Source organism: Cyanistes caeruleus, chromosome 14, assembly GCF_971803275.1.
Source record: "Cyanistes caeruleus chromosome 14, bCyaCae1.hap1.1, whole genome shotgun sequence".
Taxonomy (NCBI): domain Eukaryota; kingdom Metazoa; phylum Chordata; class Aves; order Passeriformes; family Paridae; genus Cyanistes; species Cyanistes caeruleus.
This window is the reverse complement of record NC_141714.1, coordinates 15,780,936-15,922,650: the sequence shown is the minus strand read 5'-3', so window position 1 is coordinate 15,922,650 and position 141,715 is coordinate 15,780,936. Positions and strand designations below refer to the sequence as shown.

Below are 141,715 nucleotides of genomic sequence, written 5' to 3'. Positions count from 1 at the left end.
TACTTGCTGAAGATGAGCTCCTGACTCGTCATCCTCCCTAACCCTGCATAGCTACAGTGAGAATCAAGGATATTTTCTCCTAAAATCCAGGACTGGGAATTAAATCCTCCATAAAATTTTGATAGAGATCTTGCAGCTTCAACTTTAGAAAGCATGTACTTATTAAAACTCCTCTGCCTCGATGTTTAATACAATATTGACATCCAGTAATTAGTTCATCCATGATATCCTTCAGTTCTTTTCTGCCAATTAGTGCTGCAGTTTTCACTTTTGCTTGGCATAGAAATAAACAGAGAAGGTACTGTTAGATTTTAGTCTATTATCTTTTTTAATTTTTGTGGAAACAGGTTTTTCAGTTTCTTTTTCATGCATTTCATGCAGGAGGATGTGGAAATTTGCCAATTGCCCCAACATCTACCCTGCAACACCTCTTTTTTTGGGAAGGAACAATTCAGCTCTAATCTCCCCAGACGATGCTGTCCATAAATTAGCGCAGGCTCAGTTTGAGGGACTTGATCTTGCTGCTTTCATTTTCCACATGACACTTGAACAGAAAACCAAGTGGATTTTAAACAGCTCTAATTTGTATTTACCAGTTAAGAACCAGTAAGATCAGTTCATGTGGTTGCAACATTATTTGGAAAAGACCCAATAAATACAGCCTTTTCCTATATTTTCCCTGTAAATGGTGTCATTTTACATTAATATCATCTCTGGCTTTGTGGAAGCAGCTCCTGTGTTTTTTTGTTGGTTCTCTGGATTAGACTGGCTGTTATGAATTTGACAACAGTTATCAAATCTCCCCTGCAGCAGATTGACTGTCAAGGATATGATGGTCAAATGTTTCACATATTGCAATCAAACCATTTGTGTTTGGTTTGAAGAATTCCAAAAGAAAGCTGTCAGCTAAGAAATGAAGTTGAAGTAGCCTGAAGCTTTTGGAGCATGTTGATCCAATTATGATGATCCACTCATATCCTTCAGCTTTTTTTTTTTCAAAATCAATTTTCATTTTAGCTCAGGGGACGGGTTTTTTTTGGTAATGCAGAGAAACATCTGTAAGGGTATTTCAGATGTGTTGTTTCAGGAAATTTCTTTTTTTGTGTGCAAGAGACCATTGAACTCCATGTTGATTTTGCAAGTGGTTTTTGTCTCCAGTGCACACACATTTCTATTATACATCGTACACACATGTATACACATGCAATATGTAATAACCTGAATGGGAATTTTAAATTAGTTTAATGTGTTTAATCTGGTTGCTTGAACCTGAGGAGAAAAACTACAGCAAAACCCTCAGGGTTTGAATGCCAGCACATAAGGATGGATGCAAAGAAACCTAAACAGCGAGCATTGTGGATGAGTTTCCCAGCTGGTGTTTACCAGGAAAGCTGTTTGTCACCTGCAGGGCTCTGTCCTGGACAAACACTGCTGCCATGACATGTTGACACAACAAGTCAGCTCTCTCCTTTCACTCCTTCAGTGGAAAAATACCAGCTGAAACCACTTAATATTTGTTACTCTGCTGCCAGCTGGTGTTGGTGGTGGGCTGATCCCTGCTCCTTCTGCAGCCTGAGGGTGACACTGAGGTGTGACAAGTGTGAGGGTGAGGACAAAGCCACCCACTTTGTCCCCTGCCACAGGCACACAAGTGGAGCATCAGAGCCGATCCAAGATTGCTGTGGTGTCCTCATCCCAGATCAAGTGTTGACAGAGTGTTGTTTTCACATTGCATGGAAATTATTTAACAAATGTCATTAAGTAAGGAGATGTTCCAGGGCAATAAGAACTACATCTGGGAGGTATCACCAGGATGATGGACACTGTGTTTGGGATGATGACCTCCAGTATCCAACAGAGGGGCACAAATTCCCTGATGTTGGGAGTGGAGAGAGACCCAAACCAGGACCTCATCCCTCTGGTCAGCATTCCTGGTAGATCCATTTCTGCTGGAGATCCCTACAGCCATAAATACTCATCATTCCCACAGCCTGGTTCTCTTCTTGGACAGGAGTTCTATAAATTCTTCAAACTGGCAATTAATTCACAATCCATACACCCACCAAGCTGTGAGTCTGATGACCTTTCAGAGATCCATAAATGCTCTTCAGGAACCACCTCTATAAAATCTCCACCACTTAACCCAAGAACAATAAATGGGTAAGTCCTCCAGATCTCCAGGAAATTTGACCTTTTCCTCATGGTTCATCTCCAAGCTTTGTTTAACAATTATCCTGCTAAGAGAACACACCCCCCTGAGATAAGGAGGGGTGGCCTGCCTATTACAACAAGAAATATTTCCAATTTTACCGATCATGTTCTGAGAGAGAAAAACTGTCTTAAGTTTAATCAAGACCTGCTAGAACCAAAGGTTTTTTGATGGGAACAGGTGCCCAACCACCACAAACATGCTGTGGTCAGCAAGATCTATAAAAATACACTCCTGATACAGCTGATTTGGGGGCAAATAGTAGATATGGAAGTTGTTATGGGGCACCTGACTCCTTGAGTCATCTCACTGTGGTGGCAGAAAGTCTTTTACACTGTTTGTCACCAGTGCCAAGAGACATCCTGTTCATTCACTCAGCACAGTGAACTTGGGACATGTATTGGCTCCTTTGTCTCGTGAGCTACTGAAAAACACCAACAATTATTAATTATTGTCAGGTTTGTTGAGGGGTTTAAGATCGTGAGATGTTTATAGAGAAGTTAATCTTCTTGATTTTTGTGCTGTCATACCTAGAGCTGAAGTTTAACCACTCTTTCAACAGTGTATTTTGTTAAATTGAGATATTAATATCAATTGGATGGCTGATTTTTTTCCATGGTATAACATAAGGCATAATTGATAGTACTTAAATGTCTTTGCACCTTTCAGTACTGGATTTGAGAAATTATTTTGGCAAATGCTGGTTTTCTGCAGAAGTCAGGTTTATTTTCTTTTAGTTCTGAAGCCCTGGCATTTCTCAAGGAAATGAAGAGTTTATTTGATAAATCCCAAATAGCCATGAACAGACTCCAAATGCTGACTTTAACAGAGCAGTGCTGATTTGCGCCAGTTGAAGCTTTCAGCCCTTTCTCTCTCAAAATTTGCAGTAAAGGCAGTGCCCAATTCCCTTGTGATTTTACAGGGAACTGGAGCAGCTCCATAAAGTTACCTGGAAAGGAACAGACCCACAGGTACTGAACACCTTGCCAAGCATTTTTATGAACTGATGATGGAGAACCACACAAAGATCAGAGATCACCTTTCAAACCTTTTGGCCTAAATGTACTTTATCTTGGATTTAGAGTGTATCCATCAAACTTTGAAGTTAAAAAATTAACCAACTGGGGTTTTTTGAGTCCTTTCACTCTGTACAGTAGCACTGCTGTTTGAAAAAATTATTCCAAAATCATTCAAGGTTTTATTTAACTGCAAATATTTATTTTTCATCAAAGGAAGGGATTCCCAGAGGTGGGCAAGGCATCCAGCTGGCGGCTTTTCAACAATATATTAATTTTTTGTACACCCTTTTCCAAGCTGTGCAGTCAGCAGGAGTCAGGAGCTGTTGAAGACAAGGTCTCCTGCAAAGGGCAAGTTTCTCATGGATAAACACGATGGGGCATATTCTGCTCTAGAAAGGATTTATCCTGATTTTCTTCTCCCCCAGACCAAAGGTTTGATTTCATTATAAGGCAAAGCAAAATATTTTTGTCCAGTAAAAGCAAAGCATTTTGTAGGCTCCTGAATATTTCATTGGAGAATCTTTACCTAATTTAGGTAAATTTTCCAAATAGTTTATTTTTACAGTAGGGTAGGAATGGAAGCTGGAGTTTGGGGCTCCTCCAGGAGACACTAAACCTCTGTGTTGGCAAACATGAGAACAGCACTGCACAGATGTTCCAGACAAGGGTGGACCTGCATAAACACAGGAAAAACCCTGTCCAGTCTCTCTGGATACTGAATTACACAAGGAGCAAAGCACACAAAATTTATACAGCTCATGATACTGAAATAAGGAAAATGCCAGTCAAAGTCTCCAGCTGCTGCTATGGTGTGTCCCAGAATCCCAGGATTTGGATGAAAACCTGTGTCAGCAGTTAATGACTCACTTGCAAAATGGGGTGATTAATTATTCTTCTGTATGACCACCCGTGGATGCTTTAGCTGTGGCCTGGGATGGATCTGTGTTAGTGCTTCATGACAGCCAACTCCAATCCAGGATGAAAGACTGGGATGTAATTAGCGAAATATTAATTGCCTAAGCGTCATAAATTTTACCGACGTCAAATCATTCTGTGGCCGTGCCAAGGAAGGAAAAATTCGCAGCTGGATTGAAAGAAGAATCCAGTCACTCTTCCTACATGTGTAGGGTTATTTGGATGAATGGAGAAAATGGGTTTCTTGAAACTATTGTCATCCCAGCACTGAACTGGGTGAGGTAGAAAAGTTCAGAGCTTGGATGGACCAGATCCTCAGCAACCTGCTCTGGGTGTGGGCAGCAGATGGGCCTGGGTGGTATCTGGGGGTCCAGAGGGGTCCTGTGGAGACACGAAATGCTGATGGTTTGCTGATGGATGAGCAGAGAAGGGCATGTTTTAGTCGAATCACAGAGGGAAAAAAAAAATCTGGGACTTCAGCATAGCCTGGAGGCGCAAACACAGGGAGATTTGCAAGTGGATGTAAAGTCTGTATTGCGTAAAAACAGGCTAAAGAATGGAAAGGCAAACAGTGTGGTGGTGTTTTCACAGATAGTGTGGTGGTATTTTCCACAATGTTTAGGTACTCATTACTCTAATCAGCCTGGGGAAGAAAGTTGGAATATTTCCATTTAAATCACATTGAACCAGAATAGGTGGCTCAAGAGTTACATGAGGACTAGACAGATCAGGAGAGAAGTATGATGAGCAGAAGGACCATGTGAGGTTCAGGCAAGCCCACCTGATCCCCACTGGCTGAAGCTTAGCCCCAGGATGTGTTTTTGCACCATGGCTCTGAGGATCTGAGCAAATGTTTTGGGGCTGTTCATTTGTGTTATCTTCATAAAGGGAGGAGGGAGGTCCTTGACCCTTCATGTTTTCTGCTTTAAGCATAAACCCCTTATCAAATCCAGGCAGAAACATTGTACAACTTTCAGAGCTGTGTTTAGCTGCCTGCATTTCCAGCCTGAGCAAACGGAATAATGTTTATTTATTTATTATTTATTTATTTATTATTTATTTATTTCTCCCTGTGCCACTGCTCGGAGGCAATTACATAAAGATGGAGCATTTCCCACTGGAAGCTTTTGACTCCAAGTTTAGAGGAGTCATTAGTCACGTCACACATGCTAAGTCTGGTGGAATTTGGCAGAGCTGCTTAAACTTTAACGAGGGGAAAGGGGTGACCCTTTACCTCAGCTGTGCTGAGGACAGACGCCGATGGTTACAACACAATGATAATTCATCTGGAGTTCAGTGCTCAGCTTCCTATTAAAATACCCCAGTCAGCCAGGATCAATCCCTACAAATCTGCCAAGAAAGATACAACTTGGATCAAACAATAACATTTTTGCTCAGGCTGCACAGACACAGTTTGGCTCTGATGTGTTTTCCCGGGTGAATTACAAAAGCAGGATTTGGAGATTCTTCCGTCTCGGGAATTAAATGCTCAGAACTATTGGCTGTCAACTTGAAGAATGTTAGATCTGCATCTCTCCACAATTGTCTTAAGTTTCTTGGAATTGAGCCCAGTTATTAGCAGGGGGTAAATAAGACAAAAATTGACAACAATATGCATTATAGGGTGAAGCGTAGAAGGCTGAGGTTTAGATGTGAACGGTTAATGGATTTCTTAGAACTGTGGTATTTGATTTGAAGCTCACCATGTTTTTCAAGCAGGTTCACCTCAGCTGATCTCTGAAAACTTAAATAAAAAAGAAGTATATTTTATTTCATTTGAAACACTGCAAGAATACAGGGTAGTGTTTATTAACTTGGTGTGATTTTGGGGGTTGTTCAGAGCCATTCTATGGTGATTAAAAATATGTTTTAAATGTGCACTGTTATAAGTTTGAGCTGGCCAGATTCAGTTTGGCTGTTGGTGTGGACAAATGCAGTAAAATGAAATCTGCTTGGTGAAATAGGAGCTAAATATCTGATATTTCCAAGTGTGTGTTATTTCTAAACTCCTCCTTTTGTTTTTACAACATACAGCGGGTACAAGGCTGTAAGGTCAGACTGGCAGTGATTCTGCATTTTCAGAAAAGTGGTTTTTGCTTTATTTTTTCTGTTGTCTTATGTGTTTGGACCATAAAAATGTTTTTTCTCTTCTGTGGCATGAGCCGTGTGTTTTATCTTACAGCACCTTTACTAGGGATGAAAAGGTCTGAGAAAAGAGTGATAATTTTACCACAGACCCAATGAGTCGACAGCACAGCTAAAATACAGCAAGCTTGTAAAAGACCCCATTTCAACGTGGTTCTAAAGAGCACAAATACAAATACCTTGACACAAGCCCCAAGCAACATAAACAAACTTAAATACACATTAAAGCTCAGTTCAGCCACGTACCTCAGCCTGAGGTTATTGAGATGTGCTGTACCCTCCTGAATCCACAGGTTTATTCACATCCATGCACATTTATGGGTGTACAAGCTCTTGTCTCAGCGAGCAAAATCAAGCCTTTATCCTGCTCTTTTTATTTCCCTGCTGAATCAAGTTTTTCTGCCTCCACTGGACTTCCTTTCTTTGGAAAATACACTCAGTGGTATTTTTCTGTAGGTTCTGGATGTGTTTCTGGAGTTTCAGTGAGTTTCCCCACCCCTCCCTGTGGCGGTGCTGCCTGAGCCTCTCTCCAAGCGTCTGATGGAGGCTTTGGGAAGAGCTTGGCTGCCTTTGCACCAGCGTCGATCCCTCCCCAGCAACAACACCAAGTTTCACTCTGGAGCCTGAGGTAGGTTTCTACTCAAATAAATCTCCAGACAATAATGATGGATTTGGGCACACAGATTCTAAAAAAACTGCGCACATAGTGGCTTCAAAAACTGACTTTACTCAGTTGGGAAACATCAACCTCCAGCCCTGACCCGTTTTCAGTAACTGTTGTTATGTCTCAGTAATCCCATTTTATATCTGGAAACCTCTGTGGTTTTATTTATACAAACAATTCTTGATTTTCTATTTTCTCTGAAGGAATTTTTTAGCTTTGTGTTCCCATGATTGCAGGTGTGTATTATGGCACTGGAAAGGAAATTACTGCCATGTATATATGGCTGATGGAAGCCATTCAGGGGTCATTGATGTGCAATGAGAAACTCCCAAAAACTTTTTCAAGGCGTGACTTTAGTAACAAACATAAGCCTGAGCTTGAAAATGAGCAGCTGGGTTGTTCCATTTGGTGACATCACATGGCAGGAGTTGGGTTGAGTTGGAGTGAGTTTGGGTCTTTTTTAGCAAAATATCACCCACTTGGGCCTAAGACCCTGTACCAATATAAACTATTAGTTTAGAATCAGGGGTTTCACTATTATTAGGCCACTGGGTAGAGGAAAATACTAAATGGAAATTATTTGGAATATACCAGCAAGTCCCAGGAAAGTGGGAGAGCAGAAAGGTCCAGTGCAGCTTCTCCAGGATTCCTGTAAATGGGGAGTTTCCAGGTCCCATTGATCATTCCTCTTTGCACCATGTGTATAAAATAGCAATTTGAGGTTTCAGGAGTGTCATGTCTGCATGATGAGTCCATCAATTTTCTTTGGCTGCAGGTTTCCCTTCAGTGGCTGGGAAGTAAATTATGAGAAGCTGAAGGAGAAAGCCGTAAATTATTGGGCTCTGCCAACTTCAATATCCGCAGCCTGACGGAGCCTTGATTTGACAACAATCTGCTTGTCAGTCTCTCTTGCAAAATATTAACACGCTCAATTATCAAATGTGTTATCCAACTGTTAAATCTCATGGATAGAGCAGTCCAAAGTCCAGGGTCAGGCTCCGTTTCTCCTCCCGCGACAAAGCATCTGCTCAGCCCTGGGAGCCGCACGTTCCTGGCCTGTGACAGCAGCGTTTCTTTAGGGTTAGCAGAGGGGTTTTTTTAGGAAATTCAGGCTCTTTCTGTGAGAAGTCTGGAAGGAAAGGCACAAGTATTGTTGTTTGGTTGCCCTGGGTGCAGTTGGAGTTTCTGGGAACAGGGAGTGAGAGCAGGATGGGCTCAGGACTCCCCAAAACAGCCTTTTCTGAAGATGCAAAAAACAAATCATATGCTTTTAAAAAGCCCCAAGTCTGGGGGGAAGCACCAGGTTACCTTAATTTAAGAACCTTAATTTTACCTTAATTTTACTAAATCAAGTGTCTCCTAACCACCAGCACAAAAATCTCACCTTTCTCTGAAAGACCCTTAGGGAAAACCATACCCCTTCAGTAGGATTTTATCCATCCTCCTGTTCTTTTCCCAGGCAATGGTGATGAACATTAGTCTGTCTCCTCATGCTGTAAATTATGATGGGCCACTGTAGATAAAGGGTTTGCGCTAAACATTAAAAACAGTCACCTGGAAACAAATGAAAGTATGATTAATAACCACATGCAAATTTATCCCCCATTTATAACTTGCTAGTAAATGCTGACATTTGGAGAGAGGGAATGCAGTACAGGAGGAGGATGTTGGGTTTTGCAATTACAGTCCCAATCCATTCTCAAAAGATTAAAGTTTTACACAGTGGTTGTTCTCGGGAAATTTGCTGAATCCTAATATTTAAGATGAAAGCATAATGAAGGATGATTTTTTTTTTTTAAAAAAAAAAAAAAGAATTGTCTGATAGGCTTGATTTGCCAGTTCCCACTGAAGCAAAACTTTCCTCTGACTTCAATTATCAGTAAATTGTGTTGACCTCAATAAGGGTTTTTGCAGAACTGGACCCGTAGCATGAATAGGCTGTTCTGTGCAGAAAAGTGACTGCATGAAAATGGCATCTTCTTACTCATCAGTTCTGCCTCCCGAGGGCACACGAGCTGCTGTGTCTGGCTTTAATGACAGAAATGAGCTTTTGCTGCTCTTTCTTCCTGTGAGACCTTCGGAGCCAGTGGAACCAGGCTGGGAGTTGGTGCAACAGCAGCAGAATTTGGGTGAGAACAGCTGTGTCCTTCACACCCAGAGGTGTGTGACCCCCAGGTTGTACCCCAAAAAGGCTGTCCCCCAAAAGGGTGTGACAAAACCCAAACCCCTGTCTGCACTCCACAATGAATCAACCATCATTTTCCCACTGGGCTACTCCAGACCGGGAGCTTTAAACGCTCTCTGTTTGACATCCTCCTGATTTATTGCATTTGTAAAGGTGACCTTAAATATTTTAATGGTAATAATTCTTTCAAGGGCTTAAATCAGTAAATGTGCTGTGTTCATATTTTGGCATTATATACTGTAGGCAATTTAATCCATATAAGCAGTTTCAGTGATATTAACACTGTAGGCAAACTGATACTAAAGTTTAAATGTCAGAGAGAGTTTTCATATTACATCTAGTGCAAACAAAGCATTTTTTCTCCAAGTACTGAGGCATAAAATACCAGGAGATAGTAAAGACAGAGAGTGCCAATGAATCTGAAACAAATAGGAAGTGAAATTTATAGTATTTTCAGATATGTGCCCTATCCAAGGACTGCTGCTGCTGCTGCACAGATCTATAAAATTAGAGATAAGAGAAAAACCTTGTAGCGCTTCACAATAAATGCACCTCCACCAGGGTATCTATCTGGATTTCTGTAACTCCCTGGAGATTTACTATTTCACCTTGGATTTATTTCCCACTGTGCATAGCATGGATGGTGTTTCATATTTCCTCCATTGCCCCACTCACTGTGTGGTGGCAGGTGCCAGTGGTAATCACTGGGCAGGGATGTGACACCATGAGCCCACCCCTTGCAGGAGGGTGCAAACAGGAATGGGCTGGGATCATCCCACCAATATTTACCCAGGAGCTTGGGATCAGGCAGGATTCCATCCTTTAGCCCCCAAGCTCTGGGTGACTTCTCACGCTCAATGAGCAGCCAAGACTTTGCCTTATTGGGGAAAAAAAGCAATGATTGGGTAAAAAGAGGCGCCTTCCATGGTTTCCAGCTCGTGGTGAGGTGCTGGGTGCTGCCCATGTTGGGATAAATGATTCCTGTGGCTCTCCAGGGCCATTGGCCCTGGGAAGGTGCATCTGAGCCAGCCAAGCACCGGCTCATAAAACCTGTGACAAATGGTCAAAAGGTTTATTAGCCATGTAGTGCTGCACATGACCCCATAAACCAGCAAGGATGTGTGGAAACACGGGCTGTTTGTTAGGATGTTTGCTTGTTAAATAACCTGACCTGCTCTGGAATCTCCTGCTGGCATCGCTGGGCTGAGAAAGGGGGGAAACTCAGTAAAAATAAGTGAAGCAACCCATGAATGATGTGTAGAAAGTCACAGGAGGAGGAAGCACAAATGCTGTCACATGGAGGATGAGAGTGGAAGGGTATAATCACCAAGAAACAAAATTTATGAGCTAATTATGCTCTTTTTTCCTAAGGATTCTTGTCTTTGATTTGATCCCTCTGAAGGTTTGGCACAGCTTTGGTGACCATGGTTCCTGGGAATGTTCATCACTATCACTTAGGTGACGGGACTGTGGTACCGAACTTGGCAGTGCCTCTTTATCTCAAGGAATTTTCAAGGTGCTTTAGGCAACTTTAGGCAACTGGATATAAGGGAGAAAATCCTGCTCCTATTGGGATGGCGAAAAAGTTCCTCAGCCTCCATCCTTCCCTGGCTTCCAGGGCTTTCAAGCTAATCCTTGCCAGACCTTGATGAGATGTCCCAGACCACAAACAAAAAGAGCTCCAGACCCCATGGGAGGAAGGGACAGCGTTTGCCATGAGAAGTTTCTTTCACTATCCAGAAAACTCAAACACAAACATCTTCCCAGCTGTGTCATTGCAGCAAGGTGAACTTTTTGTGCTCTGGGCTGAAGGATCCCTCTGGAACAGCACTTCTTCCATCAGGAGCCCCTGGCAGCAGGATGTGACCATCACCTTTTCTGGCCACAGCTGCTGGGCAAACAAGTGACCCAATGCACAACTTGCAAACTCCAGAATCTGTCAAAGGGAGGAGAAAATGAATGTTCTCAAGATCTCATAGCAAATTTCAGTCTTCTGCTGAAAGAGAGCCAAGATCTTTAATTCATATTCACATCCCTAATCAATATTTCAAGAAAACCAAAGTGTAAAGCTCAACCTGTTTAATCGTGGTTCTGCCTTCATCTTGATTGTACCTAATTTCATCAGGGTCACACTGAAGATCTCAGGCTTGTTTAATTCTAAACGCCAATGACAGTCAGAGGAACCCAATTTTAGTTGTGGCTCTGTAAGATTTTTTATTCAAAAGCAATTAAATGGCTTTCTTTGGCCTCCTTAAATTGACAAACTGTAAATAATGTGTTCTGGAGGGTTGTTTCTCCATAGGAAATGATACCACCATATTTAAAAGATATATGGAATGACTTGTGATAACTGCTACTACCTCAATAGATGATAAATCAATAAATTAAAGTAACAGCACATAAAATGATGAATTCTGGTAGACTTAAGGTGATATAAAATAATTGGTGATTTCACTGCTATTTCCATTTTTAATGGGTTTCTGTGGTGCTATGTTCTGGCAGCAGGGCTGGAAAGGTAAATTAATCTTTATGCATCATCATCATCAGGCAGTGTAAACACGGCCAAACTTAATTAGGACATAATAGATTGTTAAGTGTCTGCCCCTCAGAGGTAAGATTGCTCTGGCAAGTGATTACAGACTCTCAGGCAAGGTCTTCTTTAAAAGACTGGTGGTAGATTTCCATGCCTCTGACAACAAACCCCATGGAAAACCCTGCCAGAGGGGCAGCTTTCCACGGTCCCAGGGCCAAGCACAAATCTGCAGTGAAATATTAATGAAATGTGGCCTGAGGTTGTACTGCTTTGGCAGTAAAAACTCTTGTTTTACTGAAAAAAAACCCCAAAACAATGGGAGTCATTGAAATCTCCACCTGGATGGAAGCGCTGGGCCTTCCCAGCTCATCTTCCCACAGCCATAGGCACCCCGTGCTGGGCTGGACAATCCATGGAGAGGGGAGCTGGGCTGAAGTAGGTGTATAAAAATAGCAAAAATTTTACTTGACATACTGTCTTATAAACATTATTGCACGTTAAGTAGAGAACTGCAATACAGTCTATTTTTCACTTCTATTTCTGATATCAGTTTTTGTCATTAGCAGATCCATTCCTGTGTAATTTTCTGAGCCTGTTGTACTGTGACCTCTCTTTCCATGGCAGCAGTCAAACCTACACTTCTATATAAAGTATATTTTTATACTTTACTACACATGCTCTTGTTTCTTAAATGGAATATATGTTCACTAGCTGAACACAAGGTGATAATTTCTGGTTTAAAAGTAGCTGCAAAACATAGTTCAGAAATCTCAAAAAATTTTGTGAGGCATGTTGGCAAAATAATTCTGAAAAGATAATGCATTTTATTAGACAGTTTCAGTCTGGATTTAATGTCTGTACAGTGTGGACAGCAGAAAATTCAGGCAAGAAAATATATTGTAGTCTCAGGGGAATTTTAATTGTGTCTGCTTTAAAACTCATTTTGTAGTATGGGTTTAGTGTGTCAAGGTCACGATGCACAGTGGCACGAACTGGCCAGATGTGGAGATCTTTTTCACACTGTCAGATACCAAAAGGTGTCTTAATAACTGGAAATCAAACTGCAGCATTATCTTGAATGCCTTGATTACTCCAAGGCTCCTTTTGGAGTTCAATGTTCTTGATTTTATTTCCTGATAATTGTGCTAAGAGTTTTCTGCTGCTCAGTTGCCTCAGGAGTTTGGATATGGTTTTGAGAGCAGGATTCCCCTGCTAGTGCAACCCTCCAGGGCAGAAAACATTTCTCATTATGGAGATTATCATAGATATTGTATGAAAAGAGGAAAAAATAATTTCAGAGCTGTAGGAAAGGTCTACTGCAGACCACCACTCTAGACCCATCTTGTTCATCAGGATAAAACAGCAGAGAAGACAAGAATGTTGAGTTCCCAGCTTTATTTGGTCACTGCCATCCTTGCAGATGGGTTTTGTGTACTTTAATTTCTATTTTAAGTCTTTAATTCACATTTTAATTCCCTCTTTGCTAATTTATTATGTTTTTCTCTTTCTTTGCACCACCTAAAACTAAACCAGTTTAATCCACATACATCTCAGAATCAGACTCCCCCCCTGCATTTGCTTTTTCATTTCCACTCTTTGGTAATAGCTTTTACAAGCAGACCAGTTTAAATTCTTAATTTTGTCTTATTCCTCTAAATGCACAATGATTCTTCAACTGGAAAGGAAAGATAGTAGCTCAGAATGATCCATATGTTGAAGTACTGTATTTTCATCGTTTAAATGATAAACTTCCCATCAAATATCCACAAATGTACATTCATGACTCCCATCCAATGATCTATTGGCCAGAGGCACATACATTGTTTTAATTTATTTTGGAGTAAAGGTGCTTTCCTGCCGAGTTTGGATAAGCTTGCTAGGCACCAAACAGATGTTCAATAAAAGAGACTTTACTGAATATGACAGAGAAACTCAGGGAAAGAGGATGAAGGAAGGAAAATTACAGGATGTATGGATTCTTGGTTCATCACACAACAGGCCACAATTTTAATCGGGACCCTTTTACGGATGGAGCAGTAAAGAAACAGAAGGACCAGGGATGTCTTGGAAGAAGGTGATGCCAATGTGTTGCTCGTGGTGGAATTAACTTTGGCAAACCCGCTGTGAAAGCACACAAAGACTCCCCATCCTCTGATGGGTTTAGTTTCCCAGTTTGGGAAAAAAAAACCCTTCAGAAATTCAGTGGCAGGATCTGGGGGAATTACAAGGACAGGAGGTGGGCATGTGAGGGCTCCTTCCCACCATGTGAAACACCCAATTTTGCTCTCAGAAGGGAAGAGTGATTCTTAAAACACCCCAGCCTCACATCTATTCAGGCTTTTCCTGTTTGGAGAAAGGTGCTATTTAAGGAGGAGTTGAGGAGCATAAAGCCAGCCTGATTCATCGGGAGATCAAAGAGGAAATGCTGCCTTTGAGATAAAGATGGCTCTGCTTTGAAAGGTTTCTCCTTTGTTCAGGGATGTCCACCCACCACGTGGGACAGCTCCTCCTGAGAGACACACATGAGATAAGCACCTCCTCTGCCTGCTCCCAGGGAGCTTAACCTCCAATTTTTGGCTGTCTCCATCAAAGAGAGAGTTGGTGCCTGACCTCCCCAGCCCCACCCTGACTTTGAGCCCAGTGGGAATTGGCCTCCATCTCGTGACAGAGAATTGACTCCATTAATTTTTTAATTTTTAAACCTGGAAAATATTAACACCCTGCTGGAAACGTTCTTGTTTGCAAGACATCAATCCCAATGTTGATTTGCTGAGGAAGAGGACTTGACATTCTCCACCCAGCAATCTGCTGTGCTCATCCAGGGGCAGCTCAGCTTTCCTCATTCTACCTTCCGCTATGGATGTGTCAACGTGGTGAAAACTTGAAGTATTTAAATATATTTAAGGACATTTTGGTAAAATCTGATAGTATAGAAGGTAGAATGGCTTCTGCAGGTGCAGCTCTTCCATCAGTGCTCCCCATCCAGATTATCTGATGTTTTCAAAATTGGTCCTAATAGTAGTGGAAATGCCTTGGAATGTGGAGTAGGACAATCAATATGTGACCTGATTTGGCTGCTGAGGCTTTCTCTTGGTGGAATGGAATAGAGAGAGAAGGTAAGAAGGGGTTTCTGGAAAAGGCACCTTTATAATTGAATTTCCTAAACTTCCATTCAGAAGATTCTCAGCTTGGCTTATCTCACCTACATTCACTTCTTTAGAAGGAACTTCCTTTCTGCAATCTACAAAATGTGTATTTTCATGTAGACATGAGATAATAAAGGCAAAGTGAGTAGGATATGTGGAGAAAGATGGCAAAAATTCATGGCAAAAGAGGATCTGAAGGAAATGAAAGGTCTGAGTGGTAATTGACATCAGACCTAACTACTTATTTTTTTAAGAAGCTGTTGAGATGCTGATGTGGATATTTACCAAGCTCTTCCTGGGCAGGACTTACTGATTATCAGCAAGTTGAGAAGAGAAAGTAATTCAGCTGTGGGACTGTGATGGGCTTCTCCAAAATACACATTGATATCTGTTAATTTACAATGGAGAAGCAACACTGTCCCTTTAATAATAAATTGTTTTGTAGTTTATTATTAAAACCACCAGCCATTCAGAGCCAAGGGTCAATAAACAGGAGTCTGCAACGTGAAGTAGGATCTTGTGTTGATTTACTGGGCCATTACTATGTGTTAGTATCTACAACCAGGAGCACCAGGTCTCCACTGCTGCTGATGAATTCACACATGATGCTGAAGTTTCAAAACACTGAAGCCTGGGCAATGTTTTTCACAAGATGGATTGGCATTTTTAATAATTCCCAGATCCCAAACACATATGAAACGAGCCCTTGATGAGAAAGGTCTGATTACAAATAACCTGCAGAGAGATGAAAGTTCGTTTTTAATATCTGTTTTTTTAATTCTGCCTTCGACTTTCAAGAGGCTTCAAAAGAAGGCAAAGACTAGAAAACAGTTTGATTTAATACTGTTAGATGTGTGAAATAAAATGCTGGACAATAAGAGATGTAAAACAAGCAACAAGTGCAAATGACTTAAATCAAATTAAAGAGCTAATTGAAAATAATGGAATTAAACCCTTTTTTGGTTGTTGTTATTCATCTGGTTTTCAGCACTGTTTGCAACAGCATTTTTTTTTTAATTTTTTTTTTATCTTCTTCACTTTGAAGAACAAACTTTCTCTGCCATGAAAGACAATGATTTTAATCAGGCTCTGAAATGTCATTCTCTGGGGATGTGGATGTTAAAATGCCAGCGAGGAGGAGAAGCACCATCAACACAAACCAGCGGGGCAGCCACGGAGTGAAGCAGCCTCGGTGTGTGGAGCTCTGATACAACATCCTGATACCGAGATCCTTCAGCTCCCATCACAGTGATCCTCACCAACACCACCTTGCCTTCATTCTCTCTGTATCTAAAGGAATTATTTTCCTTTTTGTTGTTGTAACATGGACTCTCTCAGATTCAACTGAGCAGATCTCAGACTCCAGTGAGCAACCACGAGGTATCTGCTGGTAAATCTCTGTTTTTAGAACAGATCATCCAATGTGGAGTGAGCTTTTGTTGGTTTTGTTTAAGCAGCTGAAGGGAAATGGGGGTTACATGAGGGGTTTTGGGTGTTTTTCTATTCATTTAAGCAAATGAGTGACCCCTCTGCAGTGGGATTGGTGTGACTGCAAACCTGCCTGTGCTGCAGGGAGCTGCTCATGGGTGTTCCAGCTTCTCCTGGAAGAGGAGGTGTCCCAGCAGGAACACAACTGTCCTTACAGCTCCTCACTGTCCCCCTTCTCTTCCCCTGCCCCGTGCCCTTGCTGTTCCAGGCTGATTTCTCCTTGCTCTCCCAAGCCTCCTCCTCATCCTCCTGGGCTTGAGCTCCAGGGCAGGGATGGCTCAGCAAAGGTGCATTTGCCCAAAGGGCCTGAAGGCTTCAGTGATTAGAAAAATCCTGCTGAGTAGAATCGAGGATTTTAAGGGTCTTATCAAAGTTAAACGATGATTCTGTGATTGTGGAGCACACCTGCAGGGGGATGTTACCCAAAGACCTTGAATGAGGCCTGGCTTTGCAGAGCAAAATTAAACCTGTTATAAGCATTTTGTACAGAAAATGCCCCCATAAATCCCTGTCATCAGTGTTCAGAAAGTTTCTCTCATTTTTTGACTGGAAGCTCACAGAAATAACTTCCCTGTGGAGTTCAGAGCTGGGCAGCACAGCAGGCTCAGCTGCTCCTTGGCTTTAAAGGTTATTTTTGCTTTACCCCATCCTGCACAGGAGAAAACCATGTTTGGAGCAACCTGTTCTAGTGGAAGGTGTCCCTGCCCGTGGCAGAGACTGGAATGAGATGATATTTTAGTTCCTTCCAACCCAACCCACTCCAGATTCTGTGATTAACTTTCTGCCTTTCTCATGGGCATCTTAATTTTAAGTCTTGCAGAAGGAGAAAACCAACTGAGAAAACACGAGGATAATCCCCCTGCATGTGGAAATGTTTTTTTTTTAAATGAAATTATTTCCCTTGTGTACTGCTACACTGCCTCTTCATTAGAGGGACAGGAGAAGTGTGTGCTTGCTCAGTGCTGAGCTCTCATGGTGTGCAGGGCTGCATAAAAGAAATCATTCCTGGTGCTAAAAACCAACCTGACACTGCTCCTTAAGTTTGGTGAAATATCCAATCAGTCTCAGTGGGTTTTTCAGGAAAAGGAATAAATAAAATAACAGTAAGGAAAAAGAAAAAAAAAAAAAAAAAAAAAGGGGGAAAATAAAGAAGAGAGAAAACCCACCAACCCTGGTGTGTTCCCATAATAAAGGGTCTAAAAATGCCCCGCTCATTGATGCAAAATTACAGTTATTGTTTATCCTCCTTCTACTTCACACAGCTTTATACAATACACACCACGAAAAATACAAGCAAACAACCGACACATTAGTTAAGAGACCTTCCATTTTACTTTGGCGGTTCACGATAATGGAATTTAATTGTGGAAAAAGCTGAATAATTTTAGCTGAATGTCATTTGGTTCATTCAAACTGGGAATCAGGGACATTTTTAACAAAGGTTTTCAAACTTCTTTTGAAATCAGGAAGCTGCTGTGCACAGATAAGGGGAGAGGTTTGAGGATTCTCTATCAGAAATTTCAAGGTTTTTTCCATCTGCTTTTTCACATTAACTGGTAATTATCCAGAAAGGCACATAATAGTGCAGAAATGACAGAAGCTGACAAAGGTTTTCCTAAGATATGTAAATTGTCAGTGATAGGCAAGGTGCAACAGAAAGGCTTTCTACAGCACAATTATTTATGCCAGTTTCATTTGCTTTTAGGTAGCGCTGATGGTTCTACCCCACCGCCGCCTTTATCACAGGCACTGCACATTCCCTCACCACCAGCACACAGGCAAGGTGGCAAAAACTGAGCTTGGAGCTTGGTGGTCTCCTCCAATGCCTCTATTTTCTATTAAATACATGCACAGGGGGCTGTGTGAGGAGATATTTCTGAATTGGTTATAACCTTCCCCTCCATTCCTCACGCTGCAGAAATAAATAAAAAATGTCATCTTTCCCAGTGAAGCAGCTCCCACACAGTGGTGGTCTCAGAGCCCACCTTGCTCACATCAGCTCTTTGAGGGAGGAAGTGTTAGAGGGGACACTCAGCTGTTTGCCTCTGAGGTTCGTTAGCCCTCTCTGCTAATTGCCCAATGCCAGCAGAGCGCTGAAGCCCTTAGAGCTGCTCGGATAAAGCCCCTTCCTCCAGCTCTCTCTGTGCAGGGCTTCTCTTGATGGGTTTGGAAAGGTGGGTAGTGGGACAACCACTCTATTTGCCTTTAAAAATTCATTCTGGGAATGTAGAATCATGGAACAGTTTGAGCTGGAAGGGATCTTTTGAAGGTCATCCAGTCCAACCCCCCTCAATGAGCAGGGAAGGCCGGATTTGGGTGCTCTTAGGTCATTACTCCTCAGGGAGGAAAGATCCCCTCTCCCTAAATTGTCCACTCAGTCTCAGGAATTATTACCCAGGGCATCACAAACATGCCATCCCCTTGACTGTCCCAGCAGGTCACCAGGCTGGGCTCCAAGTCTTGAACAGGGTTCTATAAGGATATTTTAAGTCTCTGCTGCACAGGAAGAAGGATTGGGTTTTGATAAATATTCCTTTGCCAAAGGAGAATTTGGACTTCTGCGTCTTTCTGAGAACTTAATTCTTATTTAAGTAAAGAGTAAGGGGCTGTGCCTGAGAGAAATTCCTGCCTGACCTCCCCCTCATTCAGCTCATACCAGAATTACAGGTTTTAATTAACCTTTCCTGGGAATAGGACTTCCCATGTAACTTCACATGTAACAAGAGGTTATAGAATCTTTAATTCATGGGAGAACTTTACCTGCTGTAGTGGTACCAGAGGAGTTATGGTGGGATAATCGCTTCCCATCAGCACCTAAGTGATGTTAAAATACCCTGATGGGAGGAGCTCCCATGTGTTTGTGTAGGTGAAATTAATTTCCTTTATGGTAATATTCCCTGAAGTTAATGGGTGCTGAGAGAAAGGACACAAGATGCAACACAACAGATTTGTATTAAAAAACCCCAATGAGATTGCATTTGAAAGTCAATGGGCTTTGTTATTAACTCTAAGGACTTTCTCTCCTATCTGGTGCTTTGTTTTCCCAAATCAGAGAGGTCAAACCCGTGTGAAAGGCTTGGGGAGGGACAGAGAAGAAGGATTTCACCTGCCAGAGTCATTGGGCTGCAAGTGGTGCCCAAGGAGAGCCTGTCCCTGCAGGAACCAGCTGGAGCTACTTGTTTTCCTTACTTTATTTCATTTTATTAAAGACAGATTTTCTTCCAGGGGCTTTTATGCCATAAAGATTCAGTAAAAACTCCCAAGAGCTTCTTGGTCAGTGCTGAACTGAACACCAGGATATGCCAGTTCTGGGGGTTTGGGTGAAACATCCCAGCAGCTGTTTTTTGGGGGCTGCAGCCCCAGAATAGCTGATGTGTTCATGACCCCTTTTGTCCCCCATTCCTGTTAATTCCCAGGACTCCCTCCTTTCCCTGAGCAGCCCCTGGTATTGCTGGAGGGGCAAAACCAGCAGCTCCAGCTGCTGACACTGGGCTGTAGCTCCACTTAGCGCTGTGAAAGCCGAAAAAGGCATCAAACGTGCCTGGGTTTAAGCAGAAGTCTATAAATTATTAATTGCAAGAGGAAACCCCAGCTCGTGCTCAGGGGACGCCCCAGGACAAGATGAGGTGGGGGACCTGATCCCAAGCTCAGCTGGAAATGGATTTTGGGAGTATGCAGGTGAATTAAATGAGGTGGGCCAGCAGCATCCTGCTGATATTCATACAGAGCATTTAGGATGTTAAAAAATTGCCTGAGCACTGATTACGTCCTCAAACTTTCTGGATTTCCTTTGGTTTTACTGTTTTTAGGTTTCTTTTTTATAATAAAGTTTAAATTAGATCAAAAACCACCAGGCCTGTGAAGATGGTCCCGGGTGGTTTGTGCGCAGCAGAGCTGAGGACTTTGGAGTTGTCATGCACAGACATCAGGTGAGAGCTGGCAAAAGCACTTTGAAAAGGCACAAAGGCACTTAAGGACAGAAACCCTGAGGATGCTCAATAAACAATCACAGGAACAGTGCCGTGAATGTGACTTTGCCATTGTTACACATTTCTGCTCCTGCTTGTAATGACATTTTGGCCACTGTCTAAATACACAGAAATGGCCTGAATGCATCATCTGGATTATCTGATATTAGTTTAAATTTTTGGGATTTTTTTCTGCAGCCTCTTGGTAGACTTTGAACTAAGCAAAAGAAAAAAAAAAAAAAATTAAACCTATTTCAGAGTAATTGAACTGTGTTCACATTAACTTACACTAAAATTATTTTTAATTAAATGAACTTCCCCTGTTTGTAGCTGGAAGGTACTTGTGTGAGATAAAAACTCCATTCTAATAACGCTGAGACTCACCAGCACTTAATTAGCATCACAACTCAAGGCAGAGGGAGCAGGAAGGCGAGCAGTGAGGTGGGTCTGTGCTGCTGGGTGGGATTTTGGGAAGGGATGCTCAGCCCCCATCCCAGAGCCCACCCAGCGCCGCGAGGAACGCCGGGAGGCGAAATCACGCCTAGGATTTGACACAGTTTGTGGCAAAAGCAATTATAATTAACATTATATTAAATATTAAGTCAAGATCATAAAATGTTGATTGGTACTGATTAGCTGCATAATCCATAATTAGAAATCACTGCACCCTTCAGCAGGTACTGTAGTGCCTTGCCTGTGATTTCACCGCTAAATTAAGCGAGAGTGATTCAGCTTTTGCCCTGAGTTTTACTCCTGCATTTCATTTATGGCAGAAGCACATTCAGGTAAAGAAAGGAACAGGATCTGTTTCCATTCAGGCTGCTCCTGAATTCCCCATCCTAAGGGCAGCTCCCCACCCTTTCCATGCCCATGGGGAAGTGATGGCCAAACTGCCCTTGACCTTTCTCAGCTCTGCTTTGGTTGTGTCTGAAAGATGTAGGGAGAAGCATGGATGGAGTCCCCATCCCTGGAGGGGCTCAAAATCCATGTGGATGTGGCTTTTGGGGACATGGGGGAGTGGTGGCCTTGCCAGTGCTGGGGGATGGTCACAATGACCTTAGAAGGTTTTCCCAGCCTGAATGATTCCATGACCATATGGAATTCTGTATTCTCTGAAAATTCTTTGTGTATTTCCTTACCCCAAAACAGCGACTGCAGAAGGTGGAGCTGAGGCCATGCCCTCCTGGCTCCAGCCAAGATGAAGCAGCACAAGGCAGCTCCAAGATAATGATTTATTTTTGGCCCAAACTCGGAATACCTCTCAGGACACCTCAGCAAGGAGGGAGCAAAAGGTGATTCTTTATTCTGATTTGATTTCAGAAGACCAAACCCATCTGTGCCTCACTCGTTAATGGGATGGAAATGGGGACCCTCTGGGGAGGTTGGTGGCTCTGGGCTGAGGAGCTGCTGCAAGAGGGTGAATTATTTGGGGTGTTATCAAAGCTTGCTGCAGCAGTCCTGCTTTCCCCTAATTTTATGGGTCCATTTACCCTAGATATCCATTTGTAATGGATAATGTCATCATCACACACTGTGAAACACTCAAGTTTTGTTAAAGTAAAGAACAAAGTCCCCTAAACCATGAGGTTTTATGTCTTTGCTGCTAATTTCAGTCACTGTCTTGGCTGGAGACCCAGCTGTGATTTTCCACAGTAGAGCTGGATAAAAATAATAAAATTTGGTGGATAAAATCCCAAACTCATGGCAGCCTGGCTGCTCCTAGTGGAGCTGCAGCAGCCTCTTTGCAGCCGAGCTGATCCAGAGGGACCCTCGGAGGCTGCGCTGGGCACCCGCTGGCAAACCCAGGGACACAGAGAGAAAACATTGTTGTAATTTCCTCTTGTCCGAAGGCACTTTGGAGTCCTAGGGAAGAAATCTTTTCATTCCTTCTGCTCTTATCTTTTGCTCTGATTAGCATTGTCTGGGAGTGGAGCTGAGGTTCTGGGCAGAGAATTAAATCAATTAAATCAATGCGGCCGTGACGCTCCAGTGATTTTCCCTAACCAAGGGTTGGGCCGAAAAGGAGGGAACAGGGAATCACAGGGAAGGTGGGGAAAAGCAGGAAAGCTGGGCTGAAATCCCTTTTTTCCTGTGCTGGATATCATGGAATGCAGCCCTGGACTGGGTCAGGGGGGTACTTGCACTCACACACTCATTCCCACATCATTTTAATTATTTTCCTTATTGTATTAATGACTTATTGTATTAATGACTTTGTTTTTATTTAAAGCAATACATTTTTATTTTTATACAGATATATATAAATTTATTTATATTATATATATATATATGTATATGTGTGTATATATATGTATATGAGATACATTTTTATTTTAAATTAATGTGATGGCATAGACCATCTCCATCTTTTAAGAGCTACTTTTGGCTAGTCCAGGGAATCCTCTGCTCTGCCTGAGCTCCTCGAGCAGCCATGTATCCTAAGGAGATCTTTGTTCCACTACAAAGCATCCAAACCCTGCTCACATTCTTGCAACAACCTGAAAACACCAGCAAACACAAATCTGGTGTGTTCTTTGCTGAAGTATTGAGAGTATCAGGGTTACCTCAGAGTGAGCAGCTAAATAAATAAATTCAAAAATTTAAGATTCCCATGCCATCAAAACCAAGGTATTTCCACTCCTTCAGGATTTTAATTTGAAAAAAAAAAAAATTGTAAAAAGATAGCAGCAGAATGTCCTCTCTCTGTCACCCTTCCCTGTCCTTCCTTCCTGAGGGCGGTTCTGGGCACAGGGTGCTGAATTTCTGTTATAAGACTGGGTTTGCATCTCCTGCCTGGGATGTACAGCTAATCCCCCCATCCAGCATACAGCCTTTTGGCTTCTGGAATACTAAAAATGTCTCTTTTTTTGCCTGCAGAACCAATGCATTAACTCTGAGAAGGGGCAGCAGAAGGAAAGCCTGGAGCTGGAACATCCTTTGAGCAACAGCAAAGCAAGAGAAAGCAAAAACATCCCTCTAAGATGGCTGCAAACAGAAGGTCTCTGCAGTCCCTCCTTAAGCACTAAAGATATTTTCATTTCAAAATATCTACTTAAAGGCAGGTTTAATCTCAAAACAGCATTTTCCACTTTAAAATAAAAAATCACACACACGCACACAAAAAAAAAAACCCACCTTCAAAAATGTCTTCAGTTATTTCTCCTTCAATTTTTTTTTTTTTTCCAATTAAATTAATTTAAACAGAGTGAAAAATGCTTTATGCCCTAAGAGCCTGAAACCTCTGGTGTCAGCTGAAATGGGCACTTGTGCTCTCAGCTTCAGCCCTCGCTGCAGGCACCTCTGCTTTGAAGCCTTTGAAGTGTTTGTGGCACAGGAAGAGTCTCTCCTCAGAGAACACCAGTTATTTTACAGACATTTAATGTGTGAAGTGTGTGTGCCTGTGTTTGGGTTTGGATAATGGGGGTTTCACAAGGCAGGTGGGAAAACAGGGATGGGATCTTGACTTGCAGAGCAAAATTGAAGGAAAAACCAACGTGAGATCATCTCTAAGATGCTTCCAGCCTTCATCAGCACCATCCTGAAGATGCAGATGAAATTATCTGACCTTCAGAGGGACCAAAATATTTTTTTAGTGCCTTTAGAATTCATTCACTCTCCCAGCACCAGGATTCCCTTTAGAGGAAATAATGCCACCAAAAAAAGCCTGGGAACACCAGGAGCAAGGGGCTGAGGATGCCCAACCCCACAGGGCAGCTGATACAACCCCCAAGCTTATTTTGGGGAGGTGATGCAAAAGTCTTGCAATAAATTTGATTAATGGCTGGGTTTTGGAGCTAATTATTTAACTCATGCAATGACCTCGCTTGTGATTTGAGAGGCAAAACCTCTGCCTGCATTTCAGGGGAGCTGATGTAAAATCCCCACCTCGACACCCACCATGGCCAATTTTGAGGCTGGTTTGTTGAAATCATTACATCTCCTTTCTTTTTTTGCAGGGGGAGGGAGCAGGGATGCCCAAAAGTTGATGCCTCTGTTTCAGAATAATCCACGTTTATTCACCATGCACTGCAATTATTCCAGCTTGTAACCAATGAGGTTTAATTAAAATAAAAATCTCAAATCAGCCAGTTCAGCCAATGTTATCTGAGCACTGATGGTTTACTGAACATCATCTCCCATGAACTGGTATTTAAATAGAAGAAAACACCAAAAAAAACCCTCTTACATCTGAAATGGAAAAACAATTCTGTTCTGTGACTTTACAGAGTTATTTTTGAGGACATGTAATATATCTTTGCAGAGTCCCTGATCTAGGAGAGGCTCTTTCCTCTCAGTGTTTGTTGCTTTTCTTAATGTAAACACAAGGAAATATTGGGTAATGGATAGGGGGAATAAATAGATAAAGAATATAGAATGAAACCTCTATTTTTCAAACAATTGGCCTTCATGCTACTTTATTTTTAATTTCTCCAGCTTTCCTGGAGCCATCCTTGACTCAGCCAAGGCCAGATGGGACTTCTTCCTTCTTTGCAGATCCTGAAGATTATAAAGCTTCAATTTACTTTTCCACAACCAAATGTTTAGTACCTGCTGGACTACATTTTCCTTTGGTATTTCTTTTTAGCAGCAGTCCCAATCTTTAACCCACTGGTTCTTTTGGGTTGAGCCAAGGGTTCATCTGATCCACCTGGAAATATCAAGTTCCAGGACATAAGAGCATCACCTGCCTTCCTGACAATTCCCAAATTAAATGCAGCACAGAATCTTGGCTATATCTCAAAAATAGGTGATTTTTATTTCCTTTAATTTAAAGAGGAGGAGAGAATACTTGTAGGAAAAAAAAAAAAAAAGAAAGATGAGAAGGAAGAGAGAAGGTCAGTGAATATCCAGTACTGATTTAGAAACAGGCTCTGCCAAGCAGGGGGAAAAGGAGCCTTTCCCAATCCATTCAGTTTATGGTTATTAGTATTGATATTGTATTTCTCTTGGCTCCCAAAAGGAAAAGTGGGGAATGAATCAGGAAAAAAAAAATACTTTTCTGTAAATAATTTTTTTTTCCAATTCAGATGTTTTTTAGGAAACTAATCTGGGGAGGGGGGAAATCTGCTTCTCAAATGTCAAGGACTTGAAAGACTAAAAATACATCACCGGAATAAATAAATTAACCCAGAAGACAGGACTGATGCTCTGCAGGCATCAGGGATTAAATAAATTCACTAAATTCAAAGTGGTACTGCAGATAAGAGCTCTTTGTGCTGCAGCATGTACAGCTTATTGATTCTGGGATTGAGGTGCTGTGCACTCTTGTAAAGGGGACTCTGCCTGATACGGCTTAATCCTGCTGTAATGCACAGCCCCGTGCTCCGAGCGTGGAGCCCGCTCCCCTCTCCCCATTTATTTTAATTTGGTTTGTGCCTTCATTTGCTGCACCACATCTGTGCCCTCTCCCCCCAGGCTCTTCCCAGCACTGAAGGGGCACTTCAGGAGGTGCTGAGCCAGCAGGATGGGGGCTGCTGCAGGAAAGGGGCCGTGGGCATCTTCTACAGGGATGGAACACCCCAGAACTTCCCTCTTCCATCGGTTTTGGGGGCACCAAGGGGACAAGGGATCACCAGCAATGCCTGGATCAAGCTGGGACCTCAGGGGAGCAGCTCCAGTGGGGATCCTGGTTCTGCATGTGCACATTTTGTTACAGGAGCCACCAAGGAATGTGTCTGACCAAGGTTGAAACATGGCCTGGACAGATATGATGAGTTTTTCTGGGTAAAAAAAAGAAAAAGTGGAAAGGTTTGTAATAAATCCCAGAGGGGCTGTTCCACCCCCAGCTGGAATGAAGTTGGGCAATTTCCAATTTACCTGTTTTCCATGGCAGAGGGTGTTTCATCCCCCCTGGTCAGATGCTGAACTGTCAAAGTCGCTTCACTCGAACACAAGAGGACATTTAATTCCTCCTTTAGAGGCTCTCCTGGTGCTCAGCTCAGGTTTCCTCCACAGGTTGCTCTGCAGGGCCAGCAGGGTTCTCCAAACACAGAACTCCATCATTTCCCAAGGAAGAAAAGAACCTCTGGAGACGTGAGGAAGCAGCTGGGCAGGGCACTGATGCTCTCAGGGTGTGCTGGTCCCCTGGGCCGTCTCTCCAAGCACCAGCACCCTCCCAGCCTCAGGGCATCCTTGAGTGTTGGCTTTCAGAATCACCACAAAAAGAGCTGATCTGGCCAAGGGGAAAGACTTTTATTATTAATTGTTGTCTCTTAGGTATGAGGGAAGAGCTCCATGGCATGAAAGAAGCCGCTGCAGGGTAACCTCCCCAAATCCCTGTATCTCCCTCAGGTTTGGCAGATCTCCCAATATCTTTCACCAAAATCAAGCTCTTAATCTCAAGACACCTCTCCTCTCCTACGTAAGGCTTCCTCCTGAGCACGATCCACAGGGCCCGTGTTTCAACACCCAGGATTCATTAATATTTCCTGCAGAGTGCTCAGTAAGTAGCAAAAAAAGCAGGAAGTGTCCCAGATGTTGGAAAGAAAAAATGGAATTATTCATTGCTTACTAACATCAAATGCTAATGTGAGAAAAGCATCCTTGAAGAAATCCTTGACTAAAATTCATCAGAGTGATGTGAAATCACTGTTTTAATTATGCATTTTGAATGTATTTATTAGTCCCGGTTCTGATCTGACTTACAGATGTTTAGCAGTGATAAGGGTCTGCTGCAGCCTTCGGAATTACTCATGATTTATAATGACAAAACTTGGATCAGAATTAGGTCCTTGTCACTACTCTATAATATCCTTTCATCAAACTTCACATTCAACAGATGAAAGCGACCGTGGTTTCTGCAATTTCCAACTCTACCACTGAGCCCACGAGTTCCTTTTTTTTGAAATTTCTCCTACAGAAATGATGACTCTCACAGCAAATTTTGTCTGCTTGAGTTATACTTGCCATGAGAAACTTGAGAGCAAAAGAACTGGACTTTTTAGTGCACCAAAATGATGTGTTTGGCCTTGTGCTAGCAATAAACATGGAATTTTAATGAAGGAGTTAATTGCTTTAATTATGCAACTCTACAATCTCATTCTTTCTTATTGCTGTGACTATTTGATACATATCTAATATTGAGAGATTTTCCAAACCTGTAGGAGATCCAGGGATTTGATGAGGCTACCCAAAAGCTCAATACCAGACAACAATTGGATGTGCACAATACCAGATATTTAAAATAAAGCACCCTCTGTTCAAGAATGATTCAAAGCCATGTGGGTTTCTTTCCAAAAAATTATGGAATTTTAAACTATTGCTTGTTCTAGAGCTGATCCAGAAAGAGCAGGTCTCCAGGGATGCTTTACTCCCTAAGGCATGAATGCATGATTAAGCTAAATGTATTCCATAAATGCCTTGATGACATTAAACTAAATTTTTTAAAGAACAGATGGAGAAAGTTAATAAATATTTCATTCTATAATATAAAACTCACTTCTATATTCACAACTTCAGGGATCCTCAGCTTCACAGATATCAATAAGTCTGATGGATTTCTTGCTGCATTCTCATTCTTCTGCCCTGGTGTCTCTTATGGGATCATCATTTCTGCATGCTTGGATTGTTTTATGGGATCAGTGAAAGGCAAGTGACTGTAAATCTTGACCTCTTCTGCTCCTGGATTATATACTTTTATTCTTTGTGACCATAAGTGTTCATCTCCACACTGAATAGATAATTAAATGACAAAAATTATTCAAAGGGAATTTATAGTGAGAAATTATCCCTTGAAGAACTGATGGGGAACAAGAATAACCCAAGGAGAACCAGAAAGAAAAAAAACAGTTTAGAATGGACAAATAAAACACTAAAATTTCTGTGTACCTAGGAATGTCATGAAACATCCATTCACCAGGAAAAACCTGCTTTTACCTGCACATCCCAATTCTATTCAAGCAAAATTGCTATTAAGGGAAAACAATGTGGATATTGCTTAAGAACTGTAGCCCAAGCCTGTTATTCATATGAAAGAACTAATCTTTACATGGGGGAATTACAATTTCTCACTCTGTGTATGCCATGAATCTTGTAAAAGAATAATTAGAACTTGCTCCGAAAGGAAAGAAACGCCAGACTTGAATAATATTTTAGGAAGAGCATTAACAAACATTTTTACACTGCCAACAATCTTCAGCACTTCCTAGCAGAGATTTACATTCCATTATTAATTAACTGCACTGAGTCAATAGTGTGACATAAAGCTCGGGAGATGTGAGTTGAGCACAAACTCTGACATCCACGAGAACGGCGCATTTTGAGAAGTTTGATTTAAAATTTATGCAAATGAGCTCAGCAAGCAAGGGCCCAACAAACTACTTCAAAGCACCATGCTCCAGCCCAAAAAACAAGACAAGATCAAATCTTTGTCATTTCTCGAGTGTCTTTACAAACCTCTGCATATTCAGGACAAATTATTTCAGTATCCGGATAGTTTGGAGGAGAATTAGGAGGTGATTGCTCTTCAAAGGGTCACTGCCACGTCAGCCAATCACCTGAGTGACTGCAAGAATTTAAATCTATTTAGGTGTTATATAATTTGTCTTTTTAAATCTGACTCTTCTGAGGTGTCTGTAGAATACAACAAAGTCCCAGCTGAGCTGCCTGACAGGGCCAAAACAAAGCCAATAAATATACCAACGCTATTGTCCCCACCCCCCTTCCTCCAGCTCCCACCATTATTCAGTTTTTGGGTTGATAAACTTCCCCAGACCGTGTCCAGGGAAAATATTCAATTCAGAGTAATGACAAAAATTATTCAAAACAAATTTATAGCAAGAATTTGCCACTTGAAGAACTGATGGGGCACAGGCACAGCCCAAAGTGATATCACAATATCATGCTGTTGTCCCCCCTCCTTTTCCCTCAACCAGGATCACCCTTCAGTTTTTGCATTGGGAATCCCCACAAAACTGTATCCAGGGAAAATATTAAATGCAGAGTAAAGCATTGCTGTAAAGAAATACAAATTAATTCCTGTTATGTTTCAAGCCACAGAAATCGGTTTATTCCCTTATTGAAGGTTAAGTTGGGTCCAGGCACATTTGTATCTTCAGAATCAGGGATTTTAAGGAAGAAAAAAGTTTCTCATGTTTCCCGACATCCCATTAAAATGGTTTTCTTTTGACGTCAATTAGAGCCAGCTAAGGAAAAAAAATCATCCTTAATTGCTTTTTAGAAATAGACATTATTGCTTGCACCATCGCAGCCAGATTCGATTTCCTTTTACAAGAAACCAGGATGCTGGGAATGCTGTAAAACTCCAGCTCTACTGAATATGGATGTGGAGAGCTCTGCTGACAGAGAGCTGCTTTCCCTTGGGCTGCGGAAAAACCTGGTGCAAACCCCACCAACGTGCTGAAATATCTCCAAAGTGGAAGAAGGCCGGAGCTGGATGTTCAGCTGGGGCTGCTTTGGGATGGGCAGTGGTCAGACACCGCTGCTCTGGAGCCAGGCTGGGAGAGCTGGGGGTGCTCACCTGGAGAAGGCTCCAGGGAGAGCTCAGAGCCCCTTCCAGTGCCTGAAGGGGCTCCAGGAAAGCTGGAGAGGGGCTGGGAATAAAGGCTGGAGGGACAGGTTAAGGGGCAATGGATTCCCACTGCCAGAGGGCAGGGATGGATGGGATATTGGGAAGGAATTCCTGGCTGTGAGGGTGCACAGAGAAGCTGTGGCTGTCCCTGGATCCCTGGAAGTGTCCAAGGCCATGTTGGACAGGGCTTGGAGCAGCCTGGGCTAGGGGAAGGTGTCCCTATCCATGGCAGGAACAGGATGGGTTTCAAGGTCCCTTCCAACCCAAATCATCCTGGGATTCTGTGGATGCCCAGTTCTCCATCCCTGCTTCCCCATGACAATGAGTGTAACCTATCCCGACAATTAGAGCTACAAAAAAACGATCAAGTCCTCAAAACTTGGGTGTGTTTCTTTACAAGGAGCATCACCAATTTTCTCAAAGCCTTCTCCACATTTGTCTTACTGCAGGGAATCCATAATGTCTCTGCCCACCAGGAAGAAGAGGAGTCCAGAGAGCAGCACCAGGGGCACCCCGGCGGCGGCGAACATGAAGGACCACCCGTAGTAGACGTGCACGGGGACATCATCCAGGCACTCCTCACTCCTCTCCAGGAGGATGTACTTTTGAAAATCAGCTGCAAACTCCTTCCACATCACAAAGAGAAACACAAGCAGGAGAAACAAACCTCCTGGGAAGAGAGACAAAACTGAGTTATTGTTTGTGCAGGAAATTCAGGAATAAAAGTGAGACAAGATCATCCATGCTCTGCATCAAAGCTTTGTGTTGCAGGATTGCTGCTCCTGGCATTGCTCTGCGGGCTCCTGTGGAAGCTGAGGCTGCTCGCCATGGGAGAGCCCCACACCACAGGGATCAGTTCCTGCCCTCTGACACCTTGGGCTTTGAGCACCAGAACTTCTGAAGGCTCTGCTTCAGCAGGATGAGGCCGTGGAGAAACCACCAGAGCAGGGCTGATGCTCCCAGCAGGGTCCTGCCTTCCTCTCTCGAAGTTGGGATGTTCCACTTTTTTTCACTTTTAATTTCTCTGATATTAATGAAGAGACACCAAAACTTAGTTCTTCCTGCTTTGTATCTACCCTTGCAAGCAGTGTCACAGCCAATCCCCACCAGGAATGCAAAGATGCTGTGATAAATCCTCCTGATTTCAAAATTCTGGCACTGCCACCCCCAGAGCCAGCAGAGCCTGCAGGGCCAACACATTACAGGGTGGGTAAGGCACACAGCCATGAGATATTAATCTTAGATAGGCTACTAAATACCAGAATAATAACAAGAATATTAAGCAGCTTATGCCATGAGGCTGGAAGCAGATGACAAAAATTAGAGTGGCCCAAATCTCATTTACTGTGTATCATTAAAAACATATATTTCTGTGGTGCATTTTAAACTCAACATCTATTAAAGCTAAATAGTGATGGTGTGATGACAGGTCTGAAAGCATTTCAGAAATATCTGATCTTGCTACTTCACAGGTAGAAGCTGCTATTTTTAAATGTTTCTGTATAACATATAGGTATACACATACACACATATATGAAAGAAATACATCACAGCTTATATTATTTTTATGGTTGAAGTGAACCGCTCGAAATTAATTTAGTTGACAAGTTACCACACAGTTCTGTGGATGTGTTGTGGCTTCTGCAAGATTTAATTTCTCCCCTTGCCATTTTTAAATCAAAGGTAGTTGTGGTGTATTTAATTATTCTTCCTGGCAGCTTATACACTCCAAAATCCAGCTCCTGTGCTAAGGAAAGCAAAGGGGTAAAGCTTGACATTGATTTATCTGCTTAGGGAGGTTACTGAATCTTCAGTCAGAGAAAACAGGTCTGTGTTTTACTGTGATTCTGTTTATAATGCTTATAAAAACATCTCAGAGACAAAAATAAGGCTCACATGAAGGTAAGAGGCTTCAAAGTCCTCACAAGGAGCAAGGTAGAAGTTGCAGTTCCCCACCCTAAGCTGTCACATTTACTAAACTGCCTCCCATGCCCTAAAAAGATGCAATCTGATCAATCAAAAATTGGTGCAGCAGTACAAATATTCTTTACATCACCCCACAGTGATATTCCAGCCATTCTCCCTGATGTGGAGGAGTCCTTGTATTTCCTGGAGAGGCAGGCGAGGAGTTAAACAGCAGCTGCTGGAACATTTGCATGTTCATTGAGGTTTTGATACCACTTGAAATTAAGTGCACAAATAAATATTTTACACTTACTATGATAGTTGTACACTTAAAATACCAATTATTCTACTATAAGAAAGCGATGGCGTGTTCAAATAGTCGCATGTCCTTTACAAAATACAATGTATTGATAAGAAGGCAATTAAGTCTTTATTACTGATGTAATTTAAAATTAAATTAATTAGATAGCAACTGAACCTTGAAAAGTGCTCCTTTAAAGATCAATTTCTATTTCATTAACTTATAATACCTACCGTAAGAGACGCAAATGAAAGCGCTGCCCCGGTGGGACAGAGAACGTGGGCATGGAAAAGTGCTTTGGAATTTCGCTTTAAATAACCAGGAATTCTGTGTTGATTCCTGCCAGGACAGTTTAGACGTCCTAAGTCTCATTTTTTTAAGTAATCAGATCAAAACCTTCCAGTTCTTACTGAGGAGGGTGTGGGAAGTCCCAGGTGTGAGTGGAACCGCGCCCAACCTCTAGAGGAGGTCAGGAATGGGAATTGGTCCCTCCTCTGGGCTCAGCAGAAGCTCCAGGTCTTGGCATGGAAGGAATTATTATTAAACAGGTACTGGAGGTGATGGCATGGCCATGGCATCTAAATTAAGAATGTTTTCACACTCTGGGAAAATGACAAGAGCATGTAAAGCCAGCAGCCTTCTTCCCTGGAATAATTACAGCTGAGTGATGAAGAATCCCTGGGATTTACACCACGTCCTCAGTGGGAAGAGAAAATCAGAAGGGCAGGTGCAGCTCAGGAAGGGCGGCTCACCGAAATCTGCTCAGCCAGAAATACCTGTTTGGAGCAATCACAAGTGTACCTGAGCCTGCCTGAAATCTGTCACACTTACAGCCATCAGCAGCCTCTTCATCATCAGAAAATCAGGATGTTTCACTCCCCTGTTACCAAAGTGTTTGGCATTTTTTTTTAAAACACTGTTGAATTTGGGATTTTTCATCTGTTGAACATGTTTTACATTACCCCCTCCTTTCTGGGGCTTTTAGTGTTGGACACAGCAGAAAATCATCTTTGTTTGCTGTCAGCTTTAGGTCTAGAGACGCAGATTCCTTCCTGCTTTGGGCAGAAAAATGAAAAACTGAAAAAATGTAGTTTTCTGTCCTAAACATGACACTGGCATTGGCAACCACACACAAGACACAGGGTGTGTGTTGGGCTTGGGTAAGTAAAGACCTCACCAAACCTCATCCCCATGCTCCTCTCAGCATCCCTGTGCTTTCTCCACTGGAAAATTACCCCTTTCCTTGCCTCCTTCTCCCTTTTGCCATTAGGATGGTACTGGGAAAAATTAACTGCGAAACTCCATCTCCAGGCTGATGAGGTCAACGGCATCTTCTGGGGTGGGGCTAATTGCCAGAAAATTGCAGTGAGGTATTAAATCTGTCTCCTTTGTGAGCTGCAGATCCAGGAGCCTGGAGCTCCATCCCCCTCTCCCAGCGGAGCTGTGTCTTCTGTGTGGGCAAATTGAAGTAGAGCTTTTCCTTTCTCTCACTTTATTTCCTTGTGACACCTTTATAGCTGCTAATTGTGGGGACAGGTGAGTGAACTCAATCTTTAACTCTTATTCTGGGGAAGCTACTGAACTTTTGTGTAATCTGCTAATTAGGAGAATAATGAACTTTGACTCGTTCTCCTCTCTCACTCGTTGCCTCTTAAGGATGTTAATAACGATGAAATGGAGGGCTGACCTCCAGCTGCCCTTCCATAACTGCCAGCCTTCACTGCACGTGGGGAGCCTGAGACTGCCAAAGTGGAGCTGCTCCATTTGGGAAGTAGAATATCAGCAAAAAATCCAGCACTTTATCTCACAGGATTGGGAAATCGGGCCTTTTTTCCATGTTGTTGGGTCATGCTGAAGAACAGGTTGGTCCCGCCATGGGCAGGGACGTGACCCATCACCCCAGGTCACTCCAAGCTCCATCCAACCTGGCCTGGAACACTTCTAGGAATAGGGCATCCACAGCCTCTTTGGGCAACAGTGCCAGTGCTGCACTTCTAAGTTTAGTCTCTAAAATACCCAAAGGAAAAGAAAACCAAGGAGCACAAGGTAGGGAAAATGAAGGACCACAAGCAAAGTTGTCTCAGAGCTTCCAGAAGCTGCAGCACAGAGCCCATCCAGACCTCTTGGTGACATTGTAGTGACGATTAACCAGCCTCTGACTACTGAAACAAAGGGACAATCAGGCACCAGGCAGGATCTGCCACCGCTTGGAAGCGCTGAAGCTCATTCCGAGATGGCAAGCGCTGGGAGGAAAGCAGCACACTGGCTCCTGGCTCACGTATTCCAGGTGCTTTTGGGAGAGCTGGCAGGGAAAACTGCTCAGCTGGGGCTGTGGATGTGCAAAGGCAGCACCAGGAAATGTCAGATGGGCTCCGGCTCTTTCCAGAGTCACCCAGTGGAGGAAATCCAGAGAAATGGATCCAATGCTTTGGAAGGGCTCTCAGAAACACCTCCCAGAGTGGGCCATTGGTTACGGGAGCTGGCACAGGCAGATTTGCCCTCTGGAATGTTCAGTAAGTAAAAAGCATCTCTGAGGGAAATCCAAAGGTATCCATAACAATCCTCACCCTTTGGGGCTGGATTTCCCCAGCAACAGATGGACACACAACCCTCCTCGAGACCCATACCAGGCTGGGTGTCCATAAACGTCTGGGAATGCATTTCCAGTCTTTTGGCGGAAAAAGTGATGTCATTTAACAATGAATAACCACAACTTCTCCCAAAAGCAGGGAGTTGGTGGGCAGAACAAAGCTGCTGGTGAAGGGCTCCCTGCGAGGCCGGGACATCCCGTGGTTCTGGTGCTCCATCTCCCACTCCGACTGCCAGACCACATTCCCACTCTGCAGACTGCCAGCTTTTTCACACTTCCTCAAGGAGAGATCCTTTCTGCAAGGGAGGTTAATTAAAACTGACCTGCAGGCCATGATTAGAAGACAAGAGGCGCTTTCTCCTGCATCATCCCTGCACATCCCGCTATCCGAAGGAAAGGGGTGGCTGGGGACTTGAGGCTGTGTTAAATCCATTGTTCCTACTGCTCAGTGCAATTATGCAAAATATTTTTAGAAGGGATAACAACAAAATAACCATGGAAGGATGCAACCCAAATTCATCCAGAAGCCAGGGCCAAGCAGGATCCAGAGGTCTGAGATCAGGATAAGCCCTGCTGAATAAAGGCATCAGTTGAAACACTAAGGAAACTTTGCTGAAAAACACATTGAATCCTTCTGCTATCATTTGAATGGAAAATATAGTAGGAAGTGTCTTCCAGCTGAACTCGTTCCCCCGAATGACTGTTAATAACAATGATTGCTGTTCAGATTGAAGCTGCATTAATACAAACTTCAATTTTAACAGCAGCATCTTTGTCTAATGCCAAGAGGTTTATGTGATGCATAATCAGCTCTTCTAAAAAGTGTCACATTCGAAGTCTCAGCCTTTTAATCAAGGAGTAGTCAAATAAAGTGGAAAAACAATGAGAAAAAAAAAAAAAAGGAAGACAGTTGAGTATTACTTGACATCCTTTTCTGTGATATTTCTGCCCAATGTGCAGGCTGGACACACTCCTCAGGGACATCTGCTGCCTCCTGGGAGCCTGGACTACAGATGGGAAGAGAAAGGGCCTTGGTACAGCCCTTGGATTATTATCCATTATGGGATCACAACAACCCGATGGAAAACTACAGGCTTGGAGCAGTGTGGCTGGGAATATGTTTGTGGAAAAGGCCCAGGGGGTGCTGGTGCCAGCAGCTGGACATGAGCCCAGGGGTGCCCAGGTGGGCAAGAGGCCAATGGCACCGGGCTTGGATCAGGAATGGTGTCCAGGGGGATCAGGGCACTGCTGGGGCACCTTGGGGCCCCTCAGGACAAGAGGGACATTGAGGGGCTGGAGCGTGTCCAGGGAAGGGAACAGAGCTGGGAAGGGGCTGGAGAATTCCTGAGGGAGCTGGGAAAGGGGCTCAGCCTGGAGAAAAGGAGGCTCAGGAGGGCCCTTCTGGCTCTGCACAAGTCCCTGCCAGGAGGGGACAGCCAGGGGGGATCGAGCTCTGCTCCCAGGGAACAGGGACAGGAGGAGAGAGAATGGGGAGGTTCAGGCTGGAAATCAGCAGGAATTTCTTCATTGACAGTCTCTGTCACAGGCTGCCTAGGACAGGGGTACAATGACCATCCTTGGAGAAATCTAAAAGTTGTATAGATGTGTCAGCTGGGGACGTGGGTCAATGTCAGGACCTTGTTAAATATTTTCATTAATGTTTTCAGCCCCTCCTAAATTTGGCTCACTTAAACCATAAACTGAGAGCAAAGACGGTGTCTCATGTGCTTTATGCCAGGCATGAGGCAGCAGGAGCTGGTGAAGGATCTGCAATTAAGCAGTGGTTTTTCAGAGAAAGGCCTGATTTCATTACCAAGTTCTTCACTTGGCGCAGCTCAACTGAGCTCTAGCCTGTGGCTGCTTGAGTCATAAAAGAGCTTTTTTCTGAGTTTGAGTCACTGGTATAAATCAAGTATTTCTACTATTGAAGCCAGTTATTCCTCTCAAATACAGAAAAGGAAAGAGCCCAAGTGATAATTCAGTGGAATCATTGGTAACAGCAGTGGGAAAAATGAATAAATGCCTATTTTTAATTCATTTTCCTGCAGTGCCATCGTTTCATCTTTTCAGGTCTCCTTAAGCCAGCCCTCCCATTTTGGATCATGGGGTTTGCCTTTCATCACTCTGTGGGTTTCCAGCTCTATCAAAGCTAACAGCAGAGGCAGGAGCAGCCCAAATGCAAAGCCTGACTTTGGGGAATTGAGCTGGGCTGACGCTGCCCAGGCTTAACACACCTGCAGGCTTTACTGAAATAAAAGGGTTGCACAGAGGAATAGTAAAAACAAAGTGATTTTCAAAAATCTCAGCCTTGCTAGGACTAAGAACTATCTTGCTAAAGCCTGGCTGAGCACAGAATCACAGAATGGTTTGGGTAGGAGGGGGCCAGGGACAGGGACACCTTCCACTGGACCAGGTTGCTCAGAGCTCCCAGGGGTTTAATTCCAGTGGGGAAGAGGGAAATCATTTGCTGCTCCCACCAGAGCCCCATCTCCCACGGCAGCACTCCATCCCCCTCTGTCCCCATCCCAAAGCCACCCTGCCCCAGCCATGTCCCCTCACCTGAGAGCAGCAGGAATCCTCCCCCAACTTTGTAGGAGCGGGGGCTGGAGAAGGGGACCCCACACACCAGCAGGAGCCCCCCCACGAGCCCGGCGGCCACGGCCAGCAGGATGAACGCCGTCCAAAAACCTCTGTACACTGCAACAGGAGCAAAGTCAGTGAAAGGAGAGGGAAAGAGGCTTCCTTCTACCTCAGAAATCTTTCTCTTATGATGCCATGTTTAACTCCTGGTTTAGCAGCAGTGAAAACAACAACCTGTGATGCCGCTGTGTCAGGCAGAGCTGAGGCTCCGGCTTTGCCAGGGCACCTGGAACAGCCACGGGTTCAGGGGGAATGTCATGCCCTACACAGGATGGGACTGGAATGAGGCCAAAGGGCTGGGAAGGTTTGCCAGGGGAGCACACCAAAAAAAAAGGGTGGGAGGAAAGGACACTGCTCTTAGCTGTGCCAGGGGAGGTTGGAAAATCTTGGCAAGAAAGGAAAGAAAATTGAAAAATTTGGAGAGGTGTATTCAGACTACAGCTTTGTTCCACTTTAATTAACACTTCAGGAAGGGGCCAGGCTCCTGGTTTAAAATAAAAACAGTGTTTGCTAGCAGGACTGCAGGGAAAACAAGAGCTCATGAGTTCCCCCATTAATGGCCTTGCTTGAGTCCAGGGGCAGGAGAGCAGCTGCCTCTCCATCCAGGGAATTTGGGGGTTTGGCTGTGACTTCATACAACCACCCCAGGCAGAGCTGAGCAGGCTGCCTCCATCACATCCCACCAGACAGAAAAGGATGGGATGCAGCCCACTAATTTAAGTCTCCCAGCAGCCAAGTGGGATACTGCCATAAACCTTATCCAAAAGGTCTTCCAGCAGAGACCCTCTGATACCCTGCTCCCCATCCCCTGATTTATCCCTTGGACCACCACATCTTGCCCTGCCAGCTGCTTTCCAGAAGCTCCAGTTCGATTTAAGCAGAGCACGAGCAAGTGGGTAGTGCTGAAATGATTCACACTTGAAAGAAAAATGATACAGAGAAGATGCGTTTTCCTCATTTGAAACCATTTTGTCAGGAGAGCCACTTAGGGAGAGATAAGTATCTTGAACTCTCCAAAACCACAGAATTCATTTTCATGTTTAACCTCCCGTCACCCGTTTCTCTCAGGGAGTCTAAGAGGATGCAGATAAGGCAGAATTATCTCTGGAGCAGGTAGCAGCTGGAGGACCCCTCTCCTTGGACAGCCTCCTGTTTTGTCAGCGTTTGCAAATGAGGACGGACTGGTTCGGAAGAAAAGGGTGTTAGGGACAGGAGTGGCTGCTCCCCCCGAGGGCTTTGCAGAGGATTGGGAGCTCCCCCTGCCCAAAATGTGGAGGCTGAGCCAGCCCCACGTCCCCAGAGGTGATGGGGACAGGCAGGGAGAGGGTGCCCCCCCTCCCCGGCACCCTCACAGAACCATCGAGGTCGGAAAAGACCTCTGAGAAAATCGAGATATTCCCGGGGCTGCCCCAGGGGACACATCTGGGGGGCAGCTGGGGAGGGTTTCACAGCCGGGCTGACAGGCAGCGCCCTTTATTTAGGACGGAAAAAATAGTGTTTATCAGCAGGATCATTCAGAACCTGGACGCTGTGCCCGTCTCTCCCAAGCAGGAACAATCCCAGTGCTTATCCCGCACTTTGTTTTGTCCCGTGTTTGCTGCACATCCTGCACCAGCTCCTCCTCCTCCTCCTCCTCCCTCCACAGGTTCCCCCGTATCCATTTGACACCGCTGAGCGTTCCCCGGGGCAGGAATTCTGCACAGCACAGCCAAAGAAACGAGCTGATCTCCCTCACATGCTCCTACTGACATTATTTTTTTTATATATAAATTAATTTCTCATAGGGAAAAAAAAAAAAAAAGAGGGAAAAAAAAAAAAACGAAACTAAAAAAAGGTACTACTAAAGGCTAAGGAAAAGGTCAAGATGTTTGTTTGTGCAGAACGTCTGCCCTGCATCCCCGGAGGCAAGGCAGACTGATGCACACTATTTAAAGAAATCAATTCATTTCAAAAAAGATCATTGAATTAATTCTAACTGCTGCCACCAATTTAGCAAATTAAAATTCCTAACAGCAGCTGATTCATTAAAGAACTTGGAAAATATAGAGAAACATAAATAAAAAGGGACTTGGTTGAAAGGGAGCTCTCCAACTGCGTAGTATTCAGTGCTTTAAAAATAAGGCACTCACTTGTGTGGATTTTCTAACAATTTGGTGTTTAACCGATTTTCCAGTGCTTGTTTATTTAGTCTTGCAACAAATGGACACCTGAGCTATCCAGAAAACCAGATTTAGGGACCAAGCCAGCACCTGGGCTGGGTTTGGGTTAGGGCTCCAGCTCTTCCCAATGAGTGAGGAGATGGGAGAGAATGGATTTATCCTCCTGCCTTGCTCACAGGAGTCGGTGCTGAGCACCCCGTGGGAGGGAGCACAGCCCATCCCAGCTGGAGGAGAGAAAACACGGGAGAACCTCTGTGCTCGGGGCAGCCAACCAAGCAGGACTGGCTGGTGAAGGAGCTCTCCAAAGGTCTCAGCCGTGCTTGGCTGTGTGAATTTACACTGGGAGGAGCACAGCACTGCCACACATCCCAAATCTCTGCCTGATCCCGTGGAAATGGAGCTGCTGGGGGAGAAGGAGAGGAACTCACCTGCAGTTGTGTCATAGGAGGGGTGGGGGAAAGGTCCCACAGCAATGGGCATGGGGAAGAGGTAGCCGTGCATGCAGAACTTGGGGTGTGCTTGGCTGGCTGGAAGAGATGAAGGGAAAGAAGAATTAAATCCCTGTTTGCTTTTATTTCCTGCAGAATCAGTTACAGTACTGAGACAGTGATGTGCTGTTGAGCAAAACCTGCAAAACCCTCAGTGAAATCAGAAGGCTGGGGAGGTAAAAAGATAATAAATATTGGCTAGAGAGGAAAAAAAATAGAAATAAGAATTATGAAAGAGGGGAGATATCAGAGGCTCTGAGACCGCTTCTTGCACATCATCTCATCTTCATAACCTGAGTCTGAGGTGGACAAAAATCATGAAAGATGGAAAAACTGAAGTCAGTGTCAATATTCTCGTTGCTGTTTTCCTCCAGAAAATGTGCCTGACTACCTGGAAGGGTCAAAATGTTTGGGTACCAGAACAAGATACTTCCAAGACCTCCAGCTGGTGAGAAGGAAAAGCACAATTAGAATGGAAATGCCCCATCAATATTAATACCACTGAGGCTTATCATGATTAACAGTAATAGAATGAATGTTAAATGAATTAATTAATGGTTGGCCACTTATTTAAATATGTTCCCCAGCTCAAAGGAGCACTTTATAATAGGTGGACATTAGTTCATGCTAAATTGACTATGGAATACCTATTGAATTAATTATTACATCCACAAGAGCAGCAAATTAATTTGCCATGATCAATCCTATTATAATAAATACCTAAAGAAGTAGAAAAAAAAAATTTGCCAGTTATCAGAGTGACTCATTTTACTTCAGGTAAAATTATATTATGTATTTCCATATAATGTAATTCAGTAGCAAACTCCCTGTCTCAAGCCTGTCCTTTTTTATCACAAATTTCCCGTGTGAAAAACCTCCCATTGTTCAGTTGAACGGTGGCGGGAAGTATTCCTGCAAGGTTTTACAGGAAACAGGTCAGGGGCTGGGGGACAGCGAAGTCATTTGAAATTTTAATCACTGCAGAGTAAATTTAGTGTAGGAACCTGCATTATTTGCAGGGAAGTGCCCTCTGAGGTGATTTTGCTGCTCCACAACCACAGGAACATCTTCCATCGAGGCCTCGGCGGGCACAGGGCCAAGGTTCTTGTGGTGTTTAAAGCCTTTGCAGAACTTATTTAAATATTATTTAATATTTAACTTATCTTTAACTGGGGGTGTTTTATCCCAAATCCTGCTGTAGAGCTGTGGCCCCCAGCAGGAGGGGCCTTTCCTATTCCTTTCCTATTCCTTTCCTATTCCTTTCCTATTCCTTTCCTATTCCTTTCCTATTCCTTTCCTATTCCTTTCCTATTCCTTTCCTATTCCTTTCCTATTCCTTTCCTATTCCTTTCCTATTCCTTTCCTATTCCTGGTGGGAGCAGCTGGGTCACTGGGCCAACCCTTCCCTGCACGAGGGCCACCAGGTTGGCACCATCCAGTGTCACAGAACAGGTTTCACCCTTTCCTTCAATTTGTTTTTTGAAGAATGAATGTGTTTTAAAAAAAAAAAATAAAGGATTTTGCATCCCTCTCTGTTTATTCTCAAGTGTAATTCCAGTGATCTTAAAAAGTAAAAAAGGCGAGATCTTAAAATAAAACGGCTTTGGGTGGTGCACCACTGGTCCTGAGCACCCAGGGACACCACGAACACACAGTTTCAGCCTTCCCAGTGCTGAAATCAGCGGGAGCTGGGAATTCTGAGCACCTGGAAGGCAGAAAACAGGGACAGAAGAGTGATGGAAGGAAGGTCATGGGCTCACATTTACAGAACTTTGCCAAACACAAATATCAAGAGGTATTGGGAGGGAAGGGGAGGAAGGAAGAGTTCTCCTTGCTGGTGGAAGCCACCGCTTCACATAACTTTGTAGGTGATGAATTAAATGGCCTCAAGAGGTTGCAACATTTCTGTGAACAGCCCTCTGAGAGCAAAATCCAAGCCCAAAAAATGAGGACAGAAAGGGGACAAAAACGAGTGAGCCAGATTTGCTTTTGATAGAAGATGAGAATGACAAAAATTAAATTAAAACTGTCTCCGCATCCCTGGGAGCACTTCCTGTGTTTGTTTCCCATTAACCTGTGAGGGAATGCTGTGGATATGGAGTGGTGGCATTGTACTCACTGTACCAGAAGGTCCAGATGGTCTCGGGGTGGCCCTCGCCAAAGAACCAGCACCGCCAGAAGAAACCCTCGTGGTGGAAAATGAGGATCTCCTTCCCAGCCTCTGTTGGAGTCTCAGCCTGGGGAGCAGTGAAAGCCGAGGTTGAAACAGGGAAGATCATGGTACAAAGAGTGTCTGCTTTGCTTAGACAGACATTGATTTAATTTTTTATGGGGATTTCTTTTGTTTTTTGAGTCCACTTTGGAGGGATTGGGGAACACAGAGGAGCTGCTGTCCTTGACTTTCTGCTGTGTCACAGCTACAAAATGTTCTGTTAACAAATTGTCCTGAGAACCTGCACAAACCATTTGCTTCCTTTTCTCCTGTCCTTAAACCCCTGCTGGCCAGAGCGGGATGGGAATTTCAGGGAGCTGGACCTTCTGGGTTTGTCCTACTCCTCAAACACCTTTCTCCAACCCCCAAACCAGGCCTGTGAGCACAAGGTTTTGGTCTTTCCAGAAGGGAGGATATTGCAAACTTTAGTCATGGAAGATTTACCGAAGGATTTATTAAAATTATCTCAAAACCAGTTTTATCTTCCTCACAGAGTTTGACAAAGGAGACTGTGACAAAATTATGTTTTATGATGGATGGGGAATGTTCATAAAAGAATCTGTCCTGTGAACCACAAAGGAGAAGGGACACAACAGGGAGGTGCTAGAGGTACTTCTGTCACAGGTTAAAAGGTTTGGGTAGGAAGGGACCTCAAAGCCCATCCAGTGCCACCCCTGCCATGGGCAGAGACACCTTCCCCTATTCCAGGCTGCTCCAAGCCCTGTCCAACCTGGCCTTGGGCACTTCCAGGGAAGAATTTCTCCCCAGTATCTCTCTGGCAGTGGGAAGCCACTGCCCCTCTCCTGTCCCTCCATCCCTTGTCCCAAGTCCCTCTCCAGCTCTCCTGGAGCCCCTTCAGGCACTGAGGTTTCCCCAGGGATCTGCTTTCCTCACCTCGATGCTTTTATGCATCACATTATAGCAGCTTCCAGAGCTCTGCCCAGATTCTCCTTTGACTTTCAGGATAAAATCCTGACTATGACAAGGGGAACATTCAGCCCTGAAACTTCCTCAGCTGGTGGCTCTGACTTGGTGCATCCACAGCACATTTCACTTGAGTTTGCCAGATACTCAGCCCATCCTTATCTGTAAGGGACAGGATTTGACAGTTTAAGAAAGGGCAGAGAAGGTAAAAACCGAGCCTGTTATCCACAACCAGTAACAGAAATAGAAATAATAGAAACAGTGTCTGAAATAGAAAGAAAATAGCTCAGAGGGAAGAGTAAGAGCGGTTCCTATTTCTGCCTGGTGCTTTTGAAGTCACTGCCTCAGCGTCAGGCTCCCCAACACTTGGCCAAGAGCGTCTCTGAAATGTTTGAGATGCTTATTCGTGTCGTGCAGTGCATCATCTCTGCTCTCTCCACTTTCAAAAACAACTAAAATGCAAAACAATTAACACTGTCACTTCCCAAGTGCACGAAAAACAAGTGGCACTTCTCTGTCTCTGCCATCCCCAGGCTTTACTGAGCTGTGTGAAACTAAAGACCTTGTCTTCTGTTTCACTTCTCCAGGCATTTTTTTCCATCATAATTTTTCGGGGTTTTTTTTAGTTGGGAAAGTCATTTGGAACCATGACTCAAGCAAACAGTGCCCTACATTTGATTATGGGATTCTGAAATGAAAGAAAAATATTTCTTGCTGGCATCATGATGCTTACCCAGGGTGACTCACCGCACCAGGAAAAAAATCAAACCTAATTGGATTGAACTTTGAAGTAAGAAAAAGTCTGCACACAACAAGGATCTTCCTGTCATTTTGTAATGGAAACCACACATTGATTGGCACAAAAACATTTCGGGGGAGTGGGTGGCTCGAGGAACTGATCTGGTTGTTATTTCATTGAAGAGTTAGACAACAGCAAGTGCAGCGAAAATCCAGCTTGGGGGATCCATAAACGAGCGACACCAGCCCTTAGCACTAAAATATCAAGCTGTCCCTTGAAAATTACATTTCCTGCTAACTAAAATCCTATATAAATCTTACTCTGAGGATATCCAGGCCACTGGTGGGATGGGCAGGAACCCGTCTGCTCTGTGTCTGATGTTCACTTTTGTTTGGTGTCTGTGCTGCAGCTGTATCACTGCAGATGGAAGTGATTGCCAAGCCCCACAATTTTAAACATGAACTAGTTTTAAATGAAGAAATTTACAGAGAGAGAAATCTTTTAATGGCAAATATCAGGACATATCTTTTGTCTTTAGAGGGAAATGCTGTCAACAACTAAAGCTCTTACATTTTTGCCTTTCATTCTCTAATGTTCATATCTGCCAGATTACAGAGGTGCCGTCTTCGTGTTTTCTAGACACAATTTACTCCAGTCAAAATGCTCAATATTATAGAAAAGCAGGGTTAGATTTTAAAGAATTTAAAGTTTTACCTCAGGCTGGTCACTTTCACTGAGCATAAATATTATCACAGACTTCAAATTTTTAGATCTCAAATTATTTAGGTAAATTCTTTCAAAGCACAAGATTGCAGAGCTCACCCCCCTGGTGCTCAGAGTGCTGTTCCCATGGTCGAAGACCCCGCAGGTGTCCGTGGCCAGAAGCCAATAATCCGTCCCAAAGGCGATGAGGAAGAGCAACACCCCAATGCCTCCGAGGATCCCGGCTGCCAGGGCGGCTGCTCCGGCCTTCATGGGGCAGCAGGGGGGAAACCAGCACAACTGGAAATCAGAAAAGGAGGAAAACCCCCGAGTTTCCCGGGTCTCTGGGAGAGCAGGGCCAGAGAAATGCTATTTTTGGATGTGGATAATAATCTCCTGGCTGGTGTGAGTTTCAGTGGGTGGTGGAGCAGGACTAATAAAAGCAGATGACCTGGCGTAAGCAAGCAGCTGTGGCATTAAGGATCATGACAAACAGCTACTGAGGCAGAGCAGGAGCCATCCAAGGGGACACACGGCTGCTGCTCCGGGAGGAGCCCAGAGCCCTCAGGACACGGCTCTGGGTCACGAGTGCAGAATTCCTGGGACACCAGGGAGTTATTCCCATCCCTCCCTGCACACACGAGCAGAGCTGGACGCAAAGGTCTTCCCCACACTCTGGAGCCCGTGGTGTCCTCAGCCACTGTGGTGACACCTCTCACCGTGTCCCCACAAATGGCAAATGGCAATTTGTCCCCACAATTTGGAATTTGTGTCTCCTTCTTCATCTGAGAAAAACTCTGATGCGGCTTTCACAGAAAGCAACCCCAGGGATGCAAAGAAAAACAGTAAAACATGGGGAGATCTTAAATATCCTGGTCCACTTGGAAGGGCTACAATCAACACCTTTGCACCAGCAGGTCCACATGGAGCTGGACAAGGAGCATCCAAGCAGGTGCACACATGGACACATCGGGGATGTCCTGCAGTTGTAAATGATGTTCTCCCCCCTCCCAGAGAAAAGTGGAATATATGGATCCATACCTCTCCCACCCACCCAGCCTGCTGTGGGAGAAGTGTCTCCTGGGAGCAAGGACATTCCTGCATGGAATTTCACTGCCATTTGCTTCCTAATGTTTTTGGCTTCTGCTGGAGCATCTGCTGTAGATCACTGCCAGGAAAGGGATGCCAGACTAGGAAAATTATAATTTCTGTAGGGCAATAACTATATTCCTGTGACACGCCAGGAGGCTGGGAGAAGAAATTTAAATTACAGTTAAAAATTGCATTCCGATTTTCTAACCTTAGCTTTAGTCATGACCTGCTCTAAACAGGGGGGAGGTTGATGATGTTGACTTCTCTATCCTATGGGAATTTGTGTTGCCAAATTGATTCCCAAATCAATTTAATATTTGAAGTTACCTGTGAACATATGGGTATCTCAAAGCAACTGCACACTGGCTGGGGAACCTGGAGAAGGTTGGGAAAATTTTTGACTGTACTTCTTATTGAGGCATATAGAGTGCTGAATGTTCTCAATCTTCTGTTGTGCTTCTACAAGCACAACAGAATTTAAATTATAATAATTTATTTTATCTTCTGCATTGTCTTTCTTAAATATTGCAGGGGTAGCTGTTAAGTAACACATTAGGCCTCTCTTTCCCTCACTGTCCCAGGGGCTGAGTTGCTCCTGGTTTAACCTGACTGTGAGCAGGTGAGGAATTCCACAGGATCCAGGATTCAGAGCAAGCCCTTCACTGACAGGGAGAAAGGAGAGCTGGGGCAGGGTTCAGATTTACCATCATGCAGGGTGAAAACCCAGCCACAGAGCTGGGATTCTGCAGGAATAAACACACCCTGTCCATCCCATTGTCCTGCCATTCCACTAGAAACACTCCCAGGCACTGAGAGGGATTTCCATTGAGGTTCTTGTGATCAACACTCCCTAAACCTCCACTCATCCCATCCCTACACAAATTACCCTTTCCCACCTCATCCCAGCGTATTCACTCTTTTTCCATAGTTTTGAACAGCAGTAACACACCCATCTCCCAGCCACTGGGGCTTCACTGCTGCTCCTTGTAGTGAACGTAAAATGGTTGATTAAATACAAAGTACAGCTTATCTATCACCTAAATAATCAATTCGTGCAATTCCAATCAGACATCTAACTACCACACAATCCTGGCTAGACCTGTCTGAAGTGACAATGACAATTGGTTGCCATCTCTTCTCATGATCTCCTCCTCAAAGCTGGACATGACTGACAGGAGCTTTGGCAATGCTCAGAGGAGGAAAACAAGGATTTGCACACCAGGAGAGAGGATTTTTTTTGTAGCTCACACTGCAATTACATAAAATTAAAATGCAAAGTGGGCACTTGTGTATTTTTGTTTTTAAAAAGGGATTAATGCACACTTCCACATCTCTGGGTGTGTTTTGAGCCAGCTGTATTTGGCACTGCTGTTTTTGTGCTACTGCACATCCCGAGTTAGTGCTGTTTGCCATTTGGAAGTGTCCTCAGGAATTCTGGGTCCCACTGGCAGAAAAACCCTGCGTGGCTGAGGCAGAACATTGCTGGTGCCCAGCCTTGGCTCTTCACAGGATGCCTTCTGCCCAGTCAAATATCCTCCAAATTCTGAGGCTGTGGAACAGGAATTGAGCTCCCAAGGTTGGGATGTCTCTCCATGCACTGAAATCCCACTCCTGACAGGTGTTTCTTTTCAAAGAAAGGTTGGACAGGGGTTGGAACAGCCTGGTCCAGTGGAAGGTGTCCTTGGCCACAGGAGGGTTTGGAATTGGATCATCTTTAAGGTCCCTTCCAAACCATCCTGTGATTCCAGCATGATTCTATGATTCCTTGTCACAGCCCCAAGCATGTCCTCATCACCTTCAGGATCCAAAAAATCCCTGGCCAATGAGACCGTGTGGTCTCTCCCATAGCCTGTAGGAAGTGATGATGATGGTGTTTGTCCTTTGGAGCCCCTCTTGGGGTCTCTGCATCCACACCAAAGCTGGTGGGGTGAATCAACCATCCAGCACCACATTCCATGCAAGGGCAGACACAAATAGCATTTAACTCTGAAGGAAAACAGCCCTTCCTTTCTTCCCTTGCCTCTCCTGGCACCAGCAGGGACCTGCCTTCAGCATCCTCTTATCCACAGAGGTCAAATGATAGTGCCACCCTGGGCAGCTCCTGGACTTCAGAGGATGGAAAGGAAACTTCTATCCTGAGCATTATATTAATTCCTAATTGACCCTGAGGAATTTTTTTTTGTTTGTTTTCCCTTAAGCTTTTGAACCAAAATTGTGACTCTCCAAAACATACATATTCTAGCAAGGAGCTGGGACAAGTCAGCTCAGATTTTTCACAGAATTGGGTGTTTTACCTTTGAATTGATCAAAGACTCCATCAGCACAGTCTGTGTTGTTATTTCCTGTAGTTTGATCCATGCTCACAGAAAAATTTACATTTTATGTAGATAGATCAACATATTTTCACTCTCTCATGTGGAAAGCAGAGGATTTCTTGGAATTTGATAAAGAGATGAGTTTCCAGGGCAGCCTTTGGAGATTACACTGAGTCCCTTTGGAGATCTGCAGACCTTTCTTCATTGGAGCTTGGCCTGATGATCCTGGGTGGTGAAATCTTGGAATAGACTGTTCAGGGCAGGGGTGGAGTCCCCATCCCAGGAGGGATTTAAAAGCCCTGTGAATGTGGCACTTGGGAACACGGGTCAGTGGTGGCCTTGGCAGTGCTGGAGGAATGGTTGGGCTCCATGGTTTTAAAGGGCTTTTCCAAAGCTCTTTTAAATGAACCATGGTTCTATGATCTGCCCTGCTCCAAAAGATGTCCCTCGTGGTGTTTCCTTAGGTAGGTGAGTGAATCTGTCTCGAGGCTCTTCTTTTACTCTTTTTTTCCCCAAACCTCAGAACAGACACTGAGGACAGCAAAACCAACCAGACCACGACAAGAGCCCCCAAGCACTGCCAACTTTACCTTGGAAAATCCACCAGCATCCCTGATGGTTTCACAAAGAGCAACCCCCCAGTCTGAGCTGCGCTGGAAGGGAGAGCAATAGATACCCATGTTGACATTTGCCCCTTTAATTCTGAATTAAAATGATAATCTCCAGTTCATCTCCATCACATGCTCGCTTTTCATCTCCCCCGTCTCCACGTCTCTTGGAAGAAGCGCATAAGCCTGGTTGTTGAAAGATCCTTCATGGTTCTTCTGAGGCTGAATCCCCTCCAGGACTTGATGTCAGGAGAGAAAAGAGCTCAAATTTGCCTCACCTGCTTCTCAAGCGCTGCCAGCCCTTTCCAGGATTAAGTCATTATAATCTCCTTAAGCAGTCATGAAATAAAATAAACACAAGCGTGGTTTTCTGCTCAAAATAAAAATACTTAAGTTCACATGAGAAAATGCTTTTTGGAGTTCTGAGTACAGGGGAGATTTTGCCTGATTTTCAAATGTAGCTGATTGATGTCTTTGCAAAGAATTTTCTGATGTGGTTTTTGGGTTCTCTCTTTGCTCTCAAGCTACTCCCCCTTATTAACAACTTTTGCCCATTTTAACCTGAACTTTCCACAGACTCCTGTAAACTTCCCGGGGAAGCACAGAGCAAAAACTCTCTGAACTCCTAAAGGAATCAAACTGAAGCAATTTATTTCCACAGAACCATGCAATATTCAATGATACACTGAATCCGTGTTTTTAACACTTTTTAAAGGACTAAAACCCTGGAAAGAATTAATTAGGCATGCTCTGAAGCCTGAGCACTTAACAGTTTTCCACTTGGTTGTAGAATTTTAAGACCACCAACACTGGATACTGGCAAAGATTATCAAAGGTACTCTGGGCTGAAATACAAACTAGTCAGAGGGCTTGGCTGCTAAGTGACTGGAAAATACTTCATAAAAGCTTTAGATGGGCTATTATATTTTGTAAAGAAATTTTAAGAAAAAATCCACAGTATCCAGAAGGTTAAATTTAGGGCAGAGTGACTCACTGGGAAAAAATGTCCTGCTGGGAATACATACTGTCTTCTCTGCAGATCAAGCAAATTGTTCATGCAGCAGAGAGGTTTTGATGGACCCAGCACTTGAAGTGAGGCTGGAAGGGAATGATGGGCTGGGATCCATGAAGGATCCCATGCCTGAGCATGGGAATGTGGGGCTGGGCTGGAGCAGCCTCTGCACACCTGGAGCCAGCAACCTCTGGAACTGCCAGAAGCTGCAAGATCCTGCCATGGAAACATCCCTCGTGCTGAGTTGAGATGAAAATGTACAATTCTAAAAAAAAAAAAATGCAAGGAATTTTATTTTTTTTTTTACCTTTTTTCCCGCATCAGATAAAATTTCCATTCCATTTTCTGGCACCCTTCGAACCACTTCAGTTGCCTACAACAGTATTACATAGAAATCTACCCCCACCAAAACAGCCACCATTTAATAAGGTCCTTGATAACCCATAATGACATTGCAGAGAACTGATGGGAATCTCAGTTGAAAAAAGCTCCTTATTTAAGTTCCTGATGCCCAGAAAAATGATGGATGCTGGACAAAGATGACAAGGATGGATGCAAGACAAAGACAGTACAGACACCCAGGTAGTTCAAACCAAAGAGCAGATGCAAAAGCATGAAACCAAAATAAAAGAGCCAAAAACACCCCAAACAAAACCCAAGCAAGAATTAGCCAATCACAGTTTCTATCCTTGATTAAATACCCCTTGACAAGCAAATTGACTTAATTTCCTTTGTGCTTTCCCACTATAGAATAAAAACTACTCACCTTAGTAAATCTTCTTATGACTATTTACTAAGCAGAATTTAAGGAGAAATTTAAAACACTGAGGACATAAAACTGCAGGTGAACAGGGACATTCCTACCCCAGAGAGCTGAGGACCAGTTTTTTGTCTCTCTCCCTTGCATGCAATGGCTTTCACCAATAACAAGAACACCAATTTTATTTCCTTGTTACAACCGCTTTCCTCAGCCGTGATCTTGGGATCACTGGCCAAGGGTGGAAGGAGCTGCTGTTCCAAGAGGATCTGCCTGGAGTGACACCCAGAGACACCCCTGAGTGTCCCCAGCTCCTGATGATGTCACCAGCAGCATGCTGAAGTTGAGTGAGGAGAGAATAACTCAGAGATGATCCCATAACACAGCGAGTTTAATTGAAATTGAAACGTTGAACACTTCAACATATTCCTAAATGTCTTAGATTGTATCTAAATACATTACAACATACTCAAAGATGGGCTGTTTTCTAAACCAAGTACAACCAAACCCACATGGCTCCCATGCACATGGTTTAAACTAGGAAACAAACCAAAATTGTAATAAATTAACTGAAGATGACAATGAGACTACATTAAAATCAATACATATGTACATATATGTATATACACACAAAAAACACACATCTATTGTTAAAAGCTCCAATTTTCCTTTGCAATGAAGTGAATTTCCAGTGATGGAGTGACCTTCAAGTCGACATGAACCGCCTCAGCATATGCCAGGACACCATAAAGGATTTTTTTCAGAAGAAAATGAGACCTTGGATCATTGCAAAGCAAATTCATGTAAATTTGAGCCTTTAATTTAAAATGCAAGCCCCAATGCACCGGGTAAGGCTCTCCTAAGGGAGCATTTCTGCACATAGGAGATGGGTTCTGCGAGCCCAAAAATATCATGGAGGGGAGTCTGTGAATTCCTACAGCTTCTTTTAATGCTGTTTCAAAAAGAGCCACTCATTCAGATTAAACACTCTTAGATCAGAGGAAGGAGAAGGGAAAGAAAAATGTCACTGCAAAACTAAAACTTGTCCTGTCAGGTTCAGTAAGGACACGAATTCAAAGGCGTGAACTTACCTGGAGTTTCAAAGAAAATTACCCAAAGCTGGGGCTGTCTTCCTCAGGTCCTATCCCTGGAGTTTGCCTGCATCTGCTGTTCAAAGGGCTCACTCCTTTCCTGGGAGAAGCAGCCATGGTTTGGGTCACCCTCTTGGCACTTTCAAACCCTTCTAAACCCACAGCTCCTGGCTATGGCAGCACAGATCATCCCAAAATATCTTTACAGGATTAATGCAGCCAATCAACCACATCAGAAACCTTTCCCATCTATTTAAGGGCTGTCACCACCATCTCCTGGTATCACCACTGGGTTTAGAGCTTCCTCATTTTAACTTTGAGGTGAACCATTTCTTACATAAATTTTTAAAAACCAGTAAGAACATATTTCTCCCTTTTCAATTCAGCTGCACTAGTTTTTCATTAGCAGAACTGTGGGACAATCCCTCAGGTGAGACACAACCCCTTACTTAACTGTGTCATTTAACTTTGGGCTTCGTGAGATTAATGTTCATAGCCAGGATCCATCAGTTCCTGAGGAGCAGAAGAAACCTGTTGCTGTTTCTGCTCTTTTCCCCATCCCCTAATAAAAGCTTCTTTGAGATTATCAAGTTTTTTCCAACTATAATCCAAATGCTCCCTGCTGTTTAGCCTGTCCCTGAAAACTAATGAGAAGATCCCATATCTCACCTTATTAAAACATCCTTCCTTCCAGCTGTAGGCAGTTTCAGCAATTTTCCCAAACTAAACAGGCTAATTTTTCCTAGAAATTCCTTATAAATGTCCCCTCAGCCATTCCCTGGCATTGCTGATGCTCTGCTGAGCATCTCTTCCCTCAGTTCCCACCAAAAACCCAGCACTGGGCAGTAAGAGCGACTTTCCATGCAAACAATCCGGATATTCCGCCCTGCCCACACTGTCCTTTCCAACGTGCATTTTAATTTACATTATGTACACGTGGAGCAGCCCTCCCTGAAGGGGTCAGACCCCTCATGGGGAGCCAGAGCATCCCTTGTGTTTGTACATCTCCAGACTCAGCTCGCTCTTCGCGTCTTTCCTCCCAGCCCAGGTTGCGACGCCGGGCTGTGGGGGTGGGATGGCACACACGGACTTGGATCGGCTCTCCTTCACCTCCCGAGCCTTCTCCGTGTTCCCCACTGTGGGAAGAGAAACACCGTGAGGAACACCACGAGAAACACCCTTCCTTGTGCTGCAGCAGGAATGAAGGAACACCGAGGTGGCCGTGTGCTCTCTGGGGATGAGCTGTTCCACTCCAAGGATCGCTTCCCAATTATAAAACAGGAGACAAAGATCAGTGTTCCCATGGAAGAAAAAAACCAAGAAAAGGTAATTTAAACCCAGGTTTACACTTTGAAATTCATAAAGTATTTGGATCAATATCATCATTCTTTTGTCAGTCCCCACCTGCAACTTTGCAGAGCAAAAATTCACATTGATGACTACCTTAAACCAGCTCTGGAAAATGCAGGTGTCCTGCTGGAGCACCTGGAATGTCATGCTGTCACATTATGGGGTTTTTTGGCAGGGATGAACATGCAACCACAACAAAAGGGTTACAATCTCCTTCTGCTCTGCCACCACTGTACGTCAGAGGCCAAGGTGCTCGTGTTTTCCTGGAGGTGGAAAAAAAACTTACCTGGAAACAATGGTTTTTATCATTTTTCTCTGCTTACAGTCATGGTTCTCTTCAGGAAGAATGTAACTGAAGTACTCCTAGTAAACTGTGGATTAAAACAGCTACATCCCAGGTTGGATGAGGCAACCTGACCTAGTTGGAGAAGTCCCTGTTTGTGGCAGAGGGGTTGGATTAGATGGCTTTGGAAGGGCCCAAACAATTCACACCAACCTCAGGCTGGGCTGAGAGGGGGCACCGGGGCTGGGAAAGCTTTGGGCGCTCCTTGCTCAACCATGAGGCTCATCTAAAGATGTTCCACATCTTCCCTGTCACCTGCTGGGCCATTCCACGGGGGTGAGGGTGAGCAGGGGAGGGCAGGGAATGACCCCCAGCTCCACAACTTACCGGTGAAGGAGCGGCAGAGCTTGGGCTGCGGGGTGGCCTCGCCCTGTGCCGAGCACGAGTCTTCCTTCTGGGACTGAGGGAGAGAAGGACTTTAGTGCCTTGTGAAATCTGTTCACGACACTCCTGCCTCATAAACCAACCCTCTGCAATCCCTAAGGATTCCACTCCCACTTGTTTAACTTTTGCCACATAAAAATAAACAAAAAAAGAAAAGAAAAAAGAAGGATTGCTAAAACAGACTGAAGAAATCTATTTGCAGACATTGATTTGCATAGTGTCAACACAGAATCATGGAATGGCCTGGATTGGAAGGGATCTTAAAGATCATCTCATTCCAATCCCTCTGCTGTGGGTGGGGACACCTCTCAAAGGACCAAGTTGCTCCATCCAAACCAGCCTAAAACCCTTCCCTGGATGGGGCATGCACAGCTTCTCCAAACAACACTGGAAGCTCTTTACGGGTGTCAAGAATTTAGAAATAAAGCTGAGCCAGTGTCAGAGGTTTAAAAATTAAAATTGCACAATACAGCAATTATGTTCTGAGTTCTGGAAGAGGTCTGAGCTTCCCAGGAATGGTTCAGCAGAGAGGATGGGAAGGAGCAGCCCTGGAGCTGGGAGGATGGGGCAGGGAGCGCAGAAGGCAAAGCTGTCCCCAGGATATGGATGTTTCTCACCTTGGCTGTTCCCCACGCTGGCTGCAGGCCAAGGAGGCAGGTAACGAGCTGGCACTAACGAGCTCCCTGTCCTTTCACTCCAGTGCTAATCTCCACCCTCCAGGACAAAAAAATAGCAACGAAAAAAATAAAAATCAGGTAGCACAATGCCGCCTGGATTGTTCGGTGCCTCTGTAAACTGGGAATAAGTCTCTCACGCAGCTGTGATTTGGCACCTCGGTCCAGAAACCCAGACTGCCAAAATAACTCTGGACACCTCCCAGCCTGGTTTTCTATTTTGTTTCGGTTCGTTCTCCTCCCTCCCCTAACGAGGACCGCTGCCCTCCATCCCTTGTTCTCACTTTTATTGACCATTTTAATAACAATGCCTTCCCAGCTCCAGCAGCAGCGCCCGGCTCCCTGGAAAGCCATTCCCAGGGGCATTTAATGATTCTCAGAGCATGCTCCATGAAAGGGCTCCGACATAATTACCAAAGGCACTGTGTCATTTACGCACATGGCTCACAGGCAGCTCCAAATCAGCTCCTTCTGGGGGAGTGCACTCGTGTTTTGGCAGGAGAAAAGAGGACCAAGTTGCCTGGCTACAGGTGCAAGGATTTTCTGGGTGCTCCGTGGTAAATAAAAGCTGTCCTGGGTTTCAGAATCTGCCCTGCCAGTTCAGGCTGGGCTGGATCCCTGCCTAAAATAAGGCAAGCCCCAAATGCGGCCGGCGCTCGGAGCCAGCAATGATGCACAGCTCCAGGAAGCAGCAGCCTTCGGCAGGAATTTTGTCCTCAGGCGGAGGAAGGCGAACTTTCTGCTGGAAATAGATAGTCTTGGAGTTAATCCTCTGGGCTGTGGTTCAGAGCTGAAGTCACCTCGTTCTCCTGCCAAGGTCCTTCTGCCGGGTAAATCATTTAACCTGCTCCGGAAGGAGCGAGATTGTTCTTTTCTTGCTGCTTCTCCCTGCTTTTTCCCCATTTGCTCTCCAAACTCTCCTTGGAGGAAGCTCCAAGAGCCTTCTCTCCATTCTGTAAAAGCACCTAAAGTGCAGGAGAGCCCCAAGGCACCTAAAGCCACCCAGGAGAGGTGACTCAGAGTCACAGAGCGGTCTGGGGTGGAAGAGGCTTCAAAGATCATCCTGCTCCAATCCCAACACCCCTGGCCTGTGTCCATCTCCATCCTGGTGAGGACACTGCTTTCTCCTGTGGAAGGAGAAGGATTGTCCAGCAGCCAAGATGAACTTGGCTCCTCCCCAGCCTGGTGAACACACGAGGAGGTTCTCCCACACATCCCTGATTTTGTTTAGGGGGAAAAGACCAACCAGTCCCTAATGAAATATGAGTTTAACCGAGCTACAACAGCGTCACATTTAACAGCAAAGCTCTCAACAGCTTCACCAAAGAAGAAAAACAGGCACTCACCAAACAGAAAAAAACAGGGGTTTCTACTGAAACAAAGGGGTTTTTAATTTTTCCCTCAGCTCCTAAGGCTCAAGGTATCACCAAAGCTTTTTCCAAGACTGGCAGTGGAATTGCAGGAGTTTCACCAGCACCACAGGGGTTTCAGTGGCCCTTTGCTGGAAGTTTGTTTCCCGTCCCTGCATTTCCAGCAGGGTTTGCAAACACAGTTGTAATGCTTCCATCTCGTGGTGAGATGTGGAACAGAAAAACGTGGGGAGCAACAGCATCCAAGTTTTTCTTGCTGACTCAAAACCCGGAAGGCCAAGCCCTTCCCCGTGGCACCACAAAAGATGGAATATCTGACAACCGGAGAAATCTCTAACACTAATGACATTTTTCATCAAACAGCATTTTTTTAATCAGGAAAATACAATTTTCTTTTCAATTTGGCATGGAAGAAACACGAGTAGCTGTTTTTTTCCCCAAAAAACTGCTAAGTATTGAGCTGCTTATAATAGGCTAAAATCTACTTTTTAGCACAGCGTTCCTTCTCTCAGCTGACAAATTCTGCAATCTGTCCTCCTACAGCACGAAGTAACAGCATTCATCCACCCTCCTTAATATTATATAATATTATATATATAAAATTAATATGGTGTTAATATTTCAGGGCTCTGTTAGAGCATTATCCCATCACTTTGGGGCATCATTTTATTTCTATTCAGAGCAAATGAGGTGGCTACTCTTAAAAATAAGCAGAAAAGCTGCTGGTAACACAAAACAGGCCTGGCTTATCCTTTTGGGCACTGAGGGATGCTTCTTGGGTTAGAGACACCCTTACAGGTGTCACTGGGATCAGCTCCCAGTATCTACTATCATCTCCCAGGCTGGACAGGACAGCCTGATCTAGTGGAAGGTGTCTCTGGCCATGGCTGGGGTTGGAGCTGGATGATCTTTTTCATCCCAAAGTATTCTGGGATTTATATCTGCTTCCCTTCACCTGGCACAAAGCCAAGGTGGCTGCAGTGACGGGGTGTGAGCAGCACCAACAAGTGGCCACAATGACACAACAGTGAGTATTCAGCATCAAGATGACATTTTCCATAATCCACGGGGCATTTCCAGCCCTCAGAGGGCATTTTCCATCATCCAGGAGTCCGTACAGACACAGAGTGAATCCTACTGCTTTTGCAATTCCCCAAAAACTGTTCTGTTCCCCCAAAGCTCAGCCACAAGCACCCAAAGGAACAGGAGAAACAGCTTTCCCAAAGCTCCTGAATTTCCCACCAAATGCAGCAGAGAAGGGGAAAGCAGGAGCACAAGGGTTAACAATCAAATATCCTTAAAGTAGGGAACGTCGTGCTCAAAATCAGCCGGAGTTTGATGTTGCTCTTTTGAAGTTTAATTATACCAAATGTTCTACAGGAACATGCCATGTTCTTGCCTATCTATTCTGAATTGTAAGTACCAATCAGCATGTAAATGATCAAATTAAATCTTTCAAGTTGTTTGCAAGAGCCAGAACACCTTTCTGGGAAGGAAGGGCTGAGCACCAGCAGCGTTTGGTGCGGTGCCGCCGTTCTCGCTGGGCTCCTCCATGATTGGCACTTCCACAAGGAAATTGGGGTGGAAAAAAAGTCCACAGCAGTCCTGAGTTCTTGTGCTGTCATGGAAAATTACTGTCTAAATAGGGGAGGGTAATTTATTTCTTTCTAAAAGGTCATTTTGTTCTCCTCAGTGATGGAGCTTGGCTGCTCAGAGATCACAGCTCACACTCGGATGGTGCTCCAGCTCAAGCCATCAAAACCTAAGATTTGGAGAAGTGAATTTAGGGTGAAATTTATGGATGGCTCAGCAATTACTACAAGGACCAACCCTGCCAGAGCTCAAAGAGTGTTTGGACAACACTTTCAGGCACAGGGTGGGATTCTTGGGGCTGTCCTGTGCAGGGAGAGGAGTTGGCTCAGTGATCCTCGTGGATCCCTGCCAGCTCTGGATGTTCTGTGATTCTGCACTGCTGCTGACCTGGACATTTGGGAGCAAAATATGACAAGGGCTAAATGTTTTTCCTCTAAAGAGTTACAGAGGATGGGAGGAACTGAAAAAACCAAGCCTGCTTCTTATGCATCATTCCTGGAAACCTTTTATTTTTTTCCCATAGCTAAATGTTGGCCCAGCTTCTCCCACCAATTTCAAAAGAGCAAAAGTCTTCATCAGGCACAGACATTGTATTAACCCCGTCTCTCCTCTGATTCAGAACATAAACCAACACAGAGCTATGCCAGTAGTAAACTGGAGAATGTTTTGTTTCTCACAGGAATCTGGTAAGCAAAACTTCCCTCTATTTTACTTCTTTCAAGCCTGCCCAGAACTGTAGATGTGTTTAAAAAAAAAACAAAAAAAATCACCTCCAGAATGAGTATGAAAGATCACAAAAATGCTTCTTTCAAAAGAGTTGGGGGGAAAAAAAAACACTCAGCAGTTTCAAATATTTACAGTCCCTCTGGACCACTGACAATGGGGGAGACAAATTCCTGTCTTCGATGAAATCTCCCAGAAAAGAAAACATGGGAAAACCAGACCTCAGTTACATTTGCTCAGTGAGGAACTTTCCCAGCACTGGTGGAAGTCTGTGTTCACAAAGCAGTGCTCGGGATGGTTCCTTGGTTTGCCAGAAGCTGGGTTGGGGAGGTTTTTTTTGTATTTTTCCCATTCATTGGAATGCAATTTGGGATTGAGACCCTTCTTTAATTTTAAGGTAAAGTAACAAGACTTGTCTTTGGAAGGGAACACCACCAGCAATAAGCAGGCCATGGGGGAAGCAGCCAGTGCACGGTCCTGCCTGCCTGTGTTTCCCTCTTACCTCCTTCCTGGAGCTGCAGGAGTCGCTCCCGCTCACCTCCACCAGCAGGCTCTTGTGCCGCAGGATCAGGATCTCCTTGGCCCGCTCCGTGGGCTCGCTGTCCCCGGGCAGGGTGTGCCTGTTGTACGCCGGGCCCTGCAGGGGAATCACCCAAAAAGTCACTGAGTGACAAGAACTGAGTTACACCTGGAAGTTCAGGTGACAGAAGGAGTGCAGGGACTCTGCTCCAGGGGCCTTCACGGCTTCAGCCCCCAATGTTTTGTATCAACCCCACCTTCCCAAGTCGTGCAGACAATGGGAACCATAAATCCTCCTTCTAAAGCCACCATCCAGCCAAGCTGAAATCTCCCACTAACACCAGTGGGATAATGTTGTCACTACGAGGGGTTAGGCTGGACTAATGCAGGACTAAGCACAAAACTGGAGCTGTGCCTTCATCATCGTCCCTGCACCATGTCCATAGGTTTCTTCCCAGCCTTATCCCATTGCTTCCCTCAGCTCAGCAAAGGGACAGGAGGGGGAGGCTGATCCTTCTGTGCTGAGCTGCCCACACCAGCCCCACCCCTGAAAACTCCGTATTTTGTGTGTAATCCATAAAACAAAAGCTTAGGTGGATTTTAAGGTAAAGTCTCCCTTCAGACAGCAATTCCAAGGCACAGCCCCAGGTGCTGTGTGAAAGCCCAGACATGATCCATGGTCCTGTAAACAGCAAGTGGGGTTTATGCCCTTGAACCACTGGTACCAGTTCCATGGCAAAACTGCTGGGTGGATTTAAAAGCTCTGCAGATTAATTCCCACTCACACCTCTCTTCCAAGGGGAAAAATGTACCATGAGGATAACCCCATCCCTGCTCTGCCCTAGGAGCTGCTGCTGGATCTGCTAACCCAGTGCCTGATGTTCCACATGCTCCTCCTTTCTCCTTTTCACTGCTGGGTACCGATGCCGAAAATATTCCATGAAATTATAGGCTGACTGGGTGAACCTTTCAAAAGCTGTCAGGCAGCAAACAGAAATGTGCCACTGACTTGGAAACTGGATCTGGCTCCACACAGCCAACTATTCTCTGCTCACAAAGAGACATCCTGGGTAATTATGGAAATATTCATAACATCTGCTCAGGCTGTTCGGATAACCAAGGAAATTTGTGTTATTGGACACTTAAAATATGGATTGAGGGAAAAGTTATACCGTCCTCCTGATCCGGTACAGGTTCCTCGCCAATATTTCCTGCATGTTGTCCAGGACATCAGGATTTGGAGTGTCCTCCAGTTTTTGGTCTGTTATGACAGTCCTGTCGCTGGTGCTGCAAAGGAAAGCAGAACCCCTTATTTTGGAAGATTCACAGGAAGTGCATCCCCAAATCTCAGTGTCCCTTTGGGATCCCACCACAGCCAACAGCTCATCCTCGCAGGTGGAGATCACGGCAAAGCAGGAATTCGGCATTTGCATCACAGCTGGGCTGTCCACACACTCCCCAGTGGATAAAAGAGCCATGGGGAGCTGTGGCAGAGCATCTGTGAGGTCTGAAGTGGCCATTCAGAACATTTAACAGTGCAAACCCATCCAAAATTGGGCAGTAGCCTCTTCCTCGGGGCACCATTTCCCTGTAACGCATGGGGATACAGGTGACCCTCCACGTGCCACCATCAGTGCCGGGTGATGCTCATCCAGCCCCTCATTTTTAGCTGCCAGCTGCTGAGTTTGAGCTGGTGTTTGCTCACAGGAAGGAGGGATGGGCTGGGCCGTGGCCCAGCTGCCCAGCCTGGGCCAGCTCGATGGCGTGCTTGCGCTCCAGCTTCTCATAGAGCAGCACGATGCTGGACTTGGGCTGGTCGTACTCCCTGAGCAGGATCTTCTGCAGGTATTTGCTGTTGAAATATTCCAATCTGTTGGAGAACAAAATGAGGTGGGTTTAACCTCTCCCCTGACTCCTCAGCACCAACAGACCTGAGCAAGGCAGCAGGGTCATAGCCACGACTGCCCCATATTCCATTAAATTCCATAATATCCCATTAACTCCTCCTCAGAAATTGATGGTCCAAGAGGTCAGACCTAATTATTTCTGCACTACAGTACACGAGTCCAAACATTAAAACTCTGCTAAATAGAATAAAAACTCCCCAAATTGCTAGATATATCATGAACTCTTCTAGAAGTGCTACAAGCACATGCAGCAGCCACAGATTTCAACACTTCCAGATTCCCTCTTGAGCCATTTCCTCTTCTTTTCTGCTCAAATCGTTGAATAATTTAGATTGGAAAAGACCTCTGAGATCATCAGTCTCTCCAAGATCTGCTTACAAGGAGATGCTCCTCAGCAGCAGTGACTCCCATACCCTCTAGTGGCACTTGCAAGCATGGGCATTCCTAAAAAATCTCTACCAGCTGCATCTGTGACTGGACCACCAAGGAATGGAACCTGCTAAATAATCTTCTTAGCATATTTCATGGTATTTTTTTTAAATCCTGATGCATTTTTTTTTACATTTTAAAATGTACAAACTCCCAGAATTCAATGAAAATTGAACACTTTTCTACAGAAATCTGTAGAGATCCTCTGTAATTTCAGTCCACCATAAGCAGTGCTGCAAACTCAGCTCTTTAATGTTAACTGTGCACAGCAACAAGCTGAGTGCCATGGCCTTGGCACTTCCAGAAGGTTTCTTTGGGCAAGAAGGGACAAACACAATGGGAGAGGAGAAAGGATCTTTTTAGGGTGATGAACAAGAGGTGTCTGCAAGCAGGGAAGTGCCCTGAAAACCTGGTGTCCCCTTTTGTCACCTCCCTCTTGCCATGAGGATGAACAAGACCCAGCTGCCTGCATACTTGGGAATAGAAACCAACCTCCTTTTTTTCCCACACGTGTACACAGTTGTATTTTGGCAAATCCTTACTTGTCTTTCCAGTAATACTGTCCCCAGTGTCCAGATATATCTTCAATGCCAGCCAGCAAATGATCCAAGAACTAAAGAGGAGAGAGGATTTCGCTCGACGCCGGTTGCATACACGATGAAACCAGCCAGCCACACACACAACAGGGGATGCTTCCAGCTCGGGATATGGAGCTGGGAAACAAGGAAAAAAGGCACTGGGATAATTCTCCATCCACTCATCCGTTGGTGCTAGAGTACAATGAGTGGTTTGCTTTTAAATATGGGCAAGCAGAGAATAAATGCTGAGGGCTGTGAATCTGCTCTCTGTGATAGGTACAGGAGGGCTGATGGCTCCCATGTTCTGCCCTCCGGGCCTTGACCAGCAGGAAAGGCTCATTTTGGGGTTTTTGAGGACAATTTGTCTCAGGAAATCAGTATCTTCAGGATATAAATGTAGGTAACACATAAATGTTAATCTTGAATAATAAATACTGTGGACACTTCCTACTAAATGAAATCAGCGTATCATACTTTATATAAATACATTTTTATTGTTTAAAGTTATATAAAAAATCCCAGCCTGGTTGGGCTGTCCACCTACAAGTTAAATCCCTGTAATTTCCCAAACTGCTCTCCCTCCTAATGGCATCTCTAAACTGGGAGAGGGCTCTGCTCTGCTGCCCCTCCACACTCAGGTACTGATGACCCTGGAACTTCCTACAGCTCCAAATTTGTTTAAAATTATCTTTTTGGGGGGTCAGAGACAGAAAAGTTTCAGAGCAGCAGGCCCAGCCATGCAGCCTGGTGTGGGTTTAGTGCCCTCACATGGCTGTGTGTTCCTCAAACACAGCACTGGAGGGAAGCACTGAAGTGTCCCTGGATCCCTGGCAGTGTCCCAGGCCAGGCTGGACAGGGCTTGGAACAACCTGGGATAAGGGAAGGTGCCCCTGCCCATGGCAGGGGGTGGAATGAGATGAGTTTTAAGGTCCCTTCCAACCCAGACTACTCTGATTCTCTGGATTTACCCTCACACACTCTGATCATCACTCCTGTGAGCAATAACATCCCAACTATCCAGATGGCAAAATAAATTTGAGGAAGAAAGCTGCTTCTGGCTTCTGCATCCCTGATTTCCAACTATCTTCATTTTTACCTTCTCAGCTAAATTGGTGAGTGGCCATTTTCAGCCCACACCTCCTAATAAACACATTTCTGAGATGATTTACCATTCACACCCTAACAAAAGAACAAAGTCTTCTCTGTTCAGGACTAGAAAAGGCTCCTCAGCCTCCTGAGCTGTTGTGTTAACCTCAGACAAAGCCCTGCAGTCCAACCCCATTGTGAGGATGCCAAACAGGTTTTACAAATGTCCTCAGCCCCAATGGCTTTATTGCTAAAGAGGACAATGACAATAATATTCCTGAAGGAGCCATACCCACAGGAATGTGGCTGGGATTGAACAATTAGATTCAGAAATATATTAATTTTCCATTGGATGAAGATGCAAATGCAAAGGCTCAGCTGAGTGGGAGAGCAGCTGATCTCATGGAGCTGAGCTGAGCCCTGAAGCCCTCTATGACGACAAATACCAACATTTGGGTGGTGAGAACAATGGGAATGAAATCCCACCTTTGGATTATGGATGTAGAATCACAGAATGGTTTGGGTTGGATTGGACCTTACTCCCCTGCCATGGGCAGGGACACTTTCCACTATCCCAGGTGGCTCCAATCCCCATCCAGCCTGGCCTAGAATAGTTCCAGGGATGCTGCACTTCAGAGGTTCCCTCCAAATACAGCACCAACCTTATCCTCCCTTTCCTCATTTTTTTGCAAAAATATCTGAAGCAATGGTGGTGATGGAGAACACATGGAAGTTCCTAATCCTGAAAGCAACCAAGCCTCACTTTCTTTCTCTCACTCGAGAGACCAGAGAAATTTGAGTTAGGTCAGAGCTTAAAGTTTTGAGCAAGAAATCATCTTTTCCTCTCATGTTTGTGCACCAGCTGAAGTTACATCAGCCTGATTGGTGGCTGCTCCTCCAATGCAAAAATAACCCATGGTTAGGAAGCTGAACAGGATTTCACACATGGAAAGAGGCTGACCTGCAGAGAATTTAGGTAAAATTGCAGATCTGCAGGGTCCCTGGAGACACACACATTCCAGAAGATATCAGCAAGCTCTGGCCATGCGTTGATGGATGCTCCACTTACCCGAATGTGGATCTGCTCTCCCACGGTGGGAGCACTCTCCCTTTTCCTCTTGACAGCCAACAGATCAACGAGGGGGCGGATGGTCATTCCCTGAAAAGTAGCCACACACACAAAAGTCAGCCTTTCCTTTTCCCTGCACTGGAACAAAAGCCACCGGCATGGGGCTGAGCCACAGCGACCTTGTTCTGGTGTTTGAGCCTCTCTCACCTGCCCTGCTTTCCTGGCAGGATAAAACTTGCAAAGCTTCAACAGGACTAGAAATTGTTCTCCCAGGTGTACCCCAAATACTCTGTTTGTGCTCCTGGTAGGAACCTGTCAAGGGGAGCTCACGGAGAGGCTGCAGGATGTGGGAAGGAAACCTCCGCTCGCCTCCTCCACCCCCTCTGAGACCACAAAAAGCCAACCAGTAATTCCAAGGTCAAGCCTGTGGTTTGCTGCTGCTGGTGGCCTCCCAGATGGAAAGGGGCTTGAAACGATCCAAGTTCAAAAGCCTGAAATGAGGATAATCCTCGAGATTTCTCAGCACGGAGCCTCCACCAGCAATTGTCTGCTCACTCCTTGAGCACTGTGTGTCACACACCACAACTCCAGCGATCTTTGATGGCCAGCCAGTGCCTAAGTTTCCTAATCAAAGCATCCACCAGGTGGAAAGGGTCAAGGGAAAAGTTTTAATATCCTTTAAGCCCCGTGAGAGAACTAAAATGCTGCTGTGATGTGTTTCTTAGTCCGACTTCCGTAAGAAATGACTTTCCTAGGACATGTTTTCAGCAAAAATGATGGAGTGGTTGATGTTTATGACTTCTGAATGTCACAGATGCTGGCATGGAGGAGAGTTGAACACGTTTTTAATTGCAGAAACAATTAATGTGTCATTTTAATAGCTAATAGCAATAAAAAATGTGTCTTTATTCAGAGTCAATAACACAGAACTCACAAATTCCAAAATAATAGATATTACAAAAATTAAGTAGAGACTGTGCAATTTGGCCTCTTGCCTTCCTGGATAATCAGCTGCAGTTGTTTACATTTTAAAGCAGCATTTGGGACTGTTAGGGGAATCCCATGTGTCATTCCAGGCCACACATCATTTCACAGCACACCTGCAGGTCCCCTGTGCCGCTCCTCCTCCCACCAGGGATAACTCATCCCAGGAAGTGTCTGATGGCTCTGCCACAGCTCACACAACATTTTCCACCTCCAAAAATCCAGTGGGACAATGCAGGCATCAAACAACCTCCCCCCTTCGCAATTATTACATTTGCTCAGAGTTTCGTGGCAGAGGTCAGGGGCCAGTAAGTCGAGAGAGAGAACTTCCAACAGTATTTGATTTTAAAACCACAGCAAGAGGCAGAACAATGTGTGGGGTGGTTGTGACATTCCAGACAAGCCCAGGGAGCTCCCCGGGGAACTTCCTGGTCTAAGTGGCACATGTCCAGACTGTTGGAAGCACTGAGGACTTGACAATGGCTCAGTCACCTTCCTCAAAATGATTAACCAGGCTTGTTGTGGGAAGAGCCTTATGCAACTGGGTTAGGAAGGCAGAAAGAGAGGAGTTTCCTGGCTTGTGCAATGCACTGATAGAGCCACGGGTCACCAAGCCAAACTGCTCAAGGGATGGTCATTCCTCTGTGGCACGAGGGTTCCCAGCCAGCAGGAGCAGGATTTACAAGGTAGTCATAGGATGTGGAGAGTTTGAGCTCTGACAAGATGCTTTCCTGGCCCAAACCAGCCTTAAAGGGCTCAAATCACCTCTGCCTTGGTTTCTGTCCTATTTTAACACAGACACTCCCCACCAACCCTATATTGAGATCACTGTGAATATAAAGAAAACATTTTGCATAAACAAGAAAACATTTGCAAAACAAGAACAAAAATGTCCACTATGCACAAAAATTGTTTCACAGACAATATTTCTCTTTCCACACACAGTGACCATGAAAGACTCTGTAATGGTAAAAAATATCCCCTCCCCAATAATGCATCCATGGATGTGTCTGGCAGCAGCACCACAAACTTGATTTCCAAACCCAGGTTTTTGAAGGTTCTGTTACATTTACCCACCTTTTCTGTGCTGATCTCCAGCAACATCCCTCTGCCTCAGGTTTTAAGTAGTTTTCCTGGTTTTTTTCCTGCCCCTGTTCTCGTGGTGGGCCCTGCAGCCCCAGCACAGCCCCTCTGCAGACACGATGTTCCCGTGAATGGATGAAGGTCAGGGGGTCTCTCCGGTGACACGGGGACCCTGTTTAACTCTCACCCTTTTGCATGGGGATGACATCACCAGCTGAGCTTTGAGGTTACACAAAAGCCCTTTTTCCTGGCCCCGGGAAGGATTTCCCAAAGCCTGGAGCTGCTGCCTTAGAACAACCTTTGTGTGAGGCTCAAGAGTGGCTCTGCGTGAGCTGACGTGCCTGGGGACGGGGCTTTTCAATTTCTCACCCAAATTTGCATCTTAAAACTTGTCAAGCTCCACCTAAGCACACCCTCCTCCCTGGCCTGGCCCCATCTCTCTCCTTTCGGGCTGAGGCTGTGCCCAGTCCCACTGCCCTGCGGTCCCAGCTCTGATCCTGTTGGCACAACGCACTCTGATCCTTCCTCCACCACTCTTCCAGCTCAGGATGAGGATTTAGGTGGACTTGGGGAAGAAAAATCAACCCCAACTCTCCACATTTTCCAAGTGCTCGACACCCACCGGAGGGGTTCAGTCAGGAAAAGCAGAAGGAATTTGCTCTGAGGGTGATGCTCAGCCACGGGGCCGCTCGGCAGCTGGCACCACAAGCCACCATCTCCCAGAGGTGACTGGACACATCCCAGGGCAGGAGGAGGGTGGCTCCTGGTCAGCAGCTCCACATGGACCTCATGTCCTTGACCAGGAGCTCGCAGGGAGTTTTCCTCCATGAGATCTTTCCCAAACCTCCACATCCCACTCACTTCAGTCATGTGGAGACTCACTCTTTACTTTTTGGGATAAACAGCAGGTGGACATCGGCCGTGATCACTTCAGCACCAGACAACCCCAGTTTTTCCAGCACATCCTCCTTCAAATGTGTCTGTGTTTGCCAGCTGTGTTTTAGAGAAGCCCTTAGAGACTTGCTGCTGGTCAGAGAGGAGCAGGGAGACATCCGAGACCCCCATCCCACAGAAAGCTGCAGGAGTGGTTTTACCACTAGATGTCACAGCAATGCTGAGAGCTGCTGCTCCTCCCGAGCCCTGGAGCACCACAGTTCCTTCAAACTCACTGCTGGAGCACCAGAACTTACAGCCCAAGCATGAGGGAGAGGAACTTTCTCCATCAGATTCCTGCAGGGGACCTAATCCCTAATCTGTGCCCAGTACTGGTTTTACCTGTACAAACACGGTGAAGAGGATGACGACAGTTGTTGCTGCGATAAAGAGCTTTTTCCTGTGGAAGTCAGGCAGCAGGAAAACCAAAGAGAAGCAAATGGCCCCTCGGAGCCCCCCGTAGGCAATGATGAACTGGTCCTTACTGGTGATGGTGTTCACGTGAAATCTGTTCACAAAGAAAGTCAGCACAAGAACCCCTGGAAAGCAGGAAGGTAGATTGAGGCACATCAATCAAACAGAACAATTAGAGAAAACTCATCATCCTACATGTTCCAGTAAAACATCATGGAATTGGTAAACACCAACCACAAGGAACAAGCCAGGGCACAAGGATGTACATTCCCAATATCCCGCCGGAGAGTTTTTGTTCCGGTTGGATCCAACAGGTTGAAATTTGCTTTGTCCAGATAAAACTTAATCCCCAACATATTTCTAATTTGAGGGATTACAAATATTGACTGACTACAGTCCTGAAATATTAACTGATTTATTCTAATTGGTGATAACAAATGACTGAATTGCTGAGGTTACAAATGCTTTGGAGGCAAATCATCAGCAACAACTTAGCCACAAATTGCCCTCCTATTTGCCAAAGTTTCCAAGCAGTTTCTTGGATAAGTAGCTATATTCCACCTGTGTTAATGTTATTTCTTTCCCTCAGATTTATACTGTACAAATTGAGGTGACACAGCAATTGCTGTGATTTACAGCCATTTGCAAATGCACAAACAGATGCAGAAAGGTACAAAAAGTCAGGCCTTAAATCAGTAGGCCGTGATTTTAATACCAATGGATGTGATAAACATCCCATTTCACAAAGATTAAAAGCCTTTTTGAGAACTGATGGCACCTCCTGTCACCGACTTTTGTTAGGAATTAGCTGGAGCCACAGCACTGTTGCTTTTCTAGAGGGTGTTTGTAAAAGAAATAAAAACAGTGCATTTATTATGTACATATCAAACATCTTCCCACACACCTCCAGCTAAAAATAGCTGAATTTTGACTGTACATTGGAGGAGTTTGAAGAAAACAAAAAGCTGGGGATGTTTGGGAATAGGAAACCTTGTGACACCTTCCCCATATCTGGAGCTCTGCACAACTGGTGCCCAGACCAGCAGATGGGAAGTACTTGGGTGTCAAGGTTCTTTGCAACTTAAAAAATAAATAAAACAAAGCCTCCCTCAGATCACATCCACCCCTACTCTACAGCTCAGGCAGTGCCAATGATTTAAAGCAATGAAATTTACTTGAGCTGATATCCTGGCCTTTGTCTTAATTTAATCCTTCCTCATAAATTATTATTAGCATTCCCTAAACTAATTCAAGGCCAGTTTGCTCCAAGAGATGACATACAATTAATCATTCTGAGCAAAATGTATTTTCTCCTGCAGATACCTTGGGAAAGAGCAGGAGGAAATCTCCCCAGGGCTTGGATATCAGCAGAGCCCCAGTGCTGCCATGCAAGGGCTTTATTTTCCTTTTTAGACGATCTTCCTCATACCAAAGGAATTCCCCAGATTTCAGCAGAATCATTTCTCAAATATTTAAAGCACTGAGAGTGTTCTATGAAGGGCTGGGGTGCAGTTTGCACACCAATCCCAGCACTGCCCACCCAAAAATCCCCAAATCCTGCAAGGAAATGTGGAGACACCTCCCTTTTCTGGATCAGTGCCTCAAGCACCTCCAGAATCCAAGAATCTTGGAATTGTTAAGATTGGGAAAGCCCCCCAAGACCATCAAGTCCAATCATTCCTCCACCACTGCCAAGGCCACCACTAACCCATGTCCCCAAGTGCCACACCCACACGTTTTTTGGACACTTCCAGGGCTGTTGTTTCTACCACTGCCCTGGGCAGCCCATTCCAATGTTTGGCAGCCCTTTCCATGAAGAAATTTTCCCTACTATCCAATTATTAATTATTAATTAATCAATCCAGAGCTGCTGGATGGCTCTAAGCAGGTCAAAGACTAATCTCAACCACCATCTCCAAGGCAGGAGTTTCCCAGCCTGGCTTGGTGCAGCCCCTTCCCAGTTCTCATCCTCCCAGCTCCTTGACAGCTTCCCAGGAAGGTGCTGCAGGACAGGAACACCCTGTTCAGGACCACTCAGACAATTTCCAACCCTGCTTTGTGTGTTCTTATTTAATTCCTGGGAGATTTTGACTGGAAAAGGGTGGCTGCAGCCTCAGCCCTCCCCTAATAATGTGCTGCATAATTTAAGATGCTCTCAGAAGGGCTGTGTTCAGTGAGGATTTTTGGGGTGCTTTTCTAGCATTGCTATGTTCTTCTATCTTGCAATGAAGATTTTTTGAACTTAAAAAGAAATCAAACTCACTGAGATCTCTTATTTGAGCAAATAATTTAAGAGAAACCACTTAATGATAATAAAACACTTGAATGTACAAAAAACTGACTAATGAGCACATTTCCAAGTATGGTGCACAGTTATTAAAACAAACTTTGGCATGTCCTAACAGCTAATAAACCCCATTCTGCTCTGCCTTGCTAATCACAGCCTAACCTATTTAAACAATTTCTTGAGGTGTCTGTCAAATTCAAGTTCACTGCTTGACTCATTGGTTTGTAAACATAAATCCTCTGTTGAATGTTTTTAAGCTCACAAATTCTTTGCCAAAAATGGGAGCTGTTATTTTCACAAATATTGTTAATATATAAAAATATCCATAACTGAGGCACTCTGCACTCATTAGGTGCCAAACACTGTAAGAGGAATGGAGGTCCAGCCTCTCCCAGCACGGAATCAGCACAAGATGCAACTGAGGAGAATGGAAACACAGCACATCTATTTTTTCTGGTCATTTTCAATGCATGAAAATGGGATCCCAGGGAATTCTGGAACCAGGACTTGGGTTTTCACTGTAATTGTGGCTAAAGAAACTGCAGAGATCAGTTATCAGGAGAGTATTTTCCTGCCTTGCTACTCATTATCACCAGGCCTTGGACTCTTTATTGCTGTGAGGTTGGTCACACACCCTGACAGGTTTTCCAGGGATGCTGCAGACTCTCCATCCATGGAGATAAACAAAAGCCATCTGGACACAGTCTTGCCTGCCTTACCCTGCTCAGGCAGGGGGTTGGAGCAGATCATCTCCACAGGCCCCTGCCAACCTCAGCAATTCCCCAATTCTGCCACTCTCAACCCTGGCCTGAAATTCTTGAGTAGGTGCAGGAGCATCCTCGCATCCCTTACATCCCAAATTTCATCTACCCAGGACTGGAATGTTCCTCTAGTTTCCCAGTGAAGGATGCTGCTGTACACGAGCTTGTTATGAATTAAATCCCTTAAACTGCCACAATTCAGAGTATGGGGTCAGAGGATTTTCATGCATCTCTCACCCCAAGTATGTACCTACAAATTCCCTCCTTTTGGGAGAATACCAATTAAAACACTGCAATGGAAGAGGAGATCATGGCAATGAAGGAGGGCAAAGGAAGAGACATGGATAAAATAAATCTCATGAGAGCTTCTATCCAGCACCAGTGAGTGAACAGAGCAGGGAACTGCAGCAAAATGCAAGATTTGGGATTGAGTAAGGTGGAGGAGCAGGAAGCATTGGCTGGGGTGTCCCAGTCCAGTCCTAGCATCCCCATCTGGAATAATCACACTGCAGAGTGACGGGAAAGGAGGATGGAGGGGCAGAGCACCCTCTCATCTAATGGAATCTCATCCCTCACTGCCATGAACAATGACATACATGAAAAATCAAGATCTGCAATTTCCCCTACCAAGTGCCCTCCAAATGAGACAGAAAATAACCGTGAAGCAAATGTAGGGCCAGTTCCACTCGTGGTTTTCTCCGATGGTGGAGACTCCGAGGAAGATGAAGATGAGGGTGTCGCTCACACTGCTCCACATCTTCATGAAGTACTTGACTGTGGTGTGGGACTTGAGGGAGATGTTTGCCTCCACGTAACGCTTCATGCCCATGGCACAGGAAATGATGCTGAGGAAGTGAAAAATGAACAATGGAAAAGAAACAATATGTTTTTCTACTTTAACACAGAAAATCAGCACATCACTTATGAAAAAAAAGTGGGTTTCATCAAGTCTTGGGTGTTTGCAGACATTTCACTGAGGGCTGATTCACCTCCTACATCAGGCCAAGAGAATCAGGACCACTAGGAGAGTAAAATACTTTATAGGTTGCTGAAACTGTCCTAATGTGGATTTTCACAGACAAACAATTCATCACCTGTTGCATTTTATCAGAGCACAAAGCAACACCTCCAACTAACACCCAACTCTTCCCATTCCCACACACCATTTCCAGATCTTTAACTTGGCCAAACTCTGGCCTAGCAATTGCCTGGCAATTTTTCATGGATAATTGCTTCTTCGAGTTCCAGGGAACATGGCATTAGCCTAATTCATCAGCTTTTCAAATCAATACATTTTCAGGCCAGCAATCCCAGACTGTCAAAACAATTGAGCACTCGAAGCACTGAAGCTCCATTTTTTATATTTTAGTCTGGACCAAAACATTTGTGTTCCAAATTTTGCAGCAGAAATATAAAAAGGGCTTTAAAATTCCAAGATCTGACTTCCAGTGCCATTTGGTAAGGCCATCCATATTTTTATTGCACTGAAAACCGCCTCCACAGGGAACATCACGATGTTGGGTCACAGAAAAGCCAAGAGAGAAGCAGAACTTTGGCTTCTCCCTGGCTCTGGGTGTGACCTGGACACACCTGCTGGGACCAGGACAGGTAAGTGACCCAAAGAAAGATGTTGAGAGAGGTCGTGGCTCACCCAGAACTATCAACTACTCAGAGAACTGTAAGGCAATTATTCTTTTGCACTAAAAATAGCCTCTTTAACCCCAGAATTTCAGTAACATCTCACATTATTTTGAAGACACAAACATTTGAGTTTGTTTGAATTTAAAAGTGGGCTTTAGGGAGAGGATTTGTGGCAAAAGCAGAGGACAGGAAAGGTCAGAATATGGAAAGCCACAATGCTTTTGCTGAGGAATGGGATCCTCTGTCATCCAGCAGCAGGAGACCAAGATTCAAGTCCCTTTTTCACCAAATGTTTAGGTTCACATCTCTCATCTCCTAAGAAAATGTACCAGTACAAAAAATATTCTAATAAAAGTCTGCTTTGATTTATCCTTTTTAGGTCTGACCTGCTTTGCCAGAAAGAGCAACAGGAACTGAACCACAGACTGAAAAAAAAATAATGAATTCTTCAGTTTCTGTGTCTGCCTCAATAAATAGTGGAGAAAACAGTTGCAGCTAAAAACTAAGACATCCAAGTATTTATGGGTGAGTAACTTCCAGAGCTGAGGTTTGGGAATGCTTACTGGAGAACAGACATGGGATCGCAGCAGGGTCACAGAAAGGGAATAAACTTTTCTTATCCTGGCTAAAGATGGACATTGCCACCAAGGCAAGGGACAGGGAAAAAAAAAAAAAAAAAGGGAGAATAAGAAAGGAAAAAATCAAACTAAAACCCATTTGCAGAGCCATTTCACAGACTGAGCTGTATTCAGATTTTTTATATTTTTTGGACTATGTAGAATTGATTTTTTTGGCAATCAAATTATTTTTCAAAGAAACAAACAGCCAAAAGCTGCTTCTTATAATACAGTATTCCCTGGCCACAACAGAATGAATTGTTTGAACTCCAGATCTATAAGAGAGGCATTTATAATTTGGCAATTAGAAGGGCACAGTGCAGGAATCAGCTGCCTTTGCCATTGTTTTGCTTTAGAAAAAAAATGCATTATTCAAAAGAACAGCAAATGGGTTCCATAATGGGTACAGCAGATTGTGATTGATAGAAAGAGACACCATTAGGATTGAATGTTTTCTGCTCCACGATGATTATGCAGCATATTTATTTCACTGTTCTGTCTTGCACTCCTATAAATAGGTTTTTCCTACCTATTCCCAGAGCTGGAATTGTTTTCAGTAACACTCAAATATTGCTCCTATTAACCAGCTGAGGAAATAAAATCTGCAAGATGCAGGAATGGTTTATATCCAAAGCAACATCATTAGTTTTAAAATAGATCTCCCAGATACTTCTGTGCTGAGCTGGGAGCCCACTTCTTTTGTTTTATTTTCTTTTTATCTTCATTCTCATCAGCTGCACAGTTGTTTACGCTGCAGCCACTGATGCAGGGTAGGTGCATTTTGGTGTCTTTGGGGGAATATTAAATGATTGCGATCCTCAGCACCAGCTGATTCAGTTTGGGTAGGAGAAGCACAACCAATAGATACCAGCCCACAGAATTCAGGAGGGCTGGATCCCTCCAGTTTTTTTCTCTCTCTCTCCTTTCCAAGGTGAGATTTTGGTGAACACTGGGGTCTTTCTGGCTACTTCTGTCTCAGCATCTGCTCTGACAGTGAGATGTCCAACGAGGTAAGCACAAAGCTTAATTAGTCTCTTAGATCTGAAGGATCTGGCCTAAAGTTACTCATTTTACTGAAAGATCTACCCCGTTGAAAGAAAATTAAATTAACTGAATGATCTCTGACAGCTATGGCTGATATTGGCCAGCAGATTCCCAGTGTTATTGGAGACAGATGTGCTGGTTGACACCTGAGGCCAGACATGAGCTGTGTCTGAGCTTCTGGAGCCAAGTCAGACCCTCCAAAGCAGAGGTTTCCATTAGAATCCTCGGCTCCCAAAAAGCAGGAATATTTCAGGCTTCAGTTCCCATCCCATCACTCGCTGCTCTGTCACACCAAGGGCTGCCAGGCCAGACATGCAGATGGGGAAGGGGATGTGAGAACAGATGTGCTGCAAACCGAGACCAAACCTTTCCAAGGAGCTGACTAAATCCTCCTTGTAACTCTTTCCATGTTGGTTTTGACTGGGCCATGTGGAAAATAATAAAATAAGCTAAGAAACTTCTTCCAGCTCTGCCAAACCTACCAGACATCTCACTGTTGGAACACCCAGCCTTTCAAAAAAAATCCCATGGAGCTCAAACAAACATTCCTCAATAACCTACATAAATCCACCATCAGCCATCGATGTGCACTTTGGGAAACAGAGCAACACTTGGCGAGGGCCCTGCTCCTTGTCATACAGAGATTTCCAAATTTTAAAATGTTTTGGGTATTTTTCAGTGAATAGAGGCAGGAAGTTTTCCTGGAGAGAGGAGCTGCTGGGCCTCACTTACGCCACGATCCCGGAGAGGTGGAACATCTCTGCGGTGAGGTAGGACAGGTAGCTGTACAGGAACACGAAGAGGGGCTCGATGACTCGGATGTCCTTGGTGAAACGCGTGGTGAAGGCGGCGGTGAACCCAAAACTCAGCCCCACTAAAACTCCTCCCAGCCCAACCACGAAGAATTTTCCAACCCCAGCAAAAACATCCACGCTTTTGATGGTCGACATCTCACAGAAAGAGCGGAAGAGCTTGTAGAGCACCTTGTGGGGGAAAGAGGGAACAGCTGTTAACTGGATGTTCACCAGATGTGTTCCTGACACCAAATACACCACTGGGATTTCTACAAGTGCAGCATCACCTCCTGCCCAGGAGGTCTGGCTCCCACCAGGGGACTGCTGAAGCCCTCATGGACATTTCTGTCCCCAGACATGGAGTCAAAGAGAAACCTGAAAAGCTCTAAGTTCACCTGAATGCTGCCCAGGACCTCAGGCCAGAGAATTGGACCAGGAGTCCTCTGCTAGAAGGGGCTGTTGATGCCTTTTCCCTTAATAAATCACAGAATCACTGAGGTTGGAAAAGCCCTCCAAAATCATCAAGTCCATCCATTAACCCAGCACTGCCATGTTCATCACTAAACCATGTCCCCAAGTGCCACATCCACATGGTTTTTAAATACTCACAGGTGTGGTGACTCCACCACTTCCCCGGGCAGCCTGTGCCAATGCTTGACTGCCTTTTCCATGACGAGATTTTCCCCAATAGCCAATCTAAACCTCCCCTGGTGACACTTGAGACCATTTCCTCTCATCCTGTCACCCTGGGAGAAAAGACCAAACCCCACCTCATTTCAAGGAGATGTAGAGGGAAATAAAGTCTTCCCTGAGTCTCCTTTTCTGCAGGCTGAGATCTCCCATCTCATCACTCGGCACCATCCTCTGTGGGTTAAATGCCCCAGTTCAGGCTGGTCCTTACCACAGTCACAGCATCGTTGAGGAGCGATTCCCCAAAAACCAGGATGTGCAGCTTCTCGTTGACGTGGATCTCCTCAAAGACGGCCAGCACGGCCACGGGGTCGACGGCGGCGATGAGGCTGCCGAACAGGAGGTTGTGCAGCAGGGACACATCCTGCAGCCGGAAGGCTTTCACCTGGCAGATCCCATAGAGGGAAAAGCCGATCCCAAACACGTTCCAGATGGTCCCCACCACCGCGTAGAGCAGGATGGTGCCGATGTTCTCGAAAAAGGGGCGGCTGGGCATGAAGTAGCCGGCGTCCAGCACGATGGGGGGCAGAAGGTAGAGGAAGAAGATGTCGCTGTCCATCACTGGTGGTGACCTATCATTTAGCCCATAGATGATTCCCCCCATGATGAGCCCCACAAATATCAACAAACAGCTTTCGGGAACGACGGAAGGCAGCTTGTTGTAGAGATGGAACCCTGGAGGGCACAGACAAAGAGAGATAAAACTGGTGTTATCTCACCAGCACAAACCCTCAGAAGGTCCCCACACTCCCACCGTCAGAAGGTACCACCTCGGAGCAGCACAAATAAATTCACACAGTGAGGGCGAAGTTGCTCAGAAATCAGTTAGAAAATTGAAAAATTACTGAAAATACCAAATTTCCTCCAATTCCCATCTGTGCAGGCCTCATTTCATCATATCATAAGGTTAGAGAGATATATTGAGGTAATAAACAAACAGTAATAATCTGCATAAATAAAACAGTATTTGGAATTATTAATTATGTAAGCTAGTCAGCAGCCCATCCTCAGCACTAACAGAAATAGCAACTTCTAATTTTAAACACAATACAGATTCTATACATTAAAAAAAAAAAACCCACAAAAATCCTTCCCATTAATTATAAACAGGTCCACTTTTAATAGTATTTAATCATTGGCATTTAAAGCTAAAAAGCTGAAAAATGTGCAATCAAGCTTGTCTTGTGCAATGCCCAACATTAGAACAACCACCACAAGTACAAGGTGAGTTATTAAAAGTCATTGAAACAAACCTAATTAGAATAAGAATTTTTTAAAATCTCTGATCATTATTATGTCTTCATGCATGTGACTAGAATTGGGGTCTCATTATGTAATATGATATTTATATATAATTTTCACTTTTCTGTGCCAAATTTTTCAGAGGAAAATATAAAAAATCAGATACTTTGCATAACTTAAATCTTTCATAGATGACCTTGCATGATCAATGCACAGAGATTTTATTTTAGACCCTGACATGAATGGAATCATTCCTTGGCCAGACACAAGGCACTTTTTGAAGAATAAGGAATCTTCATTTTAAGATGAAGATGTCAGTGGACCACCTGCACAGAGCATGGCTGGCAAGGAAATCAAGATGAACACACACCTTGGTAAGTCCTGCAGTTAAATCAAATTCCTCCTCCTGGAAACCCAGTATTTTTCCTCCTAACAGCAGCAGCACTCCCAGGTGTGAATTTCTAGATGGAAAACCACCATTTCCAACCCAAAATGCAACTTGTTTTCCACCTGTGCAGTATTTCTGGCACACAGTGTGCAGATTCTGAGGGTTTGGCACGTCACCTCAGGCTCCAAACCAGAGAGGACGTGGAACAAAGGCCATCCCTGCCTACACCACCCCCACAGTGACTCCCCATCCCTCCTCATCCTCTCAAGAGGCCTCACCTATTTTGGCCAAGGACGCCAGCATGATCCAGAGCGTGATTTCAAAGGGGACCTGGACGTGCTGATAATCCAGAGAGAAGAACGCGTGCTCTGAGGAGTCGTTGCCCTGGGCTTCCTCGGCAGCCCAGCTGATGTTCTCCAGGATCACATCCTCCAACAGCGGCTCCTGCAGGGCTCCCACCCGGTGGGACTGGAGGATGCAGGAGAGCCAGGACCCAGCCAGGACAGCTGCAGCTCTGTGTCCCTGGCTCTCCATGTCCCTGGGAGCTGCAGCTGCTCCCGCTGTGATGGGTGAGTGGTTGGGAGCTGGAGACACCAGCGCTCATGGGGGCGGCTGCAAAGGGAGGAGCAAATGCTCCACCTCAGGCTGGTTTCCCTCCCTGGTCCATCAGTTTCCAGCTGGGAGATCCCACTGTAGAGTGGTGCTTCTTGGTGCCATGTACACAAATAGTGTCCTCCTGTAGATGCTTCCCCAAGGAAATGCCTTATGTGCCCTTAGACCAATGGTACAACTCACATTTTAGTCCCAACTCTTGATGTATTTTGGCTCCCAGTCCCTCATAAATCTCTCTTGGAGGGAAAAAAAATAACCTTCACTGCTGTTAGGACAGACAGACTTTTGACTGAACAGGTCCCATAAAAACCCCATCCCAAAACAGCTCCATCACACAACAGGCTTCCCTGGATTTCTGCAGTACCCACACAAAGAACACAACACTAACATTACTGGAAATCAGTTTTCATTTGGTACAACAAGCAAATCACCCAGTTTGTTGGGCTAAATACAGAGCTGCGGGAATGGAGGATACCTGTGTGGGACAAATAAGGCTCTATGATTGCTTAAAGCTTCCTATAAAAAAGATTAACAGGAAAAGTTCTCTTCATCTCTCCTGAAAACACCAAAAACTGAGTTGCTCAGAATAGCTGGAAAAATGGAAAAATAAAGGTAGTTGCAACAGTGTTTAACGGATTTTAATAAAACAGTGGGGAAAAAAAATTATTGGGTCAAATTCCTCCATTGTGAAATTTCATTTAGGTTGATGATGTTTCAAGAGACACAAATTTAGCCCAAAGAACACTGGTAATTAAAATCTGGGGCCCAGGGCTGTTGCCAGACAGATCGATGGCCTATTTGTTCCCTTCAGTCGCTTAAGTGACACCAAAATCGAGTGCCAGTGACAGGCTGGTGACCCACTTCTGAATTTCATAGATTCAGACAATGTTTGGGTTGGAAGGGACCTTAAAGCTGATCTCATTAAAACCCCCCATCCATGGGACACCTCCCACTAGCCCTGGTTGCTCCAAGCTCCATCCCCTGGACACTTCCAGGGCAGCCACAGCTTCTCTGGAAAACCTATGCCTGGGCCACACCACCCTCACAGGGAAGAATTTCTTCCTAATATCTAAGAAGAAATCACTCATTACTCTGCAAAAGGGAGAACAGTGCTCTTAACAGCTATTAAGAAGTAATTAAGAAATTACTTAGCCAGAGGAAGAGCAATAGAAGCAGTTCTGAGCCTGGGCTTACATCCCAAGCCATCATATTTTCCTCCTTCTGTTGAAATACTGGGTGTTAAAGTGAAGGGTTTGAGGACTTGTTCCATTTGGCAGCAGGGAAAAGGAGTTCTGCCAACCTCCCATTCCCCTCCATCCCCAAATGATCCTTTTTGTCTTTTGCTATTCTTGCAAATAAAAGCAAAAAAGTTAATGCTCACCTACACTTCCCTTAAGGAAAAAAACTAAATGTTTGCATCTTGAAGGGGGAAAAAGCCTTGCAGTGGGGAGTTCAACAGCATCCTGAAAACTGGTTTTGTGTGTAGAATCTATATTTATTTAATCATGCAACCAGAAAAAAACAAACACAGCTGGGACAGAATTTGAGAAAGGTCAACAGGGAGCATAATTTTAAAATATGCTCAGTTTTTCAAAGAAAGCCACCTTATAAAATCATTAAGGTCAGAAAAGACCTCTAAGACCACCAAGTTCATTACATATTAGCTATGAGTGAGCCAAAAGCCAAAGACAAAATGTTTTTCCAAAGTTCTGTGGTAACACAATTCGTGCTGTTCCTCTGCTAATGGCTATTGATAGTATTGATCTACTTTTTCATGTGAGCACCACTTGATCTGATATTTATGAACAGGCTTTCATTTTTTTCCCTAATGTAATGCTCTTTCCTACATTTTCCAGTCTCCAGGCTGGATTTTGAACCCTACAATTGTGCTGATGGGCACCTTGCTCCTGGTGGAATGAGGAAGACTGGGAGAAGAACAGAGTTATTGTGAGATGTGATATCAGTGACCAAAATTCAGGCTTTTGCAATAAAAATGTGACATTTCTGCACGTTCTTCTCCAGGGAACGTGCACCTCCTGACCATGGGCAGCCCCTCAAGTACCATGGTGGATTATCCCTGAGGGAGCTCTTGGCTTTCCCTAGGGAAACCCTTCAGTGCTCCCTGCTGACCTCCAGGACAGATATTTGGGAGCACCCAGGAGATGTTTTAGTGTTACTACTTGTGGGTTTTTTTTGGGTTTTGGCCCTTTTTAGAAGCAAACCTTTTTTTTTTTTTTTTTAGCTTAACCAAAAAACCTCCAAGCCACTCATCCCACTTCCCTTTCTGGGAAGGATTTCAGCCACAGCTATTTTGGGCAGCAGGAACAGGAAACCCCAGAAAACCCCGAGCCACCACGTGGGGTCTGTCAGCACATCACAGGCCAGGGGACACTGAAAAGTGACTTGGTGCTGCAAGCAGCTGGGGAGCCTCGTGGGCACCCAGAGCCCAGGCAGGCTGAGGTTTAATATAACATCAGCCATTCCAGCCAAAAATCTGGGTTTAAGGAGAATTCCAACAAAATTACATTGAGCAGCTGGAATATTGATAAGGAACAAATTAAGAGAATACATCTCAGCAGAGGTGTGAGCACATTCTGCCTCCTTACCAGTGAGATCTGGGATATTTAATTCATGGATTTCACCTCTGTGTAGAGATCAGTTCCCATCTATTGGCTGCCCCCAGGACACCACACCCTCGTCCCACACATTGTCAGGAGAAATCCACACTTTCCCTGAAGTCTTTTACCTGCTGGACACAGCATTTTGTTTCTCTTTGTGGAATAAACATAAGCAGGTGGCTATTTCTCAGGATGTCTTTGTTACATAAAAATATTCGATAAAAGTATCCCCAGGACATTTTTCTGTGATCAGTGACCTGTCCTTGTTGTTTGATGGCTGAGCTGGAGCAGAGTCTGGGCAGCAAAGGGAGCTGTGTCCGTGGCCTTTCCCAGCGTGCAAACACCAGCACCAATATCCACACACAGCATTTCACACTCTGATTTGTATAAATTTAATGTGTGCAATATGAATGCTTTTGCCTTCTATTCCAGGAAAGGGATTTTTAATAATTCAACTACCAGGAAAGAGGGATAAAATTCAGTAATTTAAAACTTCAAGGCAAGATCTTCAAGAAATTTGTTTGCAGTTCCATTCCCTATTCCATTGCATTCAAAAATCTCACTGATTTGAACAAAGAGTCAACACAGCTTAAAATTAACAAAAAAAAAAAAGTCATAGCAGGTCTGGGTGTTCTCTCACTCATCTTTGTTAACTTTTGTCACCTCTCAGATTAGTAATTAATTATTGAAATATTAACTTTGTATGGTTGAGCAATTGAGAAAGGGGATAAATGGTCCATGGGCCTTGGAAATTTGGCAATGGAAAGCAGAAGTGTGTAATCACTACAGATGGGGAATGAGAACAAAAAACTGCAACACAGCAGATTATGAAATTGTATTATTGCACAAAATTAGAAACTTTTTTGAGGAGGATCAAGCAAATAGCAAAATAATAGCAAATCTAATAGCAAATCAGAGCCCAGGAAAAGCAAAGTCTCTGTGTCCCAACACAGGAGTGAGAGGCAGGAAAACCCTTCCTGCACCAGCATGGGGAGAAAGAGAGAAAAGATAAAAAAATCATGGGATGATAGACTGGTTTGGGTTGGAAGTGACCTCAAAAATCCTCCAGTGCCACCCCCCTTTCACTATCCCAGGTTGCTCCAAGCCCTGTCCAACCTGGCCTTGGACACTTCCAGGGCTGGAGCTTCTCTGAGCGCCTTGTGCCAGGGCGTCCCCACCCTCACAGCCAGGAAGTTCTTCCCAATATCCCATTTCCCTCTGGCACAGGAAGCCACTTCCCCTTGTCCTGTCACTCTGGGCCTTTGTCCCTGTCCCTCTCCAGCTCTCCTGGAGTCCCTTCAGGCACTGGAAGGGGCTCGCAGCTCTCTCCAGAGCCTTTTCTTCTCCAGAGCCCCCCACCTCTCCCAGCCTGGTTCCGTAGTAGAGCTGATATTCCCAGAGAGTTCCACAGAGCCCAGATTTCAGCTTTACCCAGAGCTCCATTTAGGAAAGATGCTGTTCCCGCTTACCCTCAAGGAGGAGCATCAGGGGTGGGACACAGAAAACTGCTGTGAGTCTCAGCTCTTCTTCTGGGGCCGGTTTTAATCCACATCCCTCAGGGTCCTGCACTTCCCTTTCCAGGGGAAACTCCTTGCTCACCTTTCTTTCAGAAACATCACCAAATAAAACCCCCAGAAAAGTGGTGAGATGCCACACTGTTCCCAAGGCATTTCAGTTTAAAAGGTTGTAAAAACAGCAACAAATTTTCTCCTCCAAAGAGAGCCCCAAACGAGCATCCTGAGGAAAACAAAGCCTTGATGGGCATAGACCACACAGGATTCCCAACACATCTTGTGCAAGTTTCAATAATTCAGCTCTACACATAAATCTCCCCCCACGTTGTCCCAGTGCATCAAATACTCCTCCAGATTTTTTGCCTCCCCAAGAGCGCAGCCCACAAGTGAAGGAGAATATCCAGAACAATTGTTCCTACATGGAACAGAATGGAAAAAGGAAAGGTCTGCAACCTCCTGAGATTCACAGCTCCATGCTTTTATTTCCCCCCAGAAGGAAGCCAGGATGGTGGATGTGGGAGTGGAAGGTTCTTTAGCACCTGGGCACTCATTTACCAAACAACCACTGACCCTCACAAGTGATTTATATTCCCAACACATTTATGGGATTATCACAAATAAATGAACTCAAAGGAAAAGCAGGCAAGGATTAAGTGGTGAGGATATTCTGGTAAAGATAAAATTAGGTTAATTACAATCAAGTATCTGAATTTTTGAAATCTGTGTGTAAAACAGGAGCAAAACAGAGAGAAAAAAATCCATTTTGCCATACCATGTATAAACCAGTGGAGTGCAAGAAAGAACACTCAGCTAAAAAGTAGATTTCAGCCTATTAAAGGTAAATTAATATTTTACATTTTGAGTGAAAAAATAAGCCACTCAGCTTTAGTTTCATTTGTTTAACAAGCAAATGGCTTTTTCCTGATTAAAAGAGGGATGAATGAAAACTACAGTTATTTAGTGCTTGAGATTTTTCTGATTGGCAGTCAGAATTTTTAGTCCTAAAGAGAAGGGTTTGGCCTTCCAGGTTTTAAGTCCTTCTTGATTTTAACTGGAATAGAACATTAATTGATGGAAGTTGTTGTTCTGCACACCTGGGCATCCTTTTTATGGGAAATAATCCTCCCTCCAGAGAAAGATGGACTTTGAGATTTCATTGCAAAATGGTTGTAAAGCTCTCAAAATCCTGACCTGGAAGGTACTAAAGGAAACCACCACTAGATATCACCATTTGACTATTTAATAAATCTCAGAAAAAAATTGTTAATGTACAAAAACCCTAATTATCCTCCAGGTAGATGAAGTCACCTTCTAGAGGGGCTTAATTCCCACAGCTGAGGAAGGCTGGGGAACATCCTGACTACAGGATTAATTGGGGAAATTTAACCAAAGAGTTCAGCTTCCTACAGGGTCTGGTTCCCAGGACCTGGTGAATATTCCTCTGTGGGAACACGGACTGAGAGCTGGATATGAAGGTAAAAATTCCCTGCCTGCATTTCTCCTCTAACATCAGATTTTCTGGCATGTGGAAAAAAATTAACTCCAGGCAGAATCTGGCCATGGATGTCTGCCCTGTAAAATATGGCACTGCTTTTCTTTGTAATGAAATCCAGCTGCTGCCCTTCAGCAGGCTGGAAAAGCACCTTTCCAGGGATTTTCCCCATGGAATTTGAGTTCACTGAGGCATTTTTCCTCCTATGAAAACGGGCACAGCTCCAGTGCAGCTGATGGAGTTTTACTCAAACTCATAACGGGACTTAGCATCTTCCAAATATAAATAAATCCAAAGCAGGTCATGGATTGCAACATATCAATTAAAATAAAATTGAATTAAAATAGTATTTAAGTTAGTAATAAATGTCTCATCTTTTTAGAAATTAACAGATTTTTCCCCCTAAAATGTGTTCTGCAGCAACATCTTTCTTCCTACAGAGAGAAATTAATTTTGAGAAGTTACTTAAGTTGTGGATTAAACCAGTTTAACAAATGCTGGGGGAGAAACCACATGGACAATATTTTTCTATGGGCAAAACTACATAAAATCCATAACAAAATACAATGTGCTTTACATTAACAATGTGCATTTACCTTCACCTCCATTTGTGCTGTGAAAACATGCCATTGGGGTGGCCCAAATTACCTATTTTCCTCAAAAACACTGCTGTTAGGGGGGTTTATTTTCATTCCAGCTAAAATTGTCCACATATTTAACAAAATTAATTTTAAAATGAGCTCTGAAACCAGTCCTGAGAAGGGAAGGGATGAACACATCTTCCCAATAACATCAGGTTTTGCCAAACTCTCATTATTTATGTGTTTTCTCTTCTGCCACTCCATTTCTGTCCCGGGGATGGAGCAGCAGATCCATCAGGGATTCTCCCACTGCAGCAGCTGCTGCTGATCCATTGACTTTAATCCCTGGGGGCTGAGGTGAGCAGCAGAGCAGAGAGGGGCTCCTCCAACGCACTCCTGAGCGCTGGGAAGAACAGAAAACCACCAGAGTCTGGAGCTCAGGTTTAACCTCCGACTTCCTCATTTCCTGAGGAAGAACCTCGTGCAATTAACTTCTTTCCAGACTTTGGCTTGAACTATAAATAGATCCCAGGGGGAAGCAAGGGCTGGGGCACGGCAGCACAAATGGCACAGAGCACTTCTTGCTACGGATAATTGCAAACCCTTCGGCTACTGCTGCCCTCTAGAATATTTCCCCTCTCACCCTTGGTTAAATTGCACCTCCACCAAGGAAATCTGGGGAGCTCTGCCCACCCTGGACTCATCTGGAATTTAATGAAGTCATTTGGCGTCTTCCAAAGGATTCCTGGCTTGATTTTGGATGCGGAGAAGGAGATTAATGAGACGCACGTGGAATTAGGGCAATGCATAGGGAAGCAAATCGTTTTCCTCTCATGCACCCAGAAAGCAAGGATGAGATTCAGTATTGCTTGTATTCCTTGCACCAAGGTCAGTGGGAATTTTGGATCAGGTAATATCCAGTTAGGTCTTGGATGTGTATGAGTGTGATTTTATAAATTTATTTCCTTATCAGGAATTATCTTTCCCCGTCATTTTAATCAGGAGAGAGAAGCCCTTACATTGTCCACTCAGATCACTTTTCCCTCAGGAGCAGCTTCTTCTCAATCCTGCTGATATTTTCTTTGAGTTCAGAGATGATTTTAAGAAATGCCCAAGAAATAAAGATTAAAACAAACAAACAAAAAAACCCAACCAAAAGCAAAAACACCCAATGAAAAACTTTATTAGAAAAAAATTTCTGCAGAGCAGGTAACACTCCAATTCATCTCTCATTTTACAGCAGGGACATAATGAATAATTTCCAGCTGAAATATTTGCTGAGAAGCAAGAGCAAGGGGAGAAAATGTATTTGAGAGCTAAACAACAGTATTTCCATTCAATAATCTGTGTTTAAATTTCCAAGTGAAGATGCAGGAATCTTGCATTATTTTTTCAGGAATGCTGCAGTCATCTCTGCTGATTTTGCAGAAAATTAATGCTTCTATGTGTGGATGTGGCACTTGAGGACATGATTTACTGGTGCTGGGCTGATGGTTGGACTTGATCTTAGTGGTCATCTCCTGCTTTAACAGTTCTTTGATTCTATATATATTATAAAAACATGATTGAACAGTTTTTGGAGAAAAATTAACTTCAAATTCTCCATTAGAAAACAGAAAACAGTGACCTTTACTTCCCCTGCTACCAAAGGGGTTTAAGAGTTAAGATATTAATTAGAACAAGTGTAGTGTGCAAATGTTTCCATTTCCCAACCCAATCCTTAGAGCAAAACATTCATATCCAAATCTCATCCCTCTCCTGAGCTGAGCAGCTCCGTCAGGATGTGAATTCCATCCTGCAGCTCCGTTTTGCACCCACTGGGTTGGAGATTTGGAGGTTTGGGGTGCTGAACTCGGAGCTGTTCCTGTTGGGAGCGTTGTGGGAGCTGAACAAAGCCAACGAATGCAAGAGGGCTCCTCTGGCTTTGGAGGTTTCTATGTTCTGCTCCTGGGAGATCTGAACACTTATCTGGTCCAGGCTGTTCCTTATCCAGCTGCAGGTGAGGAGGTTTGTTATGGAACCACACCTGGCCAGGCTTTCTTCAAAAAACTGTTTGTAGAGCTCTGCCACTTTGGCTTCCATGTACTTGTTGAGCATAGAGTTGGAAAGGGGCTCCTCACTGAGCATGAGGCTCCTTTCTCCAGCTTCCTCTCCAGGCAGGGACATCCCACTGGGATTTTCAGGATGCTCACACAGAGGTGACTGGCCCTGGGGAATATCTATGGAGAGTAGGACGGGGCCGTCGGGGAGTTCATCACACACATGGTCCAGGACACAGCCCGAGTCACACGTGTGGCCCCCCACGTGGTCCCCCCCGATCTGCAGGTCAGGATAGTTCTGGTAAATGCTGTTGCAAGGCCTGGATCTGTACAAATCCACCTGGTCTAGGCTTCCTCCTCTCTTGGGGATATGTAAAGCCAGGGATGCAGTTCCTTTAACCAGTATTTCCTGATCTTTTGCAGGCTCCTTTTCCATGGATCTCCATCGGGAGCTGCTCCCGGCTTCCACTTGGCTGCTTCTGGCAGAGAGCTCCTCCCGCTTCTCACATCCATCAGCAAAGCCTTTAATTTTTGGGATGTCTACAAGTTTCTGTCTCCAGATTCCCTCTTTAGCCTTTTGGGATGCAGGAGATTTGCAAGGCTTATCTTGATGACAGCTTTCTTTATAGATGAGCCTCGTTAGGATGCCTTCTGCCAGCATGGTGACAAGTGTGAGCAACAGGGATCACCAGAGTTCCGTGGAGCCCTGGGATGGAAAGACAGGCACAATTAACAACAACTATTATAGAATAATTATATTATTGTTGTTGTTATTATTAATAATGAACAGTGCACTTCTCATAAAGTCAGTGATTTTTCTTTCTCTCTCAAGAACTTATTTTTAGCAAAAATTAAACTGCATGCTTTTCCTTTTTACCATGTCCATGAAAATCATTCTGAAGATACAGGAATAGCTGTATTTAATCAGCTGCTTCATCTGTACCATCCCTTCTGCTCCCAGGTCTCTTCTGCATCGTGGTTACTTGAGACAGATTGTACTTCATAAGCTGCAAAAATCAGAAAAATCATTTTACTTGTCTGTATCAATACCATCAGTAATTAATCAATGTTTTTCATTACAAGACAACCATTTCCAAGAACTAAAGAGGTGACATAGAAAGGAAATAAAAGACTATATTCATATTTAGAGGTATTTCTGACTTGAGCACTCCTGTGAGGTGCCAAGAAGCTTCAAATGAAACTGAGAGTTCTGCAAATACAATGAAACTGTATTCAAAATGCAGATCAAATGTGTTTACAGTCCCTCTTAAAGATGAACTTAAAAGATATAAATACTTAATTTGCCTTCCCCAATAGTGATAACAGTGAAGAGATAAGTGTATCAAAGTAAGTTTATACACTTAAGAATTCCTTATCATCCCTTTCCAATTTACCTACTGTTAAAATCAATGGGAATCTTCACATTAAGAGTCTGACCTGAACCATTGCTCTTATGGAGGAGTGTGAAACATGAAGAAAATCATTCAATTCTTCAAATATCCTTTAAATCTCTGCATAAATGAAGTATCCATACAACCAAAGTGTGCTTGTGGCTCAACACTTTTCACCATGCCCCTATACCCTGGTATATTTGAAACTTCCTACACTGGGTCACTTTGCAATCCCAGTGCTCCTTCCAGGATATATTCCAAATCTTCAGTTATTTGAGAGATGGAAGTTTTGACCTTTCCCCCAAAATTTACACACTGGCACAGCACAGCTGTTTGGTTTTTTTTTATTTTTGTGGGGTTCTTTATGTTTGTGACTCAGTTCCCTCCCCGAAGCTGAAAGGAACACTGGAATTTCGAGGCCAAACCAGGTAGGAAAGGCAGCAAACTGGTTATCTACAGAGTCATTTACATATGCAAAAAAGCAGGGAAACACTTTCTTAAGCACTCAAGGGACTTGATATATCAATTTCCAAAGAAAGAAGAATTGGCAGTCTAAATCTTGCTAAAGATCCATGGAATTTAGAATGCTCTGTGCCTGGTAGGACATGGGTAACCAGATCCTTACTCTGCTCTGTAGGACCTCATGGTACCCAGCTCCTTACCTGCTGAAAAATTATGGTTTATTGCTTTGAAAGTGCTCATGAAGAGCTAAAATACGGTAATCTTGGAAAAAGTGGTCTCCTCCAAACAAAATAAGTGGTTCTTGTGTTCTGGAACAAAGCATAAGGAAAACAAAAAGGCGCAAAAAGCCCAACTTACCAAACCCAGTCAGGTCCGAGGCAGATTTGCCCAAGCCCAGAGCTCTCCTGCTATAGCAGCTGGGAGGGGGCAGATGGTTCCACACCCTTTCCTCACTGCTGTCTGTGCAGAAAAAACCTGACGCACTCATGATGCAGTTCCCCAGGGTTTTTAACTCATAAAACAGAAGTGATCCTGCTGAGAGAGGGCGCGGTTTTTGAACACACAGAGAGGGCTACGTCTAAAAGAGGATGTTTGAAAATGAATTGAGATGTTTCTGACCACAGTGTGATGCTGAGGAGCTGCTGACAGCCAGAACAGGGCACGGGGAAGGAGCACAGGGTCAGACTGCGCTGGGCAGAGTGAAATCGGAACCGAATTCCACCAACACTTCCACTGGCAGGAGCTCGGTGCTGTTCAGCTGACTTGTGGAGTTACACCACTTCCCCTTTGGAAACAGGCAGCTAAATTTAGAGTCCTGTGATGGGCCACTGATGGGAAAGAAGTTGGCAACTTCCTTCCCCCCGGATTTCGATGAAATGCCCTGTGTCTATGACACACGAACAGGACAATGTGCCAATTTGAAAGCGGCAGCCAGCGGACAGCTCGTGTTGCTCATTGATCAAACTTGTCTTTAAGGGTTCAAAAATTACCTCTGGCACATCCCAGGTGCCCCATGGTGGTTTTAGGTGTCCTCTTCAAGCTGAAGCCAAGCTCATGCACAGAGCCACCCTCCCCTCAGCACAGAATCCAGCCCACAGACAGTCTGAAGAGTTTTCTGTTGACGCCTTTTTTGAATTTCCTTTTTCTCAGAAGATAAAAAAAACCCAATTCAGCAGAAGCTGAATCTCATCTAAGTACAAGACAAAAGATTCTAAAAATACAGTGTTTAATACAGGGGCAAGACACAAATTTACATCCAGTGCCACCCCCTGCCCTGGGCAGGGACACCTTCCAGTGTCCCAGGTTGCTCCAAGCCCCATCCAGCCTGGCCTTGGACACTTCCAGGGATCCAGGGGCAGCCACAGCTTCTCTGGGCAACCTGTGCCAGGATCTCCCCACCTCACAGGGAAGAATTTCTTCCTAATATCCCATCTAACCCTGTCCCCTGTCAGTGGGAAATCCTGTTGTGTCTTAGAAATTAGGTTTGGAGTAAGTCTGGCCATATCGGTTCAATGATGTCTGTAAAATAACCTCCCTTCCCTCCTTTTCTCCTGTATTTCATTAAAAACTTCAGTTTTTATGAAGGCAAAATGAAAGCTATTTTTACTCCCACCAGATTTTTGTAAAACTCATTTAATATTTAAAGGCTGTTAAAATTACCTGATTTTTAATCACCTTATATGAGCAATTTCTGCACAGAAGGTGTGGCTGGGACTCCAGCAGTCACTGCCCACAGTCTTGGCAGGCAGGAACCAGAGCAGATCAAATTCCAAGTAGTTTTAAACCCTGCCAAGCTTGCAATTAGTGCCAGCTGCAGCTGGAATTTTTGTGCAGCTGTTTCAACAAAACACAAAAGTAACAGAGAGAGAGGAAGAAATCAAGTCAGGTAATTTGTATGGAGTGATTAAAAGCAAATCAACTTCCATTTCATACCCGGCAACCTGATCTATGAAAGATGTCCCTGCCCATGGTGGGGGTGGAATGAGATGAGCTTTAACATCCTTTCCAACTCAAACCCAAAGTCTGGGATTCGGGTATTAAATGCATCAATATCCAAGGAAATCAATGTATTCCCCCAATAAGATGTTACCAAGAAGAAATTCGCTTTTATTTACAAAAATAAAGTCAGAACGAGATAGAACGAAAGTTAGTTCAGAAGCCGAGCACAGATTGCAGTTAGGATAAACAGCAAAAGAAGGATGACAGAATTTAGAGCTGAATATATACTGGAAAAGAATAAAAATCACTCTTATGATTCGTATATATAAAAAATAAATACTAGCACAGTATATGATATTATATGAACTATGGCTGCATTTAAACAAAGTCCCTTCTTTCTGCACAGCCTGTGTACTTCGCATGCATATAAAATGACGTAGATATTGACTTGTTTGAAAGATTTTATGCTGGGAATTTTTTCCTAAGCACAGCTGTTGCGGGTCCTTTATTTTTGATTCCAAAGGGAACATAAAGTGAATAAATCGAACATCTCCCCTCAGCCGAGGAGTCATACGCCACACCCTCAGCCGGCGCGGCTTAAGTAGAGGAAAGGCGGAGTTTAGCTGTGATTGACAGCTCTATGGTCCAATAGAAAGGCGGGATGTGCCCACCCCGGCCGTTGAGTGGCCGCTGGTTGCCGCAGCAACGGCGCGCGGCGGCGGCGCTGCGGGGCCCGGGCGCCATTGCGGCCCCTCACAGCGGGCGGGCCGGATTTGGGCATAAAATGGTTATAATCCTGGTTATAAAATGTGTGTGCGATCCGCTTCGCTTCGTGTAAACACAAAATAACCTCCTGTGCGTGCTGCGGAAGGGTTCAGGAAAGAACTGAGGCCCCATGGAAATTACAGTGCTGCTGACATCGGATTAATGATGTGTTGGTTTCTTTTTATTAAGGATTTTGAAATACTGAGCAAATTAAAGTGAAGAAATGGCCAAGTTCCCGATGATCTTAAATAAACCAACGTGTGAGAGAAGGAATTACTATAAGGAATTATTAGAGTTACATATTGCTATACTGTGTATGTATATAAATATTTATAAATATATATACATAATAAATTACTGTATATTCATGTTACAAGATATACAGGGCCAAGTCTAATATTTCATGACTACAATGCATATATTTTGTACTAAAAATATGTATTTTCCACTAAGTATATGTATTTTGCATACTCTTGACTCACTACTGTGCTTACTGTAGTAATCCAGCAATTTCTACTTCATCACCTCAGCTTGTAAATTCCTTTTGCATTTCCACAAGTTTATCAATACATTTTAATAATACACTTCAAAACTGTCATAATGAACCTTTCAATCTAAAACATTCTGCCAAGATCACAAAATATGGGTAAATAGAGAATATTTCTGCAGGGAACTCAATCAAAGGTAACGATTTAGGAATAATTTATTTGTGCCACGAGATTAGAATCTGAGCAATCTGGTGTAGGGAAAGTTGTCACACATTGCATGCACATGTATAGCTTAATTTTTTGAAAATTTTGAGAAACTTTTCATTTAGCTTTACATTAATGAGTAACAACTGGGTTTTTAAGACTTTTTTAATAAAAAAAAACAAGGAAAGCATCAATTTTTCTGAGTTGCACAAGTGGAGTGGATACACAGGGGAAGTAAATGGGATTCATTACATGAAATGGCATTCATGCCCCTTTTCCTATCTCATGGAGCAGTTTTAAGACTCTCCAGGACAAGTGTGAGGGACAAGCAATAATCCTCTTGCAAAGGCATCCTGTGCCTGATGGTGCTTGGATGTGATTTAGCTGCTCACACAGAAGCTGATGCTGTAAAAACTACTAACCACTCTTAAAAAAATCATGTTATTGGTTTCCTCCAGAGGATGTGAAGTCTGGAATTTGTGCAGGTTAGAAGCAGAGAATGTCATTTCTGTAACTCGACAGATCTTCCAGGTGGTGCAGAACGTCAGCGCGTGAAGCAGGAAGGAGGTGCCTGCTGATTTGCCAGGCAAACAGGGAAGGTGTAAGCGAAGTTTTTTTAGTTTAAAATTTATCCTGCACTGCCCTGTGGCAACACAAATATAAAATAGCATGGCTCCCTGCTGTGAGCAGCATAAAGCCAATTAATTACAGTTTGTAAACGAGCAGGGGAGGGAGGGTGAGCTCTGAGTGTGGGAGCAGCTGCTATGTCCCAGCCACTTCCGACCTGTCCCTGCCCTGGGGAATGTGTGGGAAAGCGGGATAATGAGGGAAATAACCCAAACCTTGACACACTATTTTGGGTAGGTGTATCCTAAATTAAATCCCATTTAGTAATTAAATCCCATTAGCTGCAACAGGTGAGAGATCCAACTCAGCAGACTTCACCCGCAGCAGCAGATCCCTGATGTTCACCTTCTATAAATCCTGAACTTTTAAAAAAAGCAGTATTTTTATCTGAAAATTTCATTTATTTCAGCTTCAAACTTGAAACTGTAAACAAAACATGCAAACAAGTCATGGTGTGAGAAAGTGTTCTAAAACAACTTTATTGGAATGATACAGGAATGGTTAATATACAGGTTAAATCCTCAATGCCTGCTTTCTACATAGGAAAAAAATAAGAAAAGAACAAATTCAGTTCTTGCACCCATGGAAACAGAAAACCAGCACAGAGGTAACAGATTCCTGGCACTCCTAAAGTCATGCAAGAGATCTGCATCAGAAAACTCAAGTTTTACACACACAGCAAAGAGATTTTCGGTATTTTCAGTTTGTGTCGGTGCCTTGTTCCCCGGACAAAGGAATAATTCAGCCTGGCTCACCAGAGCTGCCTGAGGAATGCTGATACAGTTTGAATGCTCCCATATGGCAAGGGGGGGACAGACGAGGGCAGTGACTTTGCTTTCTTAAACTTGGCAATTTTCTTGACCGTTGAGACAGGGATTGACCTCGTTTCAGAATGTTTTGGGTCGCTGAACTGACAGAATTTGGCAGAGACTTTTAATTACAGCTTCCCCAAAATAATGGCTGTAATTCACCAAACTTGCAGAGAAAGCACAGCAAACTGGTGTGGGTACAGAGACCTGTGTGTCAAATCCCACTTTCCTCACCACACTTCACTTAGTATTCCACAGCTCCCAAAAACTTGAGCAGGAATTTAGACACAGAGAAAGATTTGGCCAATATTAAGAAAGAAAAACAACTTCATTCAGAAAGATGAAATCATAGTGAACAACAAAAATCTGATGCTGGATTTAAAATATAACCAAACTTCCATCCCCCAAAGATCTTAAATTTCACAGAATTGCAGTGATTCCTGACAAAAGCTGTTATTAAAAGAGCACAGTTGTGTGTGTGTTCATCTTTAAGGTCAGGTAGCATCCATCCATCCCTCTGCCTCATGATGCTGTGCTGCTTTTGTAAGCACAAGCTTCCAACAGCTTCCCAGGCTCCCAAAATGATAAATCAGGAATTAAAATATGGCCAGGAATTACAGGCTCCCTCTTGAGCACTGGGAGAACACACAGGTTAATATTGCACATGGTAAATTCACCCACATAAGACACTGAGAGATTTGCAATTCCTGTAATAGCTTTATGATATGGCAATAAGAATGGAAATGTAGTTTTTAAACCTTTTAAAAAAAAAAAAAAGAAATCTTACTTAATTACAGTAACTTTTGTTATTCAAACATTTATTTCCTCACTTGAAAAAATACTATATTAACCTAATGGCTACTTGAACATGCAGTGAGATGTTTAATGCTCTAAGCAGTGTGAACTGGTATTTTTGTAGAGAAATACATTAAAGGCTTTCACCCTTACACAGGTAAGGAAAGGCCATTTCTGGCTGTTTTGGCTTGTTTGCAACATTGAATCTTGCCCCAGATGTGTCATCCCTCATGCTTAGGCAGCTGTGAGGGACCTGTGTCCTTTTTGTCCAAAGAGCCCACAAAGATCACTTAAATGGGAAATACATGGGGTTTGTTGGGGGTTTTATCACCTGTACAGTGTGTAACAATACAAACCTTAAATATCCATTCTACAGAAGACAAACACAACTTTCCAAAGAGACTACAATGGTTAAACTACACGGTACCACCTACAAATTCATCTGAAACCAGGAAAGACACTGAATATTTACTGTGTAACTCAGTAACATTTTTGAGGCAACTCAGGCACTAAATTAGTATCTGACGAGGTTTTAGATGCTGTTTTCCATAGTTTAAATAGTTGGATCTCTAGGTAAAACCCATCTGCATTTTTAGTACTAAAATAGTTTCTTTAAGTTTACACAAAATGGACGAATTGCCAGGACAGTTTAAACTAAATGTAACTCATTCATGTCTGATTGCTTGGGCTCCCATCAGAGCCCACTCCTGCTCCCTACCCTGAAATTCCCATTCCCATCCTTTAATCAATTTTTGTTATGGACAGTGAATGCTGCAAGCACCAATCAAATGTTAGAAATCACATCTACATTTCTTGAAGCAGAGACAGTTTGGACTATTTTATAAAAAGCTGTGGAAATTCCCTTTACAGACATTTAAGGCAGTTGAAATTCATGCTTGCTGCTTGGCCAGTGCTTCAGCTTCCTGAAACAGCAAAAGAGAATCACATGTTAGTAGTTTCTCAGTATGTTTCCAAAGGAACACTATAAAACAATAACCTGCATTTTTCAGTTTTCTTTCAGCCTTTGTAAGGTGATCACAAATGGGAACAGAATGACAACAGAAGAAATGCAAAAGGAATTTCCTTCTGGTTTCTCTGAGTGTACTTTTGACTGCAGATTAAATTAATTACCTGCTAGCAGCACCATGACCTACAAGGAGATGAACGAGAGATGAATTCCCAGTGCCCTCAGTGCAGCACCTCCACAAGGGCAGCCTGGTTTATTTGAAAGGACAAAGTTCAACATCTGCCAAGATGTGTTGGAGCCATTTACTTTTGTGACTGCATAGAAATACTCAAGATAATAGATTCACTATCGTTGTTACCATGAGCCAGCTTGCTAAACAAACAAAACACATGAGGAGAAAGGACGAAGAGGGCAATTTCCAAGACGTCTGTACGATTTTTTTAGGAGACAGTGGGTGACCCCAGCCTGCAGGGCAGGAAGTCCCACGCGTATCTCCCGTATCTTGGACGTGGTGGCTCACTCTGGTTTTCCTGGCTAACTGCCCTCATCCTGCCTTTGAACTCAGGGCGTGGGAAGAGCCTGGCTTGGAGCTGCGTGCTCCTGGCCCGTGCTCTGCTCTGCTGGCCTGTCACAGGTCAGAGAGCGGGGCAGGATGTCACCAGGGCTCGGATGTCACCGTGCACCCACAGCCTCGCGTGAGGACATCCCGGCCACCTGCGGCACAAAAGGCAGGTGAGCAGCGAAAGGAAGATCAAAAAGAGCTACAAAGCCTGGAAAAAAGCAGCATGTTTGATATTCTCTAAAAGACAAGTGGTTCTTTGAATGGTAAGAACAAGGAGAAGGTTCCCTTGGCTTTGTAACAACTCCTTTATCAAGCCCAGGGCACTGCAATGGTGACAATTCACTGCTTTTTGGGGTTTTTTTCCAAGACAGAGTACTTCTCTTCAGAACAAGCAGTGAAAAGCTGGAGAGGATGCCTGGTATTTCCCTCATGCCCAAGAAGGTTGGTACAAGTAACCTGCTAACCTGCTAACCTATTTTTCTTGGAGATCCAACTCCATTTCCTTGAGCATAAGCCTCCAAGTTATCTGGGAGAGGCTCAGCTTTCCAGGCTTGACACTGTCCCTCTTTCACACTTTCCTTTATTTCTCCCTCAAGGCTCCTCACTGAGCATCCTCTCAGTCCTTAAATCCTTCATAAAGAAATAATTAAACATAGTTTTTAACTCACAAAAACCTTCAAAATCCACACATATTGCTTGAAGTAGAGATATGTAAGATAAACTAAAGGCCAGTCTTTTCCAGAGCTTGTCCAGAGTTTGTCCAAAGGACAAACCAAACCACCAGGGCTCAGGAAGTAATTGCTTGAATTTACCATGGTCACTTCTGAGCCAGTCCTGTTTAGCATTAATATCAAACCTTTGTGTTCAGAGTCAAGTAACTTCCCAAATCTCTCTTGATGGCATTGAATAGAGGTTTCCTGCCAAGGTTGCTCCCTGCCATTTTCTGCAGTTGCCGTGTCATTCCCTACAGCATTATATCCAAGTTTCACACAGCTATGCTGGAAACATCAATTTCAGCACCTACAAATCTGACTGCCCTCCTCAGCAGCTCACAACCAACTTGACTGGACATTCTAATTGTCAGAGGGATTCCCAAAGTCAGCCCCAGAGCAGGATGCAGGGGGTACAAGGTCACTTCTGCAAAGGTTATTTACCATCATCAGCCCAACATAACAGAAATTCAGAAGAGTACAGCTGTGTTCTATCCCTCCTGTTTAAAATTCACCTTTTCCTTAGGTGAGGACAGAATTGGAGCATCCCTTAGGACAGGAGCAGAGCTCCTGACAGCCATGCTGGCTGCTCCTGCCAGCCGGCAGGTCTGGGTAGCAGCGATGTTCCTAATGTTACTGAGACAGGTGACCTGATTTGTTATGGCAGCAGCTGCTCTCTGGTACCACTGCACTTCCCAGGGGAAAGGCACAAGCTTCCCTGCATCCCACAGTCTCAGGATTGCGTCCTGGTTCCTTGGCTCCATCCTGCACACTCTGCTGAGCAGTGCTGTGCAGATGTTCCAAGGAACTTTACTAGGACTGAGGTGCTGTGTGCAGCTGGTCTGATGCTGGCAGTAGGTAATGCTGAGGTGCAGATCTGTGCAGCTCTGCACAAGGCAGTTTTTCCTCATCACACCATTCCCAGCGGAGCTACTGCTGGAAATTTGGCTTCCAAAACTGCTTCAGTCTGCCCCACAACCTGCAGTGCTCACTGCTCATGGGTCACCATCCACCTTTAAAATTAGGTCTCTTAGTGATGTGCACAGCACGACCTTCAACTCGTACACGAGTAAAGCTGAAAGGGAGCGGTGTGTTTATCCACTGGAACAGGAAAGCTGGAAGTGACCTGGAGGATCCTGCTGCTGTCAAGTGAAACGTATAAAGCAGGCTTGTCTTATCCTATCAAAATCAAAAGGAGAATTCCAGCCCATTGCATCCACAAAACAGCAGCCCAGTTCATAATTGGCAAAGGAAAATAAGCTTTAGATAACAAGCCAGAGGAAAAAAATTACTCTGAAGCAAGACCATGTTATTTCAGAAACAGTGGCTTTGGTTTCAAGAGATTTTCTAGTAGAAAAATCTCATCAAAATTTCACATGAATTAAATTTTTTTACTGAATTGAAAATATTCTTTGATTTTGGGATAATTTTTTTCATCTAGGTTTCTTATGCATTCTTCAGTGCAAATATTAACTGCTCTTTTGAAAATGAAGCCTGAAAACCTCTGGAGACTGAGTATCTCCCAGAGAAATGGATGGGGAAAATGACAGCACATGTACCAGATCATGTTCTGAGCAGAGAAGAAGGAGGTGAAAGCCACAGGCTCACTATGAGGAGGTGCTCACCTACCTTTGACCCAGGAGGTGCAGTCAAGCCCAGGAACGCGTACACGGCGTTGTTCTCCCGCGCCTCGAAGAAAGCATCGTAGTCCTTCACCGTGGCAGGAGGGAGAGGGAATAAAAGACAGGACAGAGAAGTAAATTGTCAGAAATAACTCAGTTTGGGGTTTCACCCAACCCACAGCAAGCAATCTACTTCCTGTGGCCAAATGCAAACTCCAGCGTCAGCTCAGGTACATGGTGTCAGCACTAACAGCACACAAACTGGAAAGGGACAAGCTGGGAATTCATTCTATGTCCCAGCAAGATGTTGCTGTGAGGTGCTCCTGCCTCTCCCAAAGGGACAGACTCCACACAAGGCAGGTATTGTCACTGGTCTGGTGTGGACATTCCTCCTGCAGAAGCAGCTGAGCCTGGACCTTGTCATCAGAAACCCTGATGTTCTCAGATGTCACTGCTGAATCCTGATAGGAATGGCAATTGTGCAACTGTGGACTCCAGCTCTTAAATCTGTCATAAGTTCAACTGGAACTTTTACACTAAGAGTGCACCTTTCCCATCAGATTTCCCACTAAGGATTAGTCTGTGCAAGTGAAGGCAATGGGGTGGCACTGTTCACTCACAGTGCACTACAAATGCCCTAAACACACACAGCCACTTCCCAAGAAAATTAAGTTAAAAAATAAATAAATAAAAACAAATACCAGTTGCCAAACCCCAACTAAAGGAACCCAGAAGTTTTGTGCAAGCTCACTGTTGTCCAAGTTGCCACACAATTCCCTTGCTCCGACTTCTGAATTCAGCAAGGATCAGTCCAGTGACTTTCCTGCTCTCCATTTTAACTGATAAACATTACCAGCCTCCTCCAGCTTTCCTGGGCAATGTTTGGATGCAGGAGTCCTGGCTGGGGAGCCCAAGGCAGGCAGCAGCTCAGTCACAGGCTGGACTCAGGGAGAGCTGTTTAGGACACCCTGCTCTGGATTCCTGACTGTCTGGGCGGCAAAAGCTGAAGGAACAGCAACTGGGGGGGCAGCTCTAAGGGGAGGCTGCTGCAACTAGAACAGAACAAAGTACAGGGACCAGAAGATTCCAGCTGACTGGACTTCAGGGGTATCAAATTATTGCTCCATTTGCACATGCAGCATTCACATGATGTTTGATAAAAATGTGTGTGATTATTGTAAATCCTCCCTGAAGCTCTTCTGTTGACAGGACTGGGGCTGCTTGATAACAAAGGGATTGTTTATCTCACTGGTGCACAGTCCATGAGCCTGCTCTGAAGCATCTCCCAGGACAGGAATTCCTGGGGCTGAGGAGCAGGGCTCATGCCAGCCCACACAGCATCTCCAGTTCCAGCCTCTCCGCTGTGCACGGGCCAGGAAGGCCAATTTGCTCTTTGCTCTGCCAGTTGTGCTGCATCAGATGGAACAAACGGAGAACTTCATGCTTGAGAGGCATCAGATAAAGACAGAAAGAGGTTCAAATTCTGGGCACAGAATTAACTTTTACTTTCCTGAAAGCTGAACTGCAGCAACTCAAATCCAGCAACACAAACTGATCGAATTTCAAAAGTTCAACATGACATCAACCAAACTTTTGGGAAAAAATAAACCCATAGCAAGAACCTTGTAACCAGCTCCTCCTCAGATAACTACTGATTCTTATGTTTGTCACTCCAAACCAACCTTTTTTCATGTCACAACCAGTCAGTAAAATTTTGAGAGCCAAGTGGCACAACAGCTCACTGCAGATATTATTTCAAGTTCTGCTTCTATTACAACCAAGAAAAATTCTTGGCACATTGAGAATAATTTCTTTCAGTAGGCACAGATTGGTCTCACAAAGGTCCAGATCTGGCAGGTCTTAACTTACAGACTGTGCAGGTCAGAACCAGACATCAAAAAGACTAGAGGAATGCACACTGTGAGCTCTGTTCAGAAGATACAGAGTTTTAAAAATAAAACTAACAGTTAATCTAATAATCATTCAAGCATGGCCTGCTGGGTACAAGTACTGCAGGGCAACTTACTTTTGATCAAGCATTAAAATAATTACAGCAGGATTTGTGTTTGCAACGTGAGTTTTAATCTGTCCAAGGAACTGGAGTAAGTGAACCACAGCAGCCTTCCTTGTGCAAGCAGCACACAGAGCTGATCCCAAGAAGGATCAGAAAACTGATTTATGATCATGGCAGACATCAATTCATACTGGGACTCACACCTACTGACAAATCTCACATGGGCAGAACAGATCTCTGAACTTGCTACAGAACATAAGGTTGGTGTAAAAGGGCCATATTTCTGTGAGGTGTTAGTTCACAATCATGGGGAAAATGAGGATTAAAAAAAACTGGGAACTTTCAGAGCCGTAAGATGGGAAAAAAAACCACAGGAAAGGAAAATTATATATGTACTGCAAGGTAGGATCCAAATCAAGAGCTCTACATTTTAATCTCTTCTATGGTGTGACTGGAATATTCAAGAATCAATTATTACTAAAAGCCCAAGATGGGGGGAAATGTCTAACACCTCCTACAGCCTTCCCAGTTTGGGCAAATGCAGCTGGGCAAGCCCTGCCTTGCTGCTCACTGCAGTGAAGCACAAGCGGTGGCACTGAGGAAGAGGAGTGGGATGAGCACAGGGAGAGCCCGACATGAGTGGGATGAGCACAGGAGAGCTGGAGGTGAGCAGGATGAGCACAGGAGAGCTGGAGGTGAACAGGATGAGCACAGGAGAGCTGGAGGTGAGCAGGATGAGCACAGGAGAGCTGGAGCAGCCCTTACCCCGAGGTAGCGGCTGTCGTTGAAGAGCCGGGGGGGCAGGGGGTTCCCACTCGCTGGCCGACTGTCCTCAGGGACGTTCTCCCGCATCCATTTCCGGTTCTCCTCGTTAGCTGCGATGTCTTTCTCCTCAAATTCAATTTTGTTGGCTTCCAAGAAGCCTAACACATCTTGCTGCTGCTTTTTAATCTGTTACAAGAGAGGGAGGGAGGGAGATAAGGCAAACAAGATCAGTGAAATAATTTTTGATGCCACTCTGGGGTTCGAATTAGAAACCAGGGGGTGCAAACCTACAAAATTGAACGGGCTAAAGCTTAAAGATGCTGCACCTACATAAATATGAGTGTTTTATACCTAGAAGGTGCCCACCCAAAAGCAGAGGTATGAGCAGGGCCCTTGTGCCCGCCAGATTTTACAGTTACCTCAGGGCAACTTTACAGTTAACTCAGGGAATTTTTCAGGGGCAGTGGACTTTGCTGGAGGCACATTTGAGGTACAAAGTTTCCTTGTGCCCTTGGAAGCAAAGGCTGAAGCTCCCATTCCTTCTCAGAGTCCAGGATTTTGTCCTCCTTGGTGACAAAAGATACCTCACCAAGCATTTTTGGTTCATGCTTCTTTGCACAAAACCCCCTCTCCCGCTGTGTCCTGTATGTCCAGCAGGGCAGGTACAGTCTCTGGAGAGCTGTGACCCCACATCCCCATCCTAACTTGTGTCAGGGAAGCCAGGTGAGATCCCACATCTGACACCACCCATCCCTGTGCACTCACACAGCATCCAAGGGAAAAGCAGGATCCGTGTGGCAAGCACAGTGCTGGCTCTGCACAGGGAAGGAGGTTTTTATTACTGTCATTGTAAATTACTGACTTCTTGACACAGAGATGTTCTGCTTATGCTCTGCTCTCCCTCTGCATGACTTTACCACCACAAAGGAGATTATAACCATGCACATCCTAGCAAACAATAAAAAACTGGAATTTAATGGGAAATTTGTTTTCTTCAAATAACCCCCTTCACTGCAAAGTCAGTCCAAGGCCTGGCTTTATCCTAATGAGCCGGGTGCTGCAGGAGCAGCGTTTCACACAGATGTTGCTGGTGCTAACTCAGGTCAGCCGCAGCTCCCGGAGCAGCCGCTCCATATACGGCCACAGGCAAACCCGGAGCTGCCGGGGTCAGGGAGAGCCAGCCCGGAGCCAAATATGGAGCCCGTGCCCGGGCCTGCACAGCCCAGCACCCACGGGCACCCGGCACCGCACCCACGGGAATCCAGCCCCGCACCCACGGGCACCCGGCACCGCACCCACGGGCACCCGGCACCGCACCCATGGGCACCCAGCCGCGCCTGGAGCGCCAGCAGCAGCAGGGAGTATGAGGACAGCGCTGCCCTGAAGGATGTGGGCTGGGGAGCAGAGCCCGGCAAATCCAAAAGGGAATCTTCAAGCACTCCCTGACTCGGTGTGGAGCTGCTCTATCCATGGCAGGTTCAAGCAGAGCTCGGGAGAGGCGCATCCAGCTCAGTGCAGCACAAAGGGACAGACCCCACTCTCCCGACAGAGGGAAATGTGCTTGCTCCCAGCTCCAGCAGGGAAGCTGCCTGCTGAGAAGCCAATGTCATTCCTCCAACCACGTCAGCACAGGAGCCGCTGGACTCACTGTGCGAGCACCCTGAAACACAAGGATATTGCTAATTTTCATCATGGCTAAAAATAAATCAAACTGGAGGAGTTAATACCGCCCCGAGGAAATAATTCATGTAGAGGCTGTAGAAAAACATTCTCAGCAGACTCAAAGCTCTGGGTAAGAGGTTTCCTTGCCTGATTCTAACAGCAGCAGGAGAAGCAGGGAAAGCTTTTCTCTGTCATGCTCTACAGCTCAGAGGGGAAAAAAGGGAGCACTTCCTTCATGAATAAATAAGGGTGAGGTCTTTGGAACTGTAAACTCTTCTGTCAGTATGACCTGGTAGTAAATGTAAATTTTTTTCCCTGAACCAGTTTAATCAACAATTTCCTCTTATCTCTGTATTTCAGATCCAAATACTTTTTATTACTCTCAGGTCCTTAACTTGTCCAAAATCCACTAGTTAGTGAGAACACACTTTGAGATAACCACAGACTTAAGGAAATAGAGAAAACCAAGATTTTACCCACTCTACCATTAGCCTGTACACTGCCACGTAAAACAAAGAGATCCGAGTTGGACAGGAATCAGCATTTTGATCCCCTGAGAAGTCACTTTATTTTTTTTTAATCATTTTGACTATTACACTGTCTTAGCCACACACACATCTTCACACCCTACCAGCATCTCAACAGTGGGACAGTCTCGGGGTTGTTTTTCAACTCCAGGAGGTACAACAACATCCCAAACCGGTAACTGTGGCTCCAAAAGGTGATCACAACCCTCTCTGCTTGTTTTTGAAGAGCTGGCAAAGCTGGAAATGTATTTTTTTTCTGCTATAAAAGGCACCATTGTCAGGCAAGCATGAAGTTTGGTTTCTGTTGCTCTTAGGCTGTCTGTAGTCAAGGGAGGTAATTCTCTAGAGAACTCTACAGAAAAGCAAGGATGGTATTGGTGCATGAGGAATATTAGCCCATGTTTCTGGCCAGACAAAAAAAAGTTGGAAGATTAAGCAGCAATGCTTTCTCCCAGCTCCTCAGACAAGTCCTCCAGGCACAGTGATGAGCACTTACACAAGAGCAGTAAAGGCTCCAGAGAAACAGGGCACCAACCACTGGGCAGCAGGGACACAAAGCTGCCAGATCCTGTTATTTTATGGGATTTTATTTAGAAAACTTCCATTAATCTCAGGCAGGATCGGAGGGAAGGGCCGAAAATAGAGCAAGAGACGTCTGCTGATGCTTCAGGGTGTTTTGTCTTACTTGAAAGGGCACACGTTCTCCTCGGGACAGAGCCTGGAGGATGGTTCCTGCTGCCCATGTTTGGGAAGGAGTGAGGAACCTTTCTTTAGGATGCGCCTGTCAACACGCAGCACTCGCTTCCCAGAAAACCTCCCCCAGCCGCCTGGGCAGGCATGGACAGCAGCCAGCGCCTTCCCAGACCCCGCACCTCAGCCTGTGTAAACAACTGTCATGTCTGAAGCCATTCTGGCCCGTGAAGGGCAGCTCACTGCAGTTGGCAAACATGAAAATCCTTGTTTATTCCGAGTGCTCCTGACACATTGTGCAGGGCCAAGAGCAGGAGTGGAGAGCCGGGAACGTGCCCGGAGTCAGCGCAGGAGCTGGGGAGCCGAGCACAACCCTGAGGCTCGGGGGATCAGCACTGGTGGGGCAGGAGGATTTATGGAAACACAAAAGCACAAGAACAGAGAAATGAAAAACAGGGATGGACAGACAGCTGCAAGGAAGGGAAAAGGCTGGGGGAAGGAGTGGAGGGAATGACCAAAATGGATGGATAGAGATAGGGGAAAATCCTGGTGGGATGGACGCAGCAGGATGGAAGGAGAAGGGATGGGAGCAGGTGAAGTCAGCACTGCCAGAAGGAAGGGCTGCATCCCCACTGCCCTGCCTGGGAACAAAGATGCCCTCAGAACAGCCTGTCTGGCTCACAGGTGTCGTCATCCCAACCTCAGAGACTGAAATACATCCTGCTTTCTCTGCCTCAAAACACACTTGGGAGAAAAACAATTCCTAAGGTGAGTGGAGATATTTTACTTCCTTCTGATGTTCCCAAGATAGTACTGAAAGAAACATTTAATGAAATAAATCTGTTGTCTCTTTGTTTTGGCTTTCAGGGTCTGGTCCCAAGACAGAAAGAGCTCTATGACAAGTTATTGGTGGTTAAGGAAAGTCTCAGCACACACTGTGATCTTGTACTACAAAATCCACTGGGTATCAAGATTCCCTTCTTTTCCAGTTGCAAGCCAATCATGAAGCATTAAACTTTCAACAGAGCATGGGTGCAAAATAACATTATAAAAATGAGTATATAATTGTGAACAAGGATTGCCCCTCACTTAAGTACACATCAGAAATTCAATTTACTGTTCTTAGATCTATCTCCCATCAGTGATGTCAGTAACAAGAGAAACCACATCAAAGCTGCTTAGAGTACAAGCAGGTGATGTTTGCCAACAAATCAATCTATCAAAAACAAAAATTTAACCCCAAAGTGGGAATAAACTTTCCAGAAAATGCTGCAACATTTTAGACTCTCTTCCAAATCTTTACTCACTGAAACAAAAAAAAAAGTTAAAAAAAGAACTCAGCTAAAAGATAATAAGCAGAAAAGAGGCAGGGATGATGCTGCAGGACCTTGGTCCAGCAAGCAGGCAGCATTCCAGCCTCAGCTCCAGTCAGGACTGTGCAGGCTGTTCAAGAGCCAACTTCTCCCAGCACCCACCCCACTGCAGGGAAAAACTAATTTTAAACACTTTTTGGAGCTGAACTTCACAGAAGGGTCTATCTCATCTGGTGTACACAGGCACACAGCACAGTCCAGTCCACACTGCTGGCCAAGAAGGGCTTTGGGTTGGTTTCTTTCAGTCTTGTTATTTTTTCAGTTTATAAATAAACCCCTCGTTGGACAATAGACATGTTTGGAAATCTATTTATGGACCACTGGAACTCAAATTAGGTTTACAGTCTGAGTGCTGCTGTTTTGATCCAAAAACAAACTTACTGACTGTGGCTCTGCTATCCCGGCCCTTGGCACGGTGTTCTCCACCTCTTCTGTGGCTCCTGTGTCCCAGCCTCCACGCAGAGGAAAAACACAGATTTTATTAACTTCTTTCCCAATGATGGGATTAAATGGCTCATGCTTTATTGTGAGGATTTAAAATAATTATAAAGAGATTTCTTATGATGCTCCCAGCCATCGTTATGTCATCCATTACAGCATCAGGACAAAAAGAATGGTCTCAAGTTGCACCAGGGAAGGTTTAGATTAGGAATTAGGAAAAAGTTTTCCATGGAAATGGTTATGAAGCATTAGATCAGGCTGCCCAGAGAAGTGGTGGAGTCACCATTCCTTGGAAGTGTTCAAAGAATGTGTGGATGTGGCACTTGAGGACATGATTTAGTGATGAACATGGGCCTAGGGCTGGGTTGACGATCTCAAGTCTTTTCAGCCATAACGGTTCCATGATTCTGTGATTCTCTCCAGCTCCTGCTGTAGGTATGTCCTGAGCTGCCTCTCCCAACCTCACAGCGGGGATCCAGCACCAGGACAGAGAAGCAACACCTTAGAGCAGATCTTACACATTTGAACTTACACATTTCTCAATTCAGTTTCAAGACAACACCACATATAAAAGGGGATTATTTTTCCATTTCTGATGCCAGCCTTCTGGGTTCCAGATCAGCAAAATGAACTACAGCTTTAAAGCAGGTGTATTGTATGCCAATGATGGTTTTAAAGATGCTGCTTCATCCTAGTGGGAGCAAATCTTTAAATCCCAAAAGCAGCTGCTTTATGCAGGAAGGTGAAGTCCAAGCTCCAGGTGATGCTACTGGTTGTGGCCAGACTTGCAGCCATCAGCTCCCCAGAAGCTTCAGAGTCTCCTGAAGATGGATAAGCTGAAATATAAGCACTGAATGGGAGAAGTGCTGTGCATGAAATGTTCAGCAAATTCCACTGGCAGCCAGCAGCAGCAAGGTGGAAAACCCCAGGAGGTGATTTTCCTGGGAGGAATGGGTAGCATGAAGAATGCTAAGTGCTGCCAAGACAAATTGATTTGTCACAGGGTGTCCTGTGGACTGAGCTGTGGCCACACTGCCACTATCCACTGCCACTTTTTGGAATTAAGAGTAAAAACTATTGGGGGTTTTGGTTTGGTTTTTATCTGTCTCACCTAATTTCTCAAATGACCTTGCCTTCCTCACCCGAGTCCCTAATGCAGAACCTCATCCTTGCAAATGAGCTGCAAAATGCTTAGAATTTCTGCTCCAACTACAACCTAATTTGTAGGAGTTAAACATCCCAGCAGCTCAGCCATGGATTTAAATGTCACAGATTGCTGACAGCCCTCTAAGCTCATTCCCCACCCCAGCACATGGCAGTAGGGCTCCCATCTGAGCAGCCTCAGTCCTGGCCTCCATCATGGTTTTCTCCTTGCTTTTACTCTAATATTCCAGAAGCTATTTTTTGTCTAGAGTGGTTTTGTTGCTTTTATTTGTATTAATAAGCCAATTTTTTCCCCCTATATTAGCTTAAAAATCCAATATGCAAGTTTTGGTGGTGCCACTGTAAACGTGGTCAGAGGGTGGGAAACCTGCAAGGAAACTCCAGCAATGACCTGGCTTGATCAGAGCTTTGCCTGGTGTCTCCCAGCAATTCCTGTCTCACTTATTTCTCCCTGCCTGGTAGAACATCTGCTTATTTTTAGGTCTGGGTAATTATCATCACAGAACTCAAAGCACTTCTTTGTTCTGGTTATTTTAAGCAGAGCATTACATGAGTGGTGCCATCGTTGTCTCTGCCGATGGATTCTGGTCTGGAGGGAATGAGATTGAGGACAAACACAGCAAAACCACCATGAACTTATGGGACCTAAATCAAACACAGGAGGCTGGAAAAGTTCATGCTGGACTTGTGCTGCTCTTTTTTTCATTTTCCAGAAATTCAGCAGTGTCCAGATGGACTCCATATGTACAGACTCTCTCCCTGCAGGGTCCTTTGGGAAAGCCCATGGCAATATCCAAATGAATCCTGCCCAGCAGTGCTGGTTTGATGTGGTTAGACCCCAACAACTTAAAATTGCTTTATTTGGAACTGGTTTTTACCACCAGGCACCCACCGACTGTGGGCTGTGTCAGCATCACCAGCCCAAGACGTGGGACAGGAGGGAACAGGCTTCAGCTCCCACTGAGAGCAACAACCACATTCCTGCTGCTCACGTGTGGCTTTGGAAGACACCTTTTAGAAGCAAGAAAAGGTGAAAGGATGCAAAGAGACTACCACTCAAGAGTGAGGCTGGGGGAAAATCCAGGCTACCAAAGGGGTTTTGCAATTTAACCTGGAGGTTACATCACGTCTGGCAGCACACATGGGCTGTCTGCAACAGGGCTTTACCCTGGCATAAGGTACCACCCCACAGACCAGATTTTGGAACACAAGCCAAAAATATAGCTGGAACAAAGGACAAAGTCTGCACTTCCCAAAACAAGACCACAACTTGCTCCAGAAACCATAGAAAGTTATATAAATGAAAAAGCTGATTCATGAGAACAAAAATAAAAGCTTCTCTCATGGATTATAATGCCATTGTAACTGCATTCATTCAATAACCCAATGCCTAAAAACTTGTTAAATCCCACACTGACAACACCCAAGTCCAAAGATCCTTGTGCATGCAACAAGTTTTTCCCTACCAGAAGAACCAAACAGGAAAGTTAACTTCACCTCCAGGTACTCAAGTCCTGGGGAATCATTATTCTCAAGGGAGCCAAGGGCACTTAGAGACCCAGCTCCCACTCATTTTTATTTACCCTGACACAGACTGCAAAGAGAATAAAATACCAGGGGGATTTGGCATTCAGTTCCCTTGGGCTGCTTTGGGAAGTTCAGCCAGCAACACCGGCCTGGCCCCTCTGCTTGGCACGACCCAGCACAGCTGAGCAGGTCCCTAAGTGCCACACTGCCAACTTGCTGTTGGAGTTCCAGGAATTAGTTACGAAAAAAATAATAAACCTTTTCTCTCTTGCTGCAGCAAGGAGGGTCTGAGTTTGGTGTTCCAGCAAAGCTTTTCAGTGTCACTAATGTGTCAGACATGCAGTACAGCCAATTCTACCATCCCTCGACTACAGTCAAATTCTAACAAGACACTGAAAGGCCACAAATAGGTCAGAACTGTCTTGCTACAACGTCCAGTTGTAGGTGTTGTCTGTTTAGCTACCTTCCTCCTGCAGTGGCCAAAAGCAGATTCCTTTACCCATTTGTCATGTAGGAGGACAAGTAGCATCTCCTTATTTATACCTCCCCAGCTTCTGGCACACAGCAGCAGCAGCACTGCCTAATGAAGTCCTGATGACTTTTTAATGTGTTTTAGGTTTACTTTCCATGAAGGCACCTTAAGGATCCACATTATTATCACAGCTTAAGGCAAATTCTGCTCTTAACAAATGAAACCCAAGCACTGGGGAAGTGTGTGGGGGTGAATCCATTCATCCTTTAGCACCCGGCTTACGTGGTGTTACCAGGATTCTAACAGAACATCTTATCAACAACATCATGAAGCCTATGTTTAAAAGTACCATTTAATAAACTTCACATTTTATTCCAGCACATGAAAATGGTTCTGTCAGCTGAAACCTCACCTCTTTTCCTAGTGAAGCACTGAATTCAGAAGTAAATCTTTCTCTTTTTTTTTAGCTGCAAGGAAAAGGCGGTGGGGCATTGAAAAGGCTCTTTAGGGAATGGTCACAGCCCCAAGGCAGCCAGAGCTCCAGGAGCATTTGGACACCACTCCCAGGCACAGGGTGGGATTGTTGGAGTGTCTGTGCAGGGCCAGGAGTTGGACTTGATCCTTATGGGTCCCTTCCAACTCAGGATATTCCATGATTCTATGAAAAGAAGGTGCATTCTCCTTCATCTCTCCTCCTTCCTGGCTGCTCCCCAATACATTTTCAGTTGCTCATTCAGCACTTCCTGGCCTGTCCAGGATCCTCACCGCACTGGCAGCATCCAGTTGTTTTCCCCAAGAGCCCAGCTCAGTCTCAAGCTTACCAGAGATGCACAAACTCCTGGAAGTGTTCTGGGGGCAGTGCAGATCAGCTGCACCCTCCTTTAGTCAGGATATCTGTGTCCTCACCACAGCCAGAAATGATACATCCCTCTACTCTCTGCTCAGATGCTTCTGTTCATTCTGTAAAAAGCTCACAGAGGGTCACTACTGCCAAGTCAAAGTCATTCACAAGTCAGGATATACCAAAGCTCTTCCCCACCGGACTCATGGCCTGCTTAAAGGCCATGAACACTCTGTGTGCATCCAGAGACTGACTTCCTGTTTCTCTGGGATTTTTCCTTCCTTTTTTTTCATTTTTTAAAGTTCTGTGAAAAGTGTCAGCAATGCCCAACGGGATTATTTGCCTGGATTTCAAAACTAAACAAACCCCACGCAGCCAAAACTTCCACTTGCAAGGATTTTAATGCAAGATTTTAACATTTAAGATATCATTCCAACATCAGCCAAAAAATAGATGTTTGCTCATGGGATGACAGTAAGCCTTTTTATACTGTTCTTCCATGCACATGGAACACAAGATCTCCAGCAGCTGAGCAAGGGAGAAGTTAATACCCAAAAGTCCCCAGAAGTTCTGGCAGCACTGGAGCGGGTACTAGCAGAGGCACCAAACCTCTCTGCCTACTTTTTGTAGACAACGCAAGAGCCAGAATACAGAAAAACAGTGAATGCAACTGAACCTTCCAACTGCTGAATGCTGGAAGGTGTCCCACATCTGGAGAGGTGTCAGAGTGACACTTGTCCCCTCACACAAGGAAGGTTTGCTCATAGACATGGAGGTGTCTGACTCCACTCTGCTCACGCTGGGCTCCAGGCCCAGGGACAGCAGCAGGAGTCTCCCCTCCCTTCACGTGATCTCTGCAAACAACCCCACCAGGAGCTGTGTTTGATTAGGGATGAACTTTGCACGGAAAGCAGCCTGAGTCTTTGGGAAGTCTCTGGGCACAGCCTGGCAGCAGCTCCAAACTCCCACAGCCTGACTACTCCAACATCCAAAGCCTGCCCATCCTCATGCAGAGGCTCTGCATAGGCTGTTCCCAAACCTCACCTCATCCAGCCAGGTCTGGGCAGGATTGTACAGGAGAGACAGTCAGGGAAGCACAGCTCTTTACCAGGACTGTAGATACCCAACCTGCATAAATCAGGGTTATGGAAAGAGGCCTTCTCCAACTCCAAAGACCTGTCCTGAGCATGTATTCACTGCTTAGACTCATAGAGTCACAGAATATCCTGAACTGGAAGGAGCCCTCAGGGATCATCAAGTCGAGCTCCTGGCCCAACAATCCCCTGCTGTGCCTCAGAACGCTGTCCAAGTGGTCCCGGAGCTCTGGGTCCGTGACCATTCCTTGGGGTGCTGTTCTAATGCCGGACCACCTCCCAATGAGGAGTCTTTTTATAACATCCAGTCTGAACCTTCCCTGACACAGCTCCAGCCATTCCATGGGGTCCTGTCCCTGGTCAGAGAGCAGAGGTCAGTGCCAGGCTATGCCTTGGCTGGGCTCCATGGAGCTCTGTGCCGGGGATCTCCTCCAGTCACACAGCAGTGCTGCTTTGGGGCCCCAGCCCAGCTCACAGCTGACGTGGGGATTCTTGTGCCATCACAAGCCAAGGGAAGAAATGAGCCAGGGGAGGCAGGACTGCCTCTCCCAGCAGCAGTAAGGACTGAAATCAGGGATCAAACCATGGCCTCGAGCCATTCCTGCCACAGGCTTTTGCTTCACTCAACAGCAGGAAGGACTTGCAAATGTAAATATTCACATACCAGCATGATTTTTTTACTTTTCTTAATGACTAATGAAGTTATCCAGAATAAACATATGAAAAATCAAACTTCCAGACCTAGGCTTCCTCTTACCTTCCTTTAGGTGAGGATGTAAAGAAATATTGACGTTTGGCAAACCATAGCTGACACTGCCCCTGAACCACCAGAGCACCAGGAATTGTCATTATCTAAAGGAAAACACCACCAATACAATACTAAATAAATTGACCCTTGGCAATTTTCTAAGTCAGTCTCGTGGCATTTGACTTTTACAAGCCTGAAAACTGCTTGTCTGGTCCAAAACCAACAGAGAGCGAGCTTCCTACTGTGGAATACAGGCTCCATTATCTCAGTTATGCACTGACAAAGCATGAGCAGCAGCAGAATATGAACTCTTCATTTATTACACACAGTTGTTTTCTGCAGCAGACGTGGAGCTTGGCAGGCTGAGTTTCCCTGGAAGCCTCCATGGGCCTTGTCACAGCATCCAAACTCAGGGCTGGGTTAAATAAAAACAAACAGATCCATTCCTCCCAAAGCCCAGTACCAAACTAACAACTCCAGAACAGCACAGGGCTGAGAGTGGCAAGGCCTGGGAGCATCCCCATCCATCAAGCAGCTGTTCTGTGTAGTCCTGGGGTCTCCACAGCCTCAGCACCTCACTGGACTCTCTTACTCGAGTTACAAAACAGGGAAAGGGAAACTTTTGCTATGTGAAAGAAAAAAAAAAGTCCTTAAATCCAAGCTACGTCTGTAGACAGAGACACAGACTCACAGACTCCTTGAACAATTTTCTCTTCACCTCTCAGAGCTCCCTTTCCTGAGCTGTTAGTCATCAGGAATAATGATTTTTTTAAATCACTGCTTATTTACTTTCAGGCATCATTTCTGGATGATTCTACAAACAGTATCAATGCACCACAGCCCAGCCCCACAGACAGGCTTTGCACACGGACTATACAGCAATTTACCACACAGAAAACTGATCTCCAGAAAGATAGTGAGGCTCGGTATCACAAGATGCAGACAACTCTCTGACACATGATAAATTCCTAAATACTCAAATATTTGCCTTGTGGCTGAGAAAGGCCCTGAAAATGCTGCTGGTCACCTGACTGCTTGCTCTGGAAGCTTTAAGATATCCTGATAGTCTGGACCTCACCCCCATTGTCAGGTTCTAAATCTGTTTTTCTCAGCCAGCCTCTTTCTGAAAGCCAGAAGAATTGACTCCTCCTTTATCTTCAGCTTCATGGACATCCCAGGACAGGTCTGTTCAAAGCTGGCTGCAACTCCACCCTGTAAGAACTGACACGAACAGCCAGGTCCCACCTCAGTGCCCCTGAGACCTCATCCTCCACATCAGCCCAGCACTCCAATAATATTTTCAGGGAAGCAGCCTGAGATAACAACACACACAGGGCTGCAGTTCGGGGGGTTTACTGAAACAGCTGCTCCTGTAATTATTTTTCAAAAGCTGTGGATTTCTGCTGGCAATAAGGAGCCCTGCACAGCAGAGGGAAAACAGGTTTGGTTGTGCTTGTGTGACGAGCTGAACTCTGGTTGGGGAAGGAGTTAAAAGCACAGACAGTTCTGCACGAGGCCCCTGTGGTTTACAATAAAAGCAAAGTTTATTTCCTGTATGGTTTAGCACACAGAGGCTAAATTAACCGACAGAAGTAAAAGTTTACAGCATTAATTGCTGTTTCACTGCCATTATATTGCCAGGCATTTATTCTTTAAATGAAAGACTACTTTAAGAAGAAATACAACATGGCCTCAGGGATCCAGGTGCTTCTGATGTGTATTACTTTTTATCTTTGAAGAATTCATGTACCACAGATCTTAGTTAACAAAGAGTCCTTTTGCTGACTGCTGTTCTAAAACTAAACCAAGTAATTTTTTGAAGAGAACAAAGTTTTTTTCTTCAACTAAAATATCTAAATATAATACAAAAGAAGAGAAAAGGCTATGGATTAAATACAAATTTTCTTCATCTTTGCAAGAAAAGCCAAGCTGTCTTGAGACAGAACAGCATCCCAAAAGCATCCTGGAGAGGAAAGATTCAGCAGAGCACAGCCCATATGGGCAGCAGTTTTCTGACCTAGTAATTAATTGCCCTGGGTAACATTTCTAGTGTGAATCATCTTGGAGGCCCCAGATCCTTCTTTGTGATACTTGGACAAAATATTGTCTAAAAACTGTCTTTAAGAGCGAGAGATAAATTGTTCTCACAAAACCTGGCCACACTGCAGTTTCTAACACTTTGGGCAGCTGAAACAATACAGGAATTGGCCAAGCTCTGCCTGCCATAGGCAGGAAGGCCAATGCCTGGGGGTTTGCTCTTATGACTGCTCAGGAAACATCCTGAAGTGACTCTTTCAGGAATTAACAAAATGGAGCATTTTCCAACACAGTGAGGTTGTTCCCATCACCAGGCTGCTCCCACCCACTGCATCCCTGCAATCCACAGGGAAGTGCCACCTTCACCCCAGAGCAGGAGCACTAATCTGGATGCTACCCATGCCTTGGAGCCATGACCTGGAGCCCACTTTGCAATTCCCCACTGTCTTTTTTAAGTTTTACAGATCCCTCTTTTCACCATCTGGGTTTGCTTTTTTTTTCCTAAACCACAAGCTTCCTTCTGCCTCAGTGCAAGCCAGCATCTGCTTACCCCTATCAGAAACTAAGATAAATACACACTGCATTTTATTTTATCGGAGTTTAAGTCCCCAGCTGTTTATTTGCTGTAGGATGGAGTTCTCCAGGCCTGGGCAAGCAGCCAACATGGCTTCATCCCCCTGCTGTTCCTCTGTCTCAGCCTAATGCTGATGGCTGGCAGTGGGAGGTGATGGCTCTCCCAACACCTTCCAAGCTGCTGGCTTGGGTCCCAAATCATTCCTTGGAAGACAGAGCTGTCTGTCCAGCTGCTCCTCAGTTCATCAAGGAGCAAATTCCCGAGGGGAACGTTTCCCAAGTTAGTGTTACAGATTTACTTTGATCTTTCCACAGCATGCACAAGAAACCCCAGACTTTTGCAGGTGAAGGGAGGATCTCACAGGGACATCCTGGTTCATTTTAAGGTGATGGAAAGGAACAGAAATTTTGAAGAAGATTGCTCAGGCACAAAAGTTCCATGGACTGATCTACCAGAACAAGGGACTTGTTTATCTGCATTACAGGGTGGAATTTCCAGTTCTTAATCAGGATTACCAGGGCACTAACAAGGAAATTTGCAAACCTGCTCCTTTATATCTCTATTCACATATAATGTATCCCTACCTAGGGAAAGAAAAAAAAAAAACCAAAACCACCAAACATCTACTAGCTATAAATCAGCTTAATTTGAACTTCATTTCTGTTCATATCTAGTGAGAATGTTTTGGGATATATTTCAATTCATTCATGGAGTTATTCTGCTTCTTTCCTGCTCTGCCAGTTGTTCTGCAGCTGCTGCTTTGTCCAAATACATTTGCAACATGTGCACAGGAATGTCTTGGATAAGCAGCATTAAGTGTTTCCTAAGGAATAAAATCTTGTCCTGCTGTAGTCCATGGCAGAGTTCCCAGTGATATAAGCCCAGCCAGAGGTTGATCCCATGAGGTGAATACAGATGTGCTGTTTAAACCTGCCTGGCAATGAGTACTCCCATAAAACGTGGGTTTATGTGAAAATCATGATTATTTTTCCCAGAGGCTTTGTGTTTGCTGTCTCCATCAGGCTTTTCCAGTTGACTTTGATCTATGCCTAAGGCAGGAGAGGTGTCTGATCATCTACCCTAAACATGGGCTAAACATGCAGTGTGTCAGCATCTGCACAACGATGCTGGTCTTGGAATCACCAAATGCTTGTTTCATATGTAAGAAATGCAGAGACATCAAACCAACATACACACATACATTATTTCCCACCAAACATTTTCCTGGACAACATGGTCTTAATTTTTTTAATGCAAACTGTTAACATAATTTTGGGAGCAGAGCCAATTTCATTCAAGAAGAGAAGAAAGCTTTACTGGGTTGGATCCAACACTTGTCTAGCCCAGTCTCCTGTCTCCACTGGTCACAGATCCCAGGGAAGATCACGCCAACAGACGGAGCACAAGGAGCTACACCACATCCAGCTTTCTTCCCAGACTCCAGTAATTCACAGTTTTAAGTCAGAGGTGTAGTAGTAATGTTTAATAGCCCTTCATAGACTTTTCCCCTTAATTTGTCTCACTGCTTCCCAAGCCCATGCACCTTCTGCTGTATGCCACATCCTCTGGCAAGGAGTTCCTCCCTGAAATCTGTGTTGTCAAACAAAGCATTTCATTTACTCTGAACCTGCCACCTGCCACTTTCACTTGCTCTCTCCCAGTTGTTCCATTAGGAAAAGTTATTAATAAACCCGTCCTGTTTGTTCTCTCATGCCTGACATGATGTTATCACATTTCTGACTTTTTCAGCTCTTTCTTTCTCAACTGCACAATTCACAGAATCATGGAATGGTTTGGGTTGGAAGAAACCTTACAGACCATCCAGTCCCACCCCTTGCCATGGGCAACACCTTCCAGTATCCCAGGTAGCTCCAAGCCCCATCCAGCCTGCACTTGGACACTTCCAGGGATAGGGCAGCCACAGCTTCCACCTTATTATGCACAAATTCTGCCTTCTTTGGTTGTTCCTCCTACAGTGATCACCTCGCCCTACTTTCTTCCCTTTTCTCACTTTTTTATATCACTTAAAGACAACAATTCCAGAGTACTAAAGACAGACTCACCACACACTTATACAGTGGGGTTTTTTTGGTTTTTTTTTTTTGCCCCTTCCCATCCTAAACATTCCTGACATTCTGTTAGCTTTTCAGGGCCATGAATATGATATTTTTGTAGAATTACCTAGTATGGCTCCAAGACCTCTCTGCTAAACAGTATTTTAGCAGAGTTTAAAATTTGTTCTTGCACAGAACAACCATTATTTCTTCCCAGTTTTACAGCTGGGACAGCAACAGCAGGCTGCTCTTACACTGTTTGCTTGGAGTTCAGCACAGATCTCTGTAGGAATCTCCTGGTAATTTCTGCAGATTAAAAAAGCTGCCTGTGTATTTCCAAATCTTGATTGTTATCTGCTTTCCGTAACTGATGTGCAATAGATTACATAAGCCAAAAAGAAAATAAATAATCCTCTTCTCTTATCCCACAGCAGCTTCGTTTCTTTCTGGAAAAAAAGATTTTTAACCTGGCTAACGCTCGTCCAAAACTTTCCAGAAGTCCAGGGATTCAATATTATGGACCACTCTCCCTCCTATGCTCCAGGTAGCTGAGGTGTGAGGCACAGCTTTCTCCTCTGACACTGCCCTGATTCTCCTCCCTGCTCTGTCTCTGTCCACGCATTTGCTGGGAAAGAGCCCAGTGAAGAATAACATCCATTTGTGCAGGGCCAGAAGATGGCTCACAGCTCCCAGATTTCCCTGAGATCCTTTTTCAAACCACAGCTGCCTTTGGCTCCTCTCTTCAGTCCAACACTCCAGCAATCAAACAACAGGTAATAGTTAAAATTTTACACTCAAGTGCCTTTAGAATTTCTAGAGAGGCTGATTCATGCATGGAAACAGCCCCAGAAAAACTGAACTTCAGATCATTAATTAAAGAAATAAATCACCACATCCATGTCTCACAGGGGAAACCAAGTCCAGGAAGAAGCTGTAAGTCAGGATGTGAAAACAATTTCAGCTGTATCCTGAGAGCACAAATCTCAGTCAGACCAGTTGGATGCTGACCCTTCACATTTTTTTCTGGTGTTTTAAAGCTCCATCTCACTCTGCTGCCTTTTCAGTGTTAGGAAATGGCCTTAACATTGAGCTGGAGGTGCTGTCCCAGAAAGGACGTTGCTCCTGGATGGAGGCTTTTTTTTTCTGGGACAAACAAGAGTAGATAAGCATTACAATTAAAGCTCTTTCAGGCTCGATTAAATATCTGACCAACAAAAGCATTTCAATTTAATCATAAACTGAAAGTCTCCCCTGCGTACAGCCAGGGTTAAACAAATGGCATTAACACTGATTTTTCCCGTTTGAGCAGAAACATTCCTACGTAGGAATAGCAGAATATTGATACAAGATGTGGATTTGGTTCAGGTTTCCAGCTCTCCAACCAGTGTCAGGAACTGATATTGGCACTTCCAAGGCTGAGAAGCAGAAGGAACAGGCAGAACTCACCTCCCTTTGGCTATGGAAACGATGCATCCTTAGTTCTTGTTTTTGTCATAGAAGGGAATATTTCAATTTAGTTTTGACCTTAAACAGCTCAGTTCTGTCAATGTTGGTGGAGTTCCCTTTGTCTCCCCTCTCACCAATTACTCTTTTCCTGGAAGGAATAAGAATAACCTTGCAGAGACTCAAGTCTTGGCACCCTCTGCTCATTAACGCAGATGCCAGTTCACTGACTGCTATAGGAATTTTGTCAGTGTAACTTTAATGTCCCAGGACAAGGAAAGTTCTGTGCTCAATTCTATAAATATTTATTTAAAACCCACAAGTGCTTAGCCCTGACATGATGCTGTGTGGATCCTGTCTTAGAACATGCTGCAGTTCAGGGTTTAAGGGAAAGCCAGCACAAGCTGACAGCATCTAGCTTCTCCCCAAAATCTGCCTCTTCTCCCCAAGCAGAGACATAATCCAGATGCATCACCTCAGAATAAACACTGTCCTACCTGCATATACAACCTAGAAAAACTCTCAACAAAAAGCCTTTCCTGGCTTTAACTTTATTGGAGTAGAATTTTCCATCTTTCTCCTGCTGTCATAAACTGGTTTTAGTTAAGCACAGTAGAATGTTTTTTATTTTGATATATTAAAACTATTGCAACAACTGTAGCCAATTTAATCTCTGGCTCCATTAAAAATTTGAATGCAATATTTTAAGAAAAATATTTGACTTATCTTGAGTTTGGAACAATGACTTTACAAAAAACAACAGGAGGCAGATGGAAAATATCCCAGCTTGAGCCACATTACAGATTTTGTCTTCCACCCCAAAAACTGTAACTCACAACAACTCCTACCATTTTATTGAGAGAAGCTCTGTTTGGTGAACACTGGGTATCCAAAAAAGTCCTTCACATGTATAATGTTTCCACAAGAGAGGGGTTTAAAAATCAATACCTAGCTTAACAAGTCAATTTTCACCCATGGTATATAAATTGCATGAGCTGAGTATCACAAAAACATACATACACCGTGAAATTGTTTTTTAACACCAGATGCAGCTTACTTCCCCATAATACGTGTGTTTACCTAAACTTGCATCACAGTACAAGACTATTTACCAAAGACTTGTGTGTTTTCTTCCCACATAAACTGCCCTGCCAGGCAGCCCAAGGAAGTTCACAAGCAGCTCCTGACCGTCTGCTGCCGCTGCTCGGGGCTTCCGCAGCGACAAACATGACCACAGACATCCGGCCTGAGACAGCACGCTGGGAACCTTGAATGTGGCAGCAGAACAAGGGACACTTGTGATCCACACTGATAAGGACTGCATGCACAGAGCCACCCTACTGTGGCTGCATTTCCCCTCAGAGCCACCTCCTGCCACAGCCTGACACCACCACAGCAAAGCCATTGGAACTCCATGAACTTTGAAGCCTTTTCCAACCTGAACGATTCTCTGATTCCATGAAACCTCACAGCAGCCAAACAACACAAACACAAAGCATACAGACTCTGCTCATTCCTGTAAGGGTGGCATTATTTGCATTTATAGTGACCATCTGAGAAAAAAGGCCCTTGGTGGGTTTAAGTGCAAAACATAATTTTTTTTATATACAATCTCTATCTCTCCATGTGTTACTTCCCTGGGATTCAAACTTCAGAAGGATAAAGCAGCCCCAGCAGCCCTCCCAAAGCTCTGAGCTGTTAAACCGAGACAAGAGCTGGTGGTTACATGCTCTCATCATTTCCAACAGCTGTTCTCCAGAGCTGTTCTCCCTGGAATGCTCCAGGAAGTACTTGCTACTGATTATATGTCTCCAGTAGCACCAGCAAGTTCTCTGGTGCCTTACTGGGAAAAGGCAAGAGTAATTGCAAGCAAATGTTCACTCTCCAGACCATGGGCCACTTTCCTCTTCATCTCCTGGGAGGTGGGGAGAAGACCTAGATCCTTTCTCAAGCAAGAAGACAATACAAGAAAAATATGAACCCCTTACATCCTTAACTTTGTGAATGAAAAATAAATTTGAATTTCCTTTCCTCTCTAAAAGCATCCCTAAACAGTGGCAGGTCTGTGTAATTCATGACTCTGACTCCGACTGGAGATCATCTGACTCTGACACTGGAGATCATCTCTTCTTTCTGCCGTTTCTGCAGTCGCAGTAGGAGGCAAAGAAAGAAAACCACTCACACTGCCATCAAAACAAGGGAGGAGAGCAGAGCTGGGAGAGATGGAAATGTGGGATGTAGATCACAAAGATGAAGCACTTGGCTCCAAGGAGCATCAGGACACCAGACATTTGATGTGTCAGTTTCCACAGCCCACAGCACTGGCAGTGGCACAGGGCAGAGCTAAGCCCACCACAGCCAGTGCTGCCACTTCAGTTCCACAGCCACAGATTCCAGTTTCAGCCAGAGCCCTGGAACTGCAGGGTGGTGTTGGATGAACAAATACAATTCTCTCAAAGTCCATGTTCAACACCTGTGCAGTTGTTGGCAACAAATGCACACTTTTAAGACCAAGAAGAATTTAAGCACCTGGTTCCCTTCCACATGAGATCAATAAAATGGACAATCCAGCTGCCCTCAGAAAGAAACGGATTCTGGTGCAGGGCAACATCTTGCCTCAAAATCAATAAAATATCAAAAATCCTGTGGAGAAAATCACACGCTGGATTTGTGCCATTCAGCTTCTTTCCTCTTTGTATCCTTTTCTACCAGGAGCAAGAGTCAAATGACTCAGGCCTCTCTTCCTTGCACCTCCTGAAGGATTTGAATGGTAGGTCGCAGTGAAACCCCTCTCACAGCCAGCACAATCCCTGTTCCTGCAATGCTCCCACACTTCTGAATGCGCTATTTACATCTCATGTCTGTCCATAGCCTTCACCACTGTCCCAGGCTGAGGTACACTGCTCACTTTGACTGTCTGCTATGCAGGAAAGCTCCCGGACAGCAGCTCCACATGCACATTCCCATGTGGTGTCCTCACCTCATCTTCGTAATTACAATCCCCATGCATCCCTGCCCAGCCTGTAACTCGCCAGCACAGCATTCACGGTGAGGAAGATTAAAAGACAACGGACCACTTCCCAAGCAAGACTTTCAAACACAGCAGGAAACTGCTGCTGGAACTATCACATTATAGAGTGAGAGGAGGCCAGACAAGATGTCAATCATCATACTTTCCAGAAATCCCTTGAAACACACTCATAAAATGTCTTTGCTTAGACATGAGCTTCACACGGCATTTTTTCCTCACAGATACATCATACTGAATATAAACATTATAGAGAGAGTGCCTTGGGGAAACATTTTATGCACTGTGATGTGGCAAATTATACCATATAACAAAGCAGGACTTTGCCAATAATAGACCACAAAATTTGGGCACTCTCCAAGACTCACAGCCCCAGGGTGTGAGGTGTGAAGCAAGCTCAGCCCTTTTCCCTTCGCTGGGAGACACTCTCCAGTGTCTCACAAAAGCCTTTTCCTACAAAAGATTCTTCAGCTTACAGAAATGGGGCAGGAAGGAGAAGATTTGATACTTATTTCTGGTTTGCTTCTAGTCAGGCAAATTAGCCTTTTAAAACCCAAAATAAACACAGTGCTGGGTGTCACTACAGTACAAAGTGAGAGCCCTTCCCAGGCTGATGTTACCCAGTTCAGTCACTTTGCTGCACACAGCCTTGTCTCTGTTCCATCTCTCTGTAGCAATCTTCTCTGATGTGGATTTTCCATTCCTGGAGTGGATTATTTCAAATTCAACACCCAGAAAGGCTTCTCTGGTCCTCCAAGCAAAGCCTGTCTCACCAATGGTTTTAAGAGCCACAGACACAACTCATTCCCATTCCCTCCAAAGAGGTGGCCTCTCTGTCTTACTTTAGGTTGAAACATCGATTAAAATTCTTATACTTGAAAGAAAACATCACCCAGTGAGGTGCTGGGCTGGTCCTGCCAACAGAAACACCCTCAGTGTACGCAGGAATCTAAGAATGTGAAAGTCTTGCTCATTACCACAAGATCCCTTGAGCTGCTCCAGCTTTAGACACAGGCATGAGTGTATGTGTGTGCGTGTATATATATATAAATACACGTCATAAAACTGGCAATTATGTGCACATTACGCTCAAATTCCCCAAAAAACAGACTACACCAACGCTACATTCAAATTCCACAGGCAGGGATGCACAAAGGAGCCTGAAAGTCAGCAGTTAGTCAGACTGGAGCTTTGTAACATGTACAACCCACACAAGGACCAGGCAGCACTGTAGAAAACACTAAGCTAATAATCAAAAACTTAATTTAAAACCAGAAAAACACAGTTGGGATTGAGATCTGTGCTTGGACCCTAGAGCTCAGTATCACCAGACAGATGGAAATCAATAGGTGCCATGAAGAGGGCGCTGATAAAAATCTATAGCAACTGAAGCAGTCAACTTGAAACCTATTAACAGCTGCATTAGAAAGAAAGGATTACTTTTCCAATCTGCTGCTTTCCTTCCAGATGATCATTCTGTACGAACTCAGAAGAAATCCCTTTGGATCTCTTTTATGAATGAACTACTCAGGATGTCAAGACCGTCCACAGATCAGCATGAAATAATCCTCTGCTCTTCACCACCACCAGCACTGTCAGCGCTGGCATCAAGTTTAACGAAAATGACCCAGGAAGGGAGGGACAGCAAGGACACCTGAGGCACAGGCTCCTGTGCCATCTGCAGCCCGTCACCCCAAGCTTACCAACTGGTATTTGGTCTGTTGAAGCCCATAGACCAGTGGCTGCACTCAAGCGAAGAAGGAGAATGCAGTTAGGGCTTGTTTTTATGTTCTCTACATCATTGTCCTCCCAAAGTTTGGGGACCTGAAGCACGAACAGTGACAGGAAAAGGTCATCATACAGCCACAGCTCAGACTCTATCTCCTCTCAGTAAAAGTCACTGATCATTAACTGCAATAGCTGGCATTTTCTGAGTCCCTGGCATTTTGTAGTTCTCCAGCACATCCATTCCAAGTGCAACCACATACCCCGGATTTCAGCCTCGGAGCATCTCCCACATGGATCAAACAGAAACCAGATGATCCTGAGGACACAGAGGTACACCTGAACACAGGCACAAATCCCGCTATTTCTGTGTACCTTTATTTTCCCTTTGAAAAGCACAGTCCGAGCTCTGCCTACAACACACTGGGGCTACAAAAAGCGAAACCCAGTATTCCCAACAGGGCAAGAACCAGAGGCTACTGGGACAGCGGCCACACACGCCTGCCACAATCAACGAGGAATAAACTCATCAAAACCAAATGACGGGCGACACATTTAGAATTTAACTTCAAGAACAACAAAAAGAAAACCAGCTAGTGGTGGCAGTGTCTTCCCAGCATAGGGCGAGGGGTGCGGGATCACCGAGGAAATGCCGCTTTCCGTCGGCGGCAGCCGCAGCACCGCCCGCACAGCGCCGGGCGCCGTGAGGGGACCGCGGCTGCCCCGGCCTCTCCCCACACTGCCCGACCGCCCCTCGCGTTCCCCGCCCGGCACAAGTTTCCCCCGGGCGCCGCTTACCGCCGTGGAGCCGGAGGAAGAGGCGATGTAGACCTTGATGACCATGCTGAGAGCAGCGAGATGCGGAGCCGGGCGGGCGGTGGGTGTGTGAGGGCGGCTCGGGCGCGGGCTGGGGCTGAGGCGGGAGGGCGGGCGCGGGGAGGCGGCGGGAGCGCTCGCTCCGCCTCGCTCCGCAGCTGCCACCGCCCGAGCCCGGAAGAGCGGAAAATGGTTTTTTTGAAATTAATTAAATAAATAAATAGTAAAAAAGGAAAGGGAAAAAAATAAAAAAATAAAAAAAAAAAAAAAAAAAAAAAAAAAAAAAAAGAAGAAAGAAAGGGGAGAGGAGGAGCGTTCTCGACGAGCCGCGCGAGACGTGCGGAGGAGGGGGCGGGGGAGCCATGGCGGCGGGGCCGCGCCGAGGGGATGCGGGGGCTCGGGCGGGGCAGCCGCTTCAGGGCGGAGGAGAGCGGCGGGGGAACCGGGGGACACCGGGGCGGGAGACCGAGAGAGGGAAGGAGCCAAGCGTGGGGGGTCGCCATGGTAGCGGCTGGTTCCCCTCAGTGCCGGCTCCCCTCAGCATCAGGTCCCCTCATGGCCGCTTCCCTCGCGACTTGATCCCCTCACGGCCGGGTCCCCTCATGGCCGCTTCCCTCGCGGCTTGATCCCCTCACGGCCGGGTCCCCTCATGGCCGCTTCCCTCACGGCCGGGTCCCCTCATAGCCAGGTCCCCTCATGGCCGCTTCCCTCACGGCCAGGTTCCCGGGACCGATGGCCCCGTGCTGCGCTCCATCGTTCCCGGCTGCCCTCCAGCCGCTGTGGCCCTGCCCCGCTCCTGCCCCGCCCGTGGTGCGAGGACAGCGGCAGCACCGCCAGCCCTAAGCCGTGGCCGCTCACCTCGACCTGGGGCACCAGAAGTCAGGGGTTGGTGGCTGTTTCTGGGAAATGGTGTTTAGAATTAAGAATTTCCTTTTGAAATCTATTCCAGCGTGGAAGGTACTGCCCAACTGATGTGCCCTCCCGTGCCAAAGGACAGGTGGCATCCTGTGGAGTTATTCGCATTCCTGTGGTTGTTGTAAACTAATCTCCCACACAATAAAAATGGCATCAAATCCCCCACATTTTTAATTGTTACAGTCATAGTGACACGTTATTGAAGGAAATTTATATCCAGCACCTGTCTCCCACTTGCCTCTGGTACTCCAACTATTACCTCACATATGTTGTATTATCTATTCCGATAGCAGGTTCACTACAAATGGAAAATATGTACAGTGATAAGCACAAGAAGCTGAAATTTTACACCTACAAGCTAAAATGAAAGCAAGATGTTTGTTCTGCTCTTGGTGAAAAACAAGGAGGTGTTTCTCAAATGAGTTTTCCAAACAAGCTTTCCTGTTTCAAATTATTAGTTTTTTGAAAAAAAAAAATCTCTCTTTAAAAACCCATTGAATTAAAAAGTATTGAATTAAGTAGTCTATATTTGCTTTATTAATTTGCCAATAGTAAAGGAAACTGTTTTGAGGACATGCCTCAATTTGATATTACTTATGATACTGACCTGAATCTTTGAAGCAGTCATGAGTTTTAAGTATGTTTGAAAAAGCAATAAACCAGAATTTACTGAGGATGATGGTACACCATAAAAATTTCCTGGTTCAAGGAATTTCAAACTTTAATAAAATAAATAGTGTACTTTCTAATCTGTTCAAAACAAACCGAGTTAAATCCAGGAGATTAAAATTCTTTAAGGAATGTTTCTTCAGTTGTGTTTGCGCAGCCTCTTCCCAGCTGCTTAAGAAACACCCTGGGAATTCCTGTTGGTTCCAGTGTGTAACCTGATTCACGGCAAGGAACGCAGGAGGGAGAAACCACAGCTTATCAGAAAGAAGGAAAAAATGCAGGTGGAGAAGGGGAGAGGGAGGGTCACTTGAACTTTGGGCTCCCCTGTCATGCCTCTGGCTGCCTGCCAGCTTTCCTCTCCTTGGAGACTTGGAATCAGCTCCTCAGAGGTGAGATTCACCTGGAGCGAGCTGCACCTCGTCCTCCTGCCTCCTAAAAACACTGCTATCATCATTACTCTCAAAAGTGCACTCTAGGAGGCATTTTATCTTCATGAAATGAGATTTATTAAGTTAAGAGCAATACACGAATCAGGTATCGTTGACACAACTTGATTTTCTTGACTCATAAAAGTAAATTTTCTTTATTGATGGGAAAGTGCGATGTTTTCTATTCCCACGCTACTCCTGTAAAATTCACAGTGTTGTTTTTGTTTGCACTGTTAAACACTTGGGAAGCTATGAAACATCCTTCTCAATGTAGAACAAAACCTAAAGCAAAATGACCAAATTTGAGGTGCTCCCAAAAGAGTAGCCCAAGGGTTGGCCATCCCAGAGTCATCCTGGGATTTTACATTAAAACACTGCCAGTGGTGGCACAGATCCCCTTGCTTTTTCCTTCGAGCACAGGCAAGGATGGAGCCTTCTGAGTGCTGGCATGTTCATCTGCTTTAAAAAAGGAACTGTAGGAGAATCTCACTATGAAAGACTGCAAATTCCTTCTTGTCCAAAAGGTCAGGAAGAACATGTTCCACAGCTCCACAGCTGCATTGTAATAACAGAGAGAAATTAATCCAGAATCCACCTGTGAGTAACGCAAGGCTGTGCCAAGGTCCGCTCTCGGATCGTGCTTGTGCCAGAGGAGATGACCTGGATCTGTGTGAAATGGAGAAGGTGTGATGGGCAAGGGACGTCAGCTCAGCACTCTCAACCGGAAATCAGAAATCCATCCTTCATTCCCAGTCCCAGCCTGGCAGTAACTGGAGCCAAAGGGCAAACCGTGACTCAGAGAGTGTCTCCTGGCTTTGCCCGTGTCCTGCTACATCCCCGGTCATGGGAGGTGGAAACTGCTCCTCTGCTCCGTAAACTTTGTGGGAGCATGCTTGGGAGTCCAAGAGATCTTCCTCATCTGGAAGCTCAGCAAGGCCTTGATTTACAACCTTGATTTACATGTAATTGTGGCAGGCACACGGGAGGAGGTCACTCCCAGGGCACAGAGTGGGGACTGAGTGCCACTTTTCACCTGTGCAGTGGAACTGGTGAGTGACATTTCACTGCAGCTGCCTTAAAACCGCCCGTCAGCTCAAACTCACAGACTCAGCTCAGCACCCCCACACCCCCACAGGCCCAACTCAGCCCCAGAGGCTGAGTTCAACCCACCCAGGGCCGGCTCAGCCCCAGAGACTCGGCTTACCCCTCCTAGACCCGGCTCAGCCTCCCAGACCCCCACAGGCCCAGTCCCGGCTCAGTCCCCCAAGCCCGGCTCAGCCCCCCAGGTCCAGCTCACCCCCAGACCCGGCTCAGCCCCCCAGGCCCGGCTCAGCCCCCCAGGTCCGGCTCACCCCCAGGTCCAGCTCACCCCCAGACCCGGCTCAACCCCCCAGGCCCGGTTCAGCCCCCCAGGCCCGGCTCAGCCCCAGGCCCGGCTCAGCCCCAGGCCGCCCCCAGCCCCAGCCCCGCGCTATCTGCCGGGGCGCGCCCCCTGCCGGCGCTCGGCGGGACCGCGGCCGGGGCCAGGGCCGCTCCCCTCGGCCCGAGGGGAGGAGGTGGAGGAGGAGGAAGAAAGGGAGGAGGAGGAAGAAAAGGAGGAGGAGGAGGAAGAAAAGGAAGAGGGAGTTGCCTGGGGCTCTGTGACACATTGGAGGCCTGGGGACGTCCGCATTGGTGCCTTGCGGGGTGGGGGTCAGTAGAGCTTTCGAAGAACCATGGAGTCATTTAGGTCGGGAAAGCCCTCCAAGACCATGGATACAACCGTTCACTAACCTGCTTCACCAAGTGTCACATCTACACAGTTTTGAACCCTTTCAGGGATGGGTGACTTCACCACTTTCCTGTTTTGAAGATAATCTCCTATCCAGAGTGGGGTTGGCCACACACAGTTCCTCACTTAGCCTTGAATCCCTGCTGTTCCGTGTGCTCGAAACTGGCCATCCATCCTCCCAGCCCTGAGCCAGCAGCCAGCCTGGGCTCTGGCAAGCCCTGTGCCTGCTCCTGAAGGGCACTGAGTTACCCTGAAGTACCCAAGGGAAGTACACGGAAGGCTGCAAGACTACAAATACATCCAAGGAGTATTTTCCCACTGACAGAGAATAAATCTAGATTAGGTACTAAGAAGAAATTGTGCCCTGTGAGGGTTGTGAGGCCCTGGCACATGTTCCCAGAGAAGCTGTGGCTGTCCCTGGATCCCTGGAAGTGTCCAAGGCCAGGTTGGATGGGACTTGAAGCAGCCTGAGATAATGGAAGGTGTCGCTGCCATGGCAGGGGGTGGAATAAGATGAGCTTTAAGGGTCTCTTCCTGGGATTCTGTGATTCTACAAAGTGAAATATAAAGACAATTGTGTAAAAAACAGACTTACAAAAAATTCAAACCCCAGTAAGTCAGTCATTTTTCAGTCTTGGCAGGAGCAGGAGGCCTGAAAGATGATTTCTAATACCAGTCTGCCATGGAGGACTAACAGGAATATTCAGAAAAGCCAAAATCGGGGCAGAAAACCACAGTGAGTTTTTTTGCATGTGTTTGTGGAAGAGGAGGAGGAGGGTGGGGAGTTCCCAGACAGGAACTCACGAGCTTGCCTGAGGATCTGTCTCGCGCCAAAGCATCGGCTTGGGGTAGAATCAATGGACACAGCAAATAATAACAACCTAACCATTGCCAGATGGTCCTCCCTGCACCCCTGGAGTGGGTAAAACTGCTTCCACACACAGCCTCAGGACATGGCTGGTGCTCCCTGCTTTTACAATCCATTCACAGGGAGACTCAGCAACTGAGAGGGTTTTGATCAAGAAAGCTCAGCAAAGTTTCAAAAACCATGCTACTTTTAGGACTGATTTGAACTTATTTCACTATAAGTCTTCCCAGAAGCCATTTGAAGATTGCCAGAGGATTTGGGGGCGAGCAAGTCTGTGAGCAGACCCTTTGAGCAAAGCTGACTCAGTCCTAGGAGACCCCAAGGACTCTGCAAAGTCCAAGACAGTGAAAGCAAGGGGCCACCTCCAAATATGTAAAAACCTCCAACACCTTACAGTAGGCAGCAGATACTGATTTGCAGCCCCATTTCCTTCCTTCCAGCTGGCTCTGAGCTCACAGCCAGTGGGAACTGCAGGTTTCTCATGGGATGGGCTGGAGAAAGGCAGGATTTAGTGTTCAGAGCACAAAACGTGTTCTGTCCAGCCCAGTCCTGCGTCAGAGGGAGCCAGGACCAGACAAGGCTGTTGGCAGATTTTGGGGTTGTGTCTTCTGCCTTTCAGGGCAGCCACCCTTTAAGGCAGAGTTGAGAAAAGTGTCCTAAAACAGCGTTAACAGAACAACTATTCCTGTTATTTGGGCTGAAAACCTGGTATCTCATAGCATCTCAGGATGGTTTGGCTTGAAAGAGACCTTCAAGCTCATTCAGTTCCATCCCCTGCCATGGGCAAGGACACCTTCCACTAGCCCAGGGTGCTCCAAGCCCCTTCCAACCTGGCCTTGGACACGTCCAGGGATGGTGCAGCCACAACCTCTCTGTTGTGACAACCTGTGCCAGTGTGTTGTAAGTGGAAATAGACATTTCCATTTATTTTTATGCACCAAATCTGTGAACAGTCCCCTTGGTGTTAGATGAGGAAATAAATTTTCTGGTTTAGAACACCTGATGGAACATCTGTCCTGGAATGGAGTGCACCAGTTCCCAAAGGAACTGTCAAGGGAGTCCAGAGAACTTCAGTGTGAGCTCCTGCTTTGGGATAGATGCCTGAAGCTCCCTGGAAGTCATTCTTGTATCCTCTTACCTGTGTTCTGTGTTTAATACAATTCTGAAGCATGTAGTTACCCCCTTAGTTATCGGGGACCAGGTAAGAAGCTGTAGCTGAGCCAAAGGTTTTATTGAAGCACAGACTCAATGAGAATCCTAAATTCCTCATCCTCATCTTCCCAAATTAATAAGCTTTAAATGTTTTATTGAAATCAATACTGAATTTGACACATAAATCAATTTTTACCCAGGACAAACCACAGAATCACCCAGGACAAACTATAAAATTAACCAAGCACAAACCTCTTCTGTAGATCAATAATCCACTCATCCCAAAAGTTATATAAAATAAGGCAGAAGGACACTTTAAACACCCAGTACAGAACACAAAAATGTGATTTGCAGTATTTTGCCACAAAAATATGTATTAATATTACTGGTCATATGTGCCATGAGTACACAGAATCCTAATTTCCCTTCCCCTGAAATCATGACTGTGGGGCTGTTGCACAGTTAAATGAACCAGGCTGAGAGCAGAATGTGTGGAATCTCCCAACGTTCCAACCCCCATGAATTTTAGCACAAAGGAATGAGAAATGAACATATATCTGACTGCCTATTCCAGGAAGGTGAGAAGTCAATCACCCAAGGTCTGTTCTGCCTTTATTCAGGAATGTCCTGATCTACTTCAGTTCAAGAAGGTGGTCCAGGAAAACATTCCCGAGGTACTACAGATTTCTGATATCAGGAGCAGGCCCTTCTCCTTTGCAGGCCATTCCCAATTTTCAAACCATTCCTCATCATTAGAGCATCACTCTGTAAGCTCAGTGTGGGCTGTTCGGAGTGACCATCCTGTGCTGGTCACTTCTGGTTTGATGTAGTCCCATGTTTCTGTTTGCAGACTGAGTGGTTTTACCTCTGCAGTCAATGACTCCTTATAGAAAAAGATTTCGAATTTTAGCATGGAATTTTCTCATTGAAACAGTGGCACACAAAAAGAAGATTCATTTCTGATTCATTGCTTTGATTTGAGATGGTTCATAAATTCAGTTTTGGGTGATTTTGTATTGAATAAAAAATGCCAGTTTGGGCAAAATCATCCAAGAAATCACATGTTGCAAACTAATGCTCCAGAAAAAACTTATTATTCTCCTGGCTACAACCAGGTCTGCAATTTCCTCCATAGTTACAGCCATTTATACTTGCAGCATAACAGCATCTCACAGCATCTTATCCTGTCTCTTTAGAGGGAATCATCTTCTCACTAGTCATTATTTAGGTCAGTTTGTGGTTTAATGTTGTTTTTTTTTTTCTTTTAAATAGAAGTGTTTGAGAAAATGTAAAGGTGAAAAAGAAGGCAGAGCAAATATAATGCAAAAATCACTTGTGAATTTTAAATCACTTGCACATTTTGATCCAAACTGTTGGTTGTGAAAGTTGTTCAGGAGATGTTGACAGATCCTTCAATAAATTCCAGTTTCTCTTCTACGAAGACTTCTCCCAGAATATAGAAAGGATGAAAGAATAACTGCAGGGAGACAGAAGAAACCTCTTGAGGCAACTCGAACACAAACCTTGATGGTAATGGAGAACTCAGAGACCAAGAGCTCTTGAAATGTGTTTCAGGCCACATTTAATTCGGCAGATGGAGAAAACTACTGGAAATGCTATTTAAAATCTTGATTAACACTGGAGAACTTGAAGGAGGTATGATTGTATCTGGTTATATGGTTACACTGAGGCTGGAAAATGCCTTTACCATGATTCAGGAGGCCAGTCAGAGGCATCCTTAAATAATTGGTGCGTTTTAACAAAATAATCATGGCGTTGATGGATCAACATTGACTGGAGGAAGGGGGAGAAGGGTGGCTCTGTGGATGGAAAATTGCTCAGCTTAACTGCAAAGTGCAGGAAGATAATAAACTATTGACATCTCAGCCCTTGGAGAGGGAGGTGACGTAAAAAGTGACAAATCAAAAAGTCACCATGAATTTGTCAAGAATGGGGGAACAGCTGTTCAGGGAGCAGCACTGAAAGGGATCTGGGGATTACAGGGGATCAGGAGCAGTCTGAACCAACATGGTGATGCTGTTGCTGACTCTGCAAATGGCACACTCAGATCTGTTACCTAATTAACCTGATTACTGGATACAGACCTGGGCAGGAATGCAAGGTGGAGTCCAGAGGAGAAGAAGAATGACAAAAGGTTTAGAAAATAGGGCCTGTGAGATCATGGGGCCTCCAAGATTTTGTTTAGTCTAGGAAACGAAGTTCTTGGGAGAAAATGATAATATTATGTGAAACGTCACAGTCTGTAAAATGTTATTGGAATATGATGCTTATTAATCGTTCTTTGGATCTGCTGGACACGGCAAAAAAGAAGCTGAAATTCAAAAAGTAGAGTTTAGATGCTGGGGAAAACTTTGGGGGGTGAAGGCCAGCTGGGTGCTGGAACTGGCTTTCTAGGGAGACTGCAAAATGCACTTTATTGTAGGTTCTAGAAATGTTTGTCCTGGCTTTGGGCAGCGACACCTCAGAGCAGCAGCTCCTGCTTCAAGTCTTAGTGCAAACGCTTTGGTCCTGAAGGTGGTATTAATACACCTTGTGCTTTCCCTTTGGAAATACACAAAATAGATGGTGAAGGCAATGCCAGACATTGCAGCTATGATGGAAACGAGAGCTGATTTTCCTTAATCCATGCCGAAATCTGAGACTTCACTTAGTGAACAGCCTCAGGCTCGCAGGCCCCGCTCCGGGGCCAATCTCAACAGCGTCAGCCGAGGTGCAACAGCCCAAGAGGCCACTCAGAACCCCAAGTGCTCAGACAATCCCGGGGCAGTTAAACCAGCCGCTCATCCCGAGCAGGGCCGGGCCGGACAAAGGCCGCGGCCCCCTCCCTGCGCCGGCCGAGGCTACGGGCGGGCCACGGCCCTTTCCAACAGGTACCGCAGGGCCGGGAGGCGGCGGCGGCGGCCGCGCTCCCGCAGGCCGCGGGGCCGAGGCGGCCATGTTGTGGTCCTGCGGCCTGCGGGAACTTTCGGGGAAGTTTCTGGGGCGGCCCGCGGGGGGCAGGGGCCCGGGGGCGGCGGGCGGCGCGGGGCCCCGCGGCGGGCGGGCGGAGGCGGCGGCGCCGGGGCCGCGCTCCGGGCCGCGCACACGCGGAAAGCGCGCGGCGCTCGCGCTACGGCGGCCCCGCCCACGCCCCGCCCCCGCGCCGCTCCCCGCACTCTGATTGGTCGTTCCGGCCGTCAGTCAGCGGCCGGGCCCATCTCGCGCTCCCCATTCATGCAGTTTGGTTGCGTGTTGGTGTATTTTACTGTTTGCAATAAAGAGGGGGGGATTTTTTTTTTTTTGTTCAGTTTCTGCCGCAATTAACTCTTGGTCCCTTAAACATCTTCCTTTTTATTTTTGCTTTTTTTTTCCTGTCTATTTTTTTTTTTTTTTTTGCAGGACGGTCGGAACAGTTTTTCGCCGCTTCCATTTATTTTTCGATATCTTATCTCTATTAGGTTTTGCAATCAACTATTAAGGTGCAACTATGCCCAAAAGAAAGGTAAGTACGAAAAAAAAATAATTAAAAAACGAGGGAAGGCAGATGGGGAGCGAAGGGGGAGAGATTAAAGCGGCAATCGCGGAAATTTAGCTGTAAAAAAAAAAAATTTAGCGCGCGCGCGCGTGTGTGTGTGGAGTTTTTTGGGTTTTTTGGTTGGTTTCTCTTTTTTTGCATTTTTAATTTTGGGTGTATGTCCTAGAGCGGAGCGGGGAGCGGAGGGAGAGGGCTCGGGGCGGGCAGGGCAGCGCGGCGAGTTCACTTTTGGGCTGTTTTGTTTGGGAAGGAGGAGAAGGCTGGAGCAGCAGTGTCTCCATGCTGGATTACAAACAGCCATAGTGCTGTGCTGCCCCTGTGGAGAACGCGGGGCAGCAAAACCCCCCCAAAACCTGCGCCACGACCCCTCCAGAGCCCCCCACCCACCTCCGCCAGCGTTTTAATCCCCATCGCGCCATTCCCGGCTGGATTCGCCTTTAAATGTCGCCTCTTTCTCCTGCGTTTGCCTTTGTTCTCTTTTTTTTTTTTTTTTTTTTTTTTTTTTGCCTCCCACTTCTTGTCATACCAGATGGTTGTGCAATGGTAATTTGGGGCCATTAGGCGGCGCAGAATTTGAAACTGGCCTTCAAGGAAATCGGGGAAAAGGGATTTATCACCGTAATCAGGAACTTTGGGGCGGCGGGAATATGGGGCGGCCCCCCCCCACTCCTCGCAGCGCGGGCTGGGGGGGCGGGGCGGGGACGCGGTCGCACCTCAATCATCCAGGCCCCCGCCCAAGGGGTTTCGACCCGGTCCAGGCGCCTCACGGCCTCGGACGGAGCCACCGGGGGCCTGGACCAAGTCGAAACGCCTCGGGCGGGCGCGATCGCCGCGTTCCCGGTTGTCCCTCATTGTCCTTGCGGGGCCCGCGGCGACCTTGTTGTGTGAGGGGAAATTGGCGGGAACTTTTCGAACTCGACGTGATGACGTAGCCTTGACGGCCGCGGAGCATTGTAGGACTTGTAGTCCATGAGGCGGCGGGGATTGGAGGAGGCCGCCATTGCTGCGGGTGGTGTTGGGGGACCCTGTGAGTCCCCCACGGCTCCCCTCAGGGTTCAGGTGGAGTCACAGGGGATGGTGTACCCTTCTCACCTCAGTGTCTCGCTTTCCTTGCAGGCTCCAGCTGAAGGCGAGGCAAAGGAGGAGGTAGGAGTTGTGTGTGATCCCCACTCCTAAGAATTCCCATGGAGTTCTACAGAAATTAGGAAGCCCACGCAGCTCATGAGGGGTGTTCAGCCCCTGGGGGTGACCTGTGCCTGGTTTTGGGGTGCTCGGGGCTATCATTATCACCTGAGGTGGTAGGTGACCCCCCTGAGTGGTTCTGGGGGTCCAGCAGCTACCCTGGGCTGAGGGCAGGGACAGGTTCCAGTGGCAACATGTCCCTCCTAGCCTCACAACTCCTGCAGGTAAAGAAACTTCATCCCTTACCGTGTCAGCAGAGTAAATTTAAGGCAGCAGAGAACTGCTGAGCAAAGGTGCATTTCTAGGAAGTAATAGAATACCCTGAGCTGTACCTACAAGGATCATGGAATCACAGCATGCTTTGTGTTGGAAGGATCCTAAACTCATCCAGTGCAGCCCCTGCCATGGGCAGGGACACCTTTCACCATCCCAGGTTGCTCCAAGCCCTCTCCGGCCTGGCCTTGGACACTTCCAGGGATGGGGAGGCATCGAGGCCCTCACCATAATGCCCATAATTTCATAAATCCTAGGATTTCTTTTGGGGCTGCCATGTTATTTTGGTTGGCAGTTAGGAGAAAGCTGTGCTTTATGTGCTCTCTGAAATTTACTGACATATCTTTCCTTATGCAGCCAAAGAGAAGGTCAGCCAGACTATCTGCTGTGAGTATCTGTATTCATCCTTTAATATTTTATCATTTGGGATAGGGACAGTTAAAAATAAACTATTGGGGGTTTCCCCCCAGGATTGGGAAAGGCACATTTAGAGTATTTTCAAGTCCCATTCCCTGAACAGTCCCACATCCCAGGTTTCTCACATGAGATATAACACCCATGTTAGTGCACATTCCACCTGGGCACAAGTATCCAGAGTTAAGGAATATTGATCTCAGGATGGATTTTTTCCCTGTAGGACTTCTCCATACAAATGTCTGTGCCTCTGTAAATCACCTGCTCTCTCCTTAGCCTGGTAATTTGCCCACTTATTTTTCACAGGGCCAGCAAATAATTTTCAAAAGTTACCAATACAATGCTTATAAAAATATAAATATTTATTTCTGGTATTCACCTGACTTCTTTCTTGTGTTTTTTTGCAGAAACCTGCTCCACCCAAACCGGAGCCAAAGCCCAAAAAGGCAGCACCTAAGGTACGGGTCTTGAATTGAAGTTATGTTTTCCTTCTCAAGATATTTACAGGGATAAACCCCCCACAATTAACCACTTTGCTTGTTCATAATTATCCTGAAAGCTTTAAGATGGAATTATGTGAGCTAAAAGAATGGGAAAGACATAATTTTATCCAATTTCTACTGAAGGAATGTGGTAAACTGAGCAGATTTGAAATCCCTTGCGGTGAGGCTTTGCTGCTGCTTTACAAGGCCATTCTGAAGTTTCATATTATGCATTGTTGGGAAAATGATGCTTGGAATAGAGATCAGAGACTCAATTAGAGGAAGCATTGAAAATCGTGCTTTTAATTACAGTTTCTTACTATATTTCCATTTGGAGGCCCTCTCTGCAGTTAGTTATCAGTTTATCACATTTTAATCACTCAGAGTTCTAGAGACCCTTTTGGCTGGATATTTTTGGAAATGTCAAAAACATAGGCATGTCTGACAGTATAATTAAAAAAGAAACTATTTAAAGCTCTTTTTTAGTTTGGAGCAACAGATTGAAGTTTCACAGGGGGCAGTTCTGCAATCCGTGAGGGATTTTTTTCCATCCCCTTCTTATCAGCATTCCCAGCCATCAGTTTGCAGTGTTTTTTTGTTAGATTTTTCTGTAAACATCTAGGATTTTGGAGCCAAAAGAATAAATCAGTAAACACCCCAGCAACAAAACTTCAGTGATTTTTTTTTCACCTGTTCTCATCACACACTTTCCTTGTGGTTTGGGATGATGAGGTGGGCAAAGCACAGAGAGGAGAGATGCTTTGGTTGCAGAGGGAGACTATGGGCTGGGGAGTGGGTTTCTCCTTTTCCTTTGAAAGGGAATTTGCAATTGCCTATGGCCCAACAGACTTGCAGGTGAGGGAACTGGTTCCCTCCACATCCTCTGTGTGGAGCAGCAGAGGTGCTGTGGAAAGAGAGAGAACCCCACGTGTCATTTTGGGCTCAGCTCTGTAGTCTCAGTGCTGTGCAAAGTGAGGTTTTACCGTTCCATCTTGGCCGTGCAGCTGGAATTCTAGACCACACTCCTGGCTGGATGGAGCACTGGACACTCAGCATTGCACTTCCCTCTAGTGGCTGGTGCCCCAGGCAGAGCAGAGCCAGCTGCTGGTGGCACACAGGGCAGGGCACCACTGGATGATCCACATTGTTGTATTTGGGTTTTTTTCCAAGTTTGCTTTTTCCTTTTCATGGAAGCATGGTTGGATTTTAAATACTAAAACTGTGTGAACTGAATGTGGAAAGTTGTAGCAATAGGGATGCAAGAGTTAAGGTCTGTAAGGGACTGGCAAAGCTTTGTTTGGGCCCCCAGTGCACAACTGGGTGGTGTGGTCTCCCTTTAGGATCATGCAGGGATCCCCTGGGAGCTGTGCCTTGGGAATTGCCCCCAGCTGGACTTGGGAAGCATTGGTCCTCCTGCTCCTGAGGTGCTGTTTGAAGCCAGGACACTTGAGCTGTGATTTTGGCTCTCAAGAGCTCCTCAAACTGCACCAACATCTGTGCAAAGAGTGATGGAGTAAGAATTGTGGAGACATTTTTAATTCATGTCTGCACCGAGTGCTTTACTTGTCAGCCTTCAGGATCTTGGAATGGTTTCCTGTGTGTCAGAATAGATTTCACCTGTTAAACTTTGCCATATTAAAAAACACAGAGCTGGCAAAGGAGTTTTGTCATTTCTATCTATAATGCAGGACCTGATTATTGAACTGTTGTTGCCATCTCTAGAGCAAAATTATTGACAAAAATTAACACAATGTTGTAGCTGAGGACCTGTTGTGTCATGTGGGACCCTTTCTCTCTACTGAGACCAGCCATGGAAGTCAGTTTCCCTGGATTTTCCTCCAGTGCTTTCTGAAGAGGGACTTTTCCAGCACAGAAGAATTGGCTTTAGCTCTGTTAACACTGTGTTGTGGATATTTTTTGTGGGATAAGGGAACAGATAAGCAGTGCCATAGTACAGTTGTAATTCTACATCTCACTGCCAGACAGCACCAGGATACTGGTTAGTCTCAAGACAGGGACTCCTGAACTACACTGTGTGAGAGTTTTCCAGGTGGGATGAAATCCCTCAGACTGAGGAGTGAGAGGTTAGAGAGGAAAGAGACCCTCACTCACTGAACATACTGACTCCACCTTAAATTTTCTGCATTAATGGGGGATTTGCTGTTAATTTTGGTAATTTTTTAATAATTTAAGAATTAGAATTCTGATTCTTAAATCAGAATTTAAGGGTAAAATCACTTTAGCCCTTAACACTCTGAGTTTGCCCTTAGCAGCTCATTTTTAAGGTGAGTTAACTTTGTGCATTAGTAACTGAGGAATTGAAGTAAACTTTTATTAACCTTTTGGTAACTTGTAGTCACTGAGACACATCTCCTGAGTAGATAAATGTATATCCAGTAATTTTCATTAATCCTCACTCAACTGTGAGTAGATCTTGCAGGGTTTCTGGTTCCTCTGTAGGAAGTAGCTTAATCAAGCAAGGGGCTGAACCAGTGCTGTTACTTATTGGCAGCAAGAGGCACATCCTTGGAAGTGAAACTAATGAGGGTCAGGTATTTGGGTCAGGATCTGACCTTGCCTATGGAAAATTATTACTACAGAAGCACCAGGTTTTGGGTTCTGTTTTGATTTAGCCTGATCCATATATAAGAAACTGCACTTAAATAATAAATGCAATTCTCTTGTGGTTAGCAAAGTGATGCGTTGAGCCCCCAGTTTTTCTGGCATGGAAGTGGTTTATTATCACAAGGAATATTTCTGGCAGGGAAGGGGGAAAGTCCTTTGCCTACAGCTTTGTTACAGTTTTCTAAGTGGCCATTAACAGCGTGTCTGAAGTGTTCTGGTGTTTGCACATGTTGGTTTTGTTCTGTGGCTGCCTTTCAGCAGCAGGGCAGAAGTACAGGCCAGTTCAACATTTTTTAGCTAATTTAATTGAATGCCTATTTAAAATAAGAATTCTTTTAACCCTAGCCACGGCTGCTTTTATATTCTGAACTTCCCAGCAGTACATTCAGGACACACAGAAGGAAAACATTTCCCCTGTGAGACTTCAATCTCATCTTTCTCTATAGGAAGTTTGGGGGGTAAAAGGAGGTTGTGCAGAGAGTTTTGGAGTTGAGAACATGCTGATGTACAAGGTGGAAATCAGGATTTAATATATCACTGTCTGTTTTCTTAACAGAAAGAAAAAGCAGCAAATGATAAAAAGGAGGACAAAAAGGCAGCAACAAAAGGGAAGAAAGGAGCCAAAGGCAAAGAGGAAACTAAACAAGAGGATGCTAAAGAAGAAAACCACTCTGAAAATGGAGATACCAAAACTAATGAGGTACTTTAGCTCTACTAAAGCTGGGAGCAGAGCCACATGTGCTGGAAGTAGAGCTGCAGGAGCTCTGCAGAGAGTGGGGAATCACTGCCACACTGAGAGGACAGAGCAGCTGTGGTACCTGCCCAGGGCAGCTCCCAGGGAGAGCCTGCAGGAATGGCCTTCTCCTTCCAGCTCCTTCCTCTCTGTGTGGGAACCCTTCCACAGGTGCTGTCTGCTGGCCCTAGTCCCTCTTGGGGCTGGCTCACAGCAGTGCCCAGGATTTGGGGAACAGTGGAGCCCCGGGACATCATCACCGTCCAGCCCTGGGCTGACTTTGCTCATCCCCTCTGGACTGCTGGGTTCCTCTGCTGCTCAGCACGGGTTGGTGCTGGGCCAGAAATCTGGTTTTGAGTTCTACACAATTCTTTAAAACAATTATTTGCCTCAGAACAATTCAACAAGAGATTTGCAAAGTAGACTCGGTCTTGTCTCTTATCTGCAGCTTCTTCCCACAGTCCTTGCTGTGGCAGCTCCTTACCTCAGCTGCCTTTTGCTAGGCCCAGCTGCAGGCTCCATCTGATGGATTATCCCAGCAGATTCCTTGCTGATAGTGAAGCAGTGATTCCCAGGGCTCTCTCTGCCCGTGGCACAGCCCAGCCTGTTGTGTTCGTCACTGACAGTGGTGTCTCTTCATGGGTTGAGAGTCACCAACCAGCCAAGGGCCCTTTATTCTTTCATTTCTAGAACAAGATCAGGAGCTGCTTGGTTAGAGCACTACATGGCTGATGTGCTTCAGAGGGGCTTTGAGGGAGCTTTGCAGGTTTGATGGGTTGCCTGAAAAGTAAAAGCACATTTTTATAGGGGAAGATGAGAAGTGATTCCCCGAAGTTTTGAGCAGGATTGTGGTTGATCTGTAATTCTTCCACTGCTCCATGATGAGGGCTTGAACTTCCCCTAAAATATAATTGATCCTAATTAAAATATATTCCAAACCTCTGCCTCTCTGCAGGCACTTATTCCAAAGTTACCTCACTAATCAATATTCCTGTGTTTTCATTTTAAGATTTATCAGCCCAATGTTGTGTCGATATTTTCTGTGCATTCCTGTCTATCCACTCAAAGCCTTGTCCATGTCTGTGTTAATAACCTGGTCTCTTTTTGATGCTGGTTAGATTGGAATCCAATTAGCATTACCAATAATATTTCTATTCTTCCCAACCCCTTTTCTAGGCACCAGCTGCTGAAGCATCTGACGATAAGGAAGCCAAGTCCGAGTAATGTTAACCCTGCCCTATATCTCCATCATTTGGTATCCGTACCTCCATGCTGTATTGTTAACAGAGAGGAATATTTTTATCAACTATTTTATAAATGCAGGTTTTTTTAGCATGAATTTAATTATGGAACATCTTCATCTCGGTTACTTGGGAATTAAATCCCTAACAAACAAAACAACAAAAAAAAAAAGTCATTGTTTTTAAATTTTGTGATTGTAATAGTTTGTATGGTACATGGAAAGAATAAGTGGTGGTAGCTTTTGACTTCTGTCAGTGTGTCCCTTTTTGTGTAAGTCATGCTTACAGACTTCAGATTTTAATTTTTCCCTTGTATGTGTTGTATGGTTTCTTAAAGTGGGGAGGTCTCAAAACAAATAACCGTGTGAAACATTCCAGTGGTTCTGTGGGTTGCTTTTATAAAGAAGGTGAGCTATTTTCATGAAAAAAAAAAAAACCTAAGAGCTGGAAATCTGTTGTTTCCCAAATGTAATTTTATTTTGTCAGTTTTGAAAAAAAAAAGAAAAATAAATAAATAAAAGTGTAATCCTGTTTTTAAATGAAATACAAACATTTCTTTTCAAAAAGGGCAGGTTGGTTGTATGTACCCACTGTTAGGAATTTTGCTGGATTTATCTTAATAAAAAAGACTCCTCAAAAGCTGATTGTGGTTTGTTGCTTGTGCTGCTGGAAAGCTCCCAAATTCCAGGAGAGCTGCAGTGGGAGAGGGAGAGCCCGTGGAGCTGGAGAGCTTTGGGCTTTTGGCTGGGGCTCGAGCCCCTCTCTGCCTCAGTTGTGTGACTTCCCATTAATCCAGGCCTTATTCTGGGAAAGAACGGGACCAGACCAGTGAACTGTGGTTAAGTCCCAGTTCTGTTACAGCTTTTTTTGTGCAAACTTTATCAACTCCTGCTAAAACCTGCTTTTATAGAAAGTCTCCATATCCATGACCAACTACAGGATATATTTCATATTAAGAAAAATGTCTGCAATGCAGAAACCTTCTCTCTCCCATTAAATTGTTCCTCAGCCTAGCAATGGGAAATTCCAAGAGCTTGAATATTTTGTGTCCAAACCCTGAACAGCACCTCAGTGAGAGTGTCTTGGATTCTTGGGGTTCAGGATCAGTCCCTCAGGGCCACTAGAGGATGTTTAAATGTGGATTTCACTTTCCAGGCCTGAGGCACTGGGGATTTTTATTCCTGCTGCTCCACCTGTTCTGTACAAATGCTCAGGGTTAACTGGGCTCCAGCTTCCTCAGCAGTGACGGTGAGGGAGTTTTGAGGAGCCTTTTCCTTGGCAGTGTATTCCCTTAATCCAGCAGATATTCTGGGGCATGCTCTGGTCTCTTCCAGTGAAAACTGAAGGGGCAGTAACTGGATTCCCTGTGCCTGGTGGAAGTGTGCTGAGATGTGGGCAAACCCAGGGAGACCAAACATCCCAGTGGGAACATGATCCAACAATAGTTCAAATGTCATCCTGACTGACACCTAAAAATGATTCACTGAATTTCCACCCTATAAAGACAGGCTGGGAGAGCTGGGAGTGTTCAACCTGGAAAAGGGAAGGCTCTGGGAGACCCTGGAGTCCCTTCCAGTGCCCAAGGGAGCGTATACAAAGGAGGGAGAGGGACCTTGGATAAAGGCACATAGTGACAGAACAAGGGAAAATTGTTTTAAACAGAGGTCAGGGTTAGATGGGATATTGGGAATAAATCCTTCCCTGTGGAGTGGGGGGGTCCTAGTACAGGGTGTCTAGAGAAGCTGTGGCTGTCCCATCCCTGGAAGTGTCCAAGGCCAGGATGGACAGGACTTGGAGCCTGGGATACTGGAAGGTGTCCCTGCCCATGGGAGGGAGTGGATTAGATGATCTCTAAGTTCCCACCAAAACCATTCCAGGATTCCATGATTCCCTAAGTTTAGCCAGCAGTTGGTGAGAAATCCCAGTGGGTCTATACTGCTCTAGGGAGAGAATGCATATTCAAAATATTTTAGATTTGTGTTATTTCCTACTCCAGTGGTTTCTCTAAAAGGGATTTGAACAGGAATCCAGTTCTGCAGGAAGGTGAAGCCCCTTCTCCCAGCCCTGGTGCCATGGGACCTTCTGTCCAGCCTCCAATCACTGAGTCTCAAGCATTGTGATTTAAGCAGCAGACACTGAATATAGTTGATATTTTCTTAGCACAGGATCCATCCATCTGCCGAGGTACAAACAACCTTTGGAAAGAGGTCTCTCTGATCCCAAGTTGTGTCTCTCCATTTGAGTCCTGAGGTTGTTACACAGAACATATAACTGAGTGTTTGGTTTTGGTTATTTCTTTTTTGAGTGCCAGGGTGGGAGTTGTTCTTAATTCTATAACTATTGTTCTAATCAAATTCCTCTTTCAAATAAGTACAGAAAATTTCCCAAGAACATTTTGCTCAAATTCATAACTTTTCAGAGCCATGGGGTATTGAGAGAGTTGCACAATTGAATGGATTGTCTGGTTTATGCCAAACCCTCCTCTATGGCTGTCCTGGTGTCTAGACACTGAATCCATGACCAGCTCCATGACAGCTCCCAAGCTTGGTTTATTTTGTCTGAAAAGGAGAGGTTTCAAATTGTAGAGTCAACCAATTTTCAGTTTTATTTGGAATTTGTGGAGAAAGCGTCTTCCCCGAGGTCCTTGGCTGGCTGTTCCCTGTGTTACCGGTGGGTTAGGAAAGATCCACAGATTGCTGTGGATCTGATTATCATTATTCATCATAATTGGAGACCTTGAAGATGCAACAGTGAAGAGATTCATGAGTTTGAAGATAGTGATGGTTCTGATGTCACGGGAAGAGATTTGAGCGATGTTGGCAACACCCTGCCATGGTGAGGTGTCCATGCAGCTTGTCAGGATGAGAGGAGACAGCCTCGGGTTGCACCAGGGGAGGTTTTAGGTTGGATATTAGGAAAAAAAGGGTTGCCCAGCCCTGGAACAAGCTGGAGTCACATCCCTGGGGAGATTTAACTGTGGATGTGGCACCTGGGGACATGGCCAGTGGTGGCCTTGCCAGTGCTGTGGGAACAGTTGGACTCAATGGACTTGGAGGGCTTTTCCAACCTAAATGTTCCTGTAATTCCAAGATCCAGGTTTTGGTGCAGGCTCCCAGAGCAGCACAGTCCCCACACAGTGTCCTCACGGGATCTTCAACAGAGCTGGGAAAGCATTTGCTTTTGTTTGCTCAGAACAATAAACTCACTGAAAACCACTTTGAAAACACTGGCCACTGTCCTGGGAGGGACGGGGGAATCAGAGGAGGCACCTCCAGACTTCATCCTGGTCTCCACCATCAGCAATGTGCTGGAACAGCACAGGAGGATTGGGAGGGAAACAGCACAGCTGCCTCAGCAAGCAGAGAACAGAAATCACAGTTAGGTGCTTGGGATGTAAAAAAAAAGGGGAAATGGGGGAAAATAAAATAAAATAAAACAACCCCTCCAAACACATAAAAGGAAGGGGTTTGCAGGTTCATCCCACATCTACCTTTGCTCCTTTGAGTCAAGTCACTGTACACAAAGAAAACTCCTCTGCTCTGGAGCCAGCCTGGGAGAGCTGGGGGTGTTCACCTGTGGAAGAAAAGCTCTGGGGCGAGCTTAAAGCCCCTTCCAGTGCCTGAAGAGGCTCTAGAAGAGCTGGAGAGGGACTCTGGACAAGGGGATGGAAGGACAGGACAAAGGGAAATGGCATTAAGATGAAGGAGGATAGATTTAGATTGGATATTGGGGGAAATTCTTCCCCATGAGGGTGAGGAGGCCCTGTCAGAGGGTGCCCAGAGAAGCTGTGGCTGCCCCAGCCCTGGAAGTGCCTAAAGCCAGGTTGGACAGGGCTTGGAGCAACCCGGGATAGGGGAAGGTTCCCCTGCCTGTGGCAGACAGCAGAGCTAGAGGATATATGAAGTCTCTTCCCAAACGAGTCTGAGATTCTGTGACATTCTGATAGGTCTAATTTTCAGATCAAGAGCACCCTGGAAGTTAATGGAGTGACACTGGT

At 45.0% G+C, this 141,715-nt stretch overlaps 5 protein-coding genes and 2 long non-coding RNA genes across 12 annotated transcripts; 3 read left to right on the top strand and 4 right to left on the bottom strand.

The window, feature by feature from the left end:
• The first annotated feature begins 20,113 nt into the window (after positions 1–20,113).
• Positions 20,114–23,766, top strand: LOC111928766 (uncharacterized). Its single transcript, XR_002864286.2, has 3 exons — positions 20,114–20,233; positions 21,422–21,564; positions 23,150–23,766. It is a non-coding gene; the product is annotated as an uncharacterized LOC111928766 (long non-coding RNA).
• Positions 23,767–29,251: 5,485 nt separating this feature from the next.
• Positions 29,252–48,794, bottom strand: LOC111928571 (transmembrane protein 182-like). The gene is made up of 5 exons (XM_023925929.2): positions 44,582–48,794; positions 42,004–42,121; positions 39,825–39,923; positions 37,157–37,294; positions 29,252–30,471 (listed from the first exon to the last, which is right to left on the bottom strand). The coding sequence occupies exons 1-5, from the start codon at positions 44,732–44,734 to the stop codon at positions 30,242–30,244; spliced, it is 738 nt and encodes a 245-aa protein (XP_023781697.2). The 5' UTR covers positions 44,735–48,794; the 3' UTR covers positions 29,252–30,241.
• Positions 48,795–50,615: 1,821 nt separating this feature from the next.
• On the bottom strand, positions 50,616–76,773 carry LOC111928725 (sodium/hydrogen exchanger 2-like). Its single transcript, XM_086851016.1, has 12 exons — positions 76,518–76,773; positions 74,821–75,284; positions 73,858–74,108; positions 70,451–70,668; positions 66,704–66,900; positions 63,362–63,451; positions 61,171–61,241; positions 59,998–60,162; positions 59,465–59,579; positions 58,276–58,410; positions 53,357–53,429; positions 50,616–52,472 (listed from the first exon to the last, which is right to left on the bottom strand). Exons 1-12 carry the CDS (start codon positions 76,771–76,773, stop codon positions 52,306–52,308), a joined length of 2,202 nt encoding a protein of 733 aa, XP_086707142.1. The 3' UTR covers positions 50,616–52,305.
• A 7,450-nt stretch (positions 76,774–84,223) lies between these two features.
• Positions 84,224–89,470, bottom strand: LOC111928572 (TLR adapter interacting with SLC15A4 on the lysosome-like). The gene is made up of 4 exons (XM_023925930.2): positions 88,913–89,470; positions 87,306–88,221; positions 85,973–86,102; positions 84,224–85,801 (listed from the first exon to the last, which is right to left on the bottom strand). The coding sequence occupies exon 4, from the start codon at positions 85,754–85,756 to the stop codon at positions 84,833–84,835; it is 924 nt and encodes a 307-aa protein (XP_023781698.2). The 5' UTR covers positions 85,757–85,801; positions 85,973–86,102; positions 87,306–88,221; positions 88,913–89,470; the 3' UTR covers positions 84,224–84,832.
• Positions 89,471–89,596: 126 nt separating this feature from the next.
• LOC111928767 (uncharacterized) lies at positions 89,597–89,920 on the top strand. The gene is made up of 2 exons (XR_002864287.2): positions 89,597–89,741; positions 89,841–89,920. It is a non-coding gene; the product is annotated as an uncharacterized LOC111928767 (long non-coding RNA).
• A 1,500-nt stretch (positions 89,921–91,420) lies between these two features.
• Positions 91,421–122,517, bottom strand: SH3BGRL (SH3 domain binding glutamate rich protein like). 3 transcript variants are annotated; one of them, XM_086849977.1, is made up of 5 exons: positions 122,289–122,517; positions 121,413–121,588; positions 99,215–99,400; positions 96,443–96,523; positions 91,421–93,497 (listed from the first exon to the last, which is right to left on the bottom strand). In XM_086849977.1, the coding sequence occupies exons 2-5, from the start codon at positions 121,455–121,457 to the stop codon at positions 93,465–93,467; spliced, it is 345 nt and encodes a 114-aa protein (XP_086706103.1). In that variant the 5' UTR covers positions 121,458–121,588; positions 122,289–122,517; the 3' UTR covers positions 91,421–93,464. The 3 variants fall into 3 exon arrangements, with proteins under 3 accessions (XP_086706103.1, XP_086706102.1, XP_086706101.1); XM_086849976.1 differs by lacking the exons at positions 121,413–121,588; positions 122,289–122,517 and adding exons at positions 99,980–100,029; positions 100,532–100,891; XM_086849975.1 differs by lacking the exons at positions 121,413–121,588; positions 122,289–122,517 and adding exons at positions 99,980–100,029; positions 100,466–100,875.
• Positions 122,518–129,380: 6,863 nt separating this feature from the next.
• Positions 129,381–138,357, top strand: HMGN5 (high mobility group nucleosome binding domain 5). Of its 4 annotated transcripts, none has more exons than XM_086850441.1 (7): positions 129,381–130,124; positions 130,633–130,735; positions 131,885–131,914; positions 132,581–132,610; positions 133,045–133,095; positions 136,301–136,444; positions 137,654–138,357. In XM_086850441.1, the coding sequence occupies exons 2-7, from the start codon at positions 130,721–130,723 to the stop codon at positions 137,699–137,701; spliced, it is 318 nt and encodes a 105-aa protein (XP_086706567.1). In that variant the 5' UTR covers positions 129,381–130,124; positions 130,633–130,720; the 3' UTR covers positions 137,702–138,357. The 4 variants fall into 4 exon arrangements, with proteins under 4 accessions (XP_086706567.1, XP_086706568.1, XP_086706566.1 ...); XM_086850442.1 differs by lacking the exon at positions 129,381–130,124 and adding an exon at positions 130,406–130,484 and having other exon boundaries at positions 130,692–130,735; XM_086850440.1 differs by lacking the exon at positions 129,381–130,124 and adding an exon at positions 130,406–130,484.
• Positions 138,358–141,715: the final 3,358 nt, after the last annotated feature.

Coding starts and splice junctions, on each gene's coding strand:
- LOC111928571 (XM_023925929.2), bottom strand. CDS start 44,734: ATGAAGGCCGGAGCAGCCGCCCTGGCAGCCGGGATCCTCGGAGGCATT. Junction 42,122..44,581: donor GCACTCTGAGCACCAGGGGG/GTGAGCTCTGCA, acceptor ACTGCTCCCCAG/GCTGAGACTCCAACAGAGGC. Junction 30,472..37,156: donor AGGATTCCTGCTGCTCTCAG/GTGAGGGGACAT, acceptor CTCTCTTCCCAG/GAGGTTTGTTTCTCCTGCTT.
- LOC111928725 (XM_086851016.1), bottom strand. CDS start 76,773: ATGGAGAGCCAGGGACACAGAGCTGCAGCTGTCCTGGCTGGGTCCTGG. Junction 70,669..73,857: donor CACCTCTCCGGGATCGTGGC/GTAAGTGAGGCC, acceptor TCACTTCCTCAG/CATCATTTCCTGTGCCATGG. Junction 58,411..59,464: donor TGTACCGGATCAGGAGGACG/GTATAACTTTTC, acceptor ATTCCCCTGCAG/GGCCCGGCGTACAACAGGCA.
- SH3BGRL (XM_086849975.1), bottom strand. CDS start 100,718: ATGCGCCTCTCCCGAGCTCTGCTTGAACCTGCCATGGATAGAGCAGCT. Junction 99,401..99,979: donor GCTTTTCCCTTGGATGCTGT/GTGAGTGCACAG, acceptor CTCTTGTAACAG/ATTAAAAAGCAGCAGCAAGA. Junction 96,524..99,214: donor ACGACAGCCGCTACCTCGGG/GTAAGGGCTGCT, acceptor GCCACGGTGAAG/GACTACGATGCTTTCTTCGA.
- HMGN5 (XM_023925932.2), top strand. CDS start 131,843: ATGGTGTACCCTTCTCACCTCAGTGTCTCGCTTTCCTTGCAGGCTCCA. Junction 133,096..136,300: donor CCAAAAAGGCAGCACCTAAG/GTACGGGTCTTG, acceptor TTTTCTTAACAG/AAAGAAAAAGCAGCAAATGA. Junction 136,445..137,653: donor GAGATACCAAAACTAATGAG/GTACTTTAGCTC, acceptor CCCCTTTTCTAG/GCACCAGCTGCTGAAGCATC.
- LOC111928572 (XM_023925930.2), bottom strand. CDS start 85,756: ATGCTGGCAGAAGGCATCCTAACGAGGCTCATCTATAAAGAAAGCTGT.